Below are 103,841 nucleotides of genomic sequence, written 5' to 3'. Positions count from 1 at the left end.
ACACACCATTTCCTGTATTTTGAGTGGATTTAGGAAATCTATTGTATGTTAACCTTCAGAATTGTGTACTGTAACCTTCAGAATTGTCCCTTTTTCCCATCACTGCTGCCGCAGTCATCCTCCAGGTGAGGAGGAGCCCACAGATCCTTACCTGTTATTTCCACACAGAAACCTGAAGATGATTGTTCATGTGTTCTCCACTCCTTGGTCTGGAGGGCTCAGTGCCCCATGGATGTTGGGATGAGGTGCGGGAGGAAGAAAGGAATTCACCATCAACCTCCCAAATTCATGGTGGAACACTGATGGGACAAACCTGTGACGATGCCATACCACTTTCCTGTTGAACCAAGTCTTCAAAGCCTATAGGCTGACCTTCCCATCATGATTTCCAAAACTCTGCACTGCTCCCTGAATATTAAAGGAAAGATGGGGCTTACTTAAACAGTACTTCTGATATTTCCTACATAGGAAATAGAGATAAACCTTACTGAGCTCAGTAATCTCATTAAATAACACAAGGAATCATCTCTTCTAATATTAGAGACAATTCAAATCTTGTAATTCACTTGAAGTTGTTAAAATTGTCACAGAGCTCATCTTTTTTCTGCCTTTCTGCACAAGTGTGACTTCAGTGTACTACAAACTTTGCGAAAGCAAAGCATGAAGGGTGGAAAAGATGAATTAATCTTCCAATCAGTCAAGCATCATAATTACTGTTAGTACTGCCATCTTCTGCAATTAGTACCAACCGCAAGTGACGTTGTACACAATCCCTGCTGTGAGAGAGGAAACGGTATTGACGTAACACCTCCTGGTAGGACTGCATTATGAGGAACTGACGTGGAAAAATATCATTTTATTTTATATAATATGGGATTAACAGAAAAACTGTACACAGCTTTTCTTATTAAGGACCTCCACACCACCCTTCACTTCTGTGTAACTGTCCATTGAAATGCTTTTTTTCACATGTCACTTTAAGCATTGCATCTCAGATGGAGATGTGCAGAGAAAAGGGTTTGGACTGGGGTAAGGAGGAATGTGAGCCACTGCTGTGCCCACCCAGGAGAGGAAGCAAAGCCCAGCACCCATGGGCACGGTGGTTCCACTAGTTCCAAGCTGCTGTTGTGAAGTGCTGAGGAATAATTGCTCTGGGATGTTACAAAACCAGTTGTCACTGAGGGATGCACAATTACTTTTTAATGGAGATGTCATGAATCTAGCTGACGCTCCACTGTGTCTACTGAACAGCACGTGGGGAAGGTGAAGGGGTAATAAATATCCGTGCGGAGATGATCATGCATATCTGTGGGATCTTATTGAAAATAACCGAAGATTCACTGCCTTCCCCAAAGTTTTATCTCTGATTTATGACTGGGAAATTTTTGAAAATCACTCTGTTTGACAAAGTGACACAAGCTGAAGGGATATATACACAAATAATTTCATTTCTAACTTTAATCTCCATATGCTTGGGAAAGGATTTCTCCTCCTTTGAGCAAAGCATCATCTGCTTCAAGCCTGAGGGGTTTTGACCTATTGCTGGTGCCCTCATCACTGCTCTTTCCTCAAGCAAATGAAGTATTTCCACCTGTGGCAAGAAAACAGTTTTAAAAACAAAGGATTCAATTTACTTTTATAAGACACTGTACATACATCATGCAGACCTTTGGAGGCACAATAATTGCAGCAAGGAATAGTGCTGTAAAATTTAGCAGTATGAAATCAGAGAAGACACAGGGCCAAAAGTGAGGGAAGTCTTTGGTAATAGGGAGGCAGAATGTGTGGCACAGCTGAAAGCTGTAAACAAAATAGGTTGGAGCACTCCTGAACTGTGATTATGAAGGAGATTATGTGTTAATAAAGGAGGTGTATAACAGGCTACACAATAATCATGTTTGTAGCTGATATGACAGCAGCACTGAGCCCTGTGTCAGGAAAGAAGGTACAAGGTGATGGCTCTTTGGTCTAAGCTGAGTCACAGCATTGTGATCAGTGGGAGTAAGCATAGAAGCATGCACAGATACCATCCATTAGGCCCATTTAGGGATGGTAAAATGGTTTGAGTGTTTTTGTAGCTGATAGGAAGCCAAGAGAGAATGTCCAACAGAGAACTAAAGACTATACTGATAGCCATGCGGAAAGAGCAAATGTACAAACATGTTAACAGGGAACAGGAGGATGTGGTTTATTCTGAAGCAGATTGACAGCAAATTGTGCAAAATGCAGCAATTAGCAAAGATTGGTTTCCAATGAGATTGACTCAAAGTGGTCAATTGACTCAAAGCTTTTCTTAGGATGTGGCAAGGCATGACTTCAGAAGGTGATTGAATGTGGGCATTTCCCTTGCCAAACGTAATGCTCTTTTCTGGTTGCTCAACTTCAGGAAATGTTCCCCGTCCAGCTTGCAGCAAGGCTGGCGTGGGAGAGAGAACAGGATTTTCTGAAGAAGGCTTCAAGTTGGCTATTGCCAGCAAGTGGTACTGAGAAGCGGAGGTGAAAATAGCTAAAATGATAAGCAATCTGTCCAGGTGGGAGGGGATGAGAAAAAGACATTAAGACACAGACTAAATGTTTTGATCTACCACATTCACTTTGTATTGCACTCATGCAAATAAAGAATTAAACCTCCACTGCACAAAGCAGTCCCTTTCAGAGAAAAGCAACATTTCTTGAGACAGAAGTATGGTATTCAAGTCACCACTAAGGACTTCAGGTTAATAAGAACATAATGATACTATTGTATAAATGATGAAAAATGGTTCACCTCTGTCTGGAGCCAGGAAAACCCATTAGCAGGTGGACAAGCCCTTTGACCAGCCTCATAGTTAAGTTCTCATCCCTAGAATAAGATGGATGGGGATGCAGTGCTACATCAGGAAGGATGCAAGAATATTTCCCCTGTTGTTCTGCAAGTGCACTCCATTAGCTGAAATGCTTTGCTCAATTTTGGCAGTTCCTTCTTTTGCCTTGGAAAGAACTGCAACCAGCCAAACCAAGGAGCCTATCTAACACTGAAGCAAGCCATGTTTGAGCTGGAAGTGGCAGATTTATGGATTACATGTTGCAGCTATAACTGCAGCAAGGAGTTCCCTCTGAGCTGCCAATGTTACACGAAATCAGTGCTCACTGCAGAATAGGGAGATCTGGGTTTGCATTCTACTTCTGAGGACCCTGCTTTCTGCCCTACATATCCATGTTACTTCATCTATACCGTGCATATTTGCTAGAGAGCCAGGCACCATGGAAATTTCAAAATCAGATTTTCTTGTGAATTAAGGAGACATATGTGCTCTCATTTATGCGAGTGAAAGTTGGAGGGAATTCAAAGATGCGGGTTTGTCCCTGGGGATTCCCTGTTTATACATGTCTCAGCCAGGCAGGCTGTCACAGCCACAGTCTGGGAAGCGGCTCTCTGGATGGATTACCACTGCAGACGTCAGCAGTACAATTGGATTAGGTGAGCTGTCTGCACACCTGCTCCTTTCAGTAACTGGTTCCTGGCACTAAATGACTCGGATGTGTCCTAAGGAGTTTTCCTTGTCATCAGACCTTTGACTTTTGGAGTAGAGGGTAGAGCAACCTGCAGCTGGGTCCTCAGAGGATGTGGAGACTGACAGCCAGGACTGTGCAACCAGAAAGGAACCCTGGCAACATGCAAGGATCCAGCTCGAGAATACGTCCAAACTATGCAAGACTTCTTTTCTCAAGGAGGATGAATAATCTTTGTGTAAACAGTTATCTGAAGGCTGTGGTACTGAAGACAGACAAGCTGACAAGCCAGTATTTCTCCTTTTGCTTCTCTTCTGTAGCTTTTCCCTCCTCTTCTGTACTGTTTCCAAAATGTTAATGCTACAGAAATTCCACAACTCTGCTAGGAGAGGAACTCAATCTGTAATAGAGATGGTAGCCCTGGTTTCTGGATTGCTTCCCCCCACCCCCAATAACTTCTGCCCGAGTCTTCCCCTTTGTTGTATCAGACTTTCTGTAGTCTCTACCATTTTCTCTTTCCTGGGGCATATCTTTCATCCTCCAGAAGGAAGATGTATCAGGGTCTCAAATTTATCTTTTCTTCCACAAAAAGAAATCTCTATACCAACTTTTAATACTCTTTTTCTTCTCCTGACCTCTATTTCTGAGTTGATTCTTCCTCCAGCAACTGAACTCAGCCCTCTGAAACCAGCAGACTGACTGTCTGTTTTTTATTCCGCATCTTATTTCTCATTTTTTATTCCATTTCTTCCATTCCTATCTCCTGTCCATTAACAGAATGCCCAGAAACAGAGAGAAGACAACTATGGTCTTTTTAGCTGCCAAAATAGTGCCCCATATATTCATACAGAGTAGAGTCATCATAGTATACGAGACAATCATGCTGCTGAGAGAAAAGAAATATTAAAAATGTCATTAACTACATTGATACATTTCTAATGTTACTAATAAATTTGGAAATTAAAAGGTGGAAGACAATATGGAAATCTGTACAGAATAAATGCTGTCCTGCAGTACTTACATCCAGTTGTGGGATGACATGAATGTTAACTGTGCTCAACAACTGAAGTGGCATCTTCTCAGAAATGCTTGGTAAGAAGCCCATAAATGTTTAGGAAAGGACTTTGTACAAAGTGATCAGAACAGTGAGAGGTCAACCAAAAAAGATGTTCATACATGGGCAAAAAATAGGCAGAAAGTTGGTGAAGAAGGGCAAAGGCAGAAACTGCAAGGAAGGTCAAGTGAGGTCTAAATTGTAATCAGGTTTAAGGTATGGTGGGGAGGAGGTAGAAGATGAGTCCATAGACTATTAGGGGTCCTGCTAAAATTATCACACCTTTGTGATACTTGTTCTGGTCTGTAAACATAAAATCAATCAGACTGGGCTGCCAGTGACACTGTGGTAAATAGGTTTTGAAATCTAATGAGAAATTAGATGAAATTTTCAACTTAAAGAGATGCTAACTGCCACCACTGGGCAGCAAGTCATAACTGCAATAGCTACCTGATGGTTTCAAAAGATATCATATAAGATATCATATAAGATACCAGGCCCACTAGAGAAACAGAGTAAACTTGGCTTCCCCACTTACGAGAGGCCTTGGCTGTGTGCAGCCAACTGATGGCAAAGCAACCTGCATCCACCCATGGTGCCTGGCACTGCAACTTTTGAGTGTCTATGACTTCAAAATCAACAAAGGCTAACAACAACCCTTCTGTTTCCTGCTTTCAAGCCTGTAGGTGAAACATCTTGACACATCTGTGAGGACTTTGAGGGAAAGCCAGAGCAGCTGAGTTTGAGCAGAAGCCAAAAGCAAGGCACTTTTCCTGTGAGGAGAGGCTGGAGAGAACTGGAACTGTTCAGCCTGGAGGAGAGAGGATCACAGGTAATTTCACCAATATCCATAAATACCCGAAGGGAGGGTGCAAAGAAGACAGAGGCAGGCTTTTTTTCAGTGGTGCTTCATGCCAGGACAAGAGTCTATGGGCACAAACTGGAACACAAGAGGTGCTGGGGTGATGGGGCACTGTCATAAGTTGCCCAGAGGCTGTGGAGTCTCCTCCTTGGTGATCTTCAAAACCTGACTGGATGCAGCACTAAGAAGCAGGTAAAAATAGAAAACCTCCAGAAGTCATTGTCAACCTCAACTACAAGGTGATTCAATGGCTCTAAGATTTGGCAATTCACGATGGGTTTTTTCCTTCACATTTTTAATAGCTTTGGTTAGGAAAAGACAGGTATAACACAAATGTCAGCAAAATACTGCAGATGCTTAACAAAGGACAAAAAATATGTTTTTTTTAGAAGTAAAACAATTTTCCCAGCTCCTTTTGGCATTAAGAAGAGCTAAGTTAGCCCGGTGCCATCATTTGATAGTTCTTTCTCAAAAGAACAGAAGTAATTCCAATTCAGATTTCTATCTGGAACACAAAAGAGTTGAATTTTCCTAGCTGAGTACTGATTTTAGACTGATTTTATATAAACAAGACTTCAAGAGAAAAGGAACATAAAAGAAGTTTTGCAAAACCAATTAACAAAATAACAGTACTTAATCAAACCTACACTTCAGTGTTCTGCAGTTCAAGTCCAACCTGAATTGCCTGATGCCAGCTGTGGGCAGCCACCTGCTGCCTCCCTGTATTGAGGCACTGGAACACGTGGCCCAGAGACATGGCGAATGCTTCATCCCTGGAAATACTCAAGGTCAGGTTGGTCTGGGTTCTGAACACCCTGATCTGGCTGTGAAGGGGTTGATAATTGTTACACAGCTAAAATGGCTCCAGCTCCTCCCACAATCTGCAGAATGCAAAAGGGAACCGAAGACTTGGAGTTTTTTTTGTTGTTAGAATGCAATAAACCTTTGTCAGCTGTTCTTCAGGAGGCTGTTCATTGTGTGTGTCATCTAACAAGCTCTGTACAGCAATTTAATATGCGCATAATATATTTCTCTAAGTACATAATATACTTTTATTTCTTTCTGTATACATAATCAAAACAAGAAGTAGTTCTTAAGCCTTCTCTATATCTGCACCTACTAACCAATTCCATATTTCCTATCATTTATGTTTGATTTTGTGCAGCAGGCCATGCCATCTAGTTTACTGCAGGCTGCAGATGCTACAGGTACTGTTGTTGCCGTGATGGATGTGAGTATCTGTAGGCAAAGTGCAAGCATTGATTTATGTGCAGATGAACAAGCTGTGCAGGGAGAGAAAGGCTGAAAAGATATTACTGTGACAGGTTCTGTGTGCATGACACGTGCAGACAGCACTGCTAGACACACCTGGTCACAGCCTTCCACTCCACAGTTAGTGGGGTGCTGCCTCCTCCTCTTTTTCCCTCTCTGCCTGTTCTCTTTGGGCTGAAGCCATCCTATCATTCTGCCATGTTTCACAAAGATCCCCCATCCCCAATGTAAAATAGTCTAAATACAGCTTTTAGCCTATATGCACACAAAAACAAGCTATCCTACTCTTTCTGGACACATTTTCTAATCAGACTTCTCATCTCTGAAGGTTTTATGGGGGTTTTTCTTGCCAAGCTCTTCCACATCAACTTCAAGCTGACTTAATCTCTGGCAGTCAAAGCTGCAGCTGTGTCCTGCAAGAACAGCCTCCTCACAGTGATGCTTTTATGAAGAAGCACTTGTATTGCCGTGTTCTTCGGGGGCCACCAGATCTCATGCACACCAATACCCCATAGTGAGACCTTATAGCGAGGTTGCCATTGGCCTACACAATGCTGTGAAGAGATGATGTTCTTCTGTTGAAACCCTCAGTGTGGTCTGCATTAGGGACATTTTCTTAATCACTCACTTATGATAGCTTACATCGGGCTGTTTGCCATGAGCTGGGCTGGGCTGTCTTGATTCACCATTCTCTGCTGGCACTGTTCCTGTGATCACTAACTGGCCCTTCTATTTCGAACAGTGATTAGCTAGATATCCCTGCAGTGTCAGCTTTGTCTCATCACCTCATGTAAATTCAAGCTTCCTGACCATACTTAGAGCAGTAAACCCAGCTCATATTTTTAGCCCAAGGCTAATAAAGAAAGATGACTAGCTTCATCAGCAGGAGTATTCTCATGTGAGTAAGAAGCTGGCCTAAGATCACACCACGGCCCCCTAGGAAGCATGTATGTTACCAGCATCTGAATAGTTACCAGCAAGTTACCAGCAAGCACAGTGAGCTGGATTCTGGTAGCTGCTCATGGAGAGACTCACTCAAGGGATCTTTTTGCCACTCACTCTGACTGATGTTATTGCCTTCAAAAAGACCTCAGAAAACATTTATTTCCTGGAAAATTGAAGGGATGTATTTGACTGTTACTGACATAGGAAAGTATGTTTATTTCACGGAATGCTGCTGTATGTAATGGATGGAATTTGCTGTTGTCATTCCTTTTTTTTCTTGTCTTTATGGATAGACAGCTGAATGAACATAGATGTCCAGACTTCAGGCATCCACATCTGAGCAAATGACCCCAGAGCCTCAGTAAAGTCAATAGAAACCTAGTCAATACAGATGATAGTGTGATTCATCCCACCCTAAAGCAGAAGCTTACTTCATATCAAATTAATTGCCCCTCCTATATTAATTGCTACTGACTAGCTATCAGTGGCCCTAGCAGGACCATAAACAGTTGGCCATATGTTGGACATGCAAAGAAACCCATCAGAGATTTCCCAATATCCCTGGGCTGTGCTGTCATATTTCATAGCCGAATGTCTCTTCTTTCCCCTGCTTGCAGTGCTCACCATCTCTTGTCTTTCCCTGACTTTGAGATCATTCTCCCCCCCCAGCAGTCTAACCTGCAGGACTGGGCTGTCTTGAGCTTGGTGAAAGCAGACCCCATTACCTCTGTTCAAGGACACAGTTTCCCTTGTTGATGTAAGCATGGGGTTTGACTCTTCAGCTCCATGGGCCACAACAGCAGTTGAGAGCTCCACTTGCAGTGAAGGCACAAGGCTCCTCCTTGCGTGCCCCATGTGCTTCTGTCCTGAGGCTGGAAGGCTGTGGGGAACACTCCAGCCCAGTCCATCAGCTCCCATAGAGTGACCTGTGGGCAGCATGGCCACTGAGATCAATCTATCAGGGCTCTTTTACTCTTTCTATACTAAAAAAATTTCTAAGGATTCAGGCTCTTTGGATTTTTGAGTGTTAACACAAGTCTACATTACATTGATTGGGTACATCTAATTTACACATAGAGTGTTACAGATTCAGCTATAATACAGAGCAGTGAGAAGTCAGGCAGAGAGCTTGTTTTTCTCTTCCAGCCATTTCATATCCATTTCTACTGACCTTTCTTCCTCGGCTTGCCAGCAGTCATTCTTTGTCTTCAGACTATATTTGATCACTCTTTACATGCAGCCTTGCATTTGATTTCCTTTTACAGAAACACATGTAACCTGACAGTGCAGATAGCTACTGCAATCCCAACTGTTTGTGCACTGATTTTTCTGCCTCTGAACTTGTGAACCTTATTAAAAATTCAGAATCTATTGCGGTTGTTTCAAGAATTTCTGACAGACAGGTGAACATGATTTCAGAAGAAATAATTCCAGCCTTTCCTGTTCTCCCTTTGGCACTCCTTGGGATTGAGAATATTAAAAGTGAAAGAGAAATGGCACAGCTAAAGGGAATTAATGAGACTGAATGTCTTCTTAGCATGCAAGGAAACCACATTCAATTGAATACCGGTATATCCTCATTAGTGATAAGCAAATCTATTTTGGGGTTATTCCTCTTGGAAGAACTATGTGAAATCCCCCCATACCAGCACAGACAACCTCTTCAACCTATAAAGGTCTTTCACTGCTTATTACTTGTTCTCACAGTACAGGCAGACAGCTTTGCAATTACTTTGGATTGCCTCCAAAGATTGTGATAGGGGGTGTATGTCTGCAACAAACTGCAAACTTTTGTCAACAAACATCCAGGGCTGTCCCCAGCAGAGTGCTGTGTGGTACTGCCGACAGCTCCTCAATAAAAGACTCTCTCCTTAGGTGCTCTTCACTAGATCAAGGAGGACCATGCTCTCTTCCCTCTTGCCCCTTGCCCACGGGATGCACTTTGTTCCTAGTCCTGTAGGAAGGATTACGGCCACATCTCATGTCTTCTGCAGAGGTTCTTAACTCCTTCAAATGTCAAAAGTGGCAGCAATCCATTCCCAAACCTGTGTTTCTGTCTTCCCAGTGCCTGATGGTGAGGTGGGAGAGATGAGATCCAGACAGAGCTCCAAGAGAGCACATGTAAGTGATCAGAAGCTGTTCTTGGGATATCTCAGATGTTCACTTGAGATCTCGGGCTTGCTACTTCGCAGATCCACCTGATCATATGTATCAGGATGAGAGGTGATGGCTTTCAGCTGTGCCAGGGGAGGTTCAGGTTGGATGTTGGGAAAGGCTTCTTCACAGAAAGAGTAGTAATGCATTGGAACAGGCTGCCTGGGGTGTTGGTGGAGACACCATCCTGGAGGTGCTCAAGAAACTTGGAGATGTGGCACTTAAGGACATGGTTTAATGGGCATGGTGGGGTGGGTTGATGATTGGACCAGATGATTTTAGTGGTCTGCCCCAACCCTAATGATACTTTGAGTCTATGAGTGTGCCATGCCTTCAGCCTGGCAATTACAGATGAACAGCATGTGCTCATGCTGCTCATGGCTATTTGCTGTTATCACTTCCCCCTTAGGGAATGAACACACTTTTAGGGCAATTTCTAATGACTAGCTCTGTGCCTGCTGTCTCCTGGTGATGACTGAGGAATGAGAAGCACTTTTTCTCAAGTATTTTCTACTGATGAGCCTAAATTAGTTATCTCTGAGCTCTCTGCTGCTGTTACAGGGCTGGCAGATTTAGCTCTAAGCCTGGACCAAGCCTGATTTTAGTGAGTTGAGGGGGAGGCAAGGAAGACACAAACTTAACAGCTGCATTGCACTGCATGATGCCATACCTCACTGTGCTACAGTAATGGGTGTCACCTCACCAACTGCATGATCCCCCCTCTGCTGCTGCTAGCCCAGAGTTAGCAGGAGCATTTCTATACCAATCATCATTCCAGTGCCTGCAGCAGAGCCTGACTGTGCTGATGCGGCGGCACTCAAGCACATAGATAGGTCAGATCTCTAAAGTTCTTGACGTGGGAATTGCCAAAGGAATACTCTGCAGTTTTGTCAACAAATAGAAGAACTGGAGTTTACTGGAATAAATTTATTTAATCAAGTTTGGAAGCATCATAAATAACCATTTTCAACAGAAAAATTCATCATCAATGAAAGATATATCTCTAATTTCTATGTGCACTTTGTATCAAGTACTTGAAAAAGGATCGGTTTTTTTTTTTCTTTTTGGCTGTAAATTACTTGGAGGCACATGATGTACTTGAAATGCTGATTAGTGCAAAGGTGGCAGGTGCCTTCTCGCCCTTGCTGCACACTGCTCTAATTTGGGCTTTCTGCTGTTTCTACAGCCTGAATTAGGGCTGCCTCACCTCACAGAGGCAGGAATTTCTGGAAAATAAATGTGGGGAGAAGAAACCATCCCCTGGCTTCTTATCGGATCACAGTATTTCTCAGAACAGTGTGTTTTATCCTCTCAGCTGTGTCCCACCCCACTCCATGTTCCCCATTGTATTTCTGCTGGCAGGTTAATGGCATAAAACACTTCAAATCTTCTTCAACTCTGTTGGTATCACACAGTACTATGGTCTTCTTGAGTTCTATTGATTACTATAAACTTATTTTTAATGATCACAGCAGTGGATGTTTTATCAGTTTTTGTCCAGATTTACTCTTCACCATAACAGATATCTTCTCTGACAGGGATACAAAGGCTGTACAGAGCATGCTTCAGATTTCTGAAGGCTGTACAGCTTCAGCTTTCTGTGTTAAAGAAGAGCAAGGACAGAAAAGAAACAAAGGAGAGCTATGAGGAGACCCCAGCACTGTATTAGGCTGACCTGCAGGAAACTGAGGGGGCAGAGGGCTGGTCCCTGGATACAGCAATCACAGAGAGATGAACAGGGCTTGTGTCAGGGGACATTTGCTGAACGTGACTGCCACCCTGCTTTTACCTCAGCTTGCACTTTTAAATCCATTTCTGAGTCAAGTTTCTCTGTTGTTGTAACACTGATCAACAGATATGTGGGCATTATGTTACTCCACATCCCTGTGAAGCACCACCAGGCTGAGTTCCGTCCTGGGAGAGAAGGGTTTTGAATTGCTTTGATTTCCAGGGCTGGATTATTCAATTCTTTGTTTGCAGAAGTTACCAACCATGTTATCTTCTGTACCCAGCTGACAGGGGATGCAGCAGCTCACAATCTCTTGGGCATTTGGTTGCTTCAGGAGGCCGAGCCACAGAGCCAAGGCCCCATGGGCAGCTGAGAGGACAGGGGTGTTGGGCCTTCCTGCTCTAAAATACACATTTTTTTTCTCTCTCTAAATTACTTCCTGCTCTTTGTGGTGGAAAATATCTGTTGTTTTGAATGTTTGAAAATAGTACAGAGCAGCACATGGCTAACACTCCTCAAAGTGTGGAGGACTGAAAGCTTGGCCTCTTGGTCCTGGAGCAACAGGGGAAACCTTGAGAATACTTCTGTATATATTATGATGGCGAGTTAAAACACGGCTGTGGTGTCTCACTGAGGTACAAGCTATTTAATACAGCACAAAAATGCTTCCTTTTTAATTTTTTTCATTCTTCACATAACTACAGAAACAGCTTCTTCCTTCAGAGGTGTGGTTGGAAAGAGTGAAGCAGACACTGATGTGTGAGAGGCAAGAGCTGGGTGCCATGTATTGCCTTACAACTGGTCTGCAGTTTATGTTTCAAAGTTATCTTGAGATGATTCTTAATGCCTAGCAAATGACTTTCCTCCTGCTCCTGAAGTCTCGGACCTCCTTGTTGCAGACCTCTGAATTTTTGATCATGGGTGATTATCTATTTTATTTAATAGCCATTTGGCTCTATATCCTACCAGCACAGAAACCAGTGTTCTACATTTGAATGTGTATTCCTTATACACGAGTTATTAGAAGCAAAAAGGTGCAAAATGGTGTAAGATAAGAACTGCTAAGTGCCATGCTGGGGACCTTGTACAGAACAAATTTATAGTACAGACCAGGATGCTCGTCAGTACCTTCTTGGTGCTGTCTGTATTTTCTCTTTCTCCTCGCACTCTTTTAAAATCCTCTGGGTTATGTTTCAAAACATGCCTCTCTCTAAGCAGCTTGGCCTGCTTATAGATATCTTTTCTGTTCTCTGTTGTTACTTTACTATCTCTTGCTTTCTTCCCTGAGGATGCAAGGAGGAATTGAAAAGACTTTGAATATTTTTCATTTGACTTTCACTTGCATATTTATGCTATTGCTTGATACAGGAATTCAGCTCATAAGTAAGTGTTCCGCTTTATAGTTAGTGGAATTACACTGCCTCTGTGATCATGTACAACTTAGAGATGATTTTCCAAACACCAATGATGTATTTACAGATACACGCTGTTATCCAATCCAACCACCCCTACAATGAGAGGAGGAATATCTCTCACTTTATGGATGAATATTCTATAGCCTCCAAATATCAGGGCCAGAGACATTCCTCAGAGCATTGGCATCCCTTGGGCAGGTAGAGAAATCAGAACAAAGATACCATCAGGGGAATAATGATTCTGTCAGAATAGACACCCACACATTCTCTTATACATCTACAGTAGGTTGCTAGTGATAAAACTGCATCACTTCTGAAGAAAACCACACTGGTCCGTTCTAACTCCTTCTGATATAATTGCTTTGGGAACTGAAAGCAATGAAAGACAAACTATACTCCAAATATTTTCTGACAGCAAAGGTTTCTAATCATTCAGGAGAAGCGACAGGCATCACCATCTCCGATTATGCAGTTTCCGAGTAATCAAAACAATCCACTGGGGAAGAGAAGTCATTTCCCTCAGAGAGACACCTTAGTATCTTCTCATCATTTAGCGTGTACTGCTACATTTCCAAATTTATCTGGTGAAGAATACTAATGAACTTCCCAGAATACTTGTACCTACAACTCTGACAAGAGTGGTGTTGGGTTTTTTTATTTAATATATGAAGTAATGATGTGGCATATTAATGCATACTTTCGGTAGGAACGCCTTGAAAAGGATCATAGTTCAAGTGGAACTGATGCTCTAATAAGACACTAGAAGCAAAATACCTCTGTTCCAACCTCTTTATGATCTCAAGTGTCCAGTCAGGTATGCAGGAGGAGCTGTGCCTGGGCTCCTGCTCAGGCTGACAAACTGCACCACCTATTCCATGTCACACTGGGAAAAAAATAAATAAATATCTGACTTTTATTCTCTTGGTGTAGAAGTGAAGTTTGCTTTAATATCGAAGCATACTATTCTTCAAGCAGAAAATCTCTATAGAGAGAAACTTGACTATGGAGAAACGTATTATTTCAAGCTTTCCATGACAGATTCAAACAGTGAGAAAAGTCTTCAGAAGAAAGTCAACTTCCAGGTGCCAGCATTCCACATCAGAGCCAACAGGGAGAGATGATATTTCCTACCTACAGAGACAAGGTGTGTATGGAGAGGTTAGCTCTACTTTTGATCTCCTGATATAGATGGAAATAGGAGATCTTTCAAGCTTAAAAGCTCTTCAGGTAAGATGAAAAGAACATCCCTTTTACCCAACTTTCTGCTAGTGTCATAAGATATTGTCTTCCCCTCAAAGCCACACCTTGTGTATAGCCTTAAATCATCTCAGCTACCTTACTGTTTCAACATTTTCATACGTCTCAACATTTTACATCGAAGTATTGAACTCAAGTAAGGCTTTCTTAACTCTCAAACAATGGAATCCCCAAAAATAAGTAGATTCACTCAGTAGTGGATCTTAGACTTGAAGAAAAACAGAGCAGCAATATTTACTTTTCCAGACAGAGAAAACAACATGTGTTAGCTCTGAATATTCCCATTTTGTTTCTTGGCCTCCTGTCAAAGATGGGGGGGATGGAAGGGCAAAAAGCTCCAAAAGGTTCTACTGCTTCTGCATCAGGGATACAAGGATATTTCCCTCTCACCTGATGACCATGCTGTGTGTGAACCAGGGCTCTCTATGAATCAGAGCCACTAGGAGCCACATAAACATGGATGTAATGACTTTTGCTAGCACGAAAGTTCAATACACGCAGAGGAAGTACTGAGTTTCTCCCATGTCCTTCAGTGGGAAATGAAGGTGAAGCCGAAAACACCCTATCACAGAGATCCTGGACAAACAGCTGTAGGTTTATGCAAATGCAACAGGTGTACTGTGAACCAGAGCGCCAAACCCAAATCCCCATCTGGCTGCACAGCTTTAGGTCTCCTAGGACGAGTTTTGTTCAAGTACTCACATAATCTTTTAAACGCTTTTGCCAGTCAACATGACCTCCCATATACTTGCAGTCAGTGCATCTTATTATGCGTTTTGCATTGCTATTATTGCTCTCTTCAGATTACGGTAAATCAAAGTCAGCTAATATTCTTGCTCAGAGGCTGTTCAACATTCTTTTGCCCTAACACAGCATGTAATGCTGAAGGTTTGCTTAACTGAAACACACCTGGAACTTACATTAAAAATATGGAATTACTCATCCTTTAAGTGTTGTTTTGTTCTGTACTCCTCTGGAGCTGAAGACAGAACAGTCTGTATGGAGCTGTAGACAACTGAAGCTGAAGACAGAACATTATGCATCTGCATAAATATACATACAAAAGTCTGCTTTCCAATGCACATAGATAAAATAAATCCACAGGTAGGACTGCAGTTGTTTCCTTGGCAAAAAATCTTCTAAATACCTAATACCAGAAAACAAATATAAGAGAATAGCAAAGGCCCTTAGAAACATTCCAAATTCTTCATGGTCAATTAGTAAATGATGAACATTCCCTTGTAGCTGTAATACGTACCACAGCTTTAAATTATTAAATGTGCAGTAGCAGTGAGCAAAAGCCTCCTCCATCTGGTTCACTGCTCTTGGAGACTCTTAGGAACAAGTGGCATCTGTGCATCTTGGGGGAAATCTGAACATTTCTTCAGATTTTTCAGACTTTTTAAAATCTAATGGTGTTGGGGCCCCTCCAGCTGCATTTGATAACATTCGGATAAGAGAAACACAGCCTTGTAGGATAGACTCTTTGTAAATTCAAGCATGAAAGTTGGATTAAGCAGGACTTAAAATGGCTATTAAATATTCTTGCTATATCCACCTGTTCTAATCCCTGGTTGTGTTCTTTGTGCTTTTTGTTCTGTGATGCTAACAGTGTATCCGAAAGAATGGGCTACCACTGCTTAACTGTTGCTGCAAAGATTGGTGAATTATAATCTGCTGAGCCTGGTGAAGACTTCTCTTGCTGTGAGTAGAATGGAAAGTAGCCAAGGTTTCCGTTACAGAGATGATCTGGATAACACGTTCCCTGTAAAGAATTGCTGAAGATGTACACCTCATGGTGACAAGCAAGCAGATGACTGCTCTCAGGCTCACTTGCTTTTTTGGGCTCCCAGAGTGCTTCTCACAGCTGCGGAGATGTGCAGATGAAGACAGCATTCTTCTGGCCAAACTGCTACCAGGGCTTTGCAGGGAGGCTCAGATAGGACCATTGGTGTGGCTGGGGCTGGAGGCTGGGCTCCATCCTGGAGGCTGAAGTTGGCAACGGGCATTGAAGTTGCTGAAAGAAATCAGGCACATTATTAGGTGAGGACAGTCAGTCTTTTCTCTCACCTTTTGCATTTCAGTTCATTTTAATTGTATTTGACACTTAGTGCTTTGTGTGCTTCTCCAGAGACTGGGGTGGATGCACTGACACACAATGGACAACAAAACCTGGAGTTAAAGGAGCGTGGCAGGGAAATCCCAAGGGAGATGGAGAAAAATTGAAGTATTTTCTCATAAAACCAATGCTTTGCATTGCTAATGATTCTGCCTTCTCTGCTGTGCCCAGTCCAAGTCTGTGTGGATGGATGGGTAAACCAGACAATGGCATGGGATTTGGGGATGTAGTACATGATGTAAATGGCACAATTTTCAAAGATCCTTCTCATATTAATGCTAAATCATCCTCTTATGAAATAGTTCCCTCTTCTAAGCCATTGCAAAATGAGGCAAAACCAAGGAGGGTGGGCGCCCTGGGTAACCTCCTGCCTGGGAGGGATGGGGAATCCCAAGCACCTCATTGGATGGATGAGAGGAGAGGGGATGGCACAGTGCTAACAAATAGTCTCTGGTAGAGCACTTACTATAGCCCTAACCCTCTAAACAAGCAAAGAAACCCCCAAACCCAAAGAGCATAGCTTATTATCTGGAAAAACAGCATTAACACTTAGCGGAAAAAGCAGAGCAAGCTCTGATGGGTTCAGCAAGACAACATTAAGCTCATGTTTGTCTGTCAGCCGCAGAATTCACTGCTCCTTCCATGGTGACTTCAATCCTATTAAAACCTGCATTTGTAAGGAAGACAGGCTGAGCATAAATTTAGGCTCCTATTTTTGCCATCAGTAATGAGCTATATGAGCTTTTATCAGAGCCCTTACCTCTGCAGGAATATGTGGCATTAGTAACAGCCTAAGTGGTAGAGGCACGCACATTTGTCTTCCTTACACCACAGATACCTCCTCCCAGTGGCTTCCTTTACATGGGTCTGGCAACTGATATGGTACATTAAAGCATTAGATGCTTTTTTTTAAGGCCATCACATGTGGTGATTAAATCAAACATGGATAAGAGTTACACTGTGAGTTTGTCGATGCATTTGAAACCACTATGGTTCAAATACTGGGTGATGCTCATCAGTTCAAGCCAATTGCTTTTTCCAAGTTCTAGTGCAGGCTGTTCAATTCTGCAAAGATTTAGGTATTCTGGTGGCATTTAGGCATATGCTTTACACTAAGTATGTGAATAGATCTCACTTCATTCACTAAAAATGAAGCATATGGCTGCTCAGTTGCTTGTCTGTAGTCAGATTTCCTGGGAGAAAGCCCTAGGACAAGGAGAAAGGAACATGAGGGGGCCTGGAACAGGCTGAGCAGAACCCAGAGTTGAGGCAGGATGTTCCCCATTGATGGGTGGATGCTGTCAGTGTGCAGAAAGATGAGCACTCAAGGCCCTGGAGCGATCCAGGTTAAGTCAGTTTTCCTCTATTCCAGGGGGTGAGAGCTGAGCTCAGTGCTCCAGTGTTGGGTGTGAGGAAGGCTTGGGGCAACACTGAATGCAGCGGCACATTGCCTCCTGTCCTGTCTGGGTTCGTTAATGGTGACTTCAATGTTAGCCTGGAAATACTGAGCAGTTGCTAAGGGGGCTGTCAGGAACCTGATTGCATTGTAAATGGTACAAAAGCAAAAGCAAAAGCAACTGCAAAACCACAAGATATTGGAATGTTTCTTACCTTTCCCTGTGTAAACGTAACTTGGGTGAAATATTAGCTTTCAATACTGACTTGGAAGTAGCTTTCTACTTCAGTGTGATGTTCTCAAAGTGTAACATGGCTTCAGGGTGACAATGAGAGCTCCCAAACTAATTTAATACCAAAGTAATAGATCAGTATTTTGTTTTAAATATGAAGTAGGAAGCAAAAGTGCTTTCTTGAATGAAAGCCCCCTCATGATAAAAGTCATATCTTTTTAACACAAAGGCCGAGCAAATTTCCTTCACTTTTCTGGAGCTATAGACATGGATTCCTTGCATTATGAGTTAGGGTGGATGGAGTGACCTTATCCTGGAAGTTGCAAACTGTTCCTAAGGAAGCCATATGTGTGTTAGTGAGGCAGTACAAAGGACAAACCAGCACTCTCCCCAGAGGAGAATGGGAAAACAGCCTGCCCACGTGACGGAATTCTGTTCTCCTGTTCTGGGACTGGCCTTTTCTGGCTGCTATATGTGATGTGTGCTTGTGGGCCCTGAAATGATTTTAGTACAGGAACATTAGGATGCCTTTGTAACCCTGTTTTCATTCTCTTCTCTTTTGGGCTCCTTCCCGATTTTCTCAGTTCTTGTGGATTTTCAGGTTTTTTTTACTCTGTGGCCAATAGACTCCATCTGGACCAGCCCCAACTAACAGCTTCACTCCTGCCTCCTGATCTATGCCAACACACACTACAGCCAGCACGAACAAAGTAGGGCCTCCTCTTCCTTTTAACCTTCTCCTACCTTTGGGAATACGCAGTGATTTATAATCCTGCCAGGTGTTCTAAGGAGGTTTCCTTGCAGCACGCACTCTTCCTCCATCAGAAACTATGTATATAGATCATAGGATTGTAGCCACAATCTGTACTGAGTATAAAGCCCTTATTTTCTATTTCCTGATTGATCTCCATGCAGTTGAGTAGCAGGCTCCACCTTCCCAGTACAGCAGCCCGTGTGGTCTACAGTCAAAGCAGATTCATTTTCACTGTCAAACCACCAGCCCAGTTTCACCCAGTGCAGAAACACAAGTAGGATATTCCCTTTTCCTTAACATCATCATGTTCTCAGGTAGGAAGGGGAAAAAAAAGGAAAAAGCAGCTCCTGGATTCACAAGCTTCTTCTAATGCATTTGTTGCATGACAGAGGATGCAAACAGATAGCAGTATGTGGCTGCAAGCACCTCATTTGTGCAGGGTTACAAAATCTGTTTATTTACTGTGGGCTGTCCGCATGCTCTTTGCATTTAATACAGATTTCTCGGTGCTGTGAGATAGATCTATGTTTTAAAATCAGCTTTTGAGTGAAGAGGCCGTTAGGAAATTGACTGATTGGTATATTAAGAGCAGCATCTGCATCTCACTGCTTCCCAGACTGTCTCCTCAGTTACCTATCGCTTGAGGGGATGGTTCAGCATGCAGTATTGTAATTTAAGTAATATATAAGGCAGCTCTTTAAACATAAGCAGCAGAGAAGTGCCTATCAACTGGTAGGCAAAACGTGTCAGACATGCCTCTCAGATAAAGGTAAATATAGGGCTGAAGTCAGAAAGTGCACAACAGATGAAATCATAATTCACATTTTGCATATATAGTGCAGTGATATGAGATGATTTGAGTTGTGTGTATTTCAGGGTGCACAGTGCAAATCACTTGAGGCACCTGGTCTGTGTTAATGCTTTACTGAGAACTCATTTCTCCTGGGATGTCACAGAGAAGTGCCATAAATACATTTATTTTATTTTATTTTATTTTATTTTATTTTATTTTATTTTATTTTATTTTATTTTATTTTATTTTATTTTATTTTATTTTATTTTATTTTATTTTATTTTATTTTTAATCCACACCTCCGCGCTGATTATAGGACGGTAAAAAAGTACACAGTCTGTTTCCTCCCTCAGTCAGTGCAACAGTACTAGCACAACAAACAGCGGATTGCTGCAGCATTGCTCTGAATTGCATTTCCCTAAAAGAATTACAAAACTCACAAAGCAAAAATGACGTTCATTTCCATGTGTATAAAGCATGTTCTCTGGTAAGACTATCCTTGCTGTTTTAATGCCACAGCATTAGCTGTGAAGGACCAAAGAACCTGAAGGACCATAAGCAGAGAGGAGTGAGCAAAACTGAACATTAATTGCATGATAAAAACTACTACAACTCTATTAATCAAGATCATTCACCTACAGCAAATATATACTTACTAGAACGTACATACTGCTGATTCTTAGAGCACCAGAAGGAAGTGCTTAAGAAAATCCAAGTGTTTTTCCACATTCTGCTGCTTCTGTTGTGAGAACCCAATGCATGAAGTCAAATCTGCTGAATAAATAAAGGCAGAGATGCAGAAATAAGGCTTCTTGTAAATTCTAACCCAACCAAAACCATATAATTGACCACATGACCAAGTCTCACTCACTGGAGGCTACAAAAAGCAATTGTATAAGATTTGGTTACCATTAAAGTTGTAAATCTAGTTTTCTGAACTCTGCAGTGTGCTAGAATACAGTAGTCATATCAAACTGTCAACACAATTAACTGCTTGAAGTTTGAAGATAACTCTTAAAGACTTTATCAAAACCTTATTAAGTTACAGATTTTCAGTGTAATTCTAGGGTAGGTGAGACGGACTTATTCATAAGCTGAACTGATACTTAATATGGTGTAAATTTAAAAAAAAAAATAAATAAAAGCTTTGGCAGAATAGTTCTGTTGTATTTCGTATCTTGTTGGCCTGCAGGCACAATAGCACTGAAGTCTGTTTTGGGAAGCCCAGACATTGAGCTTTTCAGCATTAGTGGACGTACACCACTTCGGTAGCTAATTTTTGTAGCAAGGTTTAACAGCGCTGATCCTCAGATGCAGCAGCTCACCAGACTCAGATGCTGGCACTTGGCACAGAGAAGAAGCTGGGCCAACTCTGTTGCCATTGAGCTGTGGATCTCAGGTCATTGGCCACTGGGTGAAGTCTAGCATACATATCATTCTTGCTCCACTCTTAGCTCTTCAGAAAGATGATGCATTTCAGCTTTCTGCTGTGAAAATGACTGAGATATGTCTCCTTGAATCTGTCGGAATTACACTTGTTTGAATATCACAGAATTAATATTTTCTAGGTCGAGACTATTTAACTACCACAATCTGAACTGTCATCAAAATGAGTTATATATGCAATTATAGAAACACATGACATATCACACCTTTTGCTCACACTTGTCTCTGAAGTTGTGGATATGTCAAGATTTAGTCCATTCTCACATATTATTTCACCCTGAATTCCAGCATAGTATCAGTACTCTGCTGGATGGTGCTCCATTCCTTTGCACATTTCCTTTGCATCTCTTGCATTTTTGTTATAGAGTGTTACAGACTGCTTTAGTAGATATCAAGATACATACTTCCTGAAGTAAAAAGCTAGTTACATTTCTGTTGCTTTAGAATCTTAATGTTAAAGGAAAGCACATAGGAAGAGCTGTCATCTCTGGTCAAACGGTCACATGAAACATCCCACGACATACAGCTGTGTCCCACCAAACCCATACAGCATGCTGTGATACCCTTTGACTGTTGTTTAACCACTGAAACTCACCATCAGTAAGATGAAGGACTTGAAAGCTGATCTTCAAAGAAGTTCTTAGAAGGGCTGTCTTAGGTGAAGCTGATTTATTTCAACTATTCACAAAATCACAGAATCACAGAATCACAGAATTATCAAGGTTGGAAAAGACCTAGAAGATCATCTAGTCCAACAATTACCGATACTTCCCAGCTAAATCATATTCCTCAACAATGATTGCAGTGTGATAAAATAATCAAAAAATATTTGGCAGTATGGATCAAATTCAGACCAATTAATGGTTTGGCAGGCTAGAAGATTTTTAAGGGAGATTTCACAGAGAAACAATTCCTTCCACACTTGCTTTCGAATTATGGCAGTGTTTTGATCAAGCCACATTTAGTATCATGACTTGATTCATATACAGTTGATGTGGTTGTTACACCATTTTGACTTCGATATTTTCAGAATGAAACAGAATTCAGAGCATGCAATATCTTGATAGGTATGAACAAATAAAAGAGATATCAGCAGAATCCATATTGACAGAAAGGCAGGTTTTGGCAGCTTCATTAATTTCACACAGGAAACAATTATTCTGTGCTCAGCTTTTGAAATCATCAGCTGAAGTGTCCTGAGATGAAAACTGTTTTTACTCATAGCTCAGAAAATCCTTCTTGATAAAAGATAATCAGACATTTTTTCTTTTCAATCCTCTTATCTTCTCTAGTGAGTACAAATACAGCTCCTATCTCTGCCCTATCTCAGTGATACAAACCTTCTCTCTTTCACGAAGTCCTTTTTGTATGAAACCAGAATTCACAGCCCCTCTCTCTTCGCATCAATCTTTCAGAGAATAAACATCATGTTGAGTTAAAGGGTCTAAACTAGAGTTCTTGAACTTCATGATCTCTTTCTTGAATTTCTGTGGGCAACATCTTCATCCTGCTGGCCAATAGTAGCCCAGGCACCATCTTGGGTCTCCTTACTCTGAAATTGCACTTGCACTCAGCAAATGATTTTCATATACGTAGCCTATCACCACATACATCTTCTCACTCTTCAATGGGAAATATTACCTGCACCTCTGATCAGTTCATGGTGTCACACAACATTGTCCTCCCAATCAATGTTTTTGTACTGGGAGCATATCTTAGTAAATATGGACAGAGGTGTCTCTACTCAGTTCCTCCTTAACACTTTTTGCTATGCTGCGTATCAAAGAAGAGGAAAAAATTGCAATAATTAGGCTTCTGCTATGCTATGACTGCAGCTTCTTGGGGGAAGGTGGGAAGATCCACCAAACCTAACGAGCTAAATATGAACTTGTGGCATGAAGCTGTATCCTGAGGAGTAAGCAATTGCCAGACCTACAAACAGGGAAACAGACAGAGGCATGAAGGTGAAATCAGATCCTCAGCATATGATGTCATTGAAATGCTGCGTGTGGTTTCAGAACTGATCTAAATACCAGTCAGTAAAGAGAAAAGATAACATCTATAAGTGCATAAATTCTCAATGGCAGCACAGATTTGTCTTTACAAAAAAAGACAAGTTGTGCAGGTTAAGTACTCAAATGCTTTGCCAAAAACTAGAACTGTTATAAATGCTGACAATTAGCTGAAAAAATGAAGAAGAATGAGGTCAGTCCTAAATGGTCATTCACTGCTACACAAAGGTACTGTAAGGTAAAAAATCCTTATCTATCAAAGTTAGCATAGCATTACCCCCAATTAATGAATTTCTTATTGTAGTTGAGAGAAACCATATCCCAGTGATAAATATAATGAAAGATTACTACCTAAATCTATCTTGCATTTCTTTCTTTGATTTACCACTTACCAAACAGAGATCTTTTCATTAATACAGTAAATATGAAATGGGAGATTATTACATAATTGCAGTTAGTCTTACTGGTTAATCACTTTCATTTGACAAGTAAATTATTTCAGCTCCGTACAAACAGCAAACCAATTTTTGCCTACTGTCATTAACACTAATCAATAATTAATTATGATTGTTAAAAATTGTCAGCACAGAATTTTTCTGCTCTGCACTTAGTTAAATGCCAAATTTATTTTGCTGAGAAGCTGACATGAGACTGAGACAGCTGTATGGCCATGGAAAATAAGCTGAAGAAACAGCTCAAGCTGAGAAGGAGATAGGATTTCTTATTAGACTCAGTGAGCAGTCTATCAGCCAGGGTAACATTTAGCTGGGTTTTTTTACTATTATAGATTAAAATTGTGATATTATGTTTAGTTCACAAATGTGATGACACAGTTGCTGATTCCTCCTGCAGTGTAGATCTTTATTTGGTTTTCTATTTAAAGATTAAAATCATTTACGATTCTACAAGAATGTGTTGGGATCTGCCTCATAACTTACTGGAAACAAGAAAAAATAAAGGAAAGAAAGAAAGTAAAAAGAGCCTACCAACAAAAAGTCCAAAGCAAACAAACCAAACAAAAACCAAGACAGGAAAGAAGTTGAGCATGATATGGCTTTAACTATAAAACAATAACAGGCTCACAGTGAATGGTTCAGCAGTTACACACCCCATCCAAGGAACCGAAATATCTCCCAGCAGATTATACTCCATGCTAACGTTAATCCTGCATCACAGAGTGTGTCTGCAGAAATTGCCTCCTGGCATCACATCCTTCTGCAGAATGTTCTCTAACTGTTACCAGCCTCTGCTCAATGGTGCCTCAGGGTATGGGCAAAGGTAAAAGCAGGGTATTTCTCAGCACCATGGAAAGCTGAATATAAGAGGAAACAAAGTTTCTTTTCACTTACACTGGGATCTAGAGAGCTCCAGCATAACTCTAAACGGAGGGAAAGTTTTAGTAGTGGAATTAACTATGGAATTAATCAAAGAATTAAGGGGTCTTTAATAAAGGCCTTGTGTAAGCCACCCACAGTGGTACACCAGTTGAAACCTCATTTCATTCTATGATGCCGTGCTGCCCTTACGTTGCCCAGCACAGCTGAGACTAACTGCAGATTTGAGCAGTAAGAATCCGATGCCATAGTTTTGCTTCAGATGATGCATGAAGCATCATGATGACAGACTGTGCATACCAGAAATGCACATCAAGTAACATTAGCCATTAGCTACTTTCCGAGCCCCGATCCACGTGTTTTGTTTCTTACTAATTTCTTGTTAATCCGAGTGTCTGCTCTTGCAGACTTTCGTAAAGGAATACATATATTAATTAATACACTAATTTGTTTGGAGAAACTGGTGCTAGGTCACCATTTTCCCAGAAAAATAAGTTGGAAAACAAACATTATTTGAATCGAGAATTAATGAAAATATAACTTTAAAGTAAAACCAGTGAAGTGAGTTTTCTTATTGGCAGTTTGAAGAAAGATATTTATTTACTCTTATTCTTTATGTGATTGTCCCTCCCCAGGACCTGGAGTAAATGTAATCATAGTACGCAACTGATTTCTGCTTGAGCAGCCAGCTGAAATTTCAGCAGTATTTGGCTATGATAATACTTTGGTCAAATCTCTTTTGGTGAGCTTCAGGGACATTGAGGTGCTGGAGCAGGTCCAGAGAAGGGCAACAAGGCTTGTGAAGGCTTGGAGAATATGCTCTATGAGAACAGACTGAGGGAACTGGGGCTGCTCAGTCTGGGGAAAAGGAGACTGAAGGGAGACCTTACTGCTGTCTTCCAATATCTGAAAGGCGCTTACAGAGAGAGTGGGGTTGGTCTCTTCTCACTGTGACAGGACGAGGGGAAATGGGCTCAAGTTGCTCCGGAGAAGTTTTAGGTTGGATATCAGGAAACACTTTTTACAGAAGGGGTTGTTAAGCACTGGAATAGGCTGCCCAGGGAGGTGGTTGAGTCACCATCCCTGGATGTGCTTAAAAACCATTTGGACGTTGTGCTCAGGGACATGATTTAGCAGAGGGCTGTTAGTTAGGGTAGTAGGGCTGGGTTGTGGTTGGACTTGATGATCTTTGAGGTCATTTCCAACCTGAGTGACTCTATGATTCTGTGAAACTCAAGATGGTTCATCATATATTTCTGCTTGCAAAATACTTTCCCTTAGATACTGTGGGAGTACTTCATCCACAGAATTACTGTTTTTCATATTAATGAGTTATAAATGAGAGCTTAATTACTGCTAATTGCTTGAAAATCCACTGTCGGTGATTATAATCACTAACGATTAGATTGTTAAGCATTCATTTTTGTCTATCTTTAGAAAACTTAATGAGACATTATGGATCAGATCCTCAGCTGTACCAGTGCAAGAGAACCTCTAACAGCTGTGAGCACAGCCATGTCACCATTAGTGTTATCCCATGGCACAGACATGGTGCCTGTTGTGCCTGGCCACCACAAAGCTGTACATAGAATGAGACATGAAGGAAATATATTGCATTCTTGTAATCCAATTCCCAGAAAGTTGTCTCCAAGGACTATTTCTCTGTGTGTCTTCTATTACAGTCTGTGTAGCATAATACCTCACCTTTCTAGTTTTGGAGAACGAGGAGGTGAGCTGATTTCTTGAAGATGTCTAATAACTCGTAGCTACAAATGGGATGTGAGCTTGTGCATAGATTTATCTACTTCTATATAATTTCATTTGACAGGAAATAATAGTTGTTAGGCTTCCTCTGTGTATTTAAAATGTGATCTTACTGCTTTATTAAGAACCTGGCCATGCTTATGCAGCTGGTGCATACAGCCACTTTCACTAGGATGGCCTGCGGCAGAGTAGGTGCTCGTCAGCCAGACCAACGTTATTTGGTCCAACAGTCCTTCGTACATTCATTAAAGATGTATTTCAATTATTCTCTTTTTAAAATAACACACATGTAAATCTATACTACGTGGAATAGTAGGCTTCCATCTGGGGAGAAATAAAGGAGTCTGCTTTTACGAGAGTATTGTACTGCAGTTAATGATCCTTCTTATTGAAGCACTGCACTTACACGATAGCTCTGATGCTGTTTAAAACTGAGAAGATTATCATTTCAGGGGCATTTCTGGCAAGACTTCTACAAATTCTGATGGCAACTAACCAATATCTATTTCATTTTGGTGATGCTTGTTCATATGAAAAACAAACAACGTTCGCAATCTCTTTCTTAAATAACCAAGAGTGCGACTCAGCATTAGTTTATTTTCTCACTCACAATACAGGGAAAGATGTTTGAAGACTTCTTACTATCAGTGGTTATAAACTATGTCACAATTTCTGTTATGACCCTTAATTTAAGCAGCTCCTCTCCTCTCTTTGATACCTGTTCTTCATCAAAGTTCAAATCCCATCCTTCTTTAGGATGTATCAGATATCCTTCAGCAGATTAAACTGCAATTACTTTAGAAGCTATTGTAGACATCTTTTCTCTTTCATTATTTAAGCTTTGTTTCTGTACCCTGGTGGGTACAATGAATCACTTGAGATCCCTCCGTCCACCTCAAAGAAAAATCACCCAGTTTATATTTTAAGTAGTCTCTGTCTGGGAATTTAAGCCAAATGGATGACTTGTCTTGAAGAGGATGATAACACTGTCCTAGCAAAGCAGGGAACGTATGGTTACAGTAATTCCTTATACCACTTTAACTATCCTTTCAAGAGAATGTCTTTCCAGGGCAATAATTTCTTATCTTCCTGCTCTTTATGGGAGCCCTTTTCTGCACCTCTATCAGTTTAAAATGACTTTTCTGAATAGGAAGAGGCTGCCAAGTAATAATCCAGATACAGCCTCAATGGCATAATGCACAACAGCATTACTGGTAAAATACATCCTGGAAAGACAGGGAAACGAAGAAGAAAATTCTGCAGAGCATTTACACTTATAATAGCCTCTATATTGTATTATACTGAGCCTTATAATAGTCTCTATATTGTATTACGCAAAGCCTACACAGGGTATGTATATGTTCGAAATGCAGTTCTATGTGTTTACATGGTAAACAGCCTAATTCTGTACTTCACATGTTTATAAGTTCAACAAATCAGGAATCTCAGTGATATGAATGAAATCATAGAGTATTCTATTCCTAACAAAAGGTATTTTGTGTGAATTCCATATTAGAAGCTAAATGATGAAGTATTGTTGGTCTCAATTAATAACTAGTGTTGTAGAAGTGAGGCCATTCAATCCCCTCAGCCTCCACATTCCCCTCCCGCCTTTTCCCGCGCTGCCTCGGTCACACCGACGCCATCCACCGCCATGTCTCTACGGCGCATGCGTGCATGCTCCGCGCCTGCGCACTGCACAAAGAAAGGGGGAGCGGCGGCGGCGTGTGTGATAGAGCGGGACTGAGTGAGGTGATGGTTGAACTGCGGCGGGGCCGAGGAGCGAGGTGAGGGGGGCGGGCAGGAGGGGAAGCGAGTGCTGAGGTGAGGACGTGGCGTCCTGTCCCGAGGTGCCCGCTGGGCCCGGGCTCTGCTTTCAGCCCCTTCGGTATCGTTACGGGAGGGGGGGGGGCTCTGTGAGCTGCTGTCCTTCTTTACTTATATCTTTACAGCAGTTTTAGAAGGTGCAGGAGAATGAGAACAGAGCTGTTCTTCTGTGTTTTGTAACTAAAATGAAGCCTTTGCAGGGAGTGGACAGTCAGACCTTCAGTATTTCCTGACTTATTGCAGTCTAAAAGACTGTGATCAGTGTTACAGCTTTACCTGGACCTGATTGGTCTGGTAATTTAGCTCCTACTATTTTTGATCAGTATTTCCAGACTTCATCATCAGATTGATTTTATTCATATGTTACTGCTGCTTTAAGCTTTAGTTTGTCCTACTTTCATGTTAACACCTAAAGGGCTATTATTTTGTTGTCCTTATCTTTCCTTATGCCCTACCTGTGCCCTGTTACTTGCAGATCCTAACTTACTGGCTGGCCTGATCTGTGACTGATCTGCTTTTCTCATTTTATTATCTTGCTACTTTTGAATGTGTATAAAGACAGATCAAAATATGTGTTTCTCCAGTTAAATGTGACCGTTCTTTACTATAGTGATTAGCTGATATATTGCATACCTTTCCATTTTTATCTGAATGTTTGCAATCTGCCATATGTGAAAATAGCCATATAATGCCTTATGTAGTAAAGCCCAATTTAGGTATATCCTTTATATGACAGCAAATCATAATTAAAACTTTATATTTTCCAGATCACTTTATTTCTTATCTCCGCACCTCAGGAGGGACGTTCATGTTTAGGATCCTGACTACAGGAGCATCAAAATGCCTATTCTTCAACATCCAGCTTATCCACCAGCTACTCTCCTTTGCTTGGAAAGTTTGGTGCCTTGTCGAGAATCCCAAGTGTCCATGTTGCTGTCAATATTTGGAGAGGTAGTGCTTTCTATCTCGTGTATTTCAGTGGAACAATGATGTTTTGTTATTTTGGAGTAAAAGTAAAGTTTCTGTGATGTTGTTATGAATGTAGTTTGGGTACATATGTGACTTTTGATTCTTGGGACTTATTCTCTCAGCATTTCAGCAATCGTGGTATCAATGTGATCAAGTTTTGTTTCATGTTAATTGATGTATTTTATACATCAGTTTTGAAGATAACTTTTTTTTTTTTTTTTTTTGGTGGGAAAACTTCATTGGTAAATCCTCTGTTGCAAACAAACAACAGAAAAAAGCAGAACAAGTGTCAAAATGGCAACCATTTTCTTTTCAAACTTGTTTTTCTCCCCAGCGTCAGCAGTTGAGTTTTCCATCCATCTTTATCTATGGACATACGTCTAGTGGGAAGACCTATGTGATGAAGACTCTTCTAAACACATTGCAGGTAAGTTTGTTTGCATTTGATACTGAATTTAGAGCTTTGTAATGGAGGAGTGATTAAAAGCATAATCCTCAGCTGTGTGTCTGATTTCCCATAGTGGTTTGTTTCCTCAGTCATTTCTGCCTTGGTTTTATTTTTTTCCCCCCTCTGCTTACTGTGAAATAGTATATATTAAGATATAACATATAGAAGAATATTTTTTTTCTAAGGAAAGTTTAGAAGGGGAAGAAAAAGCATCCTATTCTTTTCCTCTTTCTGAAAAGGATTTAACCTGCAATGGGATCTCAGCGACAAGGGGTTACTTGCTATCTTGTAATTCTCTTTTAATTGTTTATTTGAACATTAAGAAAAAAACCAACAACTTATGGAAGCTTCACAAATGTAATTTTGGTGATACCTGAATGTCCCAGCAAAGTCAGCGGACATGTGTTGCAAAGCTGATCCTAGCCTAAAATGTTAGGGACTGAGTGCTGGAGCAGCTGTGAGAGAAGATGAGTGACAGTAAGAAGAGTTTACTAAAGTAGAGTTTTACTTTTTGTTAACAAACTGATTTCAGTTCTGTTCAGTTGGGTGTGCGTAATCTCTTTAAATGTAGTCCCAAAAGCTTGAACATACTGTGCAGTGATTAGCATTCTGTGCAAATGCTGCTGCCATTTGTCCTGAAACTTTTGCAGATTCAAGGAGATATGGTTTAGGGGTTTCCTGTAGGTATAGTAAAGGGAGGACAGTTGGACTAGATGATCTTATAGGTCCTTTCCAACCTTGTGATTCTATGATTCTATGAATCAACAACTTTTCTTCACAATAAGGAGCACACAAATGCAAAAGAAAATTCACATCAAGGATTCCTGCTTTCTAAGTAAAATCATCTTGATTTGAAATTGGTTAGTGCCATATTGAAATTTGAAATGGGTTAATGCCAAATAATCACAGAAAATAAATATATATGCACATTTTTCAGACCTGTATGGAATATTCTGCACAAACCAATTTATTGCGTGTCTTATATAGAATCCTACACTTCATCTTAGGGTCATTTGTATGCAGTGAATGCCAAAAGCATTGAGTAATTTCTTTGAAGTGTGTGCTGCTAGCTTCTTTATAATACAAGTTTGAGAAGTTCATGCTATCCAGACACAGTGGTTTGTAATGGGTTATTTTATGAGACTGTAATGTGTTGTGATCATCTTGTCCTTTGATCAAAATGCTATTTGGTGTTCTTTCTATGTTTTGCTATCAGAAGAGAAATTTTAAAACATAATTGGAAGGTACACCGCATGTTTTGTATGAGGATTTGTCAGATCTCTCATCACCTTATGACTTGTGACAGTTTGATGGGATACGTCGGTAATTATTTGTCTACAGTGAGAGGTGGTGGTTATTGTTTTGTTTATGCTCTCTATTGTGTCAGCAGTGTTTGGTTTCTTTCAATGCTTCATATGGAAGGGAAAGTTGATTGTGGAGTATTTATATTGAAAAAGCACTGTTCATAAAGTATAGTAATGAAGTTGGTTATTTTTATCACCTCCAGCTCCCTCACGTGTTTGTGAACTGTGTGGAATTCTTTACTTCACGACTTCTTTTAGAAGAAATTCTCTTCCAGTTGCAAAACTATTCTTCTGAAACAAAACAAGTTTCTCATGTGCCTTGCGATACCTTCAATGACTTTGTGCGGCTGTTTAAACAAACTCTTGCGAGTCAAAATCTTCAAGATCAAACAGTATATGTTGTAAGTAATTTGATTTTTGTGGGTAGGTTTTGTAAGTAGTTGCCGTAAATTATACTGCATAATTAAGTCTCTTATTATCTATAGAGAGGCTATATTTGTTTCATAGTTCTTAAGTCACAGCCAGGTACTTCTTCTTTGTGAAGAAGATAATTTCACAAATGAGAAGGCAAAAGCAGGAAGCAGGGATGAAGCACATTATGGTGCACACAAGTGACAACAATTTGTCGACTATTGTAGACTTAAGTCAGAGGTCATACTAAGGAATTAAAATACACAATTTCCTCTATGAATGTTATCTTTAGACTGCTGCCCTTGGAGGTAAGAACTGAGGTTTTAACACTGAGATGTCAGAAATCCTGCAGTGATAGATTTGATGACATATTTAAGTGGAGGAAAGAAGCAGACTGCAGAAGAAAATATGAGAACTTAGATCACAGGTACGATTGAATCAGCATAGGACTTGTACACAGGAATTGTGCTAATCTAGCTACATCGACTAGTAAATATTTGCAGACATCATTAACAGCATTGATTGTGTCAACAGATGAATATTGAAAGAAATATGAAGCATGCATTAGGAATTAAATAATTTGTTAAACGAAGTCAAATTGATTATTTATGAAAACATGAAAGTGACTCAAGATTGGAAGTTTGATAACCTGGGGTTGTCACTTTGTGTGTTTCTCAGACCAGTTGCAGAGCGCATTGCTTTGCTTTTTTGTAGTCAAACAAGAAGTTCAGAATTACACAGAAAATTCTACACTTTGTTTCACAGGTTATACTTAAGTATTTTTTTAATGGATATAAAAATATTGCATTTATGGAAAGGGATGCTAACTGGTGAAGCTCATGAAGTTGATAACTCCAAACCAATACTTATAATATATAATGAACTACTTATTGGTAATTAAATTTAATATAGAGACAAAAAAAAAAAAAGTGGTATTGACATCTTTCAACAATTCCATAAAAACAGAATTTAGCATTAAAGCAGATTTCACAAAATATAGAGTAAATCCTTATTATTGATCTGGAAATCAGAATGTTCCTGAACAGTGGTTACAGGAAGCAGAGCATTAAATACTTAGAAAGTTTCAGTTGTTTCAGATAAATAGTTGCTGAATCAGAAGAATTAAGTATTAAATTAGTATTTCAGTTCTGTTCTGCTTGGGAGCAGACAGGAACGCAGGAAAGCAATTCATGTGTATTAATTAACTTGTGTCATCTGGGTTTATGATAGAACTGTTTAAATTGAGACTGATGGAAGTCCAGTGTGCTGGTAGCATCAACTGGCAAAGACAATTTATTCTATTTCACTTTGGTAGTAAATAATCTAATGTTTCAGCTTAATTAATTCACAGTGAATTAAGATAAATGTTGACTCTTAAGCAAAGGATTCTAAATGCTTCTGTTAACTCAAGCACGGGTGCTGTGTGCTTGTGATTACTTCCAAAAAATTAATTTATTCCTTATAACTATCTGAAATAAGTAGAACAGCTATAACTTCTGTTCATTTGTACATCTGCAGTATTCATCACTATCGAGAAGTAAGAATCTGCAGTTTTATTATTGCTCAACAATACGATTTTTTTAAAACTGCTTTTATTCTGCTGTTTGTTTCCCTCTAGACTCAAATATTCAGTTGTGATGATCTTTAAGGTCTTTTCCAACCTGAGCAATTCTATGATTTTATGTTAGTGTTTCTTGTACAAGCTATACATACACCACATATCTGTTATTACTACAGAGGGTTTACATAAAATTCTGTAAACTTCTGGGCTATGAACTGTGGTTAAAGACGCCGCCTTGCAACACTGGGGCCCGGAGTTCGAATCCCCCCTGTGGCGCAAGTGGTAGAAGTGCCGCTCTGCTACACAGAGGCTCGAATTCCGGGGGCTGGACTCGATGATCTCTAAGGTCCCTTCCAACCCGCACGAAACTATGAAACTATGAAACTATGAACTATGGTAAGAAAAGTTTATCTCAAAATTCAGTTGTATGAACTCTAGATGTTAGCTACTTGATGGTATTAAGTGGTAGCTCTTCATTATTTCGGAGTCATGACTTAATAGTGGTAAAAGACAGCTCTCCTACGGTGTGTTAATTCAGAGTTGACACAGTACCCAGTTTTTAATAGAAAAATACTTTTGGAGAAAATGGAGATTTCACTGCTTATAAATGATATTACAGTTTTCTTGATCGATATATGTTCTTATTAATTCTTGCTACTTTTAGGTATAAGAGTGTAGCTTTCTGGAGGTTGTATCTTTTGTTTGGTAGCCTTTCTGGAAGCACAGCTGAAACAATAATCTCTCAGATGTTTCTTACTTAATGTGACTTCCTACTTAGTTTCCTCTTGTCTGAGACCTATTGGTGAAATGTGTATCCAGCAGCTGAGAATGGATTTCAAGTCTGCTTGGGAGTTCAGGTTAATATTTTTAATGTGATGATCTCATTATTTTGTTATAGGTACTGGATCGAGCAGAACAGCTAAGGGAAATGGAAGCAAACATCCTGCCAGCATTTCTTAGGCTTCAAGAATTGGTGAGTATCTCAAGAAAACAAATGTATGATATGATTCCTACATTCAGAATAACCACACATGAGATATCTGTCTGTCTATGCTCATCAGGGAAAGAGATTCCTTAGGTTAGGAAAGCTGCAAAGTTGGTTGGTTTGTCTGTTTAATTTCCTGAAAATAAGCAACTGGCAGAGGTCAAAATTGGAAAGTAAACCAGAATTTAAATACTGGCAGGTCTTTCTTATCCTTCAGTATGAACAAATAAGAGTGAAATTTAATAATACCTTCTGATAGAGATGCTGATGCCAGAAATGTAGCAGCCTTTTCTTGAATCATTGTGTTTTTAAGAAGAATGTAACTTTTTTCTATACTTCGTTTAAAATTCTGTAATAACTACCCCAAGAAAGCAAAAAAGGAACGCTGTGGTCTATCAGGCAAAAGTTCAACACAGGTCCTACCTACTGCATACTTTGTACCAACAAGAGATAAGTTAAAAAAACAGTCCTTCTAGTATTTCTGAATGTGAGTGTGGGGATTCTAAAACTACATCTGAGTCAGGCTGACTCAGAAAGCTCAATCAAACACAGCGAGTTCAGCATCAGAAACATGGATTTGCAGTTCAAGAAATATTTATTTTTCTCAGTTTTTTCCCACGTGAAACTTCAGGCCATTTCTTGATGGCCTTTTCAGAACAGTATGAGCTATTTCTTGTGGCTGGACTTGCTCAGCTCAGCAGCTGAGAACGTGCTTGATGTTGACAGAAGGTTTTTATGTTTCTACTGTAATCACACCATAGCAAGTGTCTGATTTGAAGTTAAACTCTGTATCTTATCCTCTTTCACTTCTGAACTATATAGTCAGAATATGTCTTCTATCCCTTGGAAGAAGTAAAACCAGGGTATTCTCTGGAAATAAATAGAAAACAAAACCAGAAAATGGTGGTATTTTGAAATGGCTGAACAATTGAATAGAGGGCTATTTTTTTTGTACCTCAAGAACTTGTCAGTAACCTTCTGGTGACACTCATTTCACTATTGACTGAATGAAGTCTCATTCAGAGCTGTGTTTTTAATCTTGGCAGCAGGTTTTTCTGACCCTTGTTTGTTTTGCCCACATTGAAGAGTTTGCTGCCCTAGAGAAGAAACGAACTGACAATAAATGAGGGAAGCATAGCCCCTAATGTTCAGGAACCAAAAAAGCATATGTTTTTTGTTTTAAATATGCTAAAGCAGCATCTTGAAGTTCAAAAGTGATCTCCAGATAAGTTTGCTAGCCTTTCGTAATGCTGATATCGACTTTCCTGTGTTCTGAATTGAGATGCTGTAAAACTCATGTGCAAGGAGATGAATGTCATAGGGGCAAAGTTCAATTATCATTTACTTTCATGCTTAGGAGGCAAGGGTCTTCATTAGCAGTCAGGTATTTTGTGGAACAGGGCATCATTTGTGAAAATTGAATTTTTGATTTCTGTATGGGTTATGATAGAAAGTTATTTACATTTTTCATATTGGAAGGTCTGTCAGGAAATAGCTTTTTCTTAGCTAAAATGGGTAGGAGGTCTGGGGAAGAAAATATAGAAAAGTGAGCTCATTAAGGGAAAATAGATGAATACAAGTAGAGAAACAAGAAACAATAAAGAATGTTGGTTCATTTTAGCAAGAAGTGGGAATTTAAGAGAAGGGGAATAACACTTAAACTTTTCATGTCATTCATAACTCACATTAAATGTCATTTATCAGTCAGGGTTTTGACAGAGCTCTTTGTAGGTTTTTTCTGTAGACATTGTCTAGTTCGAACTACAAGACTGCAGCATTCTTTGGATATAGTGAGAACTGCATTGAAGCACTGAGATGTGATACAAGGAAAGAATGGCAATATTCAAAAACCTGCTGTTCCTACTCTCCACCCGACCTTGAAAATAAAGTACTAGCTTGGTTTTAAAGAGATCTGAGCTTTCACTAGTTAACTCTTCCAATCTGCTTGGGAAGTCTGGGTTTGATTACCAATATAAATTGCTGCCTTAATTCTGCCATGACTGGATTGAACTTGGTATTGTTTAGTACTGTAACCCCAGAATGTGTACATGTCAATGAAATGGCAAGAGATGAAGATGAAAATCTTCGACTGTATGACTCTCTTGACTAGACTAGCCGAAGCTTTATTATGGTAGTGATCTGTTTTAAACTGTACATTTCATTTTTGTTTGCTTATTATTTTGAATAGAAATGTCATGGTATTTTTCATTGATGTTATAATATGTCATGTTTTTTTCTGTTCATCTGTTACTTTTTTTTTTTCCTCTCCTTGTAGACTGACAGAAATGTGACAGTCATCTTGCTTAGTGAAATAGTATGGGAAATGTTCCGTCCAAATACTGGATGCTTTGAGCCATTCGTCTTGTACTTTCCTGATTACAGCATAGGTAATGTCATTCTTGAATTGGCTTTTTGAGGGGGATAAAATAACACTTTGTCAAAAATTGTACACATGTTTTTGACCATGTTTACCAATGTGCCTTTTTCTGATTCTGAAAAGCACGTTAGCTACTGGAAGGCAGAAGGCTTTATTCATACTGCCTCTAAAATACTCATCTTTCTTCTCTTAGCAGAACATTGAAAAATAATGTTTTAACTCCATTTTACTTGCTAGTTCTTTCAATTACAATGATTATTTTTATAACATTTGTTTTTAATGGGAATTATTTTTCTGCTTATTTTAAAATGTGTTCAGTTTTTAAAGCTGTTCTTAGATTATCCAAACACTTATGTTTAAATAGGACACCTGCAGAAGATCTTGTCCCAGAATCATCCTCCCGAATATTCTGCGGATTTCTATTCTGCATATATAAATATTCTGCTTGGCGTCTTCTACATGGTCTGTAGGGACCTCAAAGAACTTCAACATCTGGTGAGACAAGCTCTTTTAGTTTTTTTGCTGCTGTTGTTGTTATTGTTGTTCTTTGTTTATTTGCATGTTTCTTTGAAAAACTCTGGCAAGTCTAGATTTACTTTTGAATGTAGGCAAAGAGAAGATGTGTGAGGACAAAATGTGGTTTTCTAAAGATGCATGACAAAAATTGTGATGGTTCTGGTGGCTTTAAAGGATTTCCTGTATTACACAGTGTCCAACCAGTCACAGAGAGGACAAAAACTGCATTAAAGGAATTCAGTCTGTATGTGATTCACCCAGCCTGGAATTCCTCTTTTATCTTGCCTGTACTGAAGCAATTTCACAGTATCAGAGTGGCTAAGAGGACTAAACTAAATATTTTCACCTGTTGTGATAAGGAGATATATCTCATCAAGTTTTTATGGCTACTTCCAAGTATGGTAGAAGCAGCTGTTGCAAATCCAGCAGTGTTTGAAGAACAGCTCTGTTATAGACTTAGGTATAACAGTGTATTTAAGTAGTAGTTATGATTTTGCTCTTTAAACCTTCCTTACTTTTCAGATTCTTTTTGTATGTGGTTATGTGGATTTGAACTTTGCACGCTGCAGTTGTGGACTTTTGTTACTCTTAACAGATTCCATTGTATTTGTTTCCTGAACAATTCAGAATGTTCAGTGGAACATGAGACAGTTACTTTCGGTGTGTGACAGAAAGACTCAAGTGAATCATCTTAGATAACCATTGCATGACCAGCTACAAGTTCTATGATTTCCTATGCTTACCAAGTGTAACTTGTCATCCAACATTGTTAATACTTCATCAGTATGGGAAATTTAACTTAAAATTTGAAACAACTTCTTGTATTTTTAAGTACTGTAAAATTTCGCATTGATTTGCTTCCTACAGAGGATTTTAAGGTACCTAAGCTGTTAAGCAGCAGCAAGGTAGGGCTCTGTACAGTTTTGCATAAGCATAGCATATTAATTTGAATCAAAGGTCTAGAGAAGTTACAATTGACAGAGATCTGTTAACTTTGAAAGCTTTATACTTAGATGAGATTGTCTCTCCATCAGATGTAGTTTGTGCAGGGCCAGCAGTAGCACTGCTGGTGTAGTGGTATCATGCAAGATTCCCATTCTTGCGACCGGGGTTCGATTCCCGGGCAGTGCAGGAAGTTTTTTTCCCTTCAGCAATAGCAAGGATTTACCAAGGGGAGGTTGTGCCTGACCAGCCTGTTAAGCTGCTATGATGAAACAACCCACCTGATAGATGTGGGGAGAACAGTGAATATTGTCTTTGTGGACATCAGTGAGGCCTCTGGCACTGTCCCCCATTGTGTTCTCATAGACGAGGTGTTAATGTATGGGCTGGGTAAGCAGAGAATGAGGTGGATCAAAAACTGGCAGAGTGGCTGAGCCCACAGGACAATAGTAAATGGTGCAAAGTCTGGCTGGAGACCATCTCCTCTCAATATTGGGTAAAGCCTTGTTTAACACCTTCATGATGGTTGGCATAGGTGATTTTGTAGGTCCTTTCCAACCTTGTGGTTCCATGATTCTATGATTAATGATCTGAATAGTGGATAGAGTTTGCCCTCAGCACGTTTGCAGATGAATGACAACAACTGAGAAGGCTGTCTGCCTGCCATCCCTCTACTCCACATGGTTCTGGTGAGGCCGTGCCTCAGTTGCTGTGTTTAGTTTTGAGTCACTCACTGCAAGAAAGATGTGGAGACCTGGGAGCATGTCCAGAGAAGGGCAGTGAAGCTGTTTAGGGGTCTGGAGCAAAAGTCTTCTAAGAAGCAGCTGAAGGATCTGGGATTGTTTAGTCTGGAGAAGTACAGGCTCAGAGGAGACAATATGGCTCCCTACATCTGTCTGAACAGGGGTTGTGGCAAACTGGAAGTTCTCTCTTCTCCCACGTAATCAGCAATAGAACTAGAATGAATGTCCTCATGTTGTACCAGAGGAAAGTTTGGGTTGGATATAAGGAAAAAGCACTGTGTAAGGCTGCCTGGGGAAGTGTCTGAGTTTCTATTCCTTTGAGATGTTCAAGAATTGTTTAGATGTGGTACTAAGGGACGTGGGAAAGCACTGGTGGTGGGTAGGCAGTTGGACTACATGATCTTGGACATCTTTTCCTTGTTAAGTGACTCTGTGATTCTCAGTATCTTATGAACCACCCCATAGTGCCTAGTATGACCTAGAAATACATATGTAACTATGCATGATTATTGATAAAATCTTCTGAAATGATTAAATGTATGTGTTGAAGACACTGCCTTGAGTTCTGTGTGTTAGCACAGAGATGTAGAAAGATTCAGCAGGACAGGAGGCGAATGAGTTCTGAAGATTGTCATTTTACAATATTCTGTGTGCTATTTACTTGACCATTTCAGAAAAGCTCAAGATTAGATCCTTATCAGAAGTCCCACATTTTTATCTTAAAGGAATTTGTGTGACTATATGGATGTGTTAGGACAGTTTTTAGTTCAGAAGTAAGCAACATGTACATGTTGAACTGCATCTAGACTCTATAGTTTACTTCCATTACTCACTTTTGTACTGAAGGCAAAGCTATTTTTTTAAATTCCATTTGTAATGTTTAGTTGTGTTATTTAAAAAAATTAAGGATTACAGCCTTTGATTACAGAAAACAGATTTTGCTGCCAACAATGCTGATTATTTCAACTTATATTTAATCTGCAAGAATGTTGTGACACTTCACAGTACAATATTTGGAAATAAAACAGCATAATTATTGACTGAAATAATTGGTTTTGATTACAAAACCAATGAATTATATCATGTTCTCTGTTCTGTAGGTAGATCAAATGTATTGTCATACATTCTTAATGTGTTATACTTTTTACTTTCTGTAGGCAGCACTCAATTTTTCTAAATATTGCGAACCAGTGGTCAGAAGAGAAGGTAAGCTTCTGTCTTTAATTTAAGCACGTGCGTGAGTATGTATATGTCTTCCTGTTGACTTTCTGGAAGACTATTTTGACCCTCACTTTGTTAATTTTTCTGGTCACAGCAGTGTCACTTAGGCAAGTTGCACCCAATAGGTAACATTTGCAATAGAAGATCAAAGTTTCTGGTGTTGATGTTTTGAGAAAATGAAAAGGAAATACTTTGAAAACTGGCTACTCCCCTGTACAACTTTGTCCTCTCTCAAGCAGCAGCACTTCCACAAAGTAGTGACAAAAGTTATTTCTCTGTCAAGGCTCAGAAGAAAATAAAGTAGAAGTTCAGACTGTCCCAGAGTTCATCAGAATAGCCACAGAGAAACAGCCTTGCATCGTAGGATGTGTATGCAAATGCATAACAGTGAGGCAGCATTTAGAGTCATTGTGTTCTGCCTGTGACTGTTCAGATGCTGCAGATGTGGTTTGTGTTCCACAAGTTAAACATTTAACAGAGTTTATTTTGACTTGGTGCAGCGAAAGAACGCGACACTCGTAAACTCTGGAAAAATATTGAACCTCATTTGAAGAAGGCAATGCAGACAGTTTACCTCCGGGAAATATCCAGGTAACCTTTGGTGGTTTCTTTCTCTGTTTTTGTATTTCACAAGCTTTCTGCATGAATATTTTCTTTGTCTCAGTGGACTTTTGTGAGCAGTCTTTCTTTTGTGCTAGATAGAATCTTTACTTATACTTGGCAGTACAGTGAGGTATTAATTGCTTTGTTTGCCTCAAATATTTGTGTATTCATTCAGTATTGATCTTTGTTAGTATCTACTTACAGTCTTAACTTTTTATATTCTCTAATGGTTCTTCTAATTACTGTGTAATCTAACATGATGATGTAAAGTAGCTTATTAATGGTTCCCAAATTACTAGTTTTCCTTCTTTACTATTTTTATTTTATTATAAATTTGAATTTTGCCAGTTTTTATTATAAATTTCCGCTTCTTGCGTAATAGTTCTAGGATTTACTTCTGCATATCTGTAAGCACTTGAGGAATAAAAATAACCATATTAATTTTTCTGGCTATAGAACTGCAATTACTCCTGGGTTTTCTTTTAATTTTAACTTACAGCAGTGGAATTTTGTTATATGCTGTTGTGCTGCCTGAACCAAGGTGAAAATGAAACTTTTTTCTACCTTTGAGGTAGACAGTGTATGAAATATTGGGTTAATAATTTGGTTGAACGTTCATTATGATTTGAGTATTACATCAGCTCTCATTAAGCTATTTTGTACGTTTTTAACGGCTCATGGCTGATAAGCCTAATATTTGATAATAAATTACACACAACATTTTAGCTTAGGGACTGTTGATGATGGTCTTTAAAAATGCAGCGGTACTTTGGTACTTGAATAAAATGTTATTGTTTGTAGTATACTAAGTGATAGTCTAAAACCATGACATGCTGATAATGTTCCTCAGGGGAAATTATAAGGCGAAGATTTCAGTACTAAGTGAAACACCTACTTGTAGATGTTACTTTTCACTGTCAAAATGTTCATCTTGATTTTACTAAAGCTTCTCAGAGAAGAATAAAATCAGCTTTCTTTTTTCCCACTCAGACTTCAAAATTCCAGTGTGGAGTAATTACAGTGTTGTTCTTGTTAGGATAAGCATGTTAGGAATATTAAAAAATCGGAACTATCAATTCTTCATTCAATTTTGCTTTGTTTCAAAGCTTAAAATGCTGTAATCATTTAATGGAAAGGAATGGATATTTTATTATTAGTTTGTACTCTTTTTTACTTTTAAATCTTAACATAAAATTGTTTCCTGTATTATTATTATTTTCTTTCATATTATTGAAACCTATATTTGATATATAAGAATTGATATTTATAATTATTTTTTCACTCTGGCCTAGCTAGAATCATGTAATTAAACTATCTACTTGGTATATGGTTTGTTTTTTTTCACTAAAAGATGATTTTACAAGGGAATAACAAGTATTAATTTACATATTTGCGTTTTGTTTTCTGTCTTTTAGCTCACAGTGGGAACGATTACAGAGTGAAGAAGAACCTGGGCAGATTAAAGGTGCCAAATGTTGAAGCTTGTAATGTAAAATGTATACACTTCTGATTGATCGCTGTTATCTGATAAAGTGTGACTGGAATTAATGTGGACAGGGATACCTTGTGTTCAGTTACAGCTCAGGGAAGATATGTTTTCTTTGAGAAGGCCTTTTACAAAGGATTTTTCTCTCTTTTCCCCTTCCGTATATCCTAGGAGTAATTTTTCCTATGATGCTATTTGGGATATAGGCAAATTTCATTTAATCTGTATTTCTCCATCTAATAATGCTAACTGCAAACCTATGCATGCCAGCTGTCAGAACAGTCAGTGAAGAGTGAAGTCTGTGTTATACCTGGTACATTGTACTGGTTTACCACATTCCTAAGCAAAACAGGTATCCTAGGACCATCAAATGCTGTTTACCAACAGCTTAAAATGATATAATATAACATGCTTTAAAACACTCAGATTTACTGTGGATGTAATTAAGGAGATGATGCGTGATGGAACACTAGCAGATCAGTTGTAGAAATAGACACTTCTTTATTAAATTGAATTGTCTGCATGTGATTTATTTTTTAGTTTGTTGTTCCATGTAATCAGTATGAAATACAAAACATTCTCATTTGTAAACTAAAGCTAAAACTCGTAATTTTGTGAATACCTGAAAAGGAATTACAGGCTGTTGTCTGGGTTGCTTCTCATCACTCTGTAAGCTTTGATTCTCAATCTTTAAACATCTTTAATTCCTTCATCTTTATTTGCTGATGTTTGTGAATTAAGCCGTAAAGGTAGTAGTACTTTAAAGAGCAAGAAATGATTGAAGTAAATGAAGAAAGTACAAGAGGGACCTTTTAGTTGTCTCTTTACTTTGACAACTCATGAAGCAAAGTGGTTTGATGATTCTACGTGAGCTGTGTAAAAGAAACAACTGTGGTGACAAGAGTGAGGATACTTAAAAGGAAAAATTATGAAGTACATTAAAAAGAAGGAAGGAAAATACTCAGTAGACCGTACTACTTGTGTTCGTAATACGTGAGACTCTTATATTAATGAAGTATATTATGTAGCACACTAGGTCAGATGTATTGTTTCAAGTCTTGTGAACATTTTCCTTTTTATAGAAAATAAAAGAGTAGCTAAAAATGGTGAGATGCTGAACTGTGGCTCGGAGATGCAGCACACATTCTGGTGTCGTGGCAGCTCAGTTTCTTGCTGAGCTGTATCTTTCAGAGTCTGGGTTGTCTGTTAATTTGTGCTGTTTGCTGGGATGGTGTCCTTGAATGGAAGTATCCTTGAATTATTTTTAGGGAGATCACACCTCGGTGGTTTTTGAATTGCTGATTTTTTTTAAATACTGCTTCTGAGAAAAGTCTATAAGGAGTTTGGGATGTGTATTTTGTGTCGCTTCATGCCAACATTCCTTGCCCTTTCCTGACCTTATATCCGTGGTAACAGCTTTGTCAAAAGAAGCCATACTTATTTATTTACAGGAGTACAGCTGGAGAGAAGGAAATCATATAGACTGTAGTATTGAAACAGGAGAATAGAAACCACTGTAATTTGAAGTCTGTGGATGTTCATACATCACTGAAATCTGCTCTCAATTGTTTCTTTTACAGGACTTTCTGCACACGCACATGTGGAACTTCCTTACTACTCCAAATTTCTTCTAATTGCTGCCTACCTTGCCTCCTACAATCCTGTTAGGACAGATAAGAGATTCTTTCTTAAGGTAAAGGTGTTTTTGTTGATTTTTTTTCTTATACAGGAATCCAATTTTCAGCAGTCATGATTGTCCCAGTTTAAAACTCTCTGACAGCTGAATTTTCTTTGTGTGTGAGGTGTGTTTAACAGCACGTGCCTGTGTACATGAATATATGGTATTCGTGGCAGGTAAGGGTGAGCAACTGGAAAAAAAAGAACAAGAGGAGAAGTCTTTAAGAATATGCTTTTCTTCTAAAATGCAGATTGCAAATACATGTTTTGAAGTTTAGTGCAGTTCCTAGTGAATGATAAGCTATTATGTTAATAGTTTAATGTTTCTGAGACTGAAGGTTTTTCGCCTTTCTGTCTAGTCCTTTATAAGGGTGTAGGTGTGCTTGTAGTAAGTTGTGACTGACAAATTATCTTTATGGGCATCTTTTGACCAAACAATTTCATAGTAAGTGCTTTGTATTCTAAACAAATGTTGTTGGCCAGATTTTTCTATATTAGTCCTGGAACTCAAACAAGAAAGCCTACAAGAATCAAGTCAAGTAAAGCATATCACCTAACGTGTTACATCTTTTCTTGCTTGTGATCACTGAACAACCTTCTCAATGTAATTTTTTCCTGTCTCTCTTTTATCATTTCTGAAGTTGATTTCCACTCTTGCATGTGAACCATACTGAGCTTTCCCACAGTAAATGCAACGTGAACTTCTAGGGTACTGACACAGAAATGGAGTACCTGCTCAGTTGCTTTGAAACACCATTGAAATACTGAAATATACCGTATGGGGATGGCAGCATGACCTTTAAAATGCATAAAATATGCATTATGATCTATCACTATTATGCCATGTAACCTCAGGTTTGGTCACATTTCCCTCCAACAGTTTTATATTATCAGAGCAGTTCTCTTTTCAAAGACATAATAAAAAGATTACTTTGCTGTCTATAAGCATGTGAGGTATGTGTTAACTGAACAAACTGCCTTTTTGTTTTTTTGTCTGGCAAATTATAGAAAACTCAGTATAATATTAAGCTCTTCAAAAGTCGATCAAAAATGCCATGGTTACTGAGGTATTGACATGGCCAAATACTGAGCTCTATAAATGCTGAGTGTGAGATTTTAATCATTAAAATGGACAGAAGATTCTTGTATTGGGGATATTTTTTTTCAAAATTCATTGAGCATGCTAAGAAGATATACTCAGTAATGCTTCTTAAGTTAGTGGAAACACACGTCAAGTGATATTTTGAGGAATATTTATAATTAAAAAACAATATTTCTATTTTGCCCTCATTTAAAAAACACGAACACTTCATATGAAGACTGTCATCTTCTTTCTTAAGGAAGCTCCTTTTTAAATTGTTTTTATTTGTTTGTTTCCCCTTTGTGTTTCTGTTTGTCCTTTTTCTCCTTCCACTTGAACTGTCTTAACGTTGCGTAGTTTGTCATTTCGCGACCTTTCAGATAGTCTGAATTCTGAAATGGAGGAGATAAAAAATGAAAATTCAGATGGGTGTATTTTTAAAAACCAAAGAGCCATCATTTGAACTTCTCTGGAGTGAAAACGAAATGAAAAATCTTTCTTTTCACGATATGATTGAGGGTTGGGGGAAGAAGGTAGTAATGAACCATATTAAAAGCAGATTTTCATTTGTTCTCACCAGCTCTGGGTTAGATCAGAAAAAATAAATTATGCATTCCATCAAAAAGTGTTAGAGTGTTGTTCTATACCACTTGGGGCACAATGAAGTGTGATTTTTAGGACTTCTAGTAAGAAGAATTACTTAGCAGAATCAGAGCTATATATACCGGAGGCATAATAAAAAAGCAGAACTGTATTAGCATACTGCCAGACATAGCACATGATTCTTTCTGATTCATTTAATTTTGTCACTACAGTAAGAAGAGCAGAAAATGATTTGCATGTTGTGTTTGCTCTTGTCCATTGTTTTACAGCATCATGGGAAAATTAAGAAGACCAACTTCATGAAGAAACATGAAAAGGTATCTATTTTATTTTTCAAAGCTGAGCTTGGAAACAAAGATTTTCTTACTACTGCACTACCGATTTCATACTTTCATACTTTTTATTATTCTGTATTCTTTACTGTACAAACAAGCATTACTTGAATAAGTTACTGGTGCGTTTGTTTAACGTTATATACATTTCTGTATGATGCATATATTTTTATTACTGTACCGTAAATTTGTCCTCCATATCTTTTTTTACAGCTCAGTGTGTTCAATAAAGCTGTTTAAAGGTCATTGTAGATTGGCTTGAGGTTGGAAGGGACCTTAAAGGTAATCTAGTTCCAATCTCTGTGTCATGAGCAAAGTACTCACCCACCAGCTCAGACTGCCCAGGGCCCCATCCGGCCTGGCTTTGAATGCATCCAGGGGTGCCACTCTCTGAGCAAAAATGTAGATCTCCCTTCTTCTAGTTTAAAGCCTTCACTGTCAGATGGTGCAAAAAATGTGTCTCCTTCCTGCTTATAAGTTCCCCTCAAATACTCAAAGGCTGGAGCTCTCTCTTCTTCAAGCTAAACAAGCCCAGCTCCCTCAGCTTTTCATTGAGGGAGATGTGCTCCAGCCCTCTAAGGAACTTTGTAGCCCTCTTTTGGACACATCCAACAGCTCCGTGTCCTTCTTATGCTGGAGGTCCCAGGCCTTGCTGCCCTACTCTGCAAGTGGTTGCTTTTAGATGAATCATAGAATCAGGAGCAGTGCAGATAGTACTGAATCCATGCAGAAATCATCATCATGTCCTTCCTTCCCTGTGTCACATGCAGTGTGGGTGAAAAATTTAATTTGATAATTTCTTAGCTTAATAAAACTTCCTTCTGAACCTGCCCTCATTTTTCTTTGGCCTTGCAGGAGATTAGAGTCCTTGATTCCCATTTCTGTAGTGGTGCAGATTATACTTAAAATCTGACTTTTAATTTTACTTCAACTGTTGCAGCTTTAAGTAGATAATGAAGTATACATAGGAATTTTTGAGTCTTTGAATACATATGTCCTGTACACATAGATGTCCATGACATCTTCTCTCTGGCATGTGAACTCCAGAGATCTTCTGGAGTATTTAATTATTTTAAGGGCTGCTATCTTCTTGAAATACACCCACATCTTAATTAGTTGATAAATCATTTTCAGGAGTGAAAGAGAGGAGAAATAATTGCTATACCTTCGACCAAGGGTGTTCTTCCTGCAGCCTCTGCGGGAGCAGTGTTTTATTTTATTCTCTCAGCAATAGGATTTTCAGCCTTAGTGATGAAATGGGAACAACTAAAGAGATGAGAACAGCCGGGAATGTGAAAGAAAGGGGAAAATAAGAGATTGAATGACAGAATATAGAGGTCACGGTCACCTCAGCTGTGCTGTAGAGCTTGTTCTGTGTAATTGTTAAATGCATTTATATCCGAATTTACTTCTTAGAGCTCAGAAGTGCTTCCGTTGATGATAAATTTCATTCATTTTGTTACTGTTCCTGCAGCATCAGACCATGCAGACACAGTCTCGGCCCTGTAGTCAATTTACATTTTTGTTGAAACAAAGTACTATTGAGTAGATATAAAAACAAAACAGGAAGAGGTACTGAGGTAAGAAGAGTAAATGAGGGTAGCTGACAAGATCCATGTAGTTATGTAAGCAAAATTAATATCCCAAAAGTTTAAGTTTTCAGTTACTTTTTTCTTTTTAATCTTCTTCAGATTAGTTCTAGTTTTGTTGGTTTTCCATTTAGCCCACTGCTGAAGCGTTGAGCTGTTGTTCACAAAGTGCGATGAGGTGTGGTGCATTTAAATAAGCTTGCTTTGTTGCCCACCTGTAAGTAAGTCTCATAATCAGCACAGCCCAAATTTGCAGATCTCATTCTTGTACCTTTGTTGCGTTACAAAATTAGTGTTACTTTGAAGTTAATTAAATCTTTATAATCCTATACATCAAGTATACTGAACTGAAGATATCTGCTATGTTACATGAAACTTATTGCAGGTAAGAAGTTGAAATATGTCTTGGGGAACGATTAGTATGATAGATCTTCGTAGAATTTCAAGAGGTCCTTCCCTTTACAGGAGCTCTGGTTTTCTTTGTAGTTGACAAGTAAAAGGGCCCTTTCACTCCTAACAGTTGATGCTAGAAATTCCAATTTCTTGTAGGCCAGAGTCTGGTTTTGAAATTGTTTCAGGCACTGTTCCTGCAATAGTAGAGAAAAGGACTGCGGGCCCCACAGGGATCGTCCAGACCAGCATTTCTTTTACTGCCCTCTGACTTTTATAAATATTGCACAGAGATGCATTGACCTAGAAGTAACCTTGTGTATTTGATTTTACAGTGAAGAAAATGGAAATACAGGAATAAAGGATTACATATGCAGTGTTACAAGCAGGGGCTGGTTTGCTTGTGTTTTTCACACCAATTGTGTCTGCTTATGTACCTTTGCTTAGAAAAAAATTGTCTAGCATCATATTTAAAGTTCACATTCACTTAAATCCAGGTGGGTGCTGCACCTAAACTAGTCTCCTATAGACAGTGCAGAGCCAGTTGATGTGGGCATTGGAGTGCAGTGCAAGATTCATCTCATGCTAAAGTAGGTTCTGTATTGAATTGGATGAATTGCACCATAAACAATATTGATTAGATTTCTACTGGGTATAATGGGAGCTTAGGAAACTAGTTTGGCTGTACATATCCACTTGGCAGGAAGCTAACATTAGGTGAAATAAATCCTGCCTTAAGTGTTTAGGTACAGCCAGGCTGAAAATCTGGAGGCATTGCTTTCTAATTAGAAAAAGTAAATCTTTTGAATTCCCTGAGAGGGGAAAAAAAGGTGCCTGTATTTACCTTGTTGCAGATAAAAGCAGAATTGGTTGGGTTTCTTTGCGTGGTTGATCTAGAACAATGTTTTTCCAGTTTAGTAAGTGAGATTTTTCCCGGTGAAGCTACTTTTGCAGGAGTATGCTTCTACAGGTGATCAGGTGTATTGGTGGTTGTTCTGCTTTGTTGGAGAAGGTTACCTTGACTTTAACCTGGAGTTTATTTAGTTATTTCCATCTCTAGCACGCACAGTGAGAAGTACAGCTCCATCTTTTAGGATATGATAAGGAAGGTTCAAAGTTCAGACAATTGAGGTTAGGAATTTCCACTTTTTTGTGCAGGTAATTTAGTTTGGGTTAAGCTTTTACTTTTTAAGAATGAATCTGATCCTCATTCTTGTTTGGAGTTGTGAAGCTGAGAAAGGCTTTGGTCATTTAAATGTTGGGAGTATGAAACTGCACAAGCACATGCAGTGACAACTGGGAAAGAGAATCATAGAATCGTAGAATGGCCTGGGTTGAAAAGGACCACGATGATCATCTAGTTTCACCCCCCCTGCTACATGCAGGGTCACCAACCACTGGACCAGACTGCTTAGAGCCACATCCGGCCTGGGTGCTTTTTGTAACCACTAAGCAAGAGCATGGAGCTTTGATAGCTCTAAAAACTCATGAATAATATTTCTGAATGTGGAAGATACCTTTCTTTGTGGAACGTTATGAGGATTCCGTTGGCTTTTTGCAAGTATTGTTTTATACAGTATTTGTCCTCAGCTCATTCCAGAAGATCTTCATAAATCTTATTCTTCACTGTCTTCTGTTTGGAAGAATTTCTGATCTGTTGCTGCTCTTACAGGAATTTATTTCTGCAAAAGAATTGCAGTAATGTGGAACTTCAGTAATGTTGAAGGATATGCTTCACAGAACTGCTGTGTTAAGAAGCAGAAGTTTAGGGGATGGTATATACAGTTCATATCTTCCACCTTATCTACATTCTGATTTGAGGGCTCTGTGCTAGGGTGAATTTGGCTTCTCTGTTTAGATGGTTTTAAAACAGTTTTGGTGACATACTTCTGATATTACTGCTTTCTGTCTTAGCTAAGAGATAGCTTTAGGGACCCCTCCTGGATTTTAGAAGCTAAAACATGTTTTGGAAGTGTTCTTCCACTGAAGGAATGCATTTTCTAAAAGCCAATGCCACAGAGGTGATGTTGGTATATTTTGGTGATGTTCTTTTCCAGAAGCATTTTAAACTATCTTCTGAAATTCCTCTTTAATCTTGGTTGCTTTGCTAGCAAGAATAGATCAATGTGCGCTGCAAAAAAGGAAGCTGAATATATTTTGTTCTCTCTACTTTGACACACTTAAAAGGAAACAAGTGTCCTCCTTATCAGTCTGGGTTATGATTGATTACATATTACTGTGTATACCTGACAGTACTGCATGTGTAGAGGAGAATTTGGTATTATCTGGTTCTGTGCTCTATAAACTATACTTCTTTTCATAAAATGGCTTACTTTAAAAATACCTAAGAGAAAAACCTTTGCAAATCAGAAACTTATTTCTGTGTTTTCTTTTGAATTCACTGTTACTACATGCAGTGCCTAAAATGTCTTATCAGTTTGTCTGGTAGCAGCTTCTAGGAGAAAACGAGATGGCTTTGGGCTTAGCTAAGTGGGCTCCTTAAGTTTAGGCAACTGAAGTGATGGGAAGTAGATACCTGCTGGGCCCTCATGCTTAGCAGTCTTTGGACCGCATCTGGAACTGTGTCCAGTTCTACCCCCTCTCCAGTACAGGAGATCAGTGAGTTGGCCAAGTTCATCCTCATGGTAGTTAAGGGCTGGAGCACTTGACCTCTAAGGGGAGGCAGAGGGAAGGCCCGTCCTGTACCTGAGAGAGAAACACTGGACATAAGCTGGAACAAGATGTTTGTATGAGGTGTTAGAGAAAGACTTTTCACTATAATGACAGTCATGAAGTGTCACTGGCTTCCTGAAGAGGCAGAGTGCACTCAGTATCCTTTGAGGTTTACAAGGCTGTGCTGATGTAGTCCTGGTTAACCCGTCTGGTCTCTCAGCTGACCTTGCTCTGAGCAAGAGGGGTTTGAATTGAGACATCCTGAAGCCCCATCTGTCTGCATGCTGGTAAGATCCCCACAAACCTTTTCTTCTCAGGGTTAAGCAGTTCAGCTCTCAGCATCCTCATGTGGCAGGAGCTTTGCAGCCTATTCAGTTTGTGCATAAATCTAGATGCCTTTCAGTACAGTAGCCACCAAAGCTCATGTGGTGTTCAGAGGGGATCTAGTCAGGCTGCATAGAGTGATTTCACAGAATCATCAAGGTTGGAAAAGACCTAGAAGATCATCTAGTCCAACCATTACCTGGATGTCTGTGGGAGGGTCCCTCTGACTCCATTGAGTGGATCTCTGGTGAGTGCAGTGGTGCAGACTATTAAATTTAGGTCTTGAAATCAGCAAGGTGAATCCTACTCTTACACTTTTCCACTTTGCTATGTAAAGAGTAAAGCAGTTTAGAAACTTAAGAGAACAGATGAATGGATAGAGGATTTGAATCTGTTACTGCTTAGCAACAAATTAATGCAGCAGTTCATACTGGTCTGCTTCAAAGAAGATTGCTGTTGGCTAAGTTCCTTAAATTCCAGGTGCTTATGAAAGATAGGAAAGGGATATGTTTAAGTAACTTAAAAGCAAGTGCACTGTCTATTATTTTTTGAAGATGAAGTTATGGTTTTGTCATTGTGACTAATCAGTGAAAGTGGCTTAATTATGTATATTATGTATGTGAATTTAGTAGCTGTGATGAACTTTAGCCCTCATGCATATGTCCAGTGATATTTGGTTGTTGATGGTAAAGAATGCATCAGAGCTGTTTTGTGTGTTCTTGTAGCAGTATATGTGAAAATCAGTAGGTCTGCATATTGGGTCTATATGGCTTGCTATTGTTCTTTGCCTGAAGTTTGGTAGATTCGTCTGAGTCCAGAAAGTCAGTTCTCTGAGACTATCAGCAGTGAAGCTTTAGTCTTATATATAAGTGAACAAATCTTGTTGAATGGTGTGAGTGAGGGGTTGGATTGGATGACCTCCAGGCACTGCCAGAGTGCCTCAACTGTTCTGCGATTCTGTGGAATAATATAAGTAAAGTGTTGTCTTCAGCATCATTGTTTGACACCAGTTCTGAATCCATGAAGTTTAAATCTGGAGACATTATTGATTTCTAGAGAAGTTCATTATTTTAGAAAGTCTTAAATTGCCAGAAGAATGAAGAACTTGTCATAGAATCAGTTTTTTTTTAGAGCAGAGTGTTACCTGTTGTTTCAGTGTAGTATTCACAGGAGCCAGTGTATTTTCTGGTCTTACAGCAAGTTTTTACTCCACTGAAGGCCTTACATGAAGCACAGAGCAAGCAATTACAGTGCCCTTGGGTCCATAGTTTTCTTTATTGGAATTGACTAAAGTAAAAGCTATGACTCGGACACATGAAAATGTGATCAATCTTAATAGTGGAAAATCAGGTGATCTCAAACTATGAAAGATCTACTCTGTTGATTCACCATAATCATGTTGAAGACCATAAGGCTGCCTATCAGGGTGGTTTAATATGGCACTTAAGATGGAGAACTCTTGTTCTGAAACATCTGATGTTTTTTTTTCTGTAGTCATTTAGTCAATACTTTTCAGTTTGTTTCTGACAAAAATATGATTAGAAGTAAAGCACCTCATGCTACTGTGTGTGATGTAAAATTAATGCGATGTGGCCTATTTTGGTAGGTAGTATTTTTGGTAGTATTAGGATTTCTGATTTCCAGCTGGCTTTCATAAGAACTTAATGCAACTGCCATCGGAACAGAGAAACTAGTGTTAGGTCTAAGAGAGGAGAAGATCAGCTAAAATGAATCAAAGCAGATATGGTGATACTTTAGCAGAATCTCCTCATTATAAACATTTTCAAAATGAAACTATCTAGTAAAGCATTTGTTTTCTGTAGGGAAAACACCCAAGAAACATATTTAGAAAACATTTCCTGCAGATTTTTAAGAACTGCTGTGATGTGCAGTACTTGTCAGGTGATTGTGGATTACAGACTATAGACAACAGAATAAATCCGAACATTTTCATCTTTCACTAGGTAAAAAATTGTTAGTTTTTAAGAAGTCTAATGTGTCTTCCCATTATAAACTGAAGGAAACTATTGTACCTTGTCATAAAATCTGGTCTTTCCTCTTTAATCTATAGATCGGGCAAGGTAATTTAATAGCACAAGTAAATCTATAAATCCAGTGGCAGGAAATTTGGCATCAGATTTTGTTATATGTTCCCATTTATTGTGCAGTTTGAACTCTTGCCACGTTGACTAGAGCTCTCTGTGTTTTTATATTGATTGGAAAGCATGTATTTGTTTTCCATAATATATATGAGGCTATATATATATATGATTACTGTGAGTGATTATGCCTCCCTAGAGACTGAAAATTACAAGAATAGCATCTTCTGATACTGTGGGGAAAATCTCCTGGATTAAAAACTCTTGTTTGTTTTGCAGACCAGCAATCACCTCCTTGGACCAAAGCCATTTCCTCTGGACAGATTATTAGCAATATTATATAGTATTGTGGACAACAGAGTCGCTCCAACTGCAAATATATTTTCCCAGGTGAGTTCTTGTATATTGTGTGTGGAAGTTATCAAAAGGTTTCACACAGATGTGTGTGGGTTGTTTGTTGTTTTTTTTTGTTGGCTCTTTTTAAAGTTGCTATTTTAATGGAATATGATAGAAAAATAAGCACATTATTAATTTAAGCTGAAGTCTCACAGTATCACAGAATCACAGAATTGTAGGGGTTGGAAGGGACCTCTAGAGATCATCGAGTCCATCCCCCCTGCCAAAGCAGGTTCCCTACACATAGTAGTATTTATCTGTATAAGTAGCCATGAATACAAGCTTTATCTGTGTAGTGATCTGAAAGTTTATAATAGCTACAGTTTCTCTTAATTGTGGAATGTTATCTGTGTTGATTTGCTTGTTGGGTTCTCACTGAAGTCTCTTAGCCTTCTTGCATTTCAGTTTAAGCGTATAAGTGTTCTCTATCCTATGGACAGAATGAATCGCTCATAATGTGTTACAGAAGTTGTAGTAGTCAAGATAAGAGCAGAAGGAGGAGTAAGGTCTTTGAAGGTGAAATATACCTGCTGTGGTATATGTATGTCATAGGGATGATACTTTCCACTTGGACTTATCTCCTTTCTCAGAGGAGAAGAGTCAGTTTCCCTTTTCACTAGATGGCAGCATAACTGTAGCATTGAGTGAAATGCAGTAAATGTAGGATTCTCTCTGTTCTCTCCAAAGCTCTGAGTTTATCAATCGTAAATATCTATTTATATCTAATTAATTATTTACATCTAATAAATAATTTCCTAATGTCAGCTTGATTCTTTGAGCTTTCATGGCCACCTTAGGAGATCTCCCTTTCCGCTGCTTTCTTGCTTTCCAGTTGTGGTCGACTTTTATATAGAAATATCTTCTACATACACTTGATAAGTCTCAAATTGGGGATTACTTAAATATGATGTTTGTTTTCATGCGGAGTTCTAGGAAATACACTTGAGATACCTAACCAGTTCTGCTGTGGTTTTAATCATCACTGTTCAGTATTCACATATGTTTAAGTTGGCAAAGTTCATCTCCTATATTTGCAGAGTAATCCACCACAAATAATAGACATTTTCAAATTAAGAAATGCAAGACCAAGGGAATTATAGTACTTTAATCAGTGGTATGTGTATTTGTTAATAATGGTGGGGGCCTACGTGCTTTTCAGATGCAGTGGGCAGCTACATCTTCATGCAGCATTTTCTCTTGAACTCAGTTTAAGGTTATTGGTTAAGAGTTAAAGGTTACTATAGGATTTGAGGCACGTTACCTAATTAGATATGAACCTCAAACAAATCTGTTAATAAAAACATTTACTTTTCTGTATTTAGATTAGTGAATGTCAGCTTGTAGTCTGCAGCTCCCAGGGGAGGTCAATGCTTTACCTTTCAGAGGCATTCAGGAGGAGGCTCAAAAAAACACAAACCTCAAACAATTTATAGAACCATAGAATCCTTAGAAGTCCATCCTTTGGCTGGCTACAGCCTTGTAGGTACTTAAGAGTTTCTTTGAAACAGAAAGAATTCAGTGATACTAATGTGAATAAAAGTACCTAATTTTGTGCAATGGTATCTATTCACTTTTTTTCTTCTGGCTGAAATGTCAGAGGTTGCCTGAGACAAATTGCTTTTCTATAAATGCATAGGTTCTTTAATTCACTCTACTATGAAGTCTGTTGATCTGTCTAATGACACTGGATAGGGAAAGGGTTGTAAGTTATACCTTGACTGTTTTGGTTTGCTGCATTCAGTGCAGTATATCTATTGATTTAAGACACAGTGTTGAAGCTGAAACTTATTACAGAGTCACAAAGACATTATCTCAGTTAACAGTGTTAGTTGATCAACAAGGATGTAACTACAGTTAGTTCAGTAAAATGAAAATGCGTCTTTCTTCTAAGGCTGTTAGAGTTGTATAAAATACAATCCAATCCAAGTAATGTTTGGATTGGTTTCACTTGTGAACTGTGCTGATGATCGGCCATATAGATACTTCTTGTATTAAACCTTTCTATCTCTTTTATTAAATATTTGAAGCCAGGTTTTGGTGATTTTAAACATGGAAGTTTCATTTTAAAGTATGAAATACTTCAACACTAGATGGCGGTGTTACCAAAGAATTGTTACAGTAATTTCATCTTCTTAAAATACACAGATAAAACTGTAAAGATATGTTGGAAGGGTTCTGTTGAATTGTAACTGTTGGGGCGAGCAGGTTGAAATTAAATTTGCTGAAACCAAAGTAAAGTATTTAATTTTTATTTTTTTTTACCTCTCGAAACAGGTTTTGCATTAAATTTTAGTCTAAAATTCATTTCTAATGTGGAATAACATAGAGCAGAATTTTAAAGGATTTTGCAGTAGTGGAATTGTACTTCCACTTGAATAGCTTAAAACAGTTCATATTCCACTGATTCTTACTATTCTGAACAAGCTTCCAAATAGTTTTCCAAGTAATTATTTAGTAGCTTAATTACCTTACAGCATCTATATTTTTTGCTGTTACATTGCCACAAGTTGTTTTTTGTCTTGTTTGTGTATAAAATAAGAGTAATTGTGCAGAAGTTTCAAAAAGCTGTAAATCAAACATCAGTCTTTTTAACTGATTCAGCTTTAATTTTGTGCTCTTTCATTTGGAGACCAAAAGGCTGTACATGAACCAAATGCTTATGAATTCTCCCCATGTGCTATCAGAAAATAGCATGCCTTGACTTTAAAGTTGATCAACAATCTCAGTCAGGATTCAAGGACTGGCAGCTGCTTTAAGATCTGCCATGCTGCTGATTTCTTGATGTTTCTTATTGCTTCTTGTTCCTGCGCATAATTTCTATTCATACCAAAATTGTGGTTATTAGCTTTTCCAAATGAGGCTTTCCTTGAGCAGAAAAAATGTCAATGTTCTGCTCAATGCTTGAGTTTATTAACAGTGTTTCATTTTTACAAAACAGAATATCAACTTAAAATTTCAGTCTTCATGCAACTTTTGCCTTTTAATGTTAATAACATTAATAATATTAATTAGTCATTGAACAATCTCATACTTTTTCAAACAGAAAGTGAATGCACGTCTTTTAGCCTTGCAATCTTTACAGTTGATTCTTACTGTAATTGGGCTATATAAATCAGGTTCTAAAATTTGATTTGCCCCTGCCCTCAGTAATTAGCAGAGCAAACAGCACCAGGGAAAACAAAAAGATACAAATCTACACTTCTGCAAATGAAAATTGTTTCCGTTGCCACTTTAAGAGTTGAAAATTCTTCTGTGTTTTCTTTTTAGCATGTGCTATTTTTAAATAACGTTTTCACACATCTAGTGCAGAATTGTTTGAGAGGAAGCGAAGGTGAGGTTTTTAGACTACTGATATTGGAACATATGTGAATATTGATCTTCTCCTCCAGAATATCCTATTTTTTGTTGCTGTTTTAGCAGTTCTAATTTATGTTACTGTTTTTTAACACATTTTGTGTTGCTGTTACATGCCACCAACTTGACTGAATTTGCTTGTTTTCCAATCAAGAGATCATGGAAGTTAAATCAGTGATTTCTGTAGCCATTTCAGAGGACAGGATCTTCAGCTGCCTTTCTTCAGGTGCACCTTTGTGTAATAATTTAGCAGATGAAAGATGATATTACCAGCATCACTTGTACCTCAGTCAGAGTTTGCACAGTTGATGTGCATGCAATTAATTGGATGTATGGCGAGGTTGAGCATGTGGCTGAAATATTTTAGTGGGAAAAAATGAAAGATGTTCAGCCATTGCAGTGGTGTTGTGTGCAGTCAGCGTTCTACAATAGCAGCGAAGTCACATATCTGGGTACACTGGTTGACGTTTCCTAGCAGCTCGCCTTTGCAACCCTAGGGAACAAGCAGGACCACGATTTGTGTCCACATGCACCCACTGTGCACAGCTGCAAGTGTGCATTGTGGCGAAGTGTAATTGCTACAGGATGGATGGATACCAGGACACTTTGATATCTACCACAAGTACATATTGCACAGGTCTATTCAGTCTGGTTTGTAGGACAGTGTTTCATTTTAGATTTCTACTATTTAGACCGAAATACAGTGTTTTCTTTGTAAGAATGTGCATGGAATGTTGCATGAGTTATCAACATTTATTTAAATTAAACAAGCTTTATTTACATTAAGTGGGTAAGTGTTGTTCATTTAATATCACAAGTAGGTATTTTTCTTATTGTGGATTATGTTGTGGATTGCTAGCCAAAATCCACCAATACTTTTGCCTCTACCAAAATGATTTTTCAGTTGCTTCTTCATATGAATTCTCTCAGCTGTTTTTCACATGTCCTGATTTCTATATCTTTTACTTTGCTTTGACTTTCTTAGAATCATAGAATCATTAAGGCTGGAAAAGACCTCTAATATCTAGTCCAGCTGCTCACCTTCTAGTGAAGTATGCTTTTCATAAAGAAGATTGCCTGGATCTACTTGTATTTGAGCTATGATGTTGCTTTTATTCTCTGAAACTGAACCATCTCTTTTGTTTTGCTTACTTTTGCATACTTCATAAATAGTAACACAACCCAGAACATCTGGAGAGGGGCCTATACAGAGAGATGCGACAACTTATCTCAGAGTATAGTAATGGCTGAAGTATGCTGATGGGTAACTTCACTTCTGCCTGCATTTCACTCTAATGCATTGAAGTTAAAACTGCTATATTATTTTAAAATAGATTTGTTTTATGTTTATATTTCTATTTAAATAGTTATAATTTAGATATATCTATAAGTAGTATACCTATATGAAAATATTGAGTATTACTTATATTCAATGTATGTAGAATTAACTTAGAATTAATTTCTAATCACAGCGCATTTGGAAAATGAAATTTTCACAAAGGCTGTTTCTCTCTGTGGATATATAATGACGTATCTGCTATCTTATACTTCACAGCCTGCATTTCATTTAAAGATGTTTCAGATCTGTTTAATGCTGGATCCAAGAAAAGCATTTGAATTTCCTTAAGAGATCCGCAAACTCCTGAAACTAATATAAATATATAAGAATTTGGAACGGAGGTTAAAAATTAACATTTTCCAATTTGGCAAACCCATGAATGCAATTCCAAGTGATGCTGGTTACAGAGCAAGTGATTTTATCTAAAGGTGGAATAAGTCTACAGCTCTAAGATTTAGAGTAGTGTGTTAAGTACCAATCTGATACTGATCTATTAGAAATACATAAAACCCCTGATGTATATAGAACGTTCCCACCGGCAAGGAGCCAGAGGAATCTAATTTCCCTTGATTAAAATAGCCTTTCTTGAAGCATAGAATACTGTCAGGTTTGTTTTCTTTTTCCTTCCTTTCTTGACTGCCTCACATGGAGTAGATTAAGGAATAGCTAATATTAACGTATGTAAACTGGAACGGTTTATGGCAGTTTACCTACAAGATTTGTTTGCTTATGTTTTGCTAGCAGCATTCTTTATATCTTGCTATTTCGTATGATAATTTGTTATTTTAAATGACTGCTTTGTTTGTTGTTGCCTGCTATGGTAGAATTCAGATGGCAAGATGAGAGTAAGAATTCTGGTTTAGTTACCTACTTATTTGATACGGAGTTTGCTTTTTTGGCATGGCCTTTCTCAGACACCAGATACTCCTGTTCTGATCATAGTGCTAAGTCTGTTTATGCATTATGTTGGATCCTCTTGATGAGACAACTTTGAGAAGGAGTGCTGTCATTGTAGTGTTTCCCACTTGAAAGAAGTGTAATTGCTTCTACAAAGCTGAGATTGTGTTAATGTTTGAAAATACTCCCCTTTCCATTCTACACTTGGGAACTCTTGGCAGAACAAGAATTACTCTCTCTTTGCTCATTCAGCTGCTCCTGTGCGGTGTTCCAGCCTTCCTTGCTGTTGCAGGGTCTGCTCATAGGAACGTTTTATGTCCAATCTGTCTGAAGCGTTTAGTTCTAAGATGCGTGGGTTTCCAGAGGAAAAGGTTTAGTTAAAAATACATATTGTGTGCAGTATAGCTTCCTGTCTATTCATTCTAAAGACTTTTGCTTCCCAGTGTCCCAAAGATTGGATGAGTGAACATAAGCTCTATACTCTGGGGTAGTTGTTGTTACTGGTAATTTTCATTAGTGCTATAAATAAGCTTCCCTTTTTTTTTTTTTTTTTTTTTTTTGCAGTGTCTGTGAGGGTACATATATATTCTGTGCTGGCTAAATTAGTATTATTCTTATATAACATCACTAACAGTTCTGTGTACATTCAGTCTCATGCAAGTTGTGCAACCCCTGCAGGCATCTTGTCCATATGGGCCTGTAATGTAGCTTTTTGATCCAGTGATGTCGTGACGACCAGTATTGTTAGAACAGCACGCTTCGCTGTTGGCAAAATTGCAGCTGTATTTTCTATGTCTTTGCAATATTACTGTTGCATTTGATCCTATCACATATGTTATTCTCTAGGTATATTATGCATCACATGCCTTATTTTGTTATATTTATGGATTAGGAAGTTTAATAATCTGCTGGTCAGTAATCTGTTCATTTTTAGTAGGTTTGGAAAGGTGGCGATAAGAGGTAATAAATAACTCAGTTTTTCTATTACTGGTCACCAAACTGATCTGATGGAAATTCACCACCTTAAATGGGAACTTGTGATGCATGGCATGGGAACGTAGGTTAGCACTTCAGCACTGGCTGTGGCAGCTTGAGAAAGCTTGCTTCTTTCAGGTGAGAAAGAAAAAGCATGACTTCTAAAGAATAGTCAGCTATTTGGTTAAGCATCAGCATGGCTGTGAATAAAAATAAATGTATTCCTAGTGCTTCATTCCATCTAGTTTTGGTTGGTGCAGAAAAGATATTGTAGAGAAACTGATGCTTGAGCCACGCTCTGTTGTTTGACCTGCCTCGATCTTGTTTCATGTGGGGAGGGTATATTGTTAATGAAGCTTTACAGTTTCTTGGGAAGCTTTCTTAAAGTATTTTCTTAACCACCTCTGTTCTGCTCTACTCAGATTCTTTCTTCTTGGTAATTTAGGTAGAAAACTTATTTCTCTAAGGAGCTTCTGGTAACAGTACCCAGGTTTGCACTTCAGCTGTTTTTAAGGCGCAGATAAATGTATATAACAAAGGCAAATGGTTGTGAATTATTGAAAACCAGTTCAACAGAAGAAATTCTAGTTATGACAAGAGAGCCTACTGGGAGGGAGGGAGAGAAAGAAGGAGGACTTCAGATATGATTGAGTCTGAGGAAGATGAATGGAATTTCTAAATTTGTTCCGCCAATGCTTTTAGTTAGAATAAATAAGCTTTCTAGCTGTATTTGTTCTTTTTTTTATTATTACTTTAGTAGCGTCTCTATAAGAATTTGCTGATTCTCATCAACCAGTAAGTAGCTATATATAATGCTCTTTAAAATCTGTTTACAATACATTTGTACTTTCCAAATATGATCAAATAAAAAGCGTGATTTTTGAGATAATCCTTATATATTCCTTTGTGTTCTCACATCATATGTTGTATGGTGTAAAATGGATTTTGTTGCATCAACCAATGCTTTCTTTGACTTCTGTTTTATCAGTGCATTATTTGTAAACAGTATTTGAAGTTTGAAATTTTAACTTATCTTTGGGAATGTGTTAGTGTATAAAGGAAGTAAATACGAATACATGAAAGTTGGAGCAGAGTCTGTCTGTTCCCAAACTCTGTCCTTTCCATCCCTTTCTTCACACGCTTATTTAGAAATGGGTTTCATGTACTTAATGGAACATCATTTAATACTCCAGGAACAAATTCACACTGTGTTTACATCAAGCGGTTGCAGCTGAAGCTTGTTAGTGATTGCCTCCCAGATTAAAAAAAAATCTTCACTGTGGTACATGAACTCCTATTGTTTGGAGATAAATAATCGGCTCATCCCCTCTTTAGGGAAGAACAAAGAACATAATAGTACATCTGGTTCATCTGTTAAGACAGCAAAGATTAATTAAGCAAATACTGCACAACCTCGCTTGATAACATATATATCCAAAAACTGCTTGTATATGATAAGTTTTCTAATCACTTTCCTTTAACTGATTACTGTATGCACATAATCTGTTCCAAAATTACCATCTATTCATCAAAATGACTTAGGATACAGCACTGAGATAAAGCAAATTGGAGAGTTAAGGTAGAGTTTATTACTTCTCTTGCAAATCTCTTGTATGATATGAGACTGTTGAACAGTTAGGTGGCATCGTAAACGCTATTCATAAATTTTGTTGTTCTCTTTCTTAAAATTAACTTGGATGATTTCTTTGCTAATATGGATCACAGACTGGGAAAAGGAGCCATCTTCTGACTGAGAATTAGTATAGAACCTGGTTCAGTGAAATACAGAATTTCTGGACTAGAACAGGACTCAGGTCAAACATCAACGTAGCGTCCCCGTTTCTCCACTTCCTTGGTGACTAAATTATTTCTAATTCTGAGTTGAAGACTATCTACAACAAGTTTTATCTCTTTTAATTTGTACTGCCATTGTCTTTTTTTACCTAAATAGCTTTACTTTTTCCTTGGCATTTCCCTCAGCAGGGTTGTAAGGGCACAGATATTCTGACGTGGTCTTCATTTTTCAAGCCTTAACTTATATATATGAGTCTTGTAGTTTTCTGCACATACAGTAGTGAATACAAATGAACATAATTGCGCATAAATGGCACAAAAATGATTCACAATCACTGGTAGAACAGTTGACTGTAATGTTATCTTCTTTCTTCTGGTACTCTCCTCAGAATGGTTCTGATAAAGTCGCTGTCCTCCTCTCTTGTTTCATGTGCTATTACATCTCCCTGTCTAGATTATGTTCTCTTTAGGTTCTTACATCTATCATTTTACTACATGTTTTGTTGTATTACATGTGAAATAAATCTGTAGCATTCTGTCTGTACCAGGAGAACTCCAGTTTTTGATGTCTGGGAAGGTACCAAGGCTGTGTACTTGTATAATGATAGAGCACAAAGTAGCAAAATGATGTATTAAAGAATATGTTGGATCACACCAGTGAATACTTGTACTGTTTCTGTCTTGCCAACTGCAGTCAGTTCAAGCCACTGACTTTTACTTGACATCCCTCCTCCTCCTCCAAGGACCCTCTTGCTGCTTTCTATTCATTTGATACGGAATAGTGCAGCTTGACACAGCATCTTGGATAAAAGAAGCAGCTGCATTACAGTTAATTTGAAAGGCAGGATTTCAAAATATGGAGTTTGACAAAAAAGAATGCCTCTTGATAGACGAGGAATAGTTAAGAATTGACATAATCTCTCTTCTCCATCTATGGAAATGAAAATTGACAAACACACAGGGGAAGTAATGTGGAAGACTGACAGCAGGTACATGTAAATCTGAAAAATATGGAAAGTTTATGTTACAAATGAGCATTAAAAATACTGCTTCTTAAAACATGGAGGAGTCATAGAATAAGAAGCTAAAATGTCCTAATGTTGCTTAGACTTGCAAAGGTTTGATTCCATAAAAGTGGTTTTTTTTGTTTGTTTTTAAGAAAAAATCCCCGTGACTTGGTTAATGAACAGATGAATCTGCTGCTGCAAAAGTATTATTCTAAAAGCTGATAAGCTCTGTCCCTCATCCTTGTGCATTCGTTTCTCAAAAGGTAAAGGAGCACAGAATAAAAATTAGATCTAATTAGATCTGCCTTCACTGTACTTTCACAGTACACACATAGATCTAAGCTAGTCAGTAGCATGAGTTTCTAGTTAATGGAGAGAACTGGTCATACAGAGAACATCACCTCATGCACCCTGCTGTAGATGTGATCTTCTGGAAGTTCTCTGATTTTGACAGTTTTTTATGTTTATTAGATTACAGTGACATGTCATTGAAGTACCAATTTACTTCATCAGCTAGAAGCTACATAGCTACAAGGTAAATATTTACATTTGTAGCTATCTTATATTCCACCCCTGAGGACTAAGAAGTCATACTCATATTTGGCTAGTAAGTACTTAAATATTCTGAATTACTCATAAAACAATAAAAAGAAACTTGCCACCAAATGCACTTTCTTGGTTGTCATGTTCCTTGTGAAAACTTTTGCAGAGCAGGAAAAACAGTTGATTTTTATAATCTACTGTGGACTTCATCGCTCCTGTGGATTGAGTTGTCTGGTTACACTGTAGTATACTTGGGGATATATAGTTACTTGGCTGGCAGGCTAGTGCCAGCTTTCAATTTGCAGAGCTGCTTTTGATTTATCTCAAAGAACAAGTGCTTAAGTTCTGTCTTTTTAATGCTGGGATTTTCCTGGTAGACACTTACTCTGCAGAATTCTGTGATAATGATCTGTCATTTTCCATCCCTGAATTTGTGTGTACCATACGTCTTTGAACCACGTTTCAGTAACAGCAATTGTAGCACAGCTTATTGTTTTGTGGAAAACATCAATAGTGATCTTTTTTGACATGAGAGAGCCAAATATGACAAGAAAGGTAGAATTTTCTGCTTCCATTTTGAAATATGGGGAGACTGGGTATAACCTCTGCGTGAGGAGCTTGTAGAAGAATTGAGGGGGAAAACAAAGAGGCTGCTCAGATAAGAGTTCAGAAGGTTCTTTAGCGGTAAAATTTCAGAATGTGATTTAGCTTATTTAGAGGGGATTTTAAGGCACAGTTTGACAATTGAAACTAAAATTGAAATACTTTTAAGACATGCTTTAGATAAGCAGAAAGTAGATGCTTATCTGCAAGTAGGTTACACTAATGTATGATGGGGCAATTTTACTTCAATTTGATGGACTTAAATTACCCTACAGCTTGCCATATGAAGAGTGAAAATATCCCAGTACCAAAAATTCTGTATTTTAATCTTCAAATTTATGTTATCTCTTTTATTATAAACCATACTCAATTCTAATTATGATTATAAACAAATATACTTCTCCTTTTCAAGCAGGGCCTGTGGCCAGTTCTTAGTAACAGTTCATGTGGCATGTTGATAGGTGTGTTTTTACATATATAATTTCTTTCCCACTAGTTCCTGTCCATATATATTTCTTAAAGTGTAACACAAATCAGGGTTTTAAAAGAGAAGACCAGGGGAGTGTTAACTGGGGTGTTTAATAAAAGACATTTAAAGAGAGATCTCTGTTGATTTAGTTTAATAATTGAGGACCAGGCGTGACCTTAACTTTTCCAGACTTCTTTATTTATTACTAGTAAATGGCCTAGGAAGATGTTTTGCAACAGATATTTTCTAGCCTGAAGTGACCTCTAATGGATGTGTAACACTGATGGTGCAGAGAAAAGCTTTTTAATCATTTGTGTGACTGTAGTACTTGTGAAAGATGCTAGACTGATAGTCTAGAAGGATGGGTGATGGAAGTTATCTGTTCTGATTCAGTGAACAGGTATAGCAGTGACATCAACAGCATGATCTCTCTGTGCTTCTTTTTAATTGTAACCTGAAAAATCTTTTATTTTCTTTGTTGACTTGCTCTTAGCAGCGTGAGATTCTGTAGCATAAAATGCATCAGGTAACCAAGAGAAGTAGTAAAGGGGGAAGGATGAAAAGATGTAGTGACTGACTGGGGCTGTTGAAAAGTTATCTGGTCTGTTGATGAACTCATTCTTGACTCACTTTTTCCTTCCCTCCTTCTATATAAAGTAATCAGCATCAAGATCTCAAAAGTTTTAGTTTTATTCTGGGCATTAAAAAAAAAAAAAAAAAAAAGTGGAGCCTGGAAAATAATAGCCAAAGACAGAAGTGAGTAATGTAAATAATTTCAATTTATTAGGCATTTACGTTTATAATGCTTTTAATAAGCTAAAATGTTTGTCTTTAGTACAGGTAATTTTTTTTTCTGTGGTTGTTCATGATGAACAGAGAAGGGAAATATGAGTGTGATGTTTTATCAAAACAACCTACAGAATTAATTCATATATTCAAACTAACATGCGTGAGTGGGAATGGCCCAATACAAAGCTGTTCAGAGAAAAGAAAATAATTGGAAGATACTAGCACTTGAAAAAAGATGTAGGCATGAAGAGTGGTAAAAATTAAAGGCCAGAAGGAAATGACTTGTGAAGAAAGATTAAAGGAAATGAACGTGTGTAATTATTACATATGGTTATCTGTGTGCTTGGCAATGCTCAGATCAAGAGGGATGATCCCTGTACTAATTTGGCTAAATAGCTACTGGGGGATGATGAAAATGACTAAAAGCATTTATAGCTTTCAAGTAGGAAGAAAGGATTCATTTTGAAGTCCAAAGGAGGTCTAAGTAGGAGTAATGAAATAAGATGAGGTGAAGCCCATCTTTGGATACTGTTTAAAAAACAAAGAAAGAAACAAAAACAACCACAACAACCAACCTAAATGTTGGAGATGCTGAAGTGTGTAATGCTCTCTGCTGAAGTTTTGGGTAGATTGTCCCATTACGTGAGCTATTTGAAAATTCAGTGAACAAAGAATTTGTAAATAAACTTGAGAAAAGAATTCGGTGTTGGAGGGAGAAGAGAGGATGATTACTTAATAGATACTTTCAGTCTCTAATTTCTATGATATCACTAGGTATAAATTGACAATATAAGCCTTCTGGTGTACTACTGAAACATAATTTATGTAAATTCTTTTTAGAATAGGCATTAACCTTCATCCTTACTTCAGTTCTGCATTAAATCTTGCCTTTGATACAGTAATCTTAATTAAAATGGAATATTTCATGATTTAACTCCCTCTGCATCCTGAGTGGAACAGTGCTCTTATCTGTGTTACCTATAGAAGTGCTATCTATATAAAGGATCTATTACATCAGTTGATAGTCTTGCTTACGGTCATATTCGTATAAATAAAAATGCTGAAACTCAGAGGTTTAGCGTATTTTTAATTTTATTTTATAACCAAATATTAAAAAGCCAGTTTTACAACTTTTCCTGCAAATTACGTTAGGAAATATCTTAAAAATAAGCACTGTATTCCTCTAGGATAACCAAAAAATGGCAGAAATGAGAAAGATAAGTATTTGGAGATGTGATGTCAATCACTGTCACATTCATAGTACATAGGTAGTAAGAGGAAAAACTGCTCATTTTGATGATAAATCCTAATATGTTTTAAATAGGAAGAAGTTAAAGTTGGAAATCACGAGCATAAAAGTTTGCCTACATATTTATCATCTGGTTGTTGGTGGTGGTTTTTCTTTTGATTTTTGGAAAGATGGGCAGATAATTTGTTTCAGTTATTTCATAATTGAAACAAATATATAAAAATTATATAATATATATAATATGTATATAACTATATAAAATTATTATTTTCTGTTTTAATCTGTAGGTGCTTACTGTATAATCATGGCTGAATACATCGTATAAAATGACACATGGTTACTGTCTGAAATAGTCTTTACTGAGTAGCTGACTTTAGATAAGTCATGGTTTCATTGGTGAAATGTTCAGATATGACTTTAGATATGTTGAGGATTTGGATGACCCAATATAAGCTAATACTGTTGTACTTCTATAAGTCTAACCTCTTGATTAAATAAGGTTTGCCAGTCATTCCCATCAGTACTATGCATATATTTTCTTTTGTCTTAGCTTTTTTTTCATTATTCGATCTAAATTATATTATTGGATTTTCCCATTGCAGACAATCTGGAGAGTAAATTTGAAAGTTAAGTGCATTTATTGGTTAGAGGAAAATGCAGAAAGTGAGTAGTAAATAAAACATTGTATCTCTGGTTCTGCTGCTGAATCTTTACGGAAAATTTTAACATCTGTTCTCATTGAAGAAAATGAAACTATTTAATAACACCATTTCCTTGCTGTATGCCCCTGTCTAATGGTATTTCCAAATGTAGAACGTAGCAGTTACACAGAAGTTGGGAATTACTGATGCTGTATGTAGCTCTAGCCCAGGGGATTTTATGTAGCTGCTTACAAGGGCCCCTAAGGGTTAAATTCAGTTAAGCCTTTCCCAGCTTTCTGGGAACCTGGCAGTGGCTTTCTTTCAGTTGCTTTGTGTTGGGAGGAACAATACCTGAATTCAGCCTTGGGTTGTGCTGTAGACTGGAAGGCACTAGGTTATAGTGTCAGCATTGGGCAGTGCCCAGGGAGTGCTTCACCCTGTGGCTCAAAAAAAAAATGGAATGTTAACAAGGCAAGTCTAAGATAAGGCCATGTGTATGTAGGGTTTTGTTAGTTTTTAATCCATTTCTCTCTGCTTGTGGTTTTCTTTTTAGTTAAATTAATCATGCTAGCTTGAAAAGGCTCCATTCTGCTACTGGAAATTGTAGCCTAGGCTGCAGTTGGTGATGGGCCAGCCCCCAAGTAGGGGAACGGGGGATTCCCCTTGGGCAGGGCTTGCCACATGAAAAAAGTTGCCACTTAGAGACTAAAATAGAACCTAGATGATGGTTATAACCAAGCCAATGAGAAATCTTACTGTCAGGTATTATTTCATTAGTCAACTGAATGGAAATTACATTTCTGAATGAGCAACTAGCAGTTGATTTGGAAAGTGGGCCACCCTGCATCCGTTAACAACTATTGCCCGTGCTTCATCCGTGATCCCCTCAAAGAGCAACTGTTTGTGGGGACCACCAGGAAGGTTTGGTTGGAGGAAGCAGCTTAGTTGTAGCTGTTTCAATTTTTCTTTCTTTGGAGAAGATTTTAGTATATGTCTGAATTGATTTATTTTTAAAATAAAGGATATGTGTTTAGTTAATGAATTGCTGTACTTCTACTTCCAACTGTTTTTATCTGGAGTACCGAAGTACTTCCTAAGTTGCTGAAGATAAAAATCAGGCCGTGCTTCTCTTCCATCCCCACCACAAGTCTGTAGTATGTTTCAATGTGATATGTATCAGTGTCTATTCCATATATTCACAGTATCAACTTTTCAGAAGGCTGCTTATTTCTTGAGATTGTCCTAGTCTGGTTTCCTGAACAGAGTCCACTGCACATCTGTCACATCTGTCGGCCTATTTACGTCCTCCAAACATTTTTTTAGCTTATCTGGTTCTGGCTAAAATGGATGGAAGGACGAACGCTACAAAGACATTAAAGTCCAAAAGATGTAATGAAGGATGGTGACCACTGTCTTCTGTTCAGTGGTTTTCCAGTTTGAGCTGGTGCTGGCCATCCAGCAGCAACTAACCCAGACTCAGTCACAGGGTGTGTTTTCACCCATGTGCTTCTGGGCTATAGGGGGTGTGTGATGTGCCAAGGGGGTATAATGAGGAACTGAAAGGGGCTGTGAGTGGATAGAAGTAGCTGAGATTGTAAGAGCCATGGTCAAGGGAGAGATAGAGGAGTATTTTGCACTGGCAAAAGCTTATGGATGTAAGTTGTGGGTTTTTTTTTCTTTATGGAACTGTTTCATATTTAATTCAATTGAAACGTGAAACATTTCATCACTTACATTTTATTATGTTAAGCATTTTAATACACTGAAATTCTGTTGCCCAGAAATTACAGCTTTGCATAGCTGCAAAATTCAAAGGCAGCTTTGTGGAGAGCATCTGGCCAGGGAAGCTACCATTTCAGAGACTGCCCCAGTAGATTGTGTGTATTTTTAAAACATGCAAATGTTTTTGTAAACTTCTTTTTAGTCAGATTATGAGGCTTTTGGGACATTGTGCTTCAGAATATTGCTGTATCTAGCAATGTCTTCTACTGGTTGTAGTTTAGTGTGAAGGATCGACTTTATTGTCTATTGCAGGTTTAAAAAAAAAAAGGTATGGATATCATTCCATTCTTTGGGGATACAGTATTTGTATTGCTATGGTTCATTTGAAACAGAACAAGTTTTATTTAAAACTTCTTAACCTATTGGAATTATATTTTCCCTTTCTGTAAGAACTTCATAAGGTGCATTAATCACATTTAAGTGTGTGTCTGTGTGTGTATGGTTACAAAGGATATACACAACAGCTTACATTTTAGTGTATCAAAGTAATTTGCATTTGGATGGTTTGAAGAGCTCCAGCTCCATGAAGGCAACATTTTACTCCAAGATTTTTCTCAGGTTATATGCTGTGTGTGCATGAATGCGCTTAGACCTGAATTGTCCCCAGTAATGGAAGAAATCTACCAGTTGCTGAAGTTGGATGAGGGTACTTCTGTTTCTACTGTTAAGTTTGTTCAAGTAGTTAAGGAAAAAAAAAGTGATGAAGGTCCCTGGCAAACAAGATCATTGTTTTAAACAGCACTTCCAAGTCTCTTCTTTATTTCTTCATTTGAGAACAGAAATTTAATACGTCCCAAACACTTTGTTTTGGTTGTCCCCTAACTGTGAGCAGAAGATTTAATTAATTCCTGAGCATTGTGTTAGACAGGCAGATCCACTGCAAATGAAATAAAAAGATCAAAACTGGAGGTGAAATAAGAATCCAACTAATACATACATGCATTTAGTTTTATTGTGCATGCTGCGTAATAATACTGTTATTTTTGGTACAGTTTTGTGGTTGTATTGACAGTCACGTAAGTATTTGTTGATAGCTGAATATGTCTAAAACTATCTATTTTATTTTTCTTTAGAGAAAACTGAGTTTTGGATAATACATTCACTACTTGTAAAACCTCCCCCACTGCTTCCAAAATGTCAAAGGCAAGCGCAGGGATTTAGCTATACAACTTCTATTGAGATTAATTGGATTTGTATGGCTTCCATCCATGCAGTTCTTTTGAAAATATTATGGGCCCCATGTATATAAAATGTAACATGAACATGATATCACAACAAATATTTGGACCGAACAGTAAAATCAGGTTTAATTTATGTTTGGAGATTAATAACTTTTGGTTTGCTATAAACGTAAGGTTCCCGTTTCAGTATACTGAGTGAATACTAAGCATGTGCTGTGCTGTGCTTGCCTTAGGGCTTCATTTTTTCTTAATGCATGAAGCATTTACATAGGAGTCTTCTGTACTTAACTCAGGAGGGGGAAGAGCATTTCTGATTCATTAATCCCTTTTTCTTTTTGTAAGTAACTGGGTCCTTCACATCATGCCCTTAAGAGGTGTAAAATATACAAAGAAGTGGGAGGAACAAGCAAAATGATGCCTGGCTTGCTATAATGTATAAATTCAAAGTCTATCTCTCTTTGCAAGAAGAAAAATAGCAAGGAGGGAAAGGGCAGCACTAAATTTACTGCATGTGCTTGCATGATGCACAGGTTTGGGATAATTATTTTCTCTCTTGTTCAATAAAGTGAGTCGTTACCATGGTAGCATTCATATTGCACAATATCTCTGTTATAAAATAAATTGGGAATCGTTTTAGGGACAGAAAATCTTTTATTTTTTATGAACATTTGTTCTGTTTTGGTTTTTTTTCAGTGTGAAATTCTTTGAAATGCAGTTCAAAGTTGGTAGCTTTAAATTATCCTTGAGGTGAGGACGTCACAGTGCGCTTCCCAGAATAAACCAGCCATGTGTTAGTGACATGTGGTGCCTTTGCCAGACCAGATATGCAAGGACAGAGATACTTTGGGGACGTAGTTTTCATAACTGTGTTAACTTTGAAAGAAGTCTTCACTAATACTTCTAAGATTGTTACTTCTTGTAGTGAAATCAAGTATAACCATTAAGGAGGGTGCAGGCTGCCAGGCACCTCAGAAGGAACAATGTGGATATCCTGATTTGGTAACTGGCTCCTGTCAGTGGTCAATTCTAATGAATTTCTTGGACATGTCCAGAACTTCAGGCAAAGCAGGTCTGAGTTTTCAGTGACAGAGAGGGGAGAAGGCCTTCGAGTTGAGTGTTTTCAGCCCTAGGCAACGTTTTGTCTCTGCTGCTTGAGTTTCCCTTACTGAAGGGCAGCAGGCTAAAACCAGTACTCCCTGGTCCACTGAATCTTTGATACCAATTTTAGTTATAAACATTTATTGACTGCAATGCTAGATAGGTTAAAAGGTACAGAAAGAATAGTTCTGTGTGCTAAAGAGATTCCAGAAGATAACCTTGTGACTTATTTATCCATTCCATAAAGCTTGTGTGGAAAACCTTCAAGGGGATGGAAAAGTCTTCAAGATAAAGCACAGTCAATGGGAATGACAAGTTCATCAGATACTTACATTGCCTTTGCCAAATTATACCTGCTTCCCTTCTTATTTCTTTGTTTTCATTTTTCTCCTGTTTTTCTCATTGCAGTAGACAGTATATAGAGAGAGATAGTCTATATCTATATATACAGTCTATGTCTCCCTCTGTAGATAAAGTCCATATCTACCTCTGTAGGTAGAGGGAGAGTGGCCAGTTTTCATTTATACGATGGAAAGACTTTGCTCCTTGCTTGATTCTTTCCTGTGTTTTTGCACCTTTTCATTAATATCTCATGTATATTTTTTTGGTTTGGTGATGAATGTAGTATTTTCTGGGGTATAACCCTCTTTATGGTGATAACATTCAAAAACCGTATTTTTTTTTTTTATCACTGAACATTACAGAAAAGTCTTGATACAATGATTAATACAAAGTACCATGAGTGGTACAGCCATCAACTGCAAAAATTGATGTTAATTAGTCATGGAATCTTTAGACTTACATTTTTTGATTGTTCTGTATTCCTCTGAAACTAAAGTAGGATGTCTTGTGCTGGATTTTCTATGTATTTAATCCTTTCCTGGTTACTTTTAGAAATTGCATTGTGCAGCATATCAGTATTCTAGACTCTGTTGCTCCATAAATGATAATGCAGTGATAAAGGAGCCATATAGTCAATGTTTACTAACTACAATAACTTTAATCCAAACTTTATAGTAAGATACTTTAAGATACGAAGGAGGATTGTATCTTTGAGTGTTTTTGTCAGTCTAAATAGTATTCTCCTTGTATCTTGAAAGCGCAGGACAAATACTAATTAGCTGCATACTGTTCTCATGCAGTACTTCTGTTTTGCAGGTATTTAGATGGAATGCACGCACTGCTCCAAAGAGCAATTTAAAGAGCAATTTCAGTAGATTACTTCAAGTCTAACAATACTTGGTACAAAGTTTCTCTTCCTCTATCCCAACCTGGACACTCTCTTCCCATTTTATTACTTGTCTGTAGATAAAACTGGATTAAATTCTTTGCCCTGTATAGTTAGCAGATATTACAGCATGCTAGTTCACTAGTTCATCTGTTTTCTTGGTTGACTGTGAACTTTTCTACCTGACATGTGTGCTTGCCAAATGTGTTAGAAACTATTTTTTCCCAGGTTGGGAAAGCTAAGTGATACACGGTGTAACTAGCAAATTTGACAGTTGTGATGGAAACTGCATACAAAAACAGTGTTGTGTTTGCAGAACAGTTTATTTCCTTTCAAATTAATTGCTGACAGATGATGTGTTGTGCTGACAGATGATGTTTCATGCTCTTTATCTGATGAAACAGTACAGCTGAATAAAAGATGGAAAGGAAGTACTTACGACCACTTTTCAGGATCCTTTATCCAAGAGGCTTAAGGCTATTTATAGATGTATTCTGCAATTGTATCTAACAGGTATTTAATGGGTCACTGAAGTTAAATTTTTAATATTTCATGACATCAGTTCATGGATGACTGGAAGCTTTACTTTCTGTAGAATGATGAATACAAATGGATGTTACAAATTCACAGTCGCTTTTGTAGTGTAAACTTCCTGCATAGTTATCAATTATAATTTAAAAAAAAAAAAACCAACAACAAAAAACCAGAAAATTTTCTTATTGTTGATTATAGCCATCAGTTTCTGTGCTGTTACAGTAGGGTTTCTTATTTTTCAAGCAATTAGAGAGGGTGATTGACTGAGTGTTGGTCTTCATTCTAGTATGTGCAACCTTATCATAATTTTCTCCTGCAATGTGTTGATTAGGTTCATTAATTTCCCAATTCAGCAATCTTTTTAGGTTCTGTTCTACAATGCAAGAATAAAATGAAATGCTGTATTTCAACAGATCAGACCCATATGTGTGAATAATTTTATATGTAATTATAAGTCCCTGCAATGGAGATTACCCAGGAGCGTATGTTGTGGAATTTCTCTTGCTTACAGTTGTATTGTACTCTTTCCTAAGGATTTATTGCTGCTCCTTTCAAGGGGCAGCATACTGGGATAGAAGAGATCTTTGGGTTTTTTTTTACCAGGATGATGTATTTGTATGCTTCAGTGATATGATTTATTTCTATTTTTATTTCTGCTGCTATCTGTTTCTATTATAGAACCACTGAAACGTGCGGAGATGTATGTAGTCACAATGAATATAGTGTTAATTCGAGTCTGTTGCTCTGCTTCTCTTGAATAGTTGGGATGCATTATGTTATTGTGGGCAGTCTTTAAAGACACTGAGCTCTTACTCATGGTACGTATTTGAGAGCAGGTTGCAGATTATGGAAGTTTATTAGAAACAAACCATTTATGAGGAAAAAAAACCAAAGAGATTTGTTTTTTCAAGACCAGGTTGGATGGGGCCATTGGCAGCCTGGTCTGGTACCAGATCTGGAGGTTGGTTGCCCTGCCTATGGCACTGGGGCTGGAACTTGATGATCTTTGGGTCCCCTCCAACCCAAGCCTTTCTATGATTTCTACCAGTAAACAATTTTTGATTTGATTTAGTAATCCCAAGATACAAAACAAATTTCTATAAACTGTCTTTTTTTTTTTTTTTTCAGAGCAAACTCCTACTTCAGACTACTGTAAACGTTACCATTTGTGTAGCCTTGTGGATAAAATGTCTAATTTTTGTATTTCAGAAGTATTTAGGTCAAATCTTCCTGGAGCAGTTGTTTTAATTAAAAATTCTTAAAATCTTATTTCGTTATATAAGCTTTGGATCAATATTCTTTCAACACCTTATTATCATAATCATAAAAAAATAGACTGCAGTTAACACGCTTAGAAAATCTTTTTCTTAGAGGGAGCAAGGTAATTTTGTCTCAGAAGATACCCCCAAATATCTCATCATGGGTATTATCCTTTTAATTTCATGAGTTCTGTTCACAGCATTGTGAATCAGCGAGTACTGATTTCTGTCTTGGCTCAGGTCAGAAATCCAAATTGCTTTCAGTATTTTTTCAGAACAAGATTTTATCTGCAAACAAAACCAGCAGCAGTAAAAGGTTAACAGTTGTACAAAGCTCTATATTTTTTGTTGAGAGAACAGTATTAAATATTTAGGGACCTTCTACAATGTGAGTATCAAGTCATGTCATTATCACATGTATTTGACAACGTATTTAAGGTTAGTCTTTTCTGTTCTGGATACAACTTATATTATCTAGAAATTTGCCATTGTGGGACAGAGATGCTGTAAATGAAGGGTATTAACAACTAGGTGAAAAGTTACTGGAGTTTAGCATTTAAGATTGTGTGCTCAGTATCTTTTTCATTAAGATTTCTCTTCAAGGAAACAGTCTGTGTATGTGTGTATGTATATATATATGTATGTATGTACATGTATGTATGTAAATATACCTTCCTAAAAGGTTCTGGAAAAGCATCTGAAATGAAAGAGCTCTGATGCAGAAATGAATCTGGGATGATGGGGTTACAGTGAGGCAGACGGGTATTTCCATATTACCTGTGCCTTGAAAAATAGCCAGCCTTTGCTTGGTGTCCATGTTATGATGCTGCCTGACATAAGTAGAATCATAGAATCACTCATGTTGGAAAAGACCTTAAGATCGTCAAGTCCATCAAGCCATACTACCCTAACTAACAGCCCTCCACTAAATCATGTCCCTGAGCACCACATCCAAATGGTTTTTAAATACATCCAGGGATGGTGACTCAACCACCTCCCTGGGCAGCCTATTCCAGTGCTTAACAACCCTTTCTGTAACGAGGATTTTCCTGATATCCAACCTAAACCTTCTCTGGTGCAACTTGAGGCCATTTCCCCTCGTCCTGTCACCAGTGAGAAGAGACCAACCCCACTCTCGCTGTAAGCACTTTTCATGTATTGGAAGACAGCAATAACGTCTCCCCCTCAGCCTCCTTTTCCCCAGACTAAACAGCCCCAGTTCCCTCATAGGGCACATTCCCAAGCCCGTCACAAGCCTTGTTGCCCTTCTTTGGACCTGCTCCAACACCCCAATGTCCTTTCTGTACTGAGCTGCCCAGAACTGAACACAGTGCTCGCAAGTAATCAGAAGAACCATAAGCGCCATTCCCCAGGTGTTCTTTGGACAGTCTGTTACTGTCTTTGTTTGCTCTGATTTTAAAGTACAAAAGAGAAAGGCAAGTACTTTTGAATCATCTGCCTACAGCTCGTCTCTGTAGACCCTGTGGTTAGGTCTGCTTTTCTCAGGTTGTTATGGAACAATTCAGATGTGTGTGCATCCAGCAGATTTTAAGAACAGTCAACTCTTGTTTTTCAGCGTTTTGGAGGATCAAAATAAACTGCAATCTGTTCTAAGACTAGTAAATTTCTGAAGAAATTTCCACATATATCCTCGAGTACAGAAATGTATTCTGAGATAAAATTATTTATGCAAATTTTTAGTGTGCCTTGCAGAGTAGATGACAGAGTACTTTAAGATTATTGTGAATTGCCTTCTGTTGTTCTCTTTCTCCTTGTGCACACTGAGTGAATGCTAAAGTGAATGTTAGGAGAGAAAAAGGATCCTTCTCCAAATTTATGTATTAAATAAAAATATAATTCTAAAGAACCATCTGATAACAGTTTTGAAATGAATAAATTATTGAATGGCTTTCAGGAAGTTTTGTTATTGCGACTACTACAGTGTGCAAGGCTAATCTTTTGCTGCTTTTGAGACATCTAGAAGTTTTCCAGAAGCTGGTAGGAATAAGCCCATTTTTATTTATTAATTTATTTTCCCCAGACTGCAGGCTATGGAGAAAATACAGTAATTAATATTGGGAAAATACAGTAATTAATATTGGGAAAGCTCCTGTGGAGACCCAAGAGAAGGGTGAAGGGGAAATACAAAGTAGAAGGATGTAGAAGATGCAGATTTTATTGATACTGATTGACTTATTATATAACCTCTGTTGAATGTGTCATAACAGCTACTAGTTAATATCAGACATGCAGGAAATAATATGCAATTGGCAAACATGGGGTGAATTTAGTCTGATGTACCATACAGCTTCTCACTCACTGTGGCTCAGGTATTTGCTGAGGGTTTGACAGTCTTTGTGTTTAACAGCCAGTGGTTGTATGGATTGTATTAAGCTACGTTCTTAACTTCATAAAACCTTGCATCACCTCACTGAACTTTCAGTGGCCAGGTGTGTCACAGACTGACTACGTATTTGAAGAAATACCACCTCCCATGTTTCTGTTGTTTACTGTTTTATCTTACCTTTTTATTTGCCTGGGCTGTTTACTGGACCTTGTTTCAGTATTCATGAAACAGGAACTTTGTTTTCCCTGCATCCCAGTTGTGGATTTTATTTTGGAATTAAAGATGTGAAGGGTAGAGATAATGAGAAAGTACAGGCGGGAATACGGTAAAGGAGAGATGAAAGGATGCTGCACTGATGACTCAAGATTTGCAGGCATCTGAGCCATTCTGTGATCCTATAAATTAAATTGTCACCAAACAAAAAGATGTAGAAGATGGGTTTGAAGAGAGTTGATTCTAAAAAGAATGTAAATTCTAGGGGAAGGTGAGGGTGTCTTCTTGAAGGAGAAAAAGTACATTTGCTTCACTTATGATCGAAGAGAAAAACTATCAAGGAGGCTGATTTACAGGAGGATATAGTAGAAATAGACAGCTTCTGGTATGCTGAAATGGTCTGAAAGGAGGTGAGTGATTTACAGGACAGGAGGAGGGGAGAAGGAAAAAAAGTGAAAGATTCACACTTACGCCTTAAATCAGCCCATGAAATCAGCAGCACGTTTTGTCAAATCCTTAGCGTAAATGGGACACACAGAGTACAACAAGGCAAGTGATACACATTGTTTATACAGTGGGAAAAATACCATATGGGAGTGATGGTTATGACCCATATAATGGAAAATGAAGGAATTTTGTAATGTAAACATTCAGGATTCTATGCCATGGGCTTAAGAAACTTTCCTACTATGAAGACAAGGCCTTGAAAGAGCCAAAAGTGTAATTGGTTTAAATCTGTAAATGAAGCAAAGTCAGAGGAACATAATACAGAGATGCAGAATAACAAATGCAAAAGATTTGACTAAAATAAAGCAGTGTACTCACGTGAATTGGTCTTGAATAAAATGACTTAGGAACCTGAAGCAAGTTTCCTAGGATTCTGAAAGTTTTCTATGGGAGTTGTTGCGTTAGAGGGAAAATGTTTCTTGCTTTTATGATAAAATGTAGTGCACTCATGAAAAAAATGCTATGACATAATGGTTTTGGTCACACAGAATGATCATGATCCAGGAAATTCTTAAGACTGAAAGCTGAAAGTAGAATTGTAGGGATATTGCAAGGTAATTTTTAAAGTAAAGTGTGATGCAAATCTACCTGCCTGCTATGCTGTCAAAAGTACAGCCTGGTAACAGCACAAATATTCATAGGGGGAAAAAAAGGGCTTCTAAAGGGCACTGAATACCTTTAAGTTGCACAGCAATGACAGATATATCTGCCATGCACTTCAGTGTCTTATTGAGACACTCGTGTGTGTTACCAACAGAGTTCCTCCCCTGGAGCTGTGTCTGGGATATCTCTCTGGCTTTGGCCAGGAACATCTGGGCTACATTCAGAAGATGATTTAAAAAGAGAAGGAATAATTTAAGCTGAGGGAAAGATAACGACTGAAGCATACAGTAGTGAACCTTTAACTGTACACTTAAAGGCTGTGAGCAGTTCGACAGTTTAAAGAATAAGGCAAGAATGGTATGGTATAGTTAGATATAGGAGTGCTACTGACAAAATACTTTATAAAGTATTAAACTGTGTGTTAAAATGCAAGCATTCAGAAAAAAATATTGATTTACTTTTAGTAGTTTTTATAAAAACAGGTCTGATCAGTTGCTGGCCTAAATATATGTGATTGCTATTTCTATCATTAACTTCCCATTTGTTGGTTTTCCTACCAGGGCTGGCACACCAAACGTACTCTGGATATAATTTTGATTGAAATCATTTTGAGCAGAGGTTTTTTTTCCTGCTCACGTAACTCATACTGGGGTCATTGAATTCAGCTCCAGGAGACCAGTTCTGCAGTCATGGTGACTGAAATGTGCTTTCTATATAGCATCTGGGATTCAGGCTGTCTTACGGAGCAGCAGCAGCTACAAGCAGCAGTGGGGTTTGAACAAGTGCATGAGCTACATTTGTACTTGGAGAGTCATGTGGTGGTGGTGCTGCAGAGTACTCAGGTGCATATAGATTTTAATGATCATGAAATAATATAGTAATGTTGTCTGAGCGTTATAACTTAAATTATGGAAGTTCTTAATACCTTGATTGGTTTGAGGTTCGGAATTATAAAATAGGTTAAAGCTGTCAGTTTCTGAAAGTAACCCAGACTTAAGAGTTGTGGATAATAGTACATCAAGGTAATGAGAAATTGCAGGCTGTGGAGATGAAAAATACCTTGTAGACCATCAAGTGCACCTCTGCCAGTTTGAGAGTTGTTCCTAAAGCAGTTGTTTTCAGTAGGATTTTGTCTAGTCTAGTTTAAAGTGTTCCACGTGGTGATATTTCAGTCGCATCTCTTATAACAGTCAACATCATTTTCTCAATTTAGTTTTATCCATTAACTTTGAGATATGCTGCATGATTTATCCAGACTTCTTCCTGAGATGGTCTATAATGACAGAACCAAACCAAACCTGTGTGTGCCTGTACCTCTGTTCTGAATTCAGTTGTGTTCTGCACCTCTGTCAGTGCTTTCAGGCATGCCATGTCAATAGGAAGAGCCTGGCCTTTCCCCATGGACAGCTCTCACTTCTGGAATTCTTCTTGCCCCCTCACAGCAGCGTGCTTACAAAGCCTGCCTTTGTTTCTTTGGGGGAATGATGCAAGGCCATCTGTTAGCTCAGGCTGATAGGAAAAAGGCAGCCTTTAAGGATGGCTGGTGGGTTACTCTGTGTTTTTTTTCCAGAGGCTTGACCATGTCCCATCTCCGACCAGCCAATCTTCAGGAGCATTCTGAGGGGTTGCTGCAGCAACAATTGGCCTTGTATGTGTGGGTATCCCCACCTTGCAGCCAAGCCTTCAGCAGCAGGTTTCTCACTAAAATACATTCCAAAGAAAGCTCAATCCTGCTTTATTTTAGAACACAGAAATGGCACCTATTCCTTCTTCTCTTTCAGTAAACTTTTCTTTAGATTTCCTTGTTTTTCTTATTAGTCTTTGCTGGTATTAAATTATTGCCACGTATAACTTTAATTTTATGAATAGCTTTAAAATATTTCTCCCAACTGTAATTTCCTTTGTTCAGAAGACTCTCAGTAAATATTCTTCTTTTATGTCACCCACACAATTCTTCTGGCTAGTTGCTAGGCTCTTCTTGCCAGATGTTTTTTTCTCAGCTTTTGTGACAATGAAATGCAGCCACTGTATGCACAGCGTTTAAAAAAAAAGAAAGAAAAAGAAGAAAAAAAAAAAAGCTTTGAACGCTTCTTTGTGCTAAGAAGTATAATTAATTTGATACTGCTTTTCTTATGTGTTCCAAATATGCAGACATATCTTTATTTAAGAACAGGTTACCTCCAAAGTTAACCATGCCCCAGGGAAGTGCCAGATGCTCAGCTAAGGGGAGCTCAAATCCCTTGTGGCATGGAAAATCGGGCCTTCTGTGACCTAGATGATATAATAACTATTTGATGAGGAAAATCATCTTTCCCGTGAATCAGATCTGGATTTATAGGTTGAGCACAAACTGCTTTCAGGGATTTAAATCTACTTGTATGGAAACTGAATCTTCTGACAAAACAACCAGAAGTGCGTGTCACCCAGTTCTGTTGCTGGCCTATCAGTGGAAGTGCTGTACTTCATTTGTGTAAAACAGGTAAACAAAGAGATAAACAAAAAGTTATTGCTTTTGGATGACAGGGCCCTTATACAACCCTTGGTTTTGATTCTTCCTGAACCTGTTAAGGAAGCTGTGCAAACAGAGCTCTGGGCTGGTGCCCATGGAACAACATGGAGGCTCTTGCACGTGTCTTCCTGAGATCCTTGCCTGGCTCTGTGCGTGGAGGAGACATCTGTAGCTAAGATTCTGTAGGTCTTGAATTCTACTCTGAAGACTTGCAAGTTAGGCATTGTAGAATGTAACATTTGACTGTCTCTAGGTGGACCCATCCCAGGGCTGCTCCCCTGAGATACAGGCCCTGGTTTTGTCAGTACTGAGTCTCTTCAGAAAGAGCTGTTTCCTATCTGAATTAATTAAAAACATGCTTGAATTGAAAACAGCAATTGTCTACCTCTTTCTTTTTAAGCAATCTCAATTTTGGAGCTCAGTGTTTAGACATTCATTTCAGTGCGATGACATTTTTATTAAGCTGAATAAGTGGAGGACTTTTGAAAGAAATGAGTAAAATGTGGCTTGCTAAGTAACTAATTCTGACATGATCAAAAACCTTCTGTCTGGTGATACTGGGTCTGAAACATTAATGAAACTTCACATGTAGTCTGACACTATTTTGGATTTATAGTGTCAGCCTTCAGTGAGGAATTTTATACTGCTGACCTTATGTTACATATGTGGCATTTGGTGATAGTTGGAAAAAAATCAATTACGATTTGCTGTTAAATCATGGCTGGAACATTTGCAATGCAACAACAAAGTCACTTGCATCCCACAAAACTGTGATAGCTCCAAGCTATCTCTGGGCTTTTGCTGGGCTCATTGGAAGCTTTTTTAGGAGCCTCCTGCAGTTCCTTCCTTGGTAATTTCTGAACATGGGGCCAGCTGCAAGTGCATATCGCAGAAGTGATTAGGCAGTAATGGGGCACTGGGGTGTAAAACAGCAATTGCGACGGCAGACTACTACATAATGTTTCTTCACTAGCTAAATAAAGACTTTGTTGGATGAAAAATGTAGAAAAATATGCTCTCAAACTCACGGGTTTTCTAAGAAAATAAACACCTAACAAGTTTGAGATTGATTGCAATTCAGTGACGAGTTCAAGGTGATTAATTATCTGTGTTTTGAGCTATGTACACAATAGCAAGTTCAGTTTTCTTAAATGCTTTCAGCACTAATAATTTGTAAATCATCTGCTTCTCTTTAATGTAGTTGATAGAGCTGGATTAAGTCTTCGCCTTGGTGAGCAGAGGGAGGCCTGTGTTCCTTAACCAGACTCCAAATACCTTGCAGAAAGATGACATCCTAATTACTGTTGCCTAATGCCATACACAAGAAAGTTAAAGCTCATATAGAAGATTGCCTCATTCTTGATGCTTATTTCTTTTCCTGTTCTCTACAAGCAGGTGCCATTTTCTCATATCATGTCCACGTTAGGGAAAATCATTTGTACCTCCTGCAAGCCATGTCACACATTTGAAGACAAAGTTCACTTCCAGTGGAAGAGCGGGGTTATTACTGAGTTTGGTTTCTTTTAATTGATGCTGATACTTGTTGTCTTTTATAGCAGTGTGCTTCCATGATGTTTTGAATTGATGTTCTTTCTCGATACATTCATGCTTCAGATATTCCTTGCTATATTATTATCTTTACAAAGAAGCAGGTTGTAGCCTTCTGTTTTGTGTTGGTGGTGGTTTGTTTTCTGAAAAGTAGGGCTGTGCTGAGATACCAGTTCTTATTCCACTGAGTTGTCAGCAGCATCTTTTGCAAAGGCTAGGGAAATATTTCCTTGTTTTCTGCTTTTACCTATGCATGTGCATGTGTGGTGGTAGGGCAGCAGCAGAATCACCGCAGGATTTTTTCCTGAGGCAGAACAGCCTAACTGCATTCACTGCTGACGTCCCTTGACTGCGCTTCGGTGATGCTGCAGTCATACCTGGGAAGAAGAAGACAGTGACAAATATGCTGGTACATTGCTGTACTGGTACAATAATCGGCAGCTCTGCCAGCACACTGCATGAGTGTTTATAGGCAAATTTCTGTCCTTTCAGGCACTACTCGTTTTATGCACAGGGTCTTCAGACCTTTTCCTTCCAAGCTTAAAATTCCTTTCTTTGAGCTGGAATACAATGTTACTATCCATCTCTTCAAAATGCAGTATGAGCTGGCACAAGAAAATTCAACTTTAGTGTGAAAATTCAAGAGGAGGTCTTCAGGTATAAAGGAAAGAGAATCAAAGTCTGTTCTGGCTGTTGGGCAGAGATTTGGAAGATGTTCAGTTCGTGCCTGCTATTCTCCCCCAAGATCTTTCTCTCTCTGATCGCAACTTCAGAATAACTTTGATATGAAGGATTTGACTTGTCTGCCTCACTACCAGTGCTGAAAAATGTCATGGAGAAAAGGAACAAACATTCCTGAGTTCTGTAGTTCCAGGACTATGTGAAAATCAGTGAGAAACCAAGAGTAACTTTCTGAAGCATGAGAATATTGTAACTTGGGGAATGCACTGATGACAGATAGGAAAAAAAGGTGGCCAATTGCTATTGTTGTTAGCAAAAATGATTAATATTACTGATGTTTCTTGTTCGTAGATCACCTCCCTTGTGACTCTCCAGTTGTTGTCCGTGGTTGGCAACAATGACCAGCTTGATGGACCCCGATACAAATGTACTGTATCTCTGGATTTCATCAGAGCTATTGCCCGGTGAGTTTACTAGAAACCCTTAGTGTTGTATGTGCTAATCTGAATGAGACTTAAAACCTGTATTTTTCCTAGTCTTTATGTTAGCTCTTTGCAGATCAGAGTGGAAATCTGTGGATGTTTTTGAAGAATGACTGAATGTGTCTTATCTATGAGAGGTGTTGTACTTGAGATAAATTTCGATCCTGTTTTGGAAAACAACTATCATAGAGTGACAGGAGTAGGCCAAGGAACTGTTTCAGTGTGTCATAGTAACATACTGTCTTTGTGCTTAATGAAAGTAAGGAACTTCCTGTGAAAACCTTGATCTAAAACAGCAGCCCATCTTATTACCAAAGGCACATTGTAGTGTTTAAGTTCAAACCGATATTCGGTTCTTAGAAGTGTTAATTTACAACTTATATAAAAGCTGCCAAGGTTATAAGAAATCTTTCAAATTGTCTTCTGTGGTTGATATAGAGTAATTCAGTAAATCAATGTGAGTATGCCAAAGGTAGCAATTACCTGTTCTTTCAAAGCCTTCAGTTCCAGTTGCATCATGAGAGTTGGTTATAAATTACAGGTAGAACTGCATGCAGTATATAGGCAACAATCCAACTGATGTGAAATTCAAACAGCGTTACCTCAGACATGTTGCTGCAGCCAGCTCAGTTAGAAGGTCTTGGTTAAGGAGTATGTAACCAGACCAGAGCCCAGGAATGACACGTGGCAAAAAGGAGAAAGCTTATGAAGGCCACCTCTCCTCTCTAATACGGGACTTAGAGGAGTCTGTGTTTCAGACGATATCCCCTATTCTCAGTGCACAAGTTGCTTCCTTGAGCTATGAAATGACTGATAGTCTGGTCAGTAAACCACACAGGCACAATGGAGCTAAGCTTCGTCTGGTTCAGGCCTAGCTGGGTCATAACTGCTACCATCTCCAGGGCTTTGCTACATCAATTTGCTGTTCCCAGCAATAAAGTCACGTGTGAATGATGCCCTGAAAAAGCTCCCACTGGTACCAAGTGCAGCAGACCATCTGTTTAGCAACATGGATCACTGTGTGCAGACATCCCCATGCTCTTGCTTCTGCTCTGACTCTTACTATGAGTACAGAAACCAGATTCCAAACTCTGTACACTCTTTCTGTTTAATACTATAGAACTCCACGTCTGTCTCTATTGCATACGTTCATCCTTTGCAGATAAATTGCCACGCTTTTTTACTATGTAGTATTTACATTTTCAGTTCAAGCTGGCTTAGGCATTTCTTTTTCAGAAATTGTTCATTTCTGAAATCAGATCTCAAACTCAAGTTCATCTTTCTGCAGCTGAAGTAAGAATCACTTAACGTTCATAGAATGTAACGCTTCTATGTATGAATGTAATGCTTTTCATGTAGTCTCCAACGATCTTGTTCTTGGGTCAGTGGTTGAGTTCCATTTAGCTAATACAGTTGGTGTTTGTTAGAACGTGATTGGTTTCTGTGGAAAGCCTTATAACTAGCATTTTTCTTCAGCAACGTAAGGTAATACGAATCTAAGAGTGGCATTTAATTTCCTTTAATTTTGTCATTGGATTATTAGGTAGACTCCAACACATTTTATCTCGTTAGTTATTGTGGGGGTTTCTGAACTTTTTCTCTGCTCAATGTGGTGTTCTGTAGAAACTTCTTGAAAAGTGGGTTACAGAATAGTGCGTGAGTAGAGAATATTAAATGATTGCAGCCTAGAAAATACGACATTCAGTCAGTTAATCTCACTTAGCATTGAGAACAGTTATTTTTGAATCGTTGAATACTTAAAAACACAAAAACCAAAAAACCTTTTAATTTAGTACTTGTCGTTACATGCAGTAATTTGTGTTATTTGTTCAGGCAGTAAATCTCAAAGTCTGAGTGTTAGATTGCATGACAGAATGAGTTTGAAGACAAAAAAAATAATTATATGTTTTATTTTACTGCTGTTCGTTCTGCCTGCTATTAAAGTATAAAAGTATACATTAAAATCTTCTATCCTATTGAGTAGTGTTCTCAGATTTTTCAAATTTAGCTATGAATGTGGGTCAAGTAGTGTCAAGACTGAAAGAACACAGACTGCAAATGAGTGGAGATGAAGGAGTTATGTAGTACATGGTAAAACAGGTGGTTTGGAAAATGAACAAAACATTCAATAGCATAGAAGACTGCAACTTTGCATCACCAACAGGAATATCATATTTACCATGTGAAAATGGATTTACTTAGATATTTTTACTGCTTAATGGCTGGAATAAGAATCTTTCCATTGTTGCTAGAAAGCTGCTTTATTTTTTTCAAACTTTACAAAATTTGAATAAATAGAAGGTAGGAACTTAATTAAAAATTACATTAACAATTAATTCTTGATGGCTTTTATTTGGAGGTATTCCTTGATTTTGATAGTGCTGGGTCTGACGTATGTGTCTCCAAACAGGTTGAAGTCTTACCACTGTTACAACGATTGCTCCAATATACTGTGTTTTTGTTTCTAGGACTGTGAACTTCGACATAATAAAGTACTTGTACGATTTCTTGTGAAAACAAGCTTCACAGCCATATGGACACTGTGACAATGACTAAGGCAAGCTGTGTTCATCTCTCTACTTAGCTGGCCAGAAAGAAGAGTATTTTGGCTCTTTTGGATTTGTCCAAACAGGTGCTGGCCCAGCATGGATTCTGATGAAAATATTCTGATTGGTCTGGGTAGATCTGAGCAGAGGACTATTTACCGGGGACCCTGGAGTATTTGGAAGCAATGTGTTAATTATAAACAGCAGGGTTTGAGCACAATCTGTTCTACTCTTAATGATGTTATCTTAACACTGAAATTGCCTGAAACCCATTTACTTAGGACTGCATTTTGCTCTATGAACTCTCCCCAGTGCTTTGAACATGGCAGCAGCCCTTGTTTGTATGCCCAGTCTTTTCACTTCCTCTCCACAGGAATCTTTCCAATTGCCTGCCAAAGTAGCTTTTCCTCAGGCTACCATTTTAGGGGAGTGAGGTAGAGAAATACAATAAATGTAAGAAAATATTTAAAATCAAGCTGGTATAAATGCTTTCTCTTCAGTCATTCGTAGGCAAGCTGTTACACTGTTATATGGAGATCACAATGACTGGGAACTCCCAGTTAATCATTATACTGTCCTTTTTTCAGACCATTCATAAATGTTACTGCAAATCTATTTTTGTGATGCTTGCTTTTAAAAACTCATTGATTCATGAAATTCTAACCTGATGTTGAACTTGAAAGTTTTTGGTTTTTTTTTTCTTGAACATTTTATATTCCCTTTAAGCTCATCCATTTCTGCGGAGTGCTAATTATAATGCTGTTTTAAAGAATGTAATTTGAGATACACACTGTGGTGGTTTTTGTAACAATGTCTGTCCTGTAGAGAAGTGTGGCCCAGCTGCCCTTCCATCAGAAAGGGAGAGGTTCAACAGTTGACAGAGTATTACTGTAGCTGTTGCCCAAACAAGGTGTAATAGTGAATACTCAATGCTGTTTTGTAACAGCACAAAGCTTTGATTTTGGAAATACATGGTGGAATACACTGTAACTATATTTGTCTCTAGTTTACAATCAGGGGAGTCCTAGCTGCTGTTATCTTTGTAGAGTATTGAAGTCCACTGGCCCACTTAAGGATTATTGCCTTCATAAATCTAAAGTTTCTTTCACCATCTTGAAGACTCAGGGCCCCACAGCCTGTTATTTGGGTATTTTGTTCCTGAATTCTTGCCATGTGTTGACTGTTAGGGATTACTAAAAGGAAAAATACACCCTCGTGTTGATACTGGAGATGGTCAAATCCCCTGAACATGTGTAGCTCTTACTCATTGTTTGTTTCAATTGTGAACATGTAGCCAGGCTTCTGCTTCTGGATTTGGACTCAGATGAAGGAGTTCCAGGTGAATCTAAGCAACAAAAGCATCCTTCTGGCCAAGCTGTCATTTCCCTCCTCAGGAGAATGTGAAAGGGCAGCAGTGAGTCATCTCTGTGATCCGTTTTCCTTCCGACTGCTGAGCTACATCAAACCCTGCACCTGTCCATGAGGTGGCAACATTTGTCACGCTTGCTGAAGGGAATGGATGCAAATACATGACCTGTTTCAAAATGTTTATTGCCTACTTTTGTTTTTACTAATAAAACTGCATACAAGTTGTTCTTGGAACTAAACTTTACAGCTACTTCTTTTTTTGGAGCTTGTGATAGGCTGAGCTGAGCTCTTGTGCTTGGTCTGACTGCCAAGGTCTGAAAATTGGTGAAGGAAGTTTGAGCTGTTACACGTAAACTAGCCCATGCAGAGAGACAGCCATGCATCATAGCTTTTCCAGACTTCTGATGTGGATTACACTGGGGTGTATGAAACATAATGTGATTGATGCTAGTTTATGAAGTCCTACGACTCTTTGAGTCACAAAACTCCCAAAAATTCTGCAGCTGACCTTGTTTACAGCTTTCAACAAAGGGAGATGGGGCTGTACTGCTGGAGAGGGATAGTGCTAGCTTATGGAAGTCCTGCTTAGTGGTTGCCAGGATGGCTGAAAATCGAAGCACCTACCAAGTCAGTACTCTAAGCACTCCTTCGGAAAGCTTTACTACCAACAGCACGGTCTGAATAGTATAACACTTCCAATTACCCTGCATAAAAATATCAGAAATACTCAAATAGTTCCAGAGGATGCATGCAAACAGAATACCAAGAGAACATGGAATGCATCCTACTTGAGCATAAGGATGCGTAAGAAAACTTTGTCATCTTGGAGTAAGGCAGTGTTTATATCTAATATCCTACCAGAAGGAAATGAATAGGATTTTTACCATTTGGACTAATACCTGATCATTTCAGGAATGTTTTTAATGCTGTTGATGATGTACATTGATAGAAGACACAAAGTCTAAGGTTTCAAACAGAAAAATTAAAAACAAGCATAATGGTGTATAGATAAATCAATTCCAAAATCTTAGTATTTTCAACTGTATGAATCCATAAACACACATAGGCACTTGAAATCCTACATGATGATATGCACAGTATTACTTGTTTTAAAGTTAAAATTCAGTTGGATATTATAAATCAGCCTAGATGAATGATGTTTCCTTTTTGTTGTTGCCATAGAGATCAAGAGCAGAACCAGCTGAGGACTTAATTTCTTATAGGTGCTAGGCAATACACAGGCAGTGCACATGGAAAATACTAAACATGCTATGTTTCATTTGTTTGAATGTGGGACAAAACTAGTCACAGTAAGTTCTGGTTTAGGTTGCTGCTGGAAAGGTGTTCCATTAATCCTGCAGCCAGTGTGTTCATTTGGTTGTTCAGCCTTATCTGTATACCCACTGATCCCAGATAGAAGACCAGACTGTCAGAACTACCATACTCCCTTTTTAGGGCATAATGAGTGTGTGACACTAAGTATTGGCCTTAGAAAATGAGCACTGAGAAAACGTAATGCTGGAAATATGTTTCATAGTGCAGTTTCTTCCCTGATAGCTTGATGAATATTGACGGTGTAAATCTGGAGGCTGAGTCTATGGGTAGTTGTGGGAGGTAGTTAATTTGACCGAAACAAAGTTACCTGGAGAAGGAGTATTTACCGGGGATCCCTTACCCAGAACTGCTGTCCTTCACTGAATGCACTTCTGTGACCTTTTGAAAGATTCCTATCAAGTGATATAAAAGTTAAAACTGAATCAGCAGAATGAGAATGAGCGAAGTGACTGAGGTGTGGATGATGGATGTAAGCTATAACTATGCTGATGATGGATAGTGGGATTTATTCTAACAAAGTAGAAATACCTCTATATATTCATATCAGTGAGTTTATAAATTACTGCTGAGTTTCCTATTAGGTACCCTAGCAGTATTTCAGGTTAAGACCCCATTTGTTTGATCAAAGTCTTGGGCTTCATCCTCCCCGCGGCTAGAATTGCACCCATCCTACAGGTGAGTTTGAGAGCTTCATCAACAGCTGCATTTTCATACCAACAGCCTAGAGGTTTTTAAAAGAGTCTTGTAAACGAGTGCATCCTCGTGTAGTGTGAAGGAAATTTATTCTTTTTTGACAGCGATTTACCTTACTCTGCTTCTCCCAGAACTCGCTGTGCCATCCATAATAATCCCTGTGGCTCTTCTCTTATTATTTGTTAGTTAAAAGAAGTGAGTTGGTTATTTGAATGTTTTCTGACATCTGCTGCTGCTGTACACCATGATTTACATATGTGAACATAGATCCATTTTTCCCTCGGTGAAATTTTTCCGGTATCCAAGTAGATTTGCCAAGCCCATTCAGGCGCTACCTGCTTCCCTCTAACTGGAACAGACAGCCATGCCAGGAAAATAGTGTGAAGGATGGGATTCCCAGCAGGAACGTAGGAGATATTACATGTCTGTGACCTGTAAGCAAAACACAGACGGTTGAATATCCCAGGATTAGATATTCCCTCTGCTCCTCCGTTGGCAGAGGTAGCACAAAAGAGCAAGGAACAGCAGGTTCTTAGGGATTGCCTGGAGTTAGGCATGCTATGTGCTTCAGTCTGCCCAGTTTGGAAACAGAAGATTTCTTCCATCCAGGGTTTGATGCTACTGACATGACAATAACTTCTGGTTTCTCGACATCAGTGCCTTTTTCTGCTGTAACAAACAGTTGGAAATCATACTGCTTGTCGTTCAACATTGGCAATACATCAGCCATATGTTTGAAAACACATGTATTTGTGAATATTTGGATTTCTAGTATTAAGAAGCTTACAAGTAAGACAAAGGTGATTTGTTGAGCAGCCTGTGCCCATTCATGTTTCCATGCTATTTAGGTTAAATGAGTAATTCACAGTCCAAGTCATCTTTGAGAAACAGTAGTGCACGAAGTAGCATAGGTGGATTCAGCATAGAAAAAGGGCAGTCCAGAGCGCCAGAAAGTGTCCCTAACTCTTCTTCTGCTTGGTTCAAAGCCTTCACTGAGCTGGCAAAGAGAGCAGCCTGCAGTGGGCAGCCTGTGCTGTGGGTGCACATTGTTGGAGCATCCTGTTGTCTCATCGTGTCCCTTGTCCTGCCAGCACTTGTGTGTCTGTTCATGAGTGTTGACTGGAGACTCAAGGGCAGGTGATCAGCTTCAGCAATGTTGTTTTTTCCGAAGTTTGATTAAGCACATTGTGCCATGATGACAGTGTAGTTGTCTTGTTGATGTTTGTTCTACAGGTCTGTTGGATTTTGATGAAATGTTAATGAAAAACAAATGGCAACGAGACCCAGCTTAGTAGGATGCAATTTTTCATGAGCAGCAAAGCAAAGGTGCAGTTCTCTGTAAATGCATTCAGAAGCGCATTCAGTACATATGGTCTGCTTTCCTGGCACACATGGATTTTCAGCAGAACAGGATTTTTAGTGTGCAGATATTTTCTTCTTGGCATTTGATTCCTGTTTGGGGAAGTATGTAAGTATATAAATTAATTCATAAGATGTTTAGTTAAATTTGAGTTCAGATGAAGGTATTGGGAATAAGATAGGACCAGTAGGGCTGGAAAACAGAGCTTTGCTAGCTGGCTTTTCTGATGTTCATGCACTGGGGGGTGCAACAGCTGTGCACTTCCTCTGCTTTCATGCAGGCAGTGTGAGCTTTCATACAGATACTTCCAAATCCTGGCTGGGAAGAGTAACCTTGCATTCATCAGTAGTGAGGCACTGGAACAGGTTGCCCAGAGAAAAGTGGTGGATGCCCCATCCATGGAGACATTCATGGTCTGGCTGGGTGGGGCCCTGAGCATCTGCTCTATCTGTAGGGGTCCCTGTTCATCTCCAGGGAGTTGGTCTAGATGACCTTTAAAGGTCTCTTCCAACTCAACTGATTCCGTGATTCGTGATCTTCAAAGGGGACCTGTGCTGATACTGCCCTGCAGCTCCAGCGGTTCTGAATTGCAGACACCTGGAAGAACACCTGTCCCATTATCTCCCAGTAATGTTTCCCGTGCTCTTTTTATCGTTCCCTAAGGTTGCAGTTCAAAAACAAAACAAAACAAAAACAAAAACAACCTAAAAAAGGGCAAATAGCTGTGAATCCAGCTACAATTCGGGAGCTTCAGAGAGATAAGTGTAAGTACCGCCAGAGCTTCCTCCTGCAGTGACACAAGCGCTTCCACTTCACTTGGCCTGGGCTGCGGGTGTGTGCCGTAACCTGAAATAGCTTCCCCTGCATCACCGTTACTTCAGGCATGCTAGAATGCATGTGGTGCTATCACCGGGGATCTTTGTGTGTTCCCTCAGCATGTTCTTACCCAGGTTTACCCAATCTCAAGAATAGGGGTTTTTGGTTGATGGTGATAGAAGTAAATAGGATGTTTGCGTGAATGGCCAGTTTTCTGCTAAGTTTTTTCCTCAGTGACCCCTCCACCACTCACCACCCACATTTAAAATGAGAACAGACTCGTCTGTGATTCAGTCTAGATGGTCTAACCCGGCTGTGCACTCAATTCTTTTGTTCTCATCTCCAATACCTTCTCCAAAGCACGGGAGTAACAGAGCTTTTCAATGGAATGATCGCAACATTTTTTGTATCAATATCAAAAAAAAAGAAGACAGCAGCTTTAGTTTTCCATCATACAATTAGCCAAGTCTTGCTAAAGTTTCTTTACCCTCAAGATAGAAATTGTGCTAAGGCTGACGCAGCCATTATAGGATAAATTGTTTATTTTTTGCAAAATTCTGTGAATTGCATCACAGAATCACAGAATGGCCCAGGTTGGAAGGGACTCAAGGACTATGAATCCCCAACCCCCATCCACCACAGGCAGGGAGACCAACCTTCACATTCAATACTAGACCAGGCTGCCCAGGTCTCCATCCAACCTCCAGGGATGGGGCATCCACAGCCTCTCAGAGCAGCCTGTTCCAGCACCTCACCACTCCTGTAGTAAAGAACTTCCCCCTGACATCCAACCTAAATCTTCCTTCTGTCAACTTAAAACCATTTCCCCTTGTCCTGCTGTTAACCACCCTTTCAAAGAGTTGGCTCCCCTCCTGTTTATAGGCTCCCTTTAGGTACTGAAAGGCTGCAATGAGGTCACTGTGCAGCCTTCTTTTCTCCAGGCTGGACAAGCTCAGCTCCTTCAGCCTATCTTTGTAGGGGAGGTGCTCCAGCCCCTTGATCACCTTTGTTGCAAAATCGGATAGTTTTCATTATAGCCACTGCTGCTCGTGGCAGCTGTAACACTGAATAGCACCCACGTCCTCTCCTGTGGTTATTTTTCATATAGAATGAACACTTTTGGTGGCAGCCTTTTACATTCTCCTATGCACCTTCTTCAAAAATCAAACCTATGAGGAGACGAGCCTTCCTGGTTCGCTTGGGAAGCATTTGCAGAAATAAATTAATCTGTTCACTAAAATAAAAGTCCCTTAAGTCCCAATTACAGAGAGCTGCTTAAGCGTGCGGCACAACCCCATGAATCTTTGGTGCTGAAGGCAATTAAGTGCATGAGCGTAGACAGCTGTTGTCCATCAGCAACTGAGAACAGCACATCCATCAGAACAGAGCCCTGTCTCTGCTTGCACAGCCAAAGAGATGCGGGGATACTGGAGGAGGTCGGATGGTGCTGTGCTTGGTGGGCTACTTCCTTTGCAGTGTCCTATCCTGGGAAAGAGGGGGTGCTGGTAGAGTGCAGTAAGATCATCAATTTTGAATGACGTTCTCGGTAAAGGATGGAGCTTTGATGATCCAGAGTTGTGGCTGCTGTTGGAGCTGGTGCAGCCTCCTTCAGGCTGCTGTCTTTGTTGCTGCCCAAAATAGTGAATCCAGCAGGTCACAGAATCACAGAATTGTAGGGGTTGGAAAGGACCTCTAAAGATCGAGTCCAACCCCCCTGCCAAAGCAGGCTCCCTACACCAGGTCACACAGGTAGGCGTCCAGGCGGGTCTTAAATATCTCCAGAGAAGGAGACTCCACCACCTCCCTGGGCAGCCTGTTCCAGTGCTCCGTCACCCTCACTGTAAAGAAGTTCTCCGCACATTCATGCAGAACTTTGTCGTGGGGATCCAGATCACTGTGTGGGATTGACCCGTTCTTCATTCAGCTTGTTTAAATGGCAGGAGAAAATCTGCCTCAATGTGGACCAGGATAACCCTTTGCAGGTTGTACGTAGCAGTCCTCACTCATTAAAAATGGGCATATCTGCATGGAATCAGTAAGACCATGTAGGCTGCTTTAAGGGTTCCAACTTCAGCTGCTGGGAAAGTCATTCTTTTATTTTTAGTAGGTTAAGGAGCATCATTTTTCTGCTAACCTTTTCTCTTTTGAATTCTTTTCTACAGATGCCTTCCAGAAATCTTTGGATGTTTGATATGTTACTATAGATATATAGTAAAATTCTGACAGTTCTCTTATTGCTCAAAACCTGCGGTTTCCTGCAGAGACCTTTTCTTTGCTGCAGCCTCATTGCCAAGTTGTCAGAGCATTAATTAAACCAGAAGAATAAGGCATTGCGTGTCATTTCCTATACTGGATGCCTCCATGTCAGGGACACATCTCCATGGCAAGAACCTGTACGTACACACAGAATAAACCTGGCAACAGTACAAAAGCTCACACAGGCTTTTGAGTGAAAAACGTGGCAGCAGAAAATATGGAATTTAAAGGCAATTTCTGGGGAAATGAAGTGTTTGCTGGATGCTTAATTTCTTAAGCACAAATTGGATGGTTTCATTTGGATACCGCGTGTATTCCAGTGTTATTTTTAGTCTCCATATTTCAGATGTATTAGATAAGTATTGCCTCAAACCTTAAAAGGCTTCTCATTTTACAACCCCTCATTCATTACAGGTGACGGGGTGCTCCTTTGTGGGATTACAGGTTCTCTGTGCAGGCACATAAAGTTACGTGGAATGAAACTTCATTCTGCATAAACTACCAGTAATTTGCATGTGTTCCATTTGGCTGCGTGACTCAAAATGTCTTCATTTTGCATGTTATGCATCACCTCGCGATTTTATGTACGTTTACTTTGCTGTTTAGGAGCCAGAAAATACAGCACACATGTTGATGCTTTTCCTGCAATAAAATGCTGGTAGTGTAATTGCAGCCCCCTGCTTGCCAGCACCACAGGGAGAGCCACAGTGTTAGAGAAACGTGAGTCTTTTTCATTTTCTCCCACATTTTGGGGCTGTGGTTCTTATAGTGATGGACTTCGTGACTCTTCACAAGGTTCATTTATTCACAGCTGCCTGAGATCCAAGTATCCTATAAAATTACATACGTATTTACTTGTATGCATAGGGGCTGCTCTGAAAGTAATGCCTTCTACTTTGTTATACTGGCCCGTGATGTCAGAGGCAGATGTTGGTGGTATGGCAATAGAGGCTGAACCTTCCCACCAAGCATCCCATTACGTGTTGTTGCTGTGTGACAGATGGCAGCAGAGGGGCAGTCTGACAGGATGGCGTCTGACATGGAAGTGCAGATGGAGCAAAGGTGTGCCATTGAATGCCTCACTGACAGTCAGCGGTTCTTGCTGATCTTTTGTGGAAATCAATCAGTGGATGTCAGCATAGTGAGATGGTGGGTGGTGCACTTCAGCAGCAGTGACAGCAACATGCACGCTCTTGTTCATCACTGTTGAAAATGCATAGCTAATGGTGGTGACTGTGTTGGCAAATGGTGTTTTGCACCTGAGAATTTGCTCTATCAAATAGAATTACTGTGCTCTTTGTTGTAGTTTCCATGGAAATAAATAGGAGGCGTTACTTTTGGAGCAACCCACGTGCATATGTACTTGAAAGCAAAAAGATGTGTTGCTGCTTCCTGAGCGTGGCTCAGCCTTTGCTCTTCCTGCAGGTACCCAGTCTGGGTGATGAAGTCCAGCCATCTTAGAGAGCTTTTGGCTTCTATAACGTGACAGCAGCGTGGCTGCAGGTGCGGCATGGTCCTGCAGGTGGCCAGAAGCAGTGGCTGTGCTGCCCACAGCTCCTGTGCAGCATATGCACCATGTTCCCCTTCTCTCAGCATCTTGACTGTCGCTGCTATTTCAGATGTGTGTGCAGAAGCACTATGTTGGTGCCAGTCGCAGAGTTACACTTCAGCAGAGCTTTTTCACACCTCTCTACCTATGATATGTACAAAACCATCACCCATAAGATATCTCTCATGACACCCGTCTCACTGCTTGCCATGCCGTTGGCACTAAGGCATCAGAGACAGTGACTGAGGCTGTAAGTGGAGCTGGGCAGTGAGGGGGACATATCCCAGGCCTGAAGGCCTCAGGGAGGCACCCTCTCACACACAGAGGGTCACAACCTCGTACAAGTTGAGACTGGAAAAGACAGCTAAGGTCGTCTTGTCCAACCATCACTCACCGTGCCCTCTAACCCATGTTCCTAAGAGTGATAGCTACCCTTTTCTTGAACACCTCCAGGGACAGTGACTCCAGCACCTCCCTGGGCAGCCTGTCCCAATGCACCACCTCTCCTTCTGAGAAGAAATTTTCCCTAATATTCAACCTGATGCAGAAGATGCTGTGTGTCTTCAGTCTGTTCCAGGCATAGATGTTGCCTGTGGTCATGGTGGCCTGGAGAGCTGGCAGCACAACGATGGTGACAAGGTTGAGGGCACAGATGATTTGCCCCACAGCAGCCTGTCAGTCATGGTTTGGGTTTGGAGCAAGGAAGAAGTGTCTAAAAGTGGGAGCAGGAATAACCACAAGATTGTGGTGAAAAGCACCAGAAGGATGCTGTGATCCAAAGAGTTGCTCCAGGTGAGGAGCAGGACTGAGCCCTCTCCCATAGCTGTGGTGATGCTCAATGCCCCAGTTCCCTCCCCTTCTCTCCCCTGCAGCACCCTCACCATCACTCAAGCAAGAAGATTTCTCCTCTAAAAACTGTTCTTTAAAATAATTTCTGATGAATAGCATTAATCCCCTAAGAGAAGAACACTCTAGATTGCCTAGCTGCAAACATCTTTTATTCATGAGCAGCATGCGCCGTACGTTCACTCCCTCACTCGAGTCTCAGGCATTATTTCAGGAAGAAGAAAGCAAATCTTTAGCATCATAGGCTTGTGAACAATCACAAAATGTATAATGAAGTGGCAGCACCTCTCAGAGGCAATAACCTGCTGAAATGTTACAAGCCTTTATAGTCAACGGGCATTTAAAAGACGTAATGTGCAACCAACAGAACTTTGTTATTAAATCATTACTTTTTTGTACACCTTCAAAGCTCTCCGTGATTTTCCAAAGGATGATAAAGTACCATCCTTGTATTGTAGATGCTGGAGAACTTTCTTCCTTCTCCCTGTGTGTGTAGGGTGAGGTCTTTATTTGCTGGTAGTCCCAAGAAGTGCATGAAGGATGGATGCTAAGTTTTCAAGTCAACCTAAGATTAAAACAAGCTATTTCTCCTCTCAAGTCTATTATTTTTAAGTACAGGTGAAATGGAGAGCCTGAGGAGGTGCAGAAGTTTACATCATCATTTTAATACAATTTCTTCATGAAGAAATGAAGCAGCAGCACAAGTGGCAAAACCTGCTTCTGCAGCCTACCTGAGGCCTAGTAGGGTTGGCTACTAAGCGTGTTTGGTCATCGTATGAGTTAGTTCTTGTTGCTGGGATTTTAGCTTTGATTTCTCATTATAAGCTTCTGGAATGATGAGGATTAACAGCACTTAAGGGGCAGATCCAAAGACTTCATCTGACTGGTGGTTCAGGAGGGGCCCATATATACACCTAAGGTTAATGATACAAGAGCTGCCCTTTGTAGCTTGATCTTCAAAAATGCAATTGACCTTTTCACAGCTTAATTAGGGATGAATTTATAAAGATACGTCTTAATGTTTGACCCCAATCTGCTTTGCGTGCCCTGGTTCAGTTGGTTTTATAAGTAATACAGCTTCCTGTCAGCAAAAGGAGAGATTTGTTCAAATATCCATCGTCAGCAGCCCAACAGAGATGGCTCAAGCTGGGGCTCTAACTGGGGCTGACTGGAGGGCTCAGATCAGCTGCACAAAGCTGACCAAAGGTTTCTGGTTTTCAGCTTTGCTATTCAGCTCCCATTAGTCCTGCTTTTGAACCTACCAGTATTTTCACAACACTTTGTGCCCAAGGTGACATTTTTCTTCCAGCTACTATTGCTCCATCAAGGGTAAGCCAGCACTCTTGTGCCCAACAAATGTGGTAGTCACTCTTGCTGGTGAGAGAATGCAAGAGCCACCCTAACAAATACACTGTGCCTGGGGAATATCAGCTCTTGGGGGTACCTATAGACTTAGCACTCTTGGTGTGTGTTGAGAGAAGCCCCACATGAGCATCTCTCCAAGCTAATCCAAAAGGAAAGGGCTCAACTCCATGACACTTGGTGAGTCATCTCTTGCTAGTGGGTTCCTGCTCCCTAGTATAGACACTTCCATCATTTGCTTTCTACCACTTTCAGAGTAGGCCTTCCCCTCTGGGAGCCAAAAGCTAACTCAGCAAAACATCTGGGGAGCTGTTTGCCTTCCCCCAAGGCAAGAAGGGCTGATGAGCACCTTGACTGACAAAAGAGGAGAGGAGGAGGTCTCAGGTCTGACTTTGAGCAAGGACGGGAGCAGCGCGAGGACTGGCAGCATGTTCTTTGGTACCTACAAGCTGTTGGATCAGCCTGTCTGTTCTCGAAACCACATCCTGAGTATATGCAGCCCCTTGCAGACTGATGTTCCTTGCATTTGGCCTCTACCACAGTTTGTGCTCTCCTGGACAGTGTCAGTAGGTGGAAATGCTGCTGTAAAAGTGTGACTTAACTATCCTCCTATCCATGCAAAGGGGACACTCTGTGGTCAGGCTTGGGGTATTTTCTTAAGGTGCTGTGCAGAAGCTTAGGCTGCAACAAACAGTGCTGTGCAAATGCCAAAGTTATTAAACCTGCCCTTTTCATGAGCATTAAAATAATTGACAACCTTTTTTTTTAAAATCACACTCTAATCTCTCAGAGAACAGAGCCTCTGCTTAGAGATAGCGTTCCAAGGAGAATCAGCCACCAAACGAGGCATCCTCTTGATTTATAGCTGCAGCAGCATGAATTTCATATAACATGATAATACCCTATAAAGTCTCAGAGCTGCACACTGAGTCCTGCATAGATAACTGGTTGAGCAGTACACGAAGTCAGGACACGATAATAATGTCTTTCCATCAGCATGAAACGATGCTATTTGGGATGCCACGCTTCTTGGATGTGGGAGCAGTAATCCCATTATCAGTCATCACCAATAAACGACACCGCTGTAGATATCCGTTTGCTAGGTGATACACAGAAGCTATTAGGAAGCCGCCTGGCCGGCATGCTGAGCTTTCACCAGCTATTTCTTTGCAGATTGCCTCTACAGATAGCTGCCCATCCGCAGATATGTTTTATCACTACAAAGAAGAGGGTTCTTACTTCGTAGTGACTTGGTTATTATTTCCAGCCACCGGTTGTACTTCAGCAGTGATCGGGGCATCCCCTGCCAGGTCTCAGGGCCACCTCCTGGAGGGTGCTGGTCTCTGCTCTGAGGCCCTCCAGAGACAGAAATCCAGCCCAGTGTTGTAGGTACAATAATGACTGAATCTCCTGGGGGGGGGGGGGGGGGGGGGGCATGGCAAGGAACAGCTGTGAGAGCTGACATAAGTTATTGGAGAGGTCTCTGGAACTGTAGACAAGTAACTCCCAGCTGACAGTTCCAAGCAAACAGATGAGTTTTCATCATCTTCACACCTTAGCCCAACCCTTCCCAATATGGTGTGCTTTTTGATTGCACTACGCTATTTTACAGCTTGAATGAAATATTTAGGGCTTTAAATTTACACGGTCTTGAGACGCGTCCTGGTGCAGAACATCCTACTCTGCAGATGCAAGAGCTGTATGATTACATACTTACACAAAGTTGTATTAGTGGGAGAAATGTAATTTTATTCAGGAACTTGGTCACAGCCTTCCAGGCTGCAAGTGCGCACTGCTTGCTCATGTTAAGCACAAACATTTATCCACATACTCCACGTCCTGAGGACACTTGGAGAACTGGTACTCTTGCCATCAGTTTTGCAGCATTTTGTGCAGGGATCTCAGATTGCAGCTCCGTTCAGCAGCTCAATGAGGAAATGATTTCCTGGCCCACCTCAGTGCTATGAGCAGCCAGAGAAGCAGATAGACCAATGTATATAAATCAGGGAGTTTTGCAGATGGAGGTGGAAATGGGTTTTATGTCCTCCTGGACACCCACATGGCAGCATTTCCTTCAGCCACGTTTCATAGGCTGCTGAGGTCTGTGAAACAGCAGCAGGATCAGCTGCTGAAGATCCTGCTGCGCTATGAGCAGTGCGTGTTTTTATCCTTTTACACATCCACCTTTCCCCTGACCACAGCTGCCTTCTCTTGCTAGGTGGGAGCACTGATGCTGAGTGAATGTCCTTTTTGATTGGGAAATGAAGGTTGTGATTCCCTCAGAGTGGGCACCCCAGCTCCTGGTGCAGCTCCTCACTGCTGTTTGCTCCTCTAAACCTTGCACTGGACACCTTCTATGTTGACACAAAGAATTCCTGTGTCACTTTTCAAGTGACTTTAGAAAAAAAAAATCTGCAGTTGCCAATCGCTTAAAAATACAGATGGGATCAAAGTTCTGTTTGCCACGAGTTTAATAATTACCTCGGCAGTGTGAGGCTGGGCCCAGAGACACAAAAGCCCGTCCTGTCCCATTTGCCATACTGTGTATTTAGATGGCACTGGCTCACGACTTCAGTCACTGCTTACAAATACTGGCCTGGGAGGTCACGACAGATCAAAATAAGGGTTGTCATCAGGAAAGAGGAGATGGAGGAATCCCACAAAACTGACCCTAATCTGTGCAGAAGATGTGAAAATGGTCCTCTGTATTAAACAGCTGGTAGAACTGAGCGTCTCCTGTAATGTTTTTTCTCCTTTGTGACGTATCAAGAGAAGGATTTACATTTATCTGAGCCTAAGGATTCACTACAATACGATTTTTGAATGCAACCTACAGAGCACTAACAAGGGGTGAAACCAAGGTCACTATTTAACTCACAGATCAATAAATCTTTTCCATCCTTGAACTGTAATGTCAGATGTGATTACCTAAAAATTCCTCGCGACATATCCCAATATGTATCCTTTATAGTTATATTCTCCTCTCAGGGCACAAACTACACGCACATCACCTCAACCAGACTTAGCAGCTGTGTGCACGAATTCTTTTATTTGGGGCTAAAAGCATACTCGGATTTCAACATATGCAAATAAATAAAAATGTTTCGATTTTAAACATCCTTGCATTTCTTTTTCCTATTGCAGTCATTATTCTGCAACACTTTTGTTTCTTAATCAAAATAAAATCTTTGCCTAAACTCCTTATTCGCAGTGACACCACAATGTTAACATCTTTGTAATTCAAATAAGCGTGATCTTCTATAAGAAATTCAGGGGGAAAATATGCAACCTGACAGAACAGCATGAAGCTCCCCTATGAAAATCCTGTGAGGAAGTGTCTACATATCTCAGAGTAAAATCAAAGGAAGCCATTAAAAAGGAGCACGTTGTCTAAAATGTGTTGAAATGAGACATGGATTTATTCTCTCCCGAGGTAAAAACCTGTACAACTTTGGGTTTACAACCCATAAATTATCAAGTCATTTCTCACTATTGGAATAAATAACATCTATAAGTGTCTTCATCCACACATCAACTGAAGATGGAGAGAGCTAAATTTACAAAACATTGAATCAGGAGGTAGGTAAGACTCAACAAGCAGCACAGAACCCTTGGCCCTCAGGAAACGCTTTGGCCAATCAGCTGTTGTTCAGCTTCCCAAGAAGTCTCTGCCAGATGCCTCCAGACTTGGAGGAGGCATGGATGCAACCAGGGGAATAAATGGTGCCAGCCATAGTGGAGCCCCTCAGACCTCCAAGAGCCGGCCTGGGCAATGAGATCTTGGTTTGGCCACACTGTTGGGATGAGGTCTGGGGTGTTTTGAGGACCTCTGAATGAAGGCTCCAGCCTGACACTGGGCTGTGTCACTTCTCCTTTCCTTCCTGATGTCCATCCTTTCTGACAGCCCCTCCTATTTTGGATAAATCAATGCTCAGGAAAGGTCAGGCAAGCTGGGATTTTCCCACTGGCTCCATGTCTCAGCAGAGAGGTGGGTGCCCATGGAGCTGCACTAGTGGAAATTCACACAAGTATTTCAGAACAGGATGATTGGGAGCCTTATTGCATGTTCCTTTCAGTTACATCCCATCATAACATAGATTTAGATTAGATTTTAAGATGTTTTTATACTAAGGGTGGTGAGGCACTGGAACAGGTTGCCCAGAGAGGTGGTGGATGTCCTGTCCTTAGAGACATTCAGCATCAGGCTGGACAGAGCTCTGAGCAAACTGACTGAGCTGTAGGTGTCCCTGTTCATTGGCAGGGGAGTTGGACCAGTGGACCTTTAAGGCTCCCTTTGAACTCCAAAAATTCTTTGTTTCTACAAGATCTTCCACACACATTGCCCTTTAAGCTTTAGTTTGCATTGGAAAGGCTGATGAACATCCCTGCCACCCAGCCTACAGGCTGGGAATGACTTGGACCTTTTTGACTCCACAGTGAGGCACAGCCATAGCATCAGGTGTAAATCTGCACCGAGCACATCTTCAGAGCTTCCAGAATTACCTACCATCCTCTTGATTGATGAACTGCTGATTGATTTGCTTATTTTCAGGGCAGATATCAGGAATCTGTGCCACCAGGTACTGAGGAGGATCTGCTCAAGGACACAACCAGACCTCACCCAATGGGTCGGTGCTGGGATTCCACAAAGCCTTGAAATGGGCAGATTAACAGGAGCACAGGCAGGCAACTTGCAGGGGAAAAAAAAACCTGACAAAGATAAATGTGGCAGATGAAATGTAACCAAGTGTGCTAATGCAGGGTCAGACACAGATTTAAGAAATCTCGTACTCAGGATATTAAAATTGTACTCCCTGGTGTGTACCTACCTGCACCTCTTTTCTAAACATTATTTCTGCTACATTTGCCTTGAATTAAGAAAGAGGCTTTTCATCTTAGAAGCAGTCAGACCTGCAATTACACGAACCCAAGTTTTGCATGAAGTAATATTTTTTTCCTGCCTTAAACACACTTTGTGCTCAAAATGAACTTGTTAAATAGTCTGTCATCTCACGTTTCCTTCTCTAAAGACACAGACAACACCTGAATTGTTAATGAGATGCAGTGTAGTTTAATCTAATCGGAGTGGCAAAAATGCAATTTCAAACAAAGAACAAAGTCAGCACCTCCAGTTTCTCCCACAGCTTCAAATTCTCTGCACCAGTTCCAGTGTTGCCACCCTGTATGTGGTACCCATTGGGAGCACCTCTGAGCCTCAGAAGCCACACACATGTTTATGGAGACTGCTGCTCCCCCTCACATCCCCACACATCCATATATTTTGGCCAGTGCAAAATGGGAAAGAAAAGCTGCTGTGCTGCTGCAATGCATGCCCAACATGTGCAGTCCTGCTCCAGACGTGTAGCCCCAGTGTTTCAACCTAAGTTGTGGCTTACAGAGGTTGGATGCCTTAAACGGTGGATGCTTTTGCTAGGACATGGTTGATCAGTGTATGAGTGCTTCAGTGGGTCTGCAGTCATAGCCCTGAGCCTAAGCATCCTGCTTGCAGCAGGCAGCACCGTGCCTCCCTTCTTCCTGCAGCAGCAAGAAGCTTTGGAGGCACACAGCTGAGTGCACGGTGCAGAGCTGAGCCAAATGCAATATTGTTAAAATAGATTTTCTTCCAACATATTGTGCACATAGAAGGAAAAATATGACCTATTAGTTGGATTCTATGTTCCCCTTTGTAGAAAATATGACAAGCATTTTTACCTGCGCTTGCAAAATGCTTTGTCTCTGGATACGGTGTCTGTACGCAGCCACAACATTGCTATTATTTATTACTTTTCTTAAGCACATAGAGTTGTGAAAAGGCACTTTGCCTTTGATCCTTCAGACAGCCAGCAGCCTGTAGGAAAAATACGATTTATCAATGGTTTCTTTATGCGTGTCACTGTAACAGAGGGCAGAAATGAAATGCAGTGCTCCTCTGCCACCTGGGAGCACCTTCTACCCAGCAGCATGGAGGCGGCTGGGTAATGTGCTCTCAGAGGATGAAATGCGTGAAAATGTGAAGAAATAAAGTGTTGGTTGTGTCTGGGAAGCAGCCATTAGGGGGGATTTGACTGCTGACTGGTGAATAAAAATACCACTGATAGTTTCCATTACTGACCAGTGAGTTATTGCATATGTGATCTCCTAGATTCAGCTCCCTAAGAACGCTGCTGTATTACATCTGTTTGTTTTCTTTGCCTTATCCCCAAAGAACCACAGAAAGGTGAAGTGCTGCTTTCCTGAGCTTCCTATGGTTGCAAATGGAGCTTCAGCTCCTCAGGGCTTCAGTTTGTGCGCAGTGAAGCGAAGAACCGCGGCGGTTTCAGATGGAGCTGTCTCCCACCTGCCTGCCAGAGGTTACTGCTGCTCAAATAGTGCAAGCAGAATGAAATGTGTGCCCGAGTCAGCTCGAGCTGAGGCACAAGAGTGGAGCAGCAAAGAGGCAGGTCTTGAGCTGATTCTGCGTCAGACTGGAGGGATACTGGAGCATTGGTGTGTGGACAGGTGGGGCAGGAGCCACTGCAGGTGACTCTGTTAGGTTTGTGTCAGCAGCTCTGGTAGAGCCTGGAGGAGTAGGTGTGAAAACACTTCTTGTCACAAGATTATGCTTTGTTGCCCAATAATCTACAAAACAGGGAGAAACAGAATGTTGCACGCGTGCAATTATCCACGCAAAAAGTCAAGTCTTTTTGAGCCTGGTGTTAATTTCATTAGTAATGGGGCTTGGCTTTAGCAAACACAGGCTGATACTAAATCAAACAGAGGGATCTAGCTTAAAAGCTAACATTGTACTCCAAAGACTCCTAACAGCAAAGACTGGCGGAGTGGAAGCAGTGCAGTGACCGAGCCCCTTTGCCTGGGGTTCTGTCCTTGTTGTATGTGCTGAATGTCAGAAATCATACCCTTGAAAGTCGGCATTTTTGTGTGGGGGAAGAAAACATAATAGACAATAGGGTGCCATGGGACATAACGAGACAGACGGGCATGGTCCTTATGACTCATGTGGAGAAGAACTCTCCTCAGGAGTGGGAGTAATAATCTACAACAAACTATTGTAACCAGTGAATGTTGTAAATGTCTGTGTCTGCGTTAACTCTCTGCAGCTGTGATTCCCCTCAATGCACGATATCACGTTATTCTGCACCAAATGCACTACCTTCACCTCCCTCAAGGGGTTCATTCGAGCTGTTCATTTCTTCTCCCCCCACCTCCTGCCCCTCCCCAGGACCCGGTGACTCTGTCTCCACTTCCACAAGAAATGACAGCGCCATTCTGCTCCTTGGAACAATGTTCTTCTTTATCTCCAGGAGACAACAGTAGGTGGTTTGCTTTTTGGCATTTCTGCCTCTTTTTGTTACTTTTCTAGGCTATTTGCCAAGGAAAAAAAAAAAAGAGAATCCTGCGCTTTGCATTTCTATATCTTCTTCCAGTCGAGGCTCTCCGAACACTGGACAAACATCCTTTGATTTCACGCCAGGCCGCTGATGGCTGACAGGG

General features: G+C 39.4%; 1 protein-coding gene and 1 non-coding gene across 3 annotated transcripts; both read left to right on the top strand.

Moving 5' to 3' along the window:
- The first annotated feature begins 27,727 nt into the window (after positions 1-27,727).
- On the top strand, positions 27,728-86,372 carry ORC5 (origin recognition complex subunit 5). Of its 2 annotated transcripts, none has more exons than XM_015885609.3 (15): positions 27,728-27,782; positions 28,625-28,808; positions 29,161-29,253; positions 30,782-30,979; positions 33,449-33,523; positions 35,811-35,922; positions 36,277-36,407; positions 39,271-39,319; positions 39,835-39,925; positions 41,353-41,402; positions 43,004-43,116; positions 45,054-45,101; positions 52,471-52,581; positions 82,089-82,201; positions 84,688-86,372. In XM_015885609.3, the coding sequence occupies exons 2-15, from the start codon at positions 28,698-28,700 to the stop codon at positions 84,731-84,733; spliced, it is 1,341 nt and encodes a 446-aa protein (XP_015741095.2). In that variant the 5' UTR covers positions 27,728-27,782; positions 28,625-28,697; the 3' UTR covers positions 84,734-86,372. The 2 variants fall into 2 exon arrangements, with proteins under 2 accessions (XP_015741095.2, XP_015741016.2); XM_015885530.3 differs by having other exon boundaries at positions 27,728-27,817.
- TRNAG-CCC (transfer RNA glycine (anticodon CCC)) lies at positions 37,489-37,559 on the top strand. Its single transcript has one exon. It is a non-coding gene; the product is annotated as a tRNA-Gly (tRNA).
- Positions 86,373-103,841: the final 17,469 nt, after the last annotated feature.

The sequence above is a fragment of the Coturnix japonica genome, chromosome 1, assembly GCF_054131305.1.
Source record: "Coturnix japonica strain WE chromosome 1, WE-NBRP24, whole genome shotgun sequence".
Lineage (NCBI taxonomy): Eukaryota > Metazoa > Chordata > Aves > Galliformes > Phasianidae > Coturnix > Coturnix japonica.
Note: the sequence above shows the minus strand (reverse complement) of the source record. Positions and strands in the feature narration are given on the sequence as shown.

Bases quoted from the DNA above. Each gene is read 5' to 3' on its own strand.
- ORC5 (XM_015885609.3), top strand. From the start codon at position 28,698: ATGCCTATTCTTCAACATCCAGCTTATCCACCAGCTACTCTCCTTTGC. The intron at 28,809-29,160 runs GTAGTGCTTTCT...TTTTCTCCCCAG, and splicing joins TGCTGTCAATATTTGGAGAG to CGTCAGCAGTTGAGTTTTCC. The intron at 52,582-82,088 runs GTGAGTTCTTGT...TCTTGTTCGTAG, and splicing joins CTGCAAATATATTTTCCCAG to ATCACCTCCCTTGTGACTCT.